Source organism: Cimex lectularius, unplaced genomic scaffold (assembly GCF_000648675.2).
Source record: "Cimex lectularius strain Harlan isolate CLEC.00 unplaced genomic scaffold, Clec_2.1 scaffold282, whole genome shotgun sequence".
Classification (NCBI taxonomy): domain Eukaryota; kingdom Metazoa; phylum Arthropoda; class Insecta; order Hemiptera; family Cimicidae; genus Cimex; species Cimex lectularius.
In genome coordinates, this window is record NW_019392887.1 from 429,728 (window position 1) to 564,107 (window position 134,380).

A 134,380-nucleotide genomic window follows, 5' to 3' on the forward strand; every position below is an offset into this window, starting at 1 on the left:
AATATTACAATTATTTTTATCAAAATAATTTTTTCAAATAAAAAAGCCCTTAAATAAGTTTACTTACCTATACATATTTTAATTAAACGAATACCAGATTGATTAATTCTAAGAAGACCGAAAAATTATATAGTGTCAATACATAAATAAATGTTTCTTCCACTTCATTCTACACAGCTGGCTATTCAGTAGAAACAATGTAAATGAATTAAATGTGTTAGTGTAAAATGTTTTTTATATGATAAGGAAATAAATAACTTAGTTGTAACTTCCTGCGGTATTTTTTTCAGGAAAAGTTTCTATATTTCCTTACTTCCATAGAGTAATAGTAAGAGAAAACTATTGGTTTGAATTGATCTGTAGTCGTCTTCATTACATAGGAATTTAGAGTGGCTGATGTGATTCATGCCAGATTTCATTGCCGATATTAAATCTTTGTAACTACATGCAAGCACTTTTGATCTTCTAAAATTATTATAAATAAAATTAGATCAATATTAAAGATGAAAAATCTTGGAATTATTATTGTAAATGTTTATAGATGTATGTAATACGAATGCGCTTGTATTGTGTTGGATAAGATTTACACATTAGTAGTTGTTTATCCTATGAACAGTGAACATCAGAGCGTTATCTACTTGATCCCATCCTTGTAATTCAGGGAGCATTAGACCATCCAGTTTACATATATATTGAAAATAATTTTTGTTTTTCTCTTTGGGATTATTTTTCTCATTCAATCAAATAAGTAATAATGGTAGATAAGGTTCAGCAAGTATTTGAAAAAAAATCGTATATTTAAGTCTTCCTCTGATAATATTTTTCTGACCAGTTAATATAAAAAATCTTATTTTTTAAATTAATAATTAATAGAAAGAAAATCGCATTAGTTCATATTTAGTAAAATGTTACAACATTTTGACTACGTTTATTTTATAACTCATTTTAAAGATATAACATGCAAAACTAAAATGATTTTAAAAAAGTACTGAAAATGTGAAAGTAATCCAGAAAATGATCAATCTGAAGTGCCAGACTCAATTCACGTAAGATTCTACCCCAATTAAAGAAACATTTATTAGCAATAAGTGCATTTTTTAGTAATAATTTAACAGTATATTATTATAAAAGAATAGCATCATTAGTTTTTTATACGCATAACAACTAACAAATTTAATGCAAAAAAATAAAAACCCTACTGTAACAATTAAAAAAAGGTCAGATCATCAACTCCAATCCACAATTTATTTCAACCCTTCTGCGTTTCCAGGAATAGGCAACTACCTTTTTGATAAACAAATAATAATAATGGCTGGTAAATTCTAAAAAGAAGATTCCTCTGATAGGAAGGACATCATCTACCCGCGTACCAGTGATCAAATCCGATTAACAAGTGGCTAATATATTTGTTTTAAATTGGACAAAATTGTAAAATATTTTTTTTTTCAATGCTTCCATGCAATATTTATTGGTAGATAAGTAAAATTTACTTTGTCAAAGGATGGATGTACATTAAAATATTATTACAATTTATGCTTAACAATTTATTTTTAAAAATACATCGATTAATATATCATATATACAAGACATTAAAAAAAATATATACTTTTATTAAAACAGGTACAAATGTAGAATTTACACGGTTAAAATATTATACAACTTTATATAGCGTTAATGATTTATTTAAAAAAAACATCAATGTATAAATTAGTCATTTTAAAAAACATATAAAACTTTAGAATTACTTCATCTTCGCAAGTGGATTTCGTTGTGTGGGCTTTCCGAGAAAAGCCTCACCTGGTGCCCTGGACGCTCCATTATTGGCACAGTTACCCCTGTACTATTCTCCATCGGCATGGGTTGCATAACACCTTAGATTTGGGCTGAAATTTGGGGCTGGGTTTGGGTATAAGGTGGGAAGTGGGTAAGTTGTGGGATTTGGGTTTAGGAGGTGTCAGGTCCAGCTCCTGAACCTCCATACCCCTCTTTCCGTTTGTATCAACAGGGTACACCCGCTTAAGCTTCGTGAAGGTGGAAAGTCGGAGTTGGGTATTAGAGGCTATTTGAGACGCATAATACCGATTCGTATCCCAAAAATTTTTTTTTTTTATTTACAAAAAATTAATTAATTTAAAAAATAAAATAAATAAATAAAAATAAAATAAACAAATAAAAATAAAATAAATAAATAAAAATAAAATAAACAAATAAAAAAAAAGAAATAAAAATAAAATAAAGAAATGAATAAAAAATAGAATTGCAATCATCGGCGAACGTGGATTTCCATATGCTTCAAAAGGTGAGCTTTCTGTGTAAATCCACGTTCGCAAATATTACAAACGAAAGGTTTCTCACCGGTATGTATCCTGAAATGAACCTTCAGGGCATACCGGTCTTTAAAACCTTTATTACAGACGGTACAGAAGTGCATATACCTGTCTTTACTTACGCCTGATTTGGAAGNCCAGTGTTACTCTCATGATAAGGATAAATGCCATTTAATCATCAAAATTCATATTTGAAAATAGCCTGAAAGATCACTTTATATGAAATACATATTTAATAAATCTAATTAGTACGCTTTTATATCTTGTGCGGATGACATCGTGTTTCTTTATTTCCTGAGATCACTGCCCGAACTCGTCCCTCCTCCTTTGGACGAGGAATATTGCGTTACCTGTTACTCTATTCTATCGTGCATACACTGTTTTATTTTAAATGCTCGTTGATTTATTGAAAAAAAGTTTGGTTTTGTCTCACCTTAAATCGCGCGGACAATTTGGCCCACACTGGCAGAGACACTGATTTTGCCCTTTGAACCTGAACCTCCTGATAAAAGCAGCTCTGTGTTGCCGAAATCTAAACCGAATTGGACAGGTTCAAAATATGTTATTACAAGCCTGAATCAAACTAAGACAAATAAAAAAATAATTATGACTTTAGTCCGTTCAAAGTCTGTAAATTCATTAAAGGTTTTTGCCCGCTAGTGACTATTAAATTCCTAAAAAATGAAAGAAATTCTTCTTAATATCACCAGTAAAAAAAACTTTTTGAATTTGAACCGTATGAAAATTTATGAGAATAGACCAATTAAATTCACTTTGCATAAAACGTTAAATTACTTAAAAGGCGTAATCTATGCACCAGAATTACTAAACTGTTACGAATCAGAAATCGAAGTTGAAGTAGCTCACCAAAATTTTAAGGTAAAACTAAAATATTTATTGTCAGATAAGTAAACCGTGTTAAATTTATTTTATCAGAGGAAGGAAATATTAATACAACTTTATATATACTTAACAATTTATTTAAAAAAACATCAATCTACATATTAGTCATTAAAAAAACATACAAATTCAGAATTACTTCATCGTCGCAAGGGGATTTCTTTCTGTTTTAAAATGTGGGCTTTCTGTGAAAACCCACGCTCGCATATTTCGCAAAGGAACGGCTTCTCACCGGTATGTATCCTGAAATGAACCTTCAGGGCATACCGGTCTTTAAAGCCTTTGCGACATATTGCACATAAGTATTTGCTGACTCATGACGTTGAAGCCAGTCCTTTATGCCGTCCAGTGTGCATCCTGGGTTGGGTCTCCGTCCGGGGTTTAATATGCCTCATTTCATTTCCTCCAAGTCCAGAATCTATCTTTTGCAATATCCGTTCATCCATATGGAAGTGGATGTGGAGAAAATGGACTGAACTGTCGCCCAATCCGTCAAAAGTAGATGACGGGAACGTGCACGTACCGTAGCAAGTGTACGCGCTACGATCGACGTCAGCCGCCTGCCTCCCTTCTTCATAATTATCGAAAACGAAGTCGCTGTCCGAAACGTCAATCTGAGCTAAAACATGGTCAGCCAGATTCTCCATTTTTTATTGACTTTGTTACCTGCAACATACAAAAACACATTTGTTAAACACACGGTACAGTAAATTGAAACAAGTAAGTCATAAAAATAATCCATTAGTTAATACAAAAATAAGTAGGACGTTTCTGTATTATAAAAATAAGTATAACTACCTCATAAAATTCCATTCCCTTTGGTGAAAACCAACCTTTATCTGTATTGCAAATTCAAAAATAATATATACAATTTTAAAACAAATAAAATTTTGAACATCTTCAGAAATTAAATATATAAAAGTTACATTTTATTTGAAATGTATATACAAAGAGCATACATAAGAAAGAAAACCGAAGTCGGGTTGAAAGGTACCAAGGTGAGAACTAAAAGTTCAACTTAATGTTGAAGAATAATCAGAAATTTGACTTTCCGATTTCTTCCGTGAAGACAGCACTGGAAAAAGTTTCCACAAACGATGTTCAACCCTTTGAGGAAAATATTTTAATGAAACGCTTCCTGTCATTGTGGAAAATTTATAAAGCCGGGGAATTCGAAATTCGATTGCCTATGTCCGGGGGACAGATTCCATTCTTTAAGGAATTGTTTCATGCCCCAACTATTAATACTCCCTTTCGCTGTGCTTATAGAATGGGGTAGTACTGGTTGTGGCCCGACAAACGCAGTATTTGAGCCTTCTTTGGCCAGGCAATCAGCCTCTTCATTGCCTAGTGTCCTTTATGTGCTGGTATCGAAATGAGGGTTACCCTATTCTCATACCTAGAAGTGATCCTATTGATAATTTCAACAGTTTCCTCCACCAGCCTAGATGTTGATAACTAATTTTTTAATGACCTAAGACTGGCCTGACTGTCGGAAAAATTCTAATATCTTTTCCCTTGATTTTATTATCCATAAGTGTTCTGCAGCAAACATTAATGGCCCATATTTCCGCCTGAGAAACGGAGCTGTTATTACCAAGAGGGGAGGAGATGCTGATCCATAATTTAGGTATATGTATCCCAGCACCGCTTCCCTTGCCTTAGTAGGCGAACCATCGGTGAAACAGTCCATGTTACGATGATCATCATCCGCGCTCTAGTTATATTCACGAGGAGTAACTACCTGGAAGTATTTTTTCCCTGAAGGGGTTTTAACCTTTCTTATCGGTAACGCTTAATAGTTGGCCGTTGACCTTACTCAATAATTGTAGAATTTTCGAGTGGCCTATGTTGTTTCCCTTATGTTTCCAACTGCCTTCACTAATTAATCTATAGCAGCTGGTTAGTGCTCTGACCTTAGCCTCTATGTGTAGAGCTGTAGCATTGGTCATAATTTACAATTAATTAAGGTTTTTAGTTGATTTGAAAAAAAGTTAATGGCACGAGAGGGATTTCGAACCCACGACCTTCGGCTAGATACGCCGCTGCTCTACCACCTGAGCTATCGTGTCCTCGATCCACTCGGACCACGAAATTAGTGAATTTAATGAATTGAAATGAAGTACACTTCACTAAATCTCTCCGTCGCCATTTCAATTGTCGTCGAGAATCCAAACCGATTACACGACATTTGGAAAATGGCAATAGGAGGGAAAACTCATAAGGTGGGGTTGAGATGGGGAGTTGATGTCCGAGTGGATCGAGGTCACGATACCTCAGGTGGTAGAGCAGCGGCGTATCTAGGTCGTGGGTTCGAATCCCTCTCGTGTTATTAATTTTTTTTCATCTCAACTAAGAACCTTAATTAATTGTAAAGTATTAATTGGTCAAGTGGACCACGAAATTAGTGAATTTAATGAATTGGTTATAATCTCAAGTGCTAGGGTAGGTGCAGTTGAAAATGCTCCCGTCATCATAAAACAACGTACTCTTTGAAATGACCTTAATTTGTTAATATTCCCTTTATTTTCTAGCCCTTTCCACCATACTAGGGCTGCGAACAGAAATCTAGGTAGAATAATGGCGGTTTATATCAATTTGGCCACCCAAGGTTTGATACATAACAATAGTTATTTTTTAAAAAAATTGAAATTTATTTTTAACCCTAGTTTTTCTTTTATATAATTACATTTGTAATTTTTTTCTAAAACAAATAAACAATCAAATAACTGTTTGATTTCGTCACATTCTATAACAACTATATCTATATTTATCTGAAAAACATTTTTGCTTTTATTGTTGTTTACGCCGATCGCCCTTTTGAACCCTTCTGGCGGTCTCCGGCCGGTCGGCGAGTTAGTTGTTGCCTAGAGCCAAAGCCGAGAACATCGTTATCGTACCTGCTTATCTAAACTAGTGTTTTGCGCAATTGATGGTTTCTAATTGCCCGGGTCCCTTAAGAGTTCGGTACCAAACGTCTGAATCCGCCGGAGACTGTGGGGCCCTACCTATTCGAAGAAAGAAGAGGACGACTGGGGCCGAGCTGCTTGAACTCGTTGGGGTAAGTGCAAACTTAAATGTATCCCAATCCCCTCCTCGGATTCACTCTTTAAAATTTAATATAAATTATAAATTTATTTACCCATTCATATACAGTCCACTTAGCGAACATTGTACAATCATAGATCCGATCATATATTTTGCAAGTTTTGATAAACCCATACGTAGTATTGTATATTCCACTATAAAATTAGTAATTCGACTTAAAAATTTTTCTCGTAATGTATTTCAGCTGTTTGTGGTAAGATGATGATTCCAAGATATGGTCGATATCTGTTATCAGGGGGTAGGACTACTAACCGGTCACTGGTATCTGAGAAAACATCAACACAACATATGTGGGTGTATACAGCGATGATCCCATTTGCAGATTATGCAAGAGGAGGAAGAAACAGCCACTCATATCATCTTCGAAATAGAAGCAACAGCTCAATGGACGTTTAACCTAACGTTCAGAAAAAACTTAGGGAAACAAATTGCAGCATTAACAGTCAATGACCTGATACTTCTAAAAAGAAGGATTGAGTCTATTGACTGAACCAAAGAACTAGGAAGGTACAATTGGCCAGAAGGCTGCAAACCCCGCTTCCTAATATCCTTTTCTACCATACCATACCAATAACAGATAATACTACCAATCTAGGAGAAAACGTCAACTTAAAAAAAAGTTGTAAAAGAAAACGTGATCATATTACCAATCTTTAAGAATGAAAGATATATTAACAATATTTCAATGGAATGTGAGATCACTGGTCGCTAATAAAGGCCATCTAGTTGCATATCAAAGCTCGAATAAATTATAAGCGATGGCAATTTCCGAAACATGGTTTAAGCCTGTCATTGACTATTTGTTTCGGGATATAATTTTTTCCGAAACGATAGACCAGACCGTAAAACCGGAGTATCGATACTGCTTCCAAATAAAAATCTCATATTCGCCGTTAGATAAGATATTCTGATATACGCGCAAGAAGTCCATTGGAGTTAAGATCAAGATCAATCAAAATGTATTGTATACATAAATTTAATATCCATTTATCAAAAAATAAAATAAAATTTTATTTGAAATAACTGAACCTGAAACAGGTAAAGTTATTATATAAACGGACCCGTATCCAACTTTATCTTTGCTTAAATTGCTAATAATTAAAATTAATCATATAACCTTCGAACCTTGATGGTATTAGTGCTACAATTTTCAACAGTGTATAATTATTTACGAAACGTGTTAAATTTATTTAGCCAGAGGAAGGAAGGACGTTAAAATATTAATACAAATTTAAGAAAAAGAAGAAGAAAAATGATTTATTCTGGGACTGGTGTCCCCTAAGAATAATATACATGAAATAAATAAAGAAAGTTCCTTCTATAAAATTAAAAATAAAATGAGATAGAAATCTTGGCTCAATGAATAGGAGTAAGGCAGGCCAGAAGGGAGAATTACAAGAATATTGAACAAAAATATCAAATATTAACGTAAGGTCTCTGCTTGGAGGGAGAGGAAGTGATTTATTTATGATTAACAAATTATTTTTAAAAAACATCGATAAATACATCACATATATGCCTCATTTAAATACAAAAAAATACATAGTTTAATTAAAATCTTAAAAAATTTAGAATTAAATCATCGTAAAATGTTGATTTCCTTATGGTTCAAAAGCTGAGCTTTCTGAATAAATCCACTTCGGTTTTCAGGCAAATGTGAAAAGTTGATTCGTTGTTCATTTTATTAATAACTGACCAGTTTATTTTTATAAGAGAAAAATATATTTCAATTTTAATTCGGATAACAAACATCAAATTTTTTATTTTTTATTTATTTTAATTTTATTTTATTCTATTTTTGTATTAGAGCGTTTAATGAGATATCAAGTTTATTTCAACTCTTCCATATTGGCTGGAGGTATAGATATTCCAACTAGTAGAATAACAAGAAAGAGCCTCCATTCTTTCGCAAAGGAACAATGGAGAATAAATGGCGTTAATCCAAAAATGGGGTGCCTCATACCTGGCCTTCCGAAACGCCCTCCCCAAACGACGTAGCAAACATAACCACATCAACAGATAGTAAATATAACAAATCATATTTCCATGAAAATTGTGAATAAAATTAAAATTTTTATGTTTGATGGAAATATATTTATTTTGAACATTTTAAAAAGTTAGATCTTCGATTATTGGGACCCCAATAACAGCAAGTAAATGGCGTTAATCCTTTCATGGAAGTTTATCTTGTATAACGGACATTTCCTAACCACATACAAGACAGTAACAAGTATCAAATATAGGAAAAAAGTTATTCTAAACGAAATTGTAATGTATTTCTTTCTTTCAACGATTCTTCTAGATATTTACTTTCAGCTTAAATAAAATGCGTAAAATTATTTCGTCCAGAGAAGGAACTACATTGTAATATTAAGAAAACTTTTGTTTTTCGTTTTTCTTGTTTTCTCGATGTTAATCCTCTTGAAATCATTTGGATATCTCGCCCAATAATGTAATCCTGAGTATTCATTTCATGTTCTGCTTTCCAAACAAAAATCTATAAAAACGCCGAGAAGAGAGATTTGTTTGTTGCTTTCGTTGATGCTAGGCAGCGAAGAAAGGAAGGCTCAGTAGGTATGGCGAATATTGAAAGTACAATTTTTGTCCTTATCGTGCGCATCTTTCACAAGGCATTTGCGAGGGTGGTCCAAAAGGAGTTTGGATTTTATTTCTTAAATCCTCGATGAAATGGCCATCGGACCTGCTGACCGAATATTGTGGACTGACGAAAACAAATTCTTAAATGTACTAACAGTGTTTTCTGAGCAACAGAATCGGAATATACAACCGCATTATCAAATAGAAAATTGGACGTTGTTTGGTGCGAATTGCTCTGCCACCAGCTCATTAGACAACATTTTTTAGTGGAAAATTCAACGTGGAACGGTATCATTCTTTTATAAAAAATACCTTCGCTGTTCTCATGGAAAGAATTCCGCTATACATCAGCGAATTATGTAGGTCCAACATGGAGGATGCCTCGCTCTCAACAAACGCGAGATGGATGAGCACTTAAGGTTCAATTTCCTCCTAGGTCGCCAGATTTGGCCCTCTTGGATTATTCTTTTAGGTGGGCATTGAGGAATCGAGTGAATGCCAATCCATAACGAGAATTGATTGTCCAAGAATTGGAACAACGGATTCTTGTGGTTTGAAGAGAAATCCTCCAGGAAGTAATGGAAAATGCCACGAATGAAGAATTCATGAAATGAGCAGAACTGCGGATAAACGCAGGGAGCGTTTTCTAGCATTTATTAATAAATGATCAAACTTGCAACTATACGTAATAACACCTGAGAGTCATTTTAAAAATAAATTGGGATCTATGATGATAAAAAAACAACTTTTTTTGCAAAAAGTATTCTAACCTAAGAGTAAAAGCAACCCCACGACCCCTACCCTATTGTGAGACGATTCCTATCCTAAATTAACTTGCTAATGCAAATCGTATTCGAATTAAACGGGGTGGGCCATTCTGTTAAGCATACCTTACTCACGCTATCAAAACTTTCATTTCATTATAAATGGCATATAATATGCTCTATAATCAAACTGTACAATAAAAATATGGAATTCTTATATAAAATAACAATGTAAGCGTCATTTCCCAGCTAGTTCAGAAAGTTATGTTAAATATATTACCACCGCATGATTCGTACCTAAAATTAATTGGGGGTTTGTGTAAGACCATTTTATGCTAAAGTGAACCTTGTCCGAATAAATGAGTGGACTATAGAATGTGATACACCCTAATGATTTATAGTAATTTACATTATATAGAAAATTTTCAAAAATAAAGTGGAAAAAGTTGAATAATAAATGGGAAATATTACGTTAAGGTAGAAAAGTTGAATATTACATATAGAAATTAAAATTGGAAAAGTTTAAATTTACATATTTAGACTAGTTTCGAATCTTGCAAAAAGTTGAAATAAAAGTAAAACAGCAATTCAATTGATTATTATTATTATTATTTTTTTAGTGGGGTTCCATAAAACTGTATCCCAAAATAATTAAATATAAGAACAATTACAACGTGTAAAAGACGATCCACATTTAGTTTAGTTGCGAATAAATTCATCTATCTGATCGGCCAGATTCTCCTAACGTAAAATTCATTTCCGAATAAACAAATATATAAGCATTAACGGCATTTTTTATAAATAATTTCCCAATATATTTTCATAATAGAATAACATCTACCATTTTTAATTCGCATAAAAATTAGTAAATTTAATACTTAAAAACATAAAAAACAATACAGTAAAAACTTAATTTTCGTCACAGGTTCACAAAGGTTCAGGAAAGAATGAAGGTAATAAAAGTAGAAGGGTTCGACAAGTGTTTGAAATTTAAAAAAAATTCATACTTTCTACGAATCGATTTTCCTGAGCAGAATTAAAAAAAAAACATATTTTTTCAAATTAATTAATAATCGAAAGAAAATTGCATGCAAATGCAAGAAAAAGCTATCTTCTTCAGCGTGAAATTTTATAAAAATTAGACCAAACTCAGGTCTATGATTTAATAGGCTGAGAAAATATACATTTCTAAAGGTGGCTATTTTTTCGAGCATGTTAATACAATTTATGCTTAACAATTTATTTTTAAAAATACATCGTTAAATATATCATATATACAAGTCATTTCAAAAAATATATTTTTTAATTAAACATGTACAAATCTAGAATTTACATTCATCGTCGCAAGTGTATTTCCTTCTGTTTTAATAAGTGAGCTTTCTGTGAAAATCCACGCTCGCTTATTTCTTATGCGAAATATGTATAAAGTTGGTCATTTTTTCGTTCAATGACCAGGAAAGGATGAAGATAATACAGGTAGACAGGGTTTAACAAGTGTCTGAAATTTAAAAAAAAATTCAAACCTTCTACGAATCCATTTTTCTGCGCAGTTAGAATAAAAAAGACAAACTTTTTTTGAAATTAATTAATAAACGAATTGCATCAGTTCATAAAATTTTGTTATTCAGTAAAATGTGAAATCCACTGCACATTATTGTTTTCTTAATAATAACAAAATGATATTAAATAGGTAAAGTTATTGAATAAATGGATCAGTAACATTGTTTTATCTATGCTTAAATTGCTAATAATTAAAATTAATCATTTAAGCTTCGATCCTTGTTGGCATTAACTCTGCAATTTTCAACGGTGTATAGTATTTATGAAATATTTATTGTCAGATAATTAAAACATGTTAAAATTATTTTGCGAGAGGAAGGAAGATCGTGAAAATAGTAATACAACTTTATATTTGCTTAATAATTTATTTTTAAAACATATCAATGTATATATTACATATATTTGTCAATTAAAAAAATATATATACAAATTTAAAATTTATCGTCGCACGTGGATTTCCTTGTGTTTTAATAGGTGGGCTTTTTGAGAAAACCCACGTGCGCATATTTCACAGACGAACGGTTTCTCACCGGTATGTATCCTGAAGTGAACCTTCAGGGCATACCGGTCTTTGAAACCTTTTTGGCACACTGCACAGAAATGCATATATCTGTCTTTTTTGACGCCCGACGTGGACGCCAGTCCTTTATGCCGTCCAGTGTGCATCCTGGGTTGCGTCTCCGTCGGGGGTTTAATATGCCTGTGATCGTTTCCTCCAAGTCCAGCATCTATCGTCTTCAATATCCTCTCGTCCATGTGGAAGAGGACGTGGAGAAAATTTGCTGAAATGTCGTCCAACCCATCAGTTCGGAAGGTGCACATACCGTCACATGCGTAGCATGTGTACGCCCTGTTATTGACGTCAGCCACCTCCCTCACATCTTCAGAATTAACGTAAACGAAGTCGCTATCATTTACGTCAATCTGGGGTAGAACATTTTCAGCCAGATTCTCCATTTTTGTGTTGACGTTGTTACCTGCAACATACAAAAACACATTTGTTAAACACAAGTTACAGTAAATTGAATCACGTTTGTCGTAAAAATACTGTATTAGTTAATGCAAGAATTTATTTTTATGATTTTATATTATAAAACTACGTATAACGATTTCATAAAATTCCATTCCATTTCGTAAAAACGAATCTTTGTCTGTATAGAAAATTAAAAAAACATACACTTTTAAAATAAATAAATAATAATTCATAAAAATAATTTCGTCTTTGAACGTCTCTAGAAATTGCAAATATAAAAGTTACATTTTATTTGAACAGTATATACAAAAAGCATACATAATCAGAAATTTGACTTACCGATTTCTTCAGTGAAAAAAGATTGTACTGGAAAAGGTTTCCACAAGCGATGTTCAAACCTTTGAGGACAACAGTTAAATAAATGATTTTTGACATCGTGGACAATTTATAAACCCAGTGAATTTCAGGATTTTTCCAGGGGGCGTGTCAATTTTCATCCCCCTACCTGGAACACCCCTTCCGTTGGGCAACACCGCGGCTTAGCGTCTTTTCTTCCAGAGTATTTTCCTATTCCGAAGGTTTCTCTAGGATATCTGAAACATATTTCACTTAAATTTTGAAATTTTTCTATAATCATCTATATATCAATTTACTTAAACCCTTTTTCTCAAATTCATAGCCATTTGATATTTTAAATAATTGTAGAATCTATTTGCATGACCGACATAATTTTTTGCCGCCTTCAACACAATAAACTTCACTTTGGAATTATTTGAATTATTCTAAAAAATATATGCAAGAATGAATATACAATACATTATATTAAGATATGTAATATTACATTTAAATATAATAATATAGGTTTCCTTGGAGTTTTTAAAATCGTTTTTTTTTTGCATGTTCATATTGTCTAAGTTTAAGCCTATTATCATTAACAAATCTCTTAATCGTTCGAATAAAATTTCAATACTTAAGTAAACACTTGCCAATTCCTAGAAAAATTTTGCAGTGAAAAATTAAGTTGAATGAAAAGAGTGCAATCTGTGGTGTTGTCCAACGGAAGGGATGTTCCAGGTAGAGGGATTAAAATTGACACGCCCCCTGGAAAAATGGCTTTACATCAATCACCCAATCAGTGCCAACACCACGGATTAGGGTGCATTCAATTTAACTTCAGGTTGCAACGGTTTTTCAAGAAAATCAGAAAGAAGTGTTACATAAATTTGTAGTATAACTAATTTTAATGTAATGAATACCACTTAAATAAATAAGTAAATATTATTCTTTTAATTGTAAAATATTCTGATTTATTGGAACGAATAAAACTGAATAGTCAACCCATAATATTACAATTATTTTTGTTAAAATCATTTTTTCATATAAAAAAGCCCTAGACCTAAAGATTATATACTGTCAATATATGAAGAAATGTTTCTTCTACTTCACTCTACAAAGCTGGCTATTCAGTGGAAACAATGTAAATGAATTAAATGTGTTATTTTAAAATGGTTTTTATAGGATAAGGAAATAACTTAGTTGTAATTTCCTGCGGTATTTTTTTTCAGGAAAAGTTTCTATACTTCCTTACTTACATAGAGAAATGGTAAGAAAAAAATGTTTGTTTGAATTGATCTGTAATCGTCTTACATTACATAGGAATTTAGAGTAGCTGATGTGATTCATGCCAGATTTCATTGCCGATATTAAATCTTTGTAACTACATGCAGGCACTTTTGATCTTCTAAAATTATTATAAATAAAATTAGATCAANGTTTTTGCCCGCTAGTGACTATTAAATTCCTAAAAAATGAAAGAAATTCTTCTTAATATCACCAGTAAAAAAAACTTTTTGAATTTGAACCGTATGAAAATTTATGAGAATAGACCAATTAAATTCACTTTGCATAAAACGTTAAATTACTTAAAAGGCGTAATCTATGCACCAGAATTACTAAACTGTTACGAATCAGAAATCGAAGTTGAAGTAGCTCACCAAAATTTTAAGGTAAAACTAAAATATTTATTGTCAGATAAGTAAACCGTGTTAAATTTATTTTATCAGAGGAAGGAAATATTAATAAAACTTTATATATACTTAACAATTTATTTAAAAAAACATCAATCTACATGTTAGTCATTAAAAAAAAAAAACAAAAAAAAACATACTAATTCAGAATTACTTCATCGTCGCAAGTGGATTTCTTTGTGTTTTAAAAGGTGGGCTTTCTGTGAAAACCCACGCTCGCATATTTCGCAAAGGAACGGTTTCTCACCGGTATGTATCCTCAAATGTTGCTCCTTCAGGGCATACCGTTCTTTAAAGCCCTTGCGACATATTGCACGTAAGTGCATATGCCTGTATTTGCTGACTCATGATGTTGAAGCCAGTCCTTTATGCCGTCCAGTGTGCATCCTGGGTTGGGTCTCCGACGGGGGTTTAATATGCCTGATTTCATTTCCTCCAAGACCAGCATCTATCTTCTTCAATATCCTCTCGTCCATATGGTAGAGGATGTGGAGGAAATGGACTGAACTGTCGTCCAATCCGTCAAAAGTAGATGACCGGAACGTGCACGTACCGTAGAAAATGTACGCGCTATGATCGACGTCAGCCACGTGCCTCGTTTCTTCATAATTATCGAAAACGAAGTCGATGTCCGAAACGTCAATCTGAGTTAAAACATGGTCAGCCAGATTCTCCATTTTTTTATTGACTTTGTTACCTGCAACATACAAAAACACATTTGTTAAACACAAGTTACAGTAAATTGAAACACGTTTGTCGTAAAAATAATCTATTAGTTAATGCAAGAATTTATTTTTATGATTTTATATTATAAAACTAAGTATAAGGATTTGTTAAAATTCCGTTCCATTTCGTACAAACGAATCTATGTCTGCATAGAAAATTTACAAAAAAATACAGTTTTAAAATAAATAAATAATAATCCATAAAAATAATTTCGTCTTTGAACGACTTCAGAAATCGCAAATATAAAAGTTACATTTCATTTGAATAGTATATACAAAAAGCATACATATTCAGAAATTTGACTTACCGATTTCTTCCGTGAAGACAGCACTGGAAAAAGTTTCCACAAACCATGTTCAACCCATTGAGGAAAATAGTTTAATGGAACGCTTCCTGTCATCGTGGAAAATTGATAAAGCCGGGGAATTTTGGTATTTTTCCAGGGAGCATGTCAATTTTCATCCCATTACCTGGAACACCACTTCCGTTGGGCAACACCGCGGATTAGCGTTTTTTCTTCCAACGTATTTTCCCAATCCGGCGGTTTTTCTAAGATATATGAAACATATTTTCTATAAATTTAGAAATTTTTCTATAATAAATACAAGATTTATAAACATGAAAAAAATCTGAACATTTTATTTATCAATACGAATAACAGATGCACTCTAGTAATGAAAGTAAACGCAGATTATTATTAAGCGTATATTGTATTTACTTTTGTCAGTTTTTATACATAATTTAAATAAATATTACCAAAATTGAAGTCTGTGGTCGTGAACATGGCCAATGAATTGGAGGTGTCCTCCGAGGAGGACAACGACGGATTCTACCCAATTTTGAGCAAATCTACAATGTTCGTCCCGAGAATTTAGATTTTGCGTTAGTTTTAACTTTTACTTAATTATTCGATACTAGAGGTAAATGTACAGTGATTAAAAACTTAATGAATAAGTATAATATATATGAACTGTATTCAATGTTGTCCCGTTTCCGATCGACTTTTTGTTTGTTTACACGACCTTTGTACTCTTAGGTAAGTTTCCTATTGAAAAATATGATAAAATTGAAGCAATCAGACTAGACTATTCCAATGGAATAAGATGCCTGTATATTCCCTTATTGATTCTGAGGCGACTAAAATTGTCGAATTGAAACTTCAATTTCCCAAAATTATTTGATACTCTCAACCGTAAGGAGTTCATAAACAAGAAGAATATTTTCATCCTTCCATTAAATTATTGTCTGCGAATGATGAAAGGTTCGACCGCAAATAGGGGTACACTTAACATTAAAAATAGTGAAATTATCTTGTATGTTTGACAAGTTGGTCATTCCAGGATTAACCTTCACAAAAGAAAATAGCCCAAGAAATTTTTTTAGAGTTGAGTCCCAAAAAATTATAGAAGAATTATATTCATCGTTTCTAAGCCCGTGTTTTCTGGTAAACAAAAGGCCAAATACCAGAATATAAATTGGTGGTAGACTATTGAGCGCGAAATAAAATTCTTCGATACTTCAATTACCACGTGCCACCATAAAATCAATAATGGATAAATTAGTGGGGCACAGTACTTCTCTTCATTAGATCTTACAAAATCGTTCCATTAGTTGCGTTTGCCAGCTGAATTTCGCCCCCTTACAGAATTTTCTTTCAGAACCCGAGGGGTTAAATGCCTGGGTAGACTCGTACCCCATCCCTAAAGGGTCCGGGACTTGGTCGGTCCACTTGTCCTGTATAAACCTCTTGGACTTGTTCACAAACCCCAAGATTTTGGACCATTTTATCTCGGGGAGTGATTTGGTAATATCCACTCCTTCAAAAGTTTAGAATCTATACCTGGCGTACCTATCATATTGTGCGAGGTAGTGCCGTGCCGTTTTTTCTTTTATTTCACAAAAACGGCAGAAGGGTCAAATACCCATTACGAAGCGGTGTCTTCTCAGGGCAATGGCCCTTCAGGATACCTATGAGCCTCCTAATTCCCGTCCTTGAGTTAGAGAATAGCCATTTCGATTCTTTTGGTTTGATCTCCTTCACAAACTCCTTCGATTGCCTATGTCCGGGGGACAGATTCCATTATTTAAATAATTGTTTCATGCCCCAGCTATTAATACCCTCTTTCGCTGTGTTTATATAGTGGGGTAGTACTGGTTGTGCCCCGACAAACGCAGTATTTGAGCCTTGTTTGGCCAGGCTATCCGCCTTCATTGCCATAGTGTCCTTTATGTGCTGGTATCCAAATGAAGGTTACCCTATTCTCATACATAGAAGTGATCCTATAAGATCAACAGTTTCCTCCACCAGCCTAGATTTGGTAACTCTTTTTGTAATGACCTAAGACTGGCCTGACTGTCGGAAAAATTCTAATATCTTTTCCCTGGATTTTATTATCCATAAGTGTTCTGCAGCAAACATTAATGGCCCATATTTCCTCCTGAAAAACGGAGGTTTATTACCAAGAGGGAAGGAGATGCTGATCCCTAATTTAGGTATATGTAATCCAGCACCGCTTCCCTTGCCTTTAATAAGTGAACCATCGGTTAAACAGTCTATGTTACGATGGTCATCATCCGCGCTGTAGTTATATTTACGCGGAGTAACTACCTGGAAGTATTTTTTCCCTGAAGGGGTTTTAACCTTTCTTATCGGTAACGCTTAATAGTCGGCCGTTGACCTTACTCAATAATTGTAGAATTTTCGAGTGGCCTATGTTGTTTCCCTTATGTTTCCAACTGCCTTCACTAATTAATCTATAGCAGCAGGTTATTGCTCTGACCTTAGCCTCTATGTGTAGAGGTGTAGTATTGGTTATAATCTCTAAGTGCTAGGGAAGGTGCAGTTGAAAAGTCTCCCGTCATCATCAAACAATCTAGTCTTTGAAATGACCTTAATTTGTTAATATTACCTTTATTTTCTAGCCCTTTCCACCATACTAGGGCTGCGAATAGAAATCTAGGTACAATAATGGCGGTTGTGCACGCGCTGGTCGGTCTCAATAAAATTTGGTTAAATAAAATAAAAATACAAAATAAAATAAAGTACAAAATAAATTAAAATACTAACTTGTTAACTGTGGCTAGATTTTCTCGACAACCAGGGAGGAGAGCCGTTTAATAGCTAGAACCTGCAATAACTCTGGCCAAAGATAAAACAGAATCCTATTCTATTAATTACTTTCGGGGCTCCGTCCGAACCCTGTATGATGTGTCGCATTAAGGATGCGGGAGGAAATACTCGCGTTATTTTGAACGCGATAATTAACAAAACGAAAGAAAAAAATGCTTCTTGAAAATAAGAGAAAAACTGAAAGAAAACTAAAAGAAAATCACTCTTGGAGGCTAATTAACAGTGGACTGTATGGAAGCGAGACGGAAGCGAACAGGACTAGAGCAGGATTAGGCAGCAACAGGAACGGATTATGGGGAGGGAACAGAGCTAGGATAAATTCTAGATTAGCGGCATTTCGGAAACAAATAAACAATTATAATTCGCGATTTTTGGCGCGAACAGCGGTTTATATCAATTTGGCCACCCAAGGTTTGATACATAACAATAGTTATTTAAAAAAAAAATCAAATTTATTTTTAACTCTAGTTTTTCTTTTGTATAATTACATTTGTAAATTTTTTCTAAAACAAATAAACAATCAAATAACAGTTTGGTTTTGTCACATTCTATAGATAGATAGATAGATAGATATAATGATTCAGGGTATGGTATACTGCGCCCTTTAAGAGCTATTGTATCCCCTGTGCTCTGCCTAAAGCACATCGGTGAGTCCTATTTCATCAAGAAACTTGATTAATAGGCCCGGTTTCAGTGGTTGTAGTTCTTCTATGGTCACATTGTACATCCCAAAACACTTCCTCCTGCGGGCTAGTGTAGCTCCGCAGTTTGTTAGTAAGTGTGTTGGTGTNGAGGTGTCTCCTCTCCCAATAGCTCCTCCTCAGTGAGCACTCTTGGCTCCATCTGTAGAGGAGGAGGAGTCCCGGTCTCTGTGATGATCTGGTCTACCTCCATCTCAGCAGTATTTTCGGAGGTAATCTCCGTGGGTGGAGGCGTCGCTGTAGGGGCCTGCTCCGTTTGAATGGATGGGGGGGTGATTGGGGTGGAGGTGTGAGATTTCTCTCGTTTTGTATCCTCCTCCCCCCCTCCCTTTTTCAGGCCCCTAACAGGGATCCTTCCGAAACGAAAGTTGAGGGTATGTCCTCTTGACATTATCGTTTTTGCTGAGATGTCGTCGATGCCCAGGATCATGACAATCCCAGGCCCCTCCGCTTTCACTGAGTGGACTTTCCATTCCTCAGCGCAGATTCCATCATTCTGCGCTTTCACCAGCGCTAAGGTTCTCTGTTCTTCTCCTAGTTTTGTCCTAGGGAAGAACACTGCTATCGAGTGAGGTTTGGGAACATCCTCCCCAACCCTCACTGTTAGTTTCTTTTCTTTGTTTAGCTCCAGTTTGGGAGCTATTTCCTGTAGCCATTGTACAGTTTTGCCATCTTGACAGTCTAGGACCATCATTCCTGGCCTGAAGTGTATGCCTTCAAACTGTATTTTAGCTTCCCATCCTTTTAGAATTTCTTCTATGAGGGGTCTCCTCTAGGTGGGTCAACTCTTCTGTCGTTAAGGTTACCAGGGGGTATTCCTCTGGTAGCAAAGCCACTCTTATAATCTTTGCTGCTCCAGCGTAACTAACACTGGAAGCAGCCTCCCTGGCTTTGAACTGCGCCTGGGGAGTGGAAGGCTTTGCTTTCTTTTCTTTCCTCAGTTCTTTAGGGGTAAGAGATTGCTCACTTGCCCTCTTACTGGATGATGGTGCCTCCAGTTTTTCTTTCTGGATTTTAGCCTTCCTTTCATCGGCTAATTTCATTGCTTCTTCGGGTGTTTTCCCTGATTTTATGGCCCTCAGGTACCATTTCGTCATAGCTCCGCTAAGACCTTTCCTGAGAGGGTCGTCTTTCCCGCCTGGTTCTCCCAGCTTTGGTAGTTCGGCGGAGACTTTTTTCTTTCCTTTTGGTTTCCCAAGAGGAGGTCTGTATCTTCTAGTGTCGCTACTTGAAGGTAGTGAACCCTTCGGTTGTGTGGTGTTGGATTTCCCACGTAGCGACTGGAATTTATTTTTGGAAAGGAGTGGTGGTCTCTCCTTTGTTTCTGAGGACTGAGTGTCCATCTGGGGGTTAATTCCCAGATTACTTGTTGTGTTTTGAGCAGTGACATCCTGCTCTAGGTTTTGTTTTGTGTTTTCTTTACTCATCTGATTCCCACGAGTAGCTAGGGAACTATAAGGTCCGCTCCATCAGAGCCCCGCATGATGGAGTAAGGCTAATCACTCTCTGATGTCGCCCGGTGTCAGAGAGAATCCGTTCAAGACAGCCACATAAACCCCGGCTGCCAGTGAATCACTCGGCACGGAACGCATGACTCCTTTGATTGGGGCGGATGCTGTTTTCTGTCAAGCCCAAGACTCTCTAAGGGGGAAGGTGATAGGATAGAGGGAGAGGAGTTGGTGGCAGGAGCTTAATTAGTGAGGAATGGTTAGGAAAGTGAATACCTCACTTGGGGATGGGACACCAGAGCCCCTTTAGCCTTTTCGCACCGTACCATGCCGTGGGGATCAATGTGAATCCCCCCCGTCAGGACGGTGACGAACGTTTTCCGGGGTTCACTGCTTGGAAGCGGGGTTGGTCTTTGAACCCCGTCACATTCTATAACAACTATATCTTTATTTATCTGAAAAACTTTTTTGTCTTTATTGCACAATCATAGATCCGATCATATATTTTGCAATTTTTGATAAACCCATCCGTAGTATTGTATATTCCACTATAAAATTAGTAATACGACTTACAAATTTTTCTCGTGATGTAGTTCAGCTGTGTGTGGTAACATGATGATTCCTAGATATGGGTCGATATGTGTTATCAGGGGGTAGGACTACGAACTGGTATCTGAGAAAACATCTACACAACATCGGTGTATACAGCGATGATCCCATTTGCAGATTATGCAAGAGGAGGAAGAAACAGCCGCTGATATCGTCTTCGAATTCGAAGCAACAGCTCAATGGAGGTTTAACCTTATGTACGGAAAAACTTAGGGAAACAAATTGCAGCAGCACCAATCAATGACCTGATACTTCTAAAAAGAAGGATTGAGTCTATTGACTGAACCAAGGAACTAGGAAGGTACAACAAGCCAGAAGGCTGCAGTGCCTCGGGAGTGCAAACCCCGCTTCCTAATATCCTTTTCTACCATACCATACCATACCAATAACAGATTATACTACAAATCTAGGAGAAAACTTCAACTTAAAAAAAACTTGTAGAAGAAAACGTGATCATATTACCAATCTTTAAGAATGAAAAATCGATTAACAATATTTCAATGGAGTGCGAGATCACTGGTTGCTAATAAAGGCCATCTAGATGCATGTCTAAGCTCGAATAAATCATAAGCGATGGCAATTTCCGAAACATGGTTTAAGCCTGTCATTGACTATTCGTTTCGGGATATAATTTTTTTAGAAACGATAGACCAGATCGTAAAACCGGAGTATCGATACTGCTTGCAAATAAAAATCTCGTATTCGCCGTTAGTTAAAATAATCAGAAGCGCCTCATATGTTGTCCATTGGAGTTAAGATCAATCAAGATGTATACATAAATTTAATATCCGTTTATAATAATCCAAAAAATAAAATAATATTTTATTTGAAATAACTGAACCTGAAATAGGTAAAGTTATTAAATAAACTGACCCGTAACATTGATCCAACTTTATCTATGCTTAAATTGCTAATAATTAAAATTAATCATTTAACCTTCGAACCTTGATGGTATTAGTGCTACAATTTTCAACAGTGTATAATTATTTACGAAACGTGTTAAATTTATTTAGCCAGAGGAAGGAAGGACGTTAAAATATTCATAAAAATTTAAGAAAAAGAAGAAGAAGAAGAAAAATGACTTTATTCTGGGACTGGTGTCCCCTAAGAATAATATACATGAAATAAATAAAGGAAGTTCCTTCTATAAAATTAAAAGTAAAATGAGATAGAAACCTTGGCTCAATGTATAGCAGTAAGGCAGGCCAGAAGGGAGAATTACAAGAATATTGAACAAAAATATCAAATATTAACGTAAGGTCTCTGCTTGGAGGGAGAGGAAGTGATTTATTTATGATTAACAAATTATTTTTAAAAAACATCGATAAATACATCACATATATGCCTCATTTAAATACAAAAAAATACATAGTTTAATTAAAATCTTAAAAAATTTAGAATTAAATCATCGTAAAATGTTGATTTCCTTATGGTTCAAAAGCTGAGCTTTCTGAATAAATCCACTTCGGTTTTCAGGCAAATGTGAAAAGTTGATTCGTTGTTCATTTTATTAATAACTGACCAGTTTATTTTTATAAGAGAAAAATATATTTCAATTTTAATTCGGATAACAAACATCAAATTTTTTATTTTTTATTTATTTTAATTTTATTTTATTCTATTTTTGTATTAGAGCGTTTAATGAGATATCAAGTTTATTTCAACTCTTCCATATTGGCTGGAGGTATAGATATTCCAACTAGTAGAATAACAAGAAAGAGCCTCCATTCTTTCGCAAAGGAACAATGGAGAATAAGTGGCGTTAATCCAAAAATGGGGTGCCTCATACCTGGCCTTCCGAAACGCCCTCCCCAAACGACGTAGCAAACATAACCACATCAACAGATAGTAAATATAACAAATCATATTTCCATGAAAATTGTGAATAAAATTAAAATTTTTATGTTTGATGGAAATATATTTATTTTGAACATTTTAAAAAGTTAGATCTTCGATTATTGGGACCCCAATAACAGCAAGTAAATGGCGTTAATCCTTTCATGGAAGTTTATCTTGTATAACGGACATTTCCTAACCACATACAAGACAGTAACAAGTATCAAATATAGGAAAAAAGTTATTCTAAACGAAATTGTAATGTATTTCTTTCTTTCAACGATTCTTCTAGATATTTACTTTCAGCTTAAATAAAATGCGTAAAATTATTTCGTCCAGAGAAGGAACTACATTGTAATATTAAGAAAACTTTTGTTTTTCGTTTTTCTTGTTTTCTCGATGTTAATCCTCTTGAAATCATTTGGATATCTCGCCCAATAATGTAATCCTGAGTATTCATTTCATGTTCTGCTTTCCAAACAAAAATCTATAAAAACGCCGAGAAGAGAGATTTGTTTGTTGCTTTCGTTGATGCTAGGCAGCGAAGAAAGGAAGGCTCAGTAGGTATGGCGAATATTGAAAGTACAATTTTTGTCCTTATCGTGCGCATCTTTCACAAGGCATTTGCGAGGGTGGTCCAAAAGGAGTTTGGATTTTATTTCTTAAATCCTCGATGAAATGGCCATCGGACCTGCTGACCGAATATTGTGGACTGACGAAAACAAATTCTTAAATGTACTAACAGTGTTTTCTGAGCAACAGAATCGGAATATACAACCGCATTATCAAATAGAAAATTGGACGTTGTTTGGTGCGAATTGCTCTGCCACCAGCTCATTAGACAACATTTTTTAGTGGAAAATTCAACGTGGAACGGTATCATTCTTTTATAAAAAATACCTTCGCTGTTCTCATGGAAAGAATTCCGCTATACATCAGCGAATTATGTAGGTCCAACATGGAGGATGCCTCGCTCTCAACAAACGCGAGATGGATGAGCACTTAAGGTTCAATTTCCTCCTAGGTCGCCAGATTTGGCCCTCTTGGATTATTCTTTTAGGTGGGCATTGAGGAATCGAGTGAATGCCAATCCATAACGAGAATTGATTGTCCAAGAATTGGAACAACGGATTCTTGTGGTTTGAAGAGAAATCCTCCAGGAAGTAATGGAAAATGCCACGAATGAAGAATTCATGAAATGAGCAGAACTGCGGATAAACGCAGGGAGCGTTTTCTAGCATTTATTAATAAATGATCAAACTTGCAACTATACGTAATAACACCTGAGAGTCATTTTAAAAATAAATTGGGATCTATGATGATAAAAAAACAACTTTTTTTGCAAAAAGTATTCTAACCTAAGAGTAAAAGCAACCCCACGACCCCTACCCTATTGTGAGACGATTCCTATCCTAAATTAACTTGCTAATGCAAATCGTATTCGAATTAAACGGGGTGGGCCATTCTGTTAAGCATACCTTACTCACGCTATCAAAAACTTTCTTTTCATTATGAATGACATATAATAAGCTCTATAATCAAACTGTACAATAAAAATATGGAATTTAATAGGGGGATATATAAAGAGAGTGTATCGGGGGAGCCACCCTCCCGGTTAGGGGCCAATGTCCCGTAAAATAGGAAGGGGTTGGATCCGGAGGCAACCCTCCTCCCTCTCGAAACCGCCCTGGGTTTTAATCAACCACGCCTACCGGGTCGACCCCATCCACAAATCTTCCCTTCTGGCAACTTTAATAAGCCTTCAAGAGGAAAAATAATATTTCAGAGATGGGGCTTTTTTTGGCGTGGTTCTAGGAAGGTTGGGGTGGCATCACGACTTGTTATAAAATTTCGTTTACAAGAAAGATCAATTGTGAATTCTTCAAATTACTGTGGGTACAACAACACTTCCCTCCTTTAAGCCTTTAAAAATGGCCTGGATCACCTCACACTCCAAAGGCGATTGGAGGAATGAAAAACAGAATTTCCCAGGTTGGAAAGTGTCGAGTGGAATTTGGAAAAAGAAAGGGAATAGATTCTTGGTATTCCGACAGATCCAGGAGGCAAGAAGGAACAGGGTCATGCACAAAAAATCAAAAAGCCAAAAATAAAGTACTCGGATTTGGATTGGATTTGGATTTACATAGGCTCAAATCCGAACATGTACGTACATACATACAAACATGTGCCGAGAAATTTAAAATAACAATGTAAGCGTCATTTCCCAGCTAGTTCAGAAAGTTATGTTAAATATGTTACCACCGCAAGATTCGTACCTAAAATTAATTGGGGGTTTGTATAAGACCATTTTATGCTAAAGTGAACCTTGTCCGAATAAATGAGTGGACTATAGAATGTGATACACCCTAATGATTTATAGTAATTTACATTATATAGAAAATTTTCAAAAATAAAGTGGAAAAAGTTGAATAATAAATGGGAAATATTACGTTAAGGTAGAAAAGTTGAATATTACATATAGAAATTAAAATTGGAAAAGTTTAAATTTACATATTTAGACTAGTTTCGAATCTTGCAAAAAGTTGAAATAAAAGTAAAACAGCAATTCAATTGATTATTATTATTATTATTTTTTTAGTGGGGTTCCATAAAACTGTATCCCAAAATAATTAAATATAAGAACAATTACAACGTGTAAAAGACGATCCACATTTAGTTTAGTTGCGAATAAATTCATCTATCTGATCGGCCAGATTCTCCTAACGTAAAATTCATTTCCGAATAAACAAATATATAAGCATTAACGGCATTTTTTATAAATAATTTCCCAATATATTTTCATAATAGAATAACATCTACCATTTTTAATTCGCATAAAAATTAGTAAATTTAATACTTAAAAACATAAAAAACAATACAGTAAAAACTTAATTTTCGTCACAGGTTCACAAAGGTTCAGGAAAGAATGAAGGTAATAAAAGTAGAAGGGTTCGACAAGTGTTTGAAATTTAAAAAAAATTCATACTTTCTACGAATCGATTTTCCTGAGCAGAATTAAAAAAAAAACATATTTTTTCAAATTAATTAATAATCGAAAGAAAATTGCATGCAAATGCAAGAAAAAGCTATCTTCTTCAGCGTGAAATTTTATAAAAATTAGACCAAACTCAGGTCTATGATTTAATAGGCTGAGAAAATATACATTTCTAAAGGTGGCTATTTTTTCGAGCATGTTAATACAATTTATGCTTAACAATTTATTTTTAAAAATACATCGTTAAATATATCATATATACAAGTCATTTCAAAAAATATATTTTTTAATTAAACATGTACAAATCTAGAATTTACATTCATCGTCGCAAGTGTATTTCCTTCTGTTTTAATAAGTGAGCTTTCTGTGAAAATCCACGCTCGCTTATTTCTTATGCGAAATATGTATAAAGTTGGTCATTTTTTCGTTCAATGACCAGGAAAGGATGAAGATAATACAGGTAGACAGGGTTTAACAAGTGTCTGAAATTTAAAAAAAAATTCAAACCTTCTACGAATCCATTTTTCTGCGCAGTTAGAATAAAAAAGACAAACTTTTTTTGAAATTAATTAATAAACGAATTGCATCAGTTCATAAAATTTTGTTATTCAGTAAAATGTGAAATCCACTGCACATTATTGTTTTCTTAATAATAACAAAATGATATTAAATAGGTAAAGTTATTGAATAAATGGATCAGTAACATTGTTTTATCTATGCTTAAATTGCTAATAATTAAAATTAATCATTTAAGCTTCGATCCTTGTTGGCATTAACTCTGCAATTTTCAACGGTGTATAGTATTTATGAAATATTTATTGTCAGATAATTAAAACATGTTAAAATTATTTTGCGAGAGGAAGGAAGATCGTGAAAATAGTAATACAACTTTATATTTGCTTAATAATTTATTTTTAAAACATATCAATGTATATATTACATATATTTGTCAATTAAAAAAATATATATACAAATTTAAAATTTATCGTCGCACGTGGATTTCCTTGTGTTTTAATAGGTGGGCTTTTTGAGAAAACCCACGTGCGCATATTTCACAGACGAACGGTTTCTCACCGGTATGTATCCTGAAGTGAACCTTCAGGGCATACCGGTCTTTGAAACCTTTTTGGCACACTGCACAGAAATGCATATATCTGTCTTTTTTGACGCCCGACGTGGACGCCAGTCCTTTATGCCGTCCAGTGTGCATCCTGGGTTGCGTCTCCGTCGGGGGTTTAATATGCCTGTGATCGTTTCCTCCAAGTCCAGCATCTATCGTCTTCAATATCCTCTCGTCCATGTGGAAGAGGACGTGGAGAAAATTTGCTGAAATGTCGTCCAACCCATCAGTTCGGAAGGTGCACATACCGTCACATGCGTAGCATGTGTACGCCCTGTTATTGACGTCAGCCACCTCCCTCACATCTTCAGAATTAACGTAAACGAAGTCGCTATCATTTACGTCAATCTGGGGTAGAACATTTTCAGCCAGATTCTCCATTTTTGTGTTGACGTTGTTACCTGCAACATACAAAAACACATTTGTTAAACACAAGTTACAGTAAATTGAATCACGTTTGTCGTAAAAATACTGTATTAGTTAATGCAAGAATTTATTTTTATGATTTTATATTATAAAACTACGTATAACGATTTCATAAAATTCCATTCCATTTCGTAAAAACGAATCTTTGTCTGTATAGAAAATTAAAAAAACATACACTTTTAAAATAAATAAATAATAATTCATAAAAATAATTTCGTCTTTGAACGACTTCAGAAATTGCAAATTTAAAAGTTACATTTTATTTGAACAGTATATACAAAAAGCATACATAATCAGAAATTTGACTTACCGATTTCTTCAGTGAAAAAAGATTGTACTGGAAAAGGTTTCCACAAGCGATGTTCAAACCTTTGAGGACAACAGTTAAATAAATGATTTTTGACATCTTGGACAATTTATAAACCCAGTGAATTTCAGGATTTTTCCAGGGGGCGTGTCAATTTTCATCCCCCTACCTGGAACACACCTTCCGTTGGGCAACACCGCGGTTGGGTTCAACCCCAATCCGGCGGTTTTTCTAAGATATCTGAAACATATTTCACTTAAATTTAGAAATTTTTCTATAAGAAAAATCATATTTATAAACATGAAAAAGATCTGAACATTATATTGTATCAATATGTATAACAGATAGGTTCTATAAATGGACGTAAACGCAGATTGTTACTACGCGTATATTGTATTTACTTTCGTGAGTTTTTATACATAATTTAAATAAATATTACCAAAATTGAAGTCTGTGGTCGTGAACATGGCCAATGATTGGAGGTGTCCGTGGACAACGACGGATTCTACCCAATTTTGAGCAAATCTACAATGTTCGTCCCAAGAATTTAAATATTGCGTTAGTTTTAATTTTTACTTAATTATTCGTTACTAGAGCTAAATGTACAGTGATTAAAATACTTAACGAAAAATATCATATACACGAACTGTAGTCAATGTTGTCCTATTTCCAACGACTTTTTGTTTGTTTATATGACCTTTGTACTCTTAGGTAAGTTTCCTATTGAAAAACATGTTAAAATTGAAGAGACTAGAGTATTCCAATGGGATAAGATACCTGTAAATTCCCTTATTGATTCTGGGGCGACTAAAACTTCAATTTCCCAAAATATATTTGATACTCTGAACCGTAAGGAGTTCATAAACCAGAAGAATATTTTTCATCCTTCCATTAAATTATTGTCTGCAAATGATGAAAAAAATATATTCGGCGCAATGAGATGATTTTAAATGTTTGGCCTTATTGGATAGTACATACTTATTGTGATATACAATATCACCTATGCGTGGAGTATGCGCATCGATATTTTTATGATAAGCTTTAAGTCGTTTTTTATGAACGGCTAATAAATGTTCGTAAGTTTCTGATATTAAACTTTCTAGTTCAGGTGTAGTAAGATGATGTCTTTTTCTAAATGAAATTTTATTGTTAAAGGATGCTGTAAATCTCGGCCTAAAAATATTGAAGAAGGAGTACATTTTGTGGTGTCATGTTTTGCGGAATTTAATGCAATGGTAAAAAGAAATAAATTTTCTTTCCATTTTTTTTGTGAAGTTGAATGATATGTTCTAATAGCCTTTTTTGTCCTGAAATATATCGCTCAGCTAAATTAGCTTGCGGGTAATGAGAAATATTAGAAATGTAGATAATCCCCAAATTGAAAAGAATTTTTTTATATGTTTTCGAACGAAAGCAAGATTGTCGGTCCGTTATTATATGAGTCGGTAGACCATGTTGGGCGAAGATACCATTCTGTAAATTTTTTATAACAATCTAAGCGGTGGTATTACGACAGGGAAAGGCAAACAAAAATTTACTAAAGGAATCAACAGCAACTAAATTAAATTTATTTCCTTTGGATGAAGTGGAAGAGGACCAACAAAATCCATGTAAAGTTTTTCCATCACTCTAGTTGGTGGTGTACTGTGCAAAATTTTTGGATAGGGATGATGGTTTGGTTTTATTTGTGCACATGACAGTTTGCAACTATATTTTTTATATCCTTATGCATTTATAACAAAAAAGATATCGAATTCTGTCTAATGTCTTATAAAATCCTTGATGTCCACCATACATGTTGACATGAAAATATTGGAAAATTGGATTTATTATACTCTTTGGGACTAATAGTTTTTTAACGTCAATATTTTTGGGAGATATATAATACACTAAGCCTTTCATTATTCTTATATTCGTATCTTTGTCACGTACTTTTTGTGCGATATCGCAGTCACTCATTTGCGCTTCTCCAGAATTTTCAAAAAGCGAAGGCAAATCTTTCAATGGAGATGTAAAAAAATTAAAATGAGAATCATTTTCCGATGTGTTTGAAAAATTAGAAAATCGGGATAAATAATCAGCTACACAGTTGTTTTTATTTCAACATAAGAATTGTTTCCGTTTTTAATTTAAAAAAAAATAGTAGTAGTAATATTTAGTCAATGTAAGAAGTTTTCTGTTTTTTAATTTAAAAGAAAATAATAATCAGTCAGTTTCCTTTAAAAATTGTCAAATTGTTAATTCCAAACTGACGACCTTAATTGCAAATTTTGTTAATATCTCAATATAAGAATTGCTTTTTTTTTAAATATTCTTTTGTTTATTATTCACTCATTTATCTAAACAAGGAAAAGATCCACTCCCTCGGGGACGGACCTACAGTAACGCAATAGGTCCAAAAATCGGTGACATCGTCTCTTACAAAAGATATATTTTATCTAATAAAGACAAAAATATTCAGGCTTCCCTCTGCAAAAAATTCACTGGACCCTATAAAGTAGTTAATATATTTAATCAAGTTTCGTATTTAATTCAAGGAATCGACAACCCCAAAACATTAATTCATGCCCACATGTCGCAACTTAAATCCAAATCAAAGCAAATTAAGAAAAAATAATAAGAAAATTATTGCATTATAATCAACTATAAACTAAGTTCATCAAATGTATGTATTAAAGAAATTAAGCTATACCTTTTATCTTCTCATATAATTTTAATATTCCAATCGTAATATAATGAATTAATACGATTGGAAAACATGTAATTTCAACTTGGGATTGAACGTTATACAGTGGTCAGTGACAAGTTGTTGAGGATTAAAATTGCAATCCGTTAAATGTAAATAAACATTCATATACCTTACCGCAGAAACCATTATTTTTTTGTAATATAACGTATGTAGCGAAACTCTTAAAATCATTTTTCAAAATATTAATTATTCGGAATAAAAAAATTACAATTTAAAAAAATAGGGATTTCAAAAATCTAATAAGGAAAAGTTTGTAAAATGACAAAAAAAGTAAATAGAGCGAACACTATTATTTAAAATTCACATTCAGGAACGAAAACCATATTGATTATTAAATTACAGAAATGCACTTACTCGCTCAACTCCATGAACTCGCCAAGTCTTCACCTTCTCCCAGCAACTCACATCACCAACCATATCACGATGGAAAAGAGAGGAACTATCAAGTGAAACAGCAAAGACCAGAAATACTAAGTCTAATTTTACACTTATACTTGGGATAGTATGGGAATTTTTTTCTTCTTTTTTTCCCAAAGGGGGAAATATTTATAATACCAGAGCATTAACAATGACCACATTTCGCTTATTGGTTGATACGTCGAACACGTAGTGAATTGATAGAACCACGGTAGTCTTTTTTTAGATGTTTTGTGAGTTCGGAAGTTGTTTTTGATTAAAAGAAATTTGCGGATTTAAGCTAGTAACTTGGATTCATCGCTTTCTCAATCTACAGTTTTTTTTTACTTCGCATTATAATTTTTTTTGAATATTTAGAGGACTAGGGCCAAAATTTTAATATGTATGGCATATTAACTGAGGCCATTCACCATGACAACATTAAAGCCTCAATTTATCAATTCACCATTATTACATCAAAATAGATTTAAATATTACCATATACGAAATATAAGTTTAAGTTTAATACATCTACTTCCAGTAAAATAGGGAAGGATTGAAATTAAGTATTTATTCAACATTCCTGTTGCGACTCATATAAATTTACTTACACCCTTTTGCTCAAATCCATAGCCATTTGATATTTTAAATAATAGTAGAATTTGTTTACTTGACCGGCATAATTTTTTGCCGTCTTCAGAACAAAGAACTTCAATTTGGTATTATTTGAATTATGCANAATATTATATTTAAATATAATTATACAGGTTTCCTTGGAGTTTTCTGGAACAGTTTTTTTTTGCATATTCCTAATATCTAAGTTTAAGTCTATTATAATTAAAAATTCTCTTAATCATTCGAATAAAATTTCAATATTTAAGTAAACTTTATTGCAAATTTCTAGAAAAATTTTGTAGTGAAAAATTAAGTTGAAGGAAGAGAGAACAATCGGCGGTGTTGCCCAACGGAAGGGATGTTCCAGGTAGAGGGATTAAAATTGACACGCCCCCTGGAAAAATGACTTTACCACGATCACCCAATCAGTGATAACACCGGGGATTAGCAAGCATTCAATGTAACTTCAGGTAGCAATGGTTTTTCAAGAAAATCAGAAAATTTTACGTAAATTTGTAATATAATAATTTTAATGTAACGAATACCACTTAAATAAATAAGTAAATATTATTTTTTTAATTGTAAAATATTCTGATTTATTGGAACGAATAAAACTGAAAAGTAAACCCATAATATTACAATAATTTTTTCAGATAAAAAAAGCCCTGAAACGAAGTTTACTTGGTTATAATATTACTATGGACAGTTTAATTAAACGAATACCAGATTGATTAATTCTAAATAGACCGAAAAATTATGTAATGTCAATACATAAATAAATGTTTCATCCACTTCACTCTACATAGCTTCAGTGGAAACAATGTAAATGAATTAAATGTGTTAGTTTAAAATGGTTTTTATAGGATAAGGAAATAACTTAGTTTTAACTTCCTGCGGTATTTTTTTCAGGAAAAATTTTTATACTTCCTTACTTCCATAGAGTTTAAGGTTTGAAACTTTTTAAAAAGTTACCCACTCAAACCCTCAACGGAAACCCTCCGGATCTGTTTTGCTTTACATCGACTGTGAAAATGATTATCGAAACATCCAAAGCATTAGAAATTATGAAAATATCGAAGTGTATTTTACATTGAATCGCTCATTGAACTTCTCCAAAGTTGTCACATTCCTTTCTGAATTAATGAACTATCCAGAATCAGAAATCCTGTTTGAAATCGAGACTCAGAGTGTCCAAAGTTCACAGGGTCCTGAAAAATTAAAATGGCAGAACTGTTCCAACTCCCACACTATTCATCACTTTTTAAAACCGGAACTCAATCAGTGGTAACACCAGCGATTAGCTTGCCTTCAATGTAACTTCCGGTTGCAACGGTTTTTCAAGAAAATCAAAAATATATTACTTAAATTTGTAATATAACTAATTTTAATGTAACGAATACCACTTAAATAAATAAGTAAATATTATTTTTTTAATTGTAAAATATTCTGATTTATTGGAACGAATAAAAATGAAAAGTAAACCCATAATATTACAATTATTTTCGTTAAAGTAATTTTTGCAAATAAAAAAGCCCTGAAACCAAGTTTACTTGCTTATGATATTACCATAGAAATTTTAATTAAACGAATACCAGGTTGATTAATTCTAAATAGACCGAAAAATTATATAGTGTCAATGCATAGTAAGGATACTAGGAAGCGGGGTTTGTATTCCCCAGGCACTGCAGCCTTCTGGCTTATTGTGCCTTCCTAGTTCCTTAGTTCAGCCAATGGACTCAATCCTTCTTCTTAGAAGTATCAGGTCATTGACTGTTGCTACTGCAATTTGATTCCCTAAGTCTTTTCTGTACATTAGGTTAAACCTCCATTGAGCATTTTTTTGACAGTGTAACCTCTTTTAAGATTTTCCAGGTCACAAGCATTGATGGCATGTATTTCCGCTATAACCAGGAAAGAATTAAGGTAATAAAGATAGACAGGGTTCAATAAGTGTTTGTAATTTAAAAAAATCAATCTTTCTACGAATCAATTTTCCTCACCGTTAGAATTAAAAATATATATATTTATAGTCAGATAAGGAAAATGTGTTAAATTTTTTTGTCAGAGGAAGGAAGTGGGTTAAAATATTAATACAACTTTATGTATCGATGATGAAGTAGCTCACCAAAATTTTAAGGTAAAACTAAAATATTGTATTGTGTATGAGAATAGACCAATTAAATTCACTTTGCATAAAACGTTAAATTACTTAAAAGGCGTAATCTATGCACCAGAATTACTAAACTGTTACGAATCAGAAATCGAAGTTGAAGTAGCTCACCAAAATTTTAAGGTAAAACTAAAATATTTATTGTCAGATAAGTAAACCGTGTTAAATTTATTTTATCAGAGGAAGGAAATATTAATACAACTTTATATATCCTTAACAATTTATTTTAAAAAATCAATCTATATATTAGTCATTTTTTAAAAATATATACAAATTCAGAATTACTTCATTGTCGCAAGTGGATTTCTTTGTGTTTTAAAAGGTGGGCTTTCTGTGAAAACACATGCTCGCATATTTCGCAAATGAAAGGTTGCTCACTGGTATGTATCCTGAAATGAACCTTCAGGGCATACCGGTCTTTAAAGCCTTTGCGACATATTGCACATAAGTGCATGTTTCTGTTTTTGTTGACGCCCGACGTCGAAGCGAAACCATCGGGGCCATCGAGTATGTACCCTAGGTTGCGTCTCCATTGGGGGGGGGGGGGTTCACACACCTGTTTCGGTTCTCTTCAACACTGGCGTCTATCTTTTTCAATATCCGTTCATCCATGTGAAAGAGTGGAGGAAATGGTTTGAAATGTCGTCCAATTCTTCAAACGTGGATGAACGGAAAGTGCACAATATAGCAAGTGTACAAAATGAGTAAAAAAAACACTATTTCCAAAATTGTCTTTCCTTTTTTTCTCATGTTTTCTTATGAAAAGAGCAGTGTTACTGGTTGAAATTAATGCATGTGCGTTATTTTCCGTTTGTTTTACGCCACAAAAATTGAATTTCGATTGAACAAGGAAAGGAAAATTCTGTAGTATTAATTTAAATGTGCGATTCATTATGCATTAATTTACTATTGTATTGTAAAATAAATTATCGTATAAAATGGATTTCCTTATGGTTTAAAATATGAGATCCCATATATCGCAAAAAAAAACGGCATATCACCTGTTTGAATCAGGAAATGCACTTTCAATGTATACCGGTCTTTTCTGCAAATTGCAGAAAAAGTGCATACAAATCCATGTTGACCCCACATAACCAATATGAAACCGCAAGAATTGACCACATTTTATGCCCTGACGATGACTCAAATAAAGGCCGAATCATCGGCAAAAAAATGAAAAAGGTGTTTTTCTAAACTGCGTCATTCCTGACCACTCCTCACGACTTCAAGAAATTATAAAACGTCAAGTCACATAAAAAACACTCTTTTCATAAAAAGTACAAAAGCGGACACGTTCCAGAATATATGGATTTACTTATGGATGAGTGACTGAAGCTAGGAAAACATTTAGAAAAAAAAGCTATCTTGTTCAGCATGAAATTTCATAAAAATGAGACCAAACTCAGATCTATGATTTAATTGGCTGAGAAAATATGCATTTCCAAAGTTGCCTATTTTTTCGAGCAATAACCAGGAAAGGATGAAGGTAATAAAGGTAGATAGGGTTCAACAAGTATTTGAAATTTAAAAAAATTCAATCTTTCTACGAATTCATTTTCCTGACCAGTTAGAATTAAAAAGACAAACATATTTTTGAAATTAATTAATAATCGAATTGCATCAGTTCATAAAATTTTGTTATTCAATAAAATGTGAAATGCACTGCGCTTCATTGGTTTCTTAATAATAAAAATATTAGGTAAAGTTATTAAATAAACGGATCGGTAACATCGATCCAACTTTATCTACGCTTAAATTGATAATAATTAAAAATAATCATTTAAGCTTCGAGCCTTGTTGGCATTAACGCTACAATTTTCAACTGTGTATAACGATTTACCAAATATTTATTGTCAGATAAGTAAAACGTGTTAAATTCATTTTGCCAGAGGAAGGAAGTACATTAAAATATTAATACAACTTTATATAAGCTTAATAATTTATTTTTAAAACATATCAATGTATATATTACATATATTTGTCATTTAAAAATATATATACAAATTTAAAATTAACTCTATCGTCGCACGTGGATTTCCCTGTGTTTTAAAAGATGGGCTTTCTGAGAAAACCCACGTGCGCATATTTGGCAAATGAAAGGTTTTTCGCCGGTATGTATCCTAAAGTGAACCTTCAGGGCATACCGGTCTTTGAAACCTTTTCGGCATACTGCACAGAAATGCATATGCCTGTCTTTGTTGACTCCCGACGTGGACGCCAGTCCTTTAGGCCGTCCAGTGTGCATCCTGGGTTGCGCCTCCGTCGGGGGTTTAATGAGCCTGTTTTCATTTCCTCCAAGTCCAGCATCAATCTTCTGCAATATCCTCTCGTCCATGTGGAAGAGGATGTGGAGGAAATGGACTGAACTGTCGTCCAATCCGTCAAAAGTAGATGACTGGAACGTGCACGTTCCGTAGCAAGTGTACGCGCTACGATCGACGTCAGCCGCCTGCCTTCTTTCTTCACAATTATCGAAAACGAAGTCGCTGTCCGAAACGTCAATCTGAGGTAAAACATGGTCAGCCAGATTCTCCATTTTTTTTATTGACTTTATTACCTGCAACATACAAAAACACATTTGTTAAACACAGTTACAGTAAATTGAAACAAGTAAGTAATAAAAATAATCCATTAGTTAATGCAAAAATAAGTAAGACGTTTCTGTATTATAAAAATAAGTATAACGATTTCATAAAATTCCATTCCATTTCGTGAAAACCAACCTTTATCTGTATTGCAAATTCAAAAATAGTATATACAGTTTTAAAACAAATAAAATTTTGAACGTCTTCAGAAATTGAAAATATGAAAGTTACATTTTATTTGAACTGTATATACAAAATATACAAAAAGCAAACATAAGAAAGAAACCCGAAGTCGGGTTGAAAGGTACGAAGGTAAGACTAAAAGTTCATCTTAATGTTGTAGAATAATCAGAAATTTGACTTACCGATTTCTTCAGTGAAGATAGCACTGGAAAAAGTTTCGACAAAAGATGATCAACCCTTTGAGGCCAATAGTTCAATGAAACGCTTCCTGTCATTGTGGACAATTTGTAAAGCCCGGGAATTTCGGTATTTTTCTAGGGGGCGTGTTAATTTTAATCCGTCTACCTGGAACATCCCTTCCGTTGAGCAACACCGCGGATTAGCGTCTTTTCCTCTAACGTATTTTCCCATTCCGACGGTTTTTCGAGGACATCTTAAACATATAAGACATTGAATTAAATTTCAAAATTTTTCTTTAATAAATTCCAGATTTATAAATATGTAAAAGATCTGAACATTAAATAGTATCAATATTTATACAAATGGAAGTAAACGCAGATTATTATTATTATTCGTATATTGTATTTACTTTTGTCAGTTGTTAAATATAATTTGAATATATGATACATAATTGAAGTCTGTGGTCCTGAACATAGCCAATAATCTGTAGGTGTCCGAGTACAATTCCGGATTCTACCCAATTTTGAGCAAATCTGAAAAGTTCATCACGTTAATTTAGTTATTGTGTTAGTTTTAATTTTACTTACTTATTTGATACTATAACCATGTGTGCATGGAGTAATAATGTAATTAATAATTATCATATATAGTAGTGAATATCATATATACAGGGTGAATTGCTACTCGTGCTACAAACTTCTCCAGTAGATTCTTCACCCTAAAATGAACAAAAAAGTGCATATTGTCCATGGTCCGATTCTCAACCATTTCAGAGTAATTTCGCTTTTTATCGATTTTGAAAGATATCACGTCCTGGCGTCGGAAAATCGTGATATCNGGGAAATTATTTTGATTAAAGAACATTGCTTTAAAGTAACTAGTTTCTTTTTTTTTGTTTAATACCAAAATCCTGCATTATTTTCCGGACAACCCAATAAATTTCTCAGTTGAAGAAGGATTTGGAAACAATTCTTAATTTCTATCCTTGTACTACTTACCAACGGAACGTTAATTATCGAATTAACGTCGGATATTCCTATTTCCTCATTCATTACGAACTTTTTATAAAGTATTATTATTAATTATTACTGAATCACTGCCGTACTAAGAAGAAATGCCGAATCCCCAATTTTCTGACTTTCTTTTTTTGACCTTTGTACTCTTAGGTAAGGTTCCTCTTGAAAAGCAAGATAAAATCCGTCTAGAAATTCTAAAAATAACAGTTTAATATAAACCGTATATAGTTTTAAAGCTTTTGCACCAAACAGGAATAAAAAACATATTTCAAAAATTTTCGTTTCCTTTGTTTCTTATGTTTTCTTGTTAAAAGTGTAAAAAGAACACAAGAAATTATAATGAATCGATAAATAGGTGATAAACACAATAAAATAATGTTTCAGTAGTATAGAAAAGAATATTTAGGCCCAAAACTTTAATATATGTTGGATATTAATTGATGCCATTAATGCGGCAAAATAGATTTAAACGTCACCCTATACGAAATATACGTTTAAGTTTAATGCATCTACTTTCAGTAAAATAGGGAAGGATTGAAATTAAGTATTTTTTCAACATTCCTGTTGCAAATCATATCAATTTTCGTAAATCATTTTGCTCAATTCCATGGCCATTTAAATTTTAAATAATTGTAGAATCTGTTTGCTTGACCGGCATAATTTTTTGCCGTCTTCAGAACAGTAAACTTCACTTTGGAATAATTTGAATTATGGTAAAAAATGTACAATACATTATATTTAGGTATGTAATATTATATTTAAATATAATAATATAGGTTTTCTAGAACAGTTTTCTTTGCAAATTCGTGATATCTAAATTTAAGTCTATTATAATTAAAAATATCGTAATCGTTCAAATAAAAATTCTATATTTAAGTATACTTTATAGCAAATTCCTCGAAAAAAGTTTGGAATGAAAAATTAAGTTGAAGGATTTTTTGGTGTTTTGTGAATTTTCTTACAATCCATCAAAATTAAATCTTAATGAGCTAATTAAAATGGAAATTTTTGAACAATCAACAATTTTTGATCTTGTTTAATTTAGCTTTTAAAAGAAGTTTTTTTTAGTCATTCTAACAGTAAAAATACATAGATAAAAATACATATAGTTTGAAAGTTTGAAACAAAACAAGAAAAACGTCTGGTATTTTTATTTCTTTATTTTTTTTGTCCTCCGCTTCATTCCACCATTTCGTATAAATTTCTCAGTTGAACAAGGATTTGAAAAAAAATCTTAAATTTTATCCTTGTACTAATTGCCAACAGAAGGTTAATTATTGATGAAATGTCTATTTTGTTTCTATTTCCTAATTAATTACGTACTTTTTATTGAGCATCACAGTTTTTAATTATTACCGCATAATTACACCGCGGATTATCACCTCTTCGTCTTACGTAAGTTTCCATTCCAACGTTTTTTCCAGCAAATCTGAAAAGTTGTTTATGAAAATGTTGAAATTTTAATACAACAAATATCACATTTATTAATATATATACATTATATATTATCTAGCAGCACTTCCTTAAGAAAAAAATGTTGTTTAACTGTCACCGTTAATCCGTCAAAATAGACGCCAATCACCCTATACGAAATGTCAATTTACAAAATCTACTTTCAATAAAATAGGGAAGGATTGAAATTAAGTATTTATTCAGCATTCTTGTTGCAACTCATATCAATTTACATAACCCTTTTCCTCTAATCCATAGCTGTTTAATATTTTAAATAATTGTAGAACCTGTTTGCTTAACCGGCATAATTTTTGGCCCTCATCAGAACAACACTCTTCACTTTGGAATTATTTAAAAAATATATATGTAAGAATGCATATACAATACAATATATTTAGATATGTAATATTATATTTAAATATAATAAATAATTTAAATATAATTTAAATAAAATATGGGTATCCTTAGTTTTCTAGAAAATTTTTTTTTGCACATTATAATATCTATGTCTATTATAATTAAAAATTCTATTATTTATTTAATTAAAATTTCAATATTTAAGTAAACTTTGTTGCAAAATCCTAGAAAAATTTTGTAGTGAAAAATTAAGTTGAAGGAAGAGAGAACAATCGGCGGTGTTGCCCAACGGAAGGGATGTTCCAGGTAGAGGGATTAAAATTGACACGCCCCCTGGAAAAATGACTTTACCACGATCACCCAATCAGTGACAACACCGGAGATTAGCAAGCATTCAATGTAACTTTAGGTAGCAACGGTTTTTTCAAGAAAATCTGGAAATTTTTACTTAAATTAGTTTGATTTACTTAAAATCAGAAAGAAATTTTAAATAAAGTTGTAATATAACGAATTTTAATGTAACGAATACCACATAAATAAATAAGGGCACTCTCGACACGACACGCAAGAATGGCACAATTATACAGAAGACAAACACTTAGAGTCCTGAAGATGATCTCAATAAAGATCGAAACGTTGGCACGATAAAGAAAATGTTTTTCTGAAACCTACATCACACCTGACCGCATCTCACGATTTCTAAATAAACATAAATAAATGTTTTTCCACTTCACTCTACACAGCTGGTGATTTGATTCAGTGGAAACAATGTAAATGAATTAAATGTGTTAGTTTAAAATGTTTAAAATTACCATCAATAAAATTAGTTCAATACTAAACAAGAAAAAATCATAAAATTAGTATTGCAAATATTTATACATATAGTATGAATACGCGTGTATTGTGGTGAATAAGATTTACACATGCTCACAACACTGCCTTGCTAAGAAGAAATGACGTACGTAATACAACTAATTTTAATGTAAGGAATACCAGATAAATAAATATGTAAATATTATTTTGTTAATTGCAAAATATTCTGATTAATTGTAATGAATAAAACAGAAAAATAAACCCATAATATTACAATTATTTTTGTTAAAATAATTTATTCAGATAAAAAGCCATAAAACAAACACTAAACTATGGACAGTTTAATTAAACGAATACCAGATTGATTAATTCTAAATAGACCGAAAGATTATATAATGTCAATATATAAAAATGGGTGTGCTGATTAGTGACCGTTAGTCGATGATATCATATATTTTTATTTGTTATTCAGAAATCGTGAGATGCGGTCTGGTGTGATGTAGGTTTCAGAAAAAGTATTTTCTTTATCGTGCCAACGTTTCGATCTTTATTGAGATCATCTTCAGGGCCTGGGATTTAGAAACATTGTTTAAATTTAACAAATACATGTAGGATGTGGAAAAAAGTGAATTTATATAATGCAAAAAATATATTTTTTATATTAAATCAAAATATTTCTACTCACTCAAAGTGTTTGTTTTCTGAGGAAGTGTGCCATCCCCGTCTGTATAATCGTGAAAGGATAATCTGGCCGAACTATTACCAACCATTTTTTCCCTTCTTTCCTTATATAAAAATGAGTTTCTATACCGACTTCCTTCCCCACCCCTTCATACAACAGTTATTCAGATATGGTGAGATGCGTCGGGTGTGATGTAGGTTTCAGAAAAACATTTTCTTTATCGTGCCAACGTTTCGATCTTTATTGAGATCATCTTCAGCGCTCAAAGTGTTTGTCTTCTGTGTAATTGTGCCATCCTTGCGTGTCGTGTTGAGAGTGCCATTGGGCTATCGATTAACGGTCACTAATCTCTACACATTCCTTCAAACAACACTTTCCTGACCAGTTAGAAAAAAAAATCTTATTTTTTAAATTAATAATTAACCGAAAGAAAATCGCATTAGTTCATAAATTGGAATTATTCAGTAAAATGTTACAACGTTTCGAATACATTTATTTTATCACTCATTTTAAATACAATAACATTAAAATCTAAAATGATTTTAATAATGTACTGAAAATGGGAAAGTAATTCAAAAATTGATCAATCTGAAGTGCCAGATTCAATTGACGTAAGATTCTACTCCAATTAAAGAAACATTTATAAGCAATAACTGCATTTTTGATAATAATTTACCAATATATTATTGTAAAAGAATAGCATCATTCGTTTTTTATGCGCATAACAAGTAACAAATATAATACAAAAAAATAATAAAAACCATACTGTAACAATTATAAAAAGGTCAGATCATCAAATCCAATCCATATTTTATTTCGATGTTTGCAGGAATAACGAACTATCCCTTTGGTAAAAAAAAATAATAATGACTAATATATTCCAAAAAGAGGATTTCTCAGATAGACAGGACATCCCCTAACCGCGTACTACTGATCAAATCCGATTAATCAGTGGGTAATATATTTGTTTTAAATTGGACAAAATTGAAATACATTTCTTTTTTTCAATGCTTCCATGAAATATTGTTAGAAAGTAAAATTTATTTTGTCAAAGGATGGAAATACATTAAAATATTAATACAATTTATGCTAAACAATTTATTTTTAAAAATACATCGATTAATATATCATATATACAAGACATTTAAAAAAATATATACTTTTATTAAAACATGTACATATCAAGAATTTACATTCATCGTCGCAAGTGGATTTCCTTCTGTTTTAGTAGGTGAACTTTCTGTGAAAATCAACGCTCGCATATTTCGTAAACGAAATGTTTCTCACCGGTATGAATCCCCAAATGAACTTTTAGAGCATACCGGGCTTTCAACATTATCGGCAAAAGTGTATCTTTGTTGACTCGACGTGGAAGCGAAACCATGCGGGCGTCGAGTATGCACTATTGGATGCGTCTCCGTGGGGTGTTTTATGAACCTTTTGGCGTTTTCCTCAAGACCAGCATCTATCTTCTGTAATACCCTGTCTTCCATGTGGAAGAGGATGTGGAGGAAATGGATTGAAATTTCGTCCAGTCCGATTGTCGGTGATGCTCGGAAGGTGCCCAAACCGTCACAATTTGGTACTATCCAGGCAGTAAAACGTGTTAGTCATTTTTTTCAAAGAGGCGAAGTACGTTACAAAATTAATACAACTTTATATATTCTAAATTATTTATTTAAAAAAAAATCTATTATTCAACGGAAAAATATATTTCATAAATCAAATACATATGGACAAATGTAAAATATTACATATTTACATATATACGAGTTAGAATTGCATTCATCGTAGAACATTGATCTCCTTATGCTTTAAAATGGGAGATTTTTGTGTAAATCTATGTTGACCCGACAACACCAACGTGAAACCACAAGAATAGACCACATTTTATATCCTGAAGATGACTCAAATAAAGTTCGAAACGGCGAAAAAAATGAAAAAGCTGTTTTTCTAACCTATTTCATTCCTGACCTCTCCTCACGATTTCAACAAATTATAAAACATCAGGTCACTAGAAAAACACACTTTTCGTAAAAAGTACAAAAATGACACGTTTTTGAATTTATGAATTTAGTTAAGTATGACAGACTGAAGCTAGGAAAACATTTAAAAAAGCTATCTATTCAGCTTGAAATTTTGTAGAAATGAGAGCGAACTCAGGTCTATGATTCAATATGCTGAGAAAATATGCATTTCCAAAATTGGCTATTTTTTTGAGCAATAACCAGGAAAAGATAAAGGTAATTTTGGTAGATAGGGTTCAGGAAGTGTTAGAAATTTAAAAGAAATTCACTCTGTCTACGAATTCATTTTCCTGAACAGTTAGAATTAAAAAGAAAAACTTATTTTTTTAAGTTAATTAATAATCGAAAGAAAATTCCATCAGTTCATAAATTGTTGTTACTCAGTAAAATATAAAGCATTCAGTAAAAAAAAAAGATATTAAATAGATAATTTTATTAAGTAAACGGATTGATCCAACTTTATCTACGCTTAAATTGCTAATAATGAAAATTAATCATTTAAACTTCGAGCCTTCTTGGCATTAATGCTACAATTTTCAAAGGTGTATAATTATTTACGAAACATGTTGAATTTATTTTGCCAAAGAAAGGAAGTACGTTAAGATATTAATACAACTTTATATATGTTTAACATTTTATTTTCAAAAACACACGTATATATTACATATATTAGTAATTCATAAAAATATATACAAATGTACAATTAACTTTATCCTCGCCTCCGGTGATATCTGGTGCCCTTGACGCTCCGTTATTGGCACAGTTACCTCTGCACCATTCATCCATCGGCACGGGTCACATAACACCTTAGATTTCCGCTGGAATTTTGGGCTAGGATTGGGTGTAAGGTGGGAAGTGGGTAAGGTGTGGGTTTTTGGTTTAGGAGGTGTCAGGTCGAGCTCCTGAACCTCCATACCCCTCTTTCCGTTTGTTAAATCAACAGGGTACACCCGCTTAATAAGCTTCGTGAAGGTGGAAAGTCGGAGTTGGGTATTAGAGGCTATTTGAGACGCATAATACCCATTCGTATCCCAAAAAAAAAAAATAAAAAAAAANAAATTAATTAAAAAATAAAATACATAAACAAAAATAAAAAAATAGAATTGCAATCATCTGCGAACGTGGATTTCCTTATGCTTTAAAAGGTGGGCTTTTTGTGTAAATCCACGTCCGCAAATATCACAAACGAAAGGTTTCTCACCGGTATGTATCCTGAAGTGAACCTTCAGGGCATACCGGTCTTTAAAACCTTTGCTACAGATTGTACAGAAGTGCATATACCTGTCTTTACTTACTCCTGATTTGGAAGCCATTCCACTCCGCCGTCCAGTATGCACCCTGGGTTGCGTCCCCGTGGGGGGGTTCATACACCTGTTCTGGCTGACTTCAACACCGGCGTCTATCTTCTGAAGTATCCGTTCATCCGTGTGAAAGAGGATGTGGAGGAAACTGATTGAACTTTCGTCCAATCCTTCAAATGTGGATGAACGGAAAGTGCACGTGCTGCAGCAAGAATTATCGTAAGCGAAGTCACTGTCGTTTACGTCGATCTGGGGTAAAAAATCTTCAGCCAGATTCTGCATATTGATTGACTTTGCTACCTGTAACATACAAAAACACAAGTTACAGTAAATTGAAACACGTTTATCGAAAAAATAATCTATTAGTTAATGCAATAATTTATTTTTACGTTTCGATATTATAGAAATAAGTGTAACGATTTCATAAAATTCCATTCAATTTCGTAAAAACATTTATCTGTATTGCAAATTCAAAAAAGAAATAAACTTTTAAAATAAATAAATAATAATTTTGTCATTGAATGTCTTCACAAATTGAAAATATAAAAGTTAAATTTTATTTGAACTGTATAAACAAAAAGCATACATAAGAAAGAAAACAGAAGTCGGTAACCACGGTAAGAATTAAAAATTCATCTAGATGTAAAATAATAATCAGAAATTTTACTTACTGATTTCTTCCGTGAATACAACTGGAAAATGTTTCCACAAACGATGTTCAACCCTTTGAGGACACAAGTTAAATGAAATGTTTGCTGTCATCGCGGACAATTTATAAAGCCAGAGAATTTAGGTATTTTTCCAGGGGGCGTGTCAATTTTCACCCCCCCTACCTGGAGCACCCCTTCCGGTGTGCATCACCCAGGCAACATAAGGGTCTCTCCCTCCATTTTAATATAACAAATACGAAATTTATAAATATGAAATAAAACCGAAAACTATGCATTACCTACCAGTGTTACTCTCATGATAAGGATAAATGCCATTTAATCATCAAAATTCATATTTGAAAATAGCCTGAAAGATCACTTTATATGAAATATATATTTAATAAATCTAATTAGTACGCTTTTAATCTTGTGCGGATAACATCGTGTTTCTTTATTTCCTAAGATCACTGCCCCTCCGTCTTTGGACGAGGAATATTTCTTTACCTGTTACTCTATTCTATCCTCCATACACTGTCAATAAGAGTTTTATTTTAAATTCTCGTTGATTTAAAAAAAATTGGTTTTGTCTCACGTTAAATCGCTGTGGCCGATTTGGATACAGACACAGAATGTGCCCTTTGAACCGAACCTCCTGATAAAAGCAGCTCTCTGTTGCCGAAATCTAACCGAATTGGACAGGTTCAAAATATGTTATTATGAGCCTGGATCAAACGAAGACAAATAAAAAAAATAATTATGACTTTAGTCCGTTCAAAGTTTGTAAATTGATTAAAGGTTTTTGCCCGCTAGTGACTATTAAATTCCTAAACAATTAAAGAAATTCTTCTTAATATCACCAGTAAAAAAGACTTCTTGAATTTGAACCGTATGAAAATTTATGAGAATGGACCAATTAAATTCACTTTGCATAAAACGTTAAATTACTTAAAATGTGTAATCTATGCACCAGAATTGCTAAACTGTTACGAATCAGAAGTTGAAGTAGCTGACGAAAATGTTAAGGTTTAGAGAATTTTTAGACACCTAAAGGGTGAAAGAATCCCGTCATCCACCTTGATTTTGTCTTTTGAAAGATCTCAAATACCAGAAAGAATTGTTTTTCCTGATTGATTTCCTCAATGTTAAAGTGAGACCGCTCGTGTTTTAGATATAGACACATCAGTAAATTCTGCCTGCTGAATAACTGTGTAAACCGTGGAGAAACCAATAATACGTTGCAACACTCCATAATGTGTAAACTGTGGAGGTCCTCACTCCGTATGTCCTGTTTACATTAGAAAAATTAATATATCGAAAAAATCTTATAGAAACGCTGAGTTGATGCTTCTAAAACGCTCTCGTATCACGAAACTGAAAAGCTCCTTCAAAACGTTGTTATTACCCATAAAAACCAACCTCCTGAAAAATCTGATTCCCTTGTTACAGATGCCAACAACCTCCCCCGCAATTTAACGTCTTATTTGAACAGATTAAAAAATTAAACAACACAATAGAGATGCTTGTAGGCAAAGACAATAAAATTGAAAATACCCTGAAAGAATGAGAAATAATAACCCATACAAACAAGGAGAGCAACTCAAACAGCTCAGAAAAGATAAAGGCCCATCAACATCTCATTCCCACAAAACATACACGTTAGCCAAAGACCCAAGGGCTCACTCCAAAACTGTGACTCTAAAAAGGCCTACATCCCAGTGTGTACAGCATTAAGTGACAGTGAAGTTAGTGACTGTTCGAAATGGCTAAAGATTTTCGAAATAAACAAACTACTTTTACGAACCAGAAATCAAGGCAAAAGCAACCCAAATTAGATAGCAGAAACACAAAATCCTAATTTATCAACAGTTTTCTAAAAATGTGTAGTGTTTAGTGGCCTAGTCTGGTGTGACGTAGGCTTTAGAAAAACATTTTCTTTATCGTTCAGTTTCGATCTTTATTGAGATCATCTTCAGGGCCTTGGATTTATAAACATTGTTTAAATTTTACAAATATATGTAGGATGCGGAAAAAAATGAATTTATACAACGCTAGAAAATTTGAGATAAAAGATGAATTTATACAATGCAAAAAAAATTCAGATTAAAAAATGAATTTATACAATGCTAGAAAATTTTAGATTCTATCAAAGTGCTTGTACTCTCTCAAAGTTTTGTAAAAGTTTAATAATTTCCCATGATTATAACAAAGCAAGATTCAAAACAAAATATACAATCCCAATGTTTTTACTTCAATTGAACGTAAATGGTGCCAACCATCGCAGAGAAGAAATCAAGAAAAACTTAGTTTGCCAATTATGAGTTTACAAGAAACTCACCTGTAATGTACACAAAATTTTAACTTTAAACGATACAATGTAATACGAAAAGATTTTTTAAGCGGTAGAATCGCTTGCGGAAGTGTCTCTATTCTACATAAAAATAATATTCCATTTACTAACATAGACATTGATAGTGTACTACAAATCGCAGCCATTAGAATCTCCCAATTTTTCGATTTTCCCATTTCAGCGATTTTCTCGGTGTACTTTCCACCCGATCTACAAATTAGTGTAAATGTACCCAAAGATGGTGTATGATCAACTTACTCAGCATGTTATTCTGCTTGGTGAGTTCAATGCTCGCAGCCCAATACCCACGCACGAACAATTGCGTTACTTATGGATCAATGTAACCTAAACGAACTAAATGACAATTCCCCTGCTCACTTTTGCTCAAGATCGGGGAAAACACTTTCACGATTACAGAAATTACGTTCTTAAGTCTTATTTCTATTCATGATCCATAATATCGAATTGGCCAATGATGAGAAATGGCAATGAACACTGTCCTACTTATCAGATATTTTCATCTTAATGGATGAGTCTTTCCTTTCAATGGAAAAGTATCGCAACTTGCGATTCTAATTACAAAGTTAGCGCCTTCAAAAGAAAAATCTCGATTTGGGTTGAATCTGTTGAGAAGGAAGTGGTGGAGTGTTTTCCTCTGTTCAATGCTTTTTTAAAACAAACTGGCGCTTGCGAGCTTGACTATTTTTGGCCCCGTCTGGAAATCAAAAAATTTCAACTGCTCGTTGAAAAAACAAAACGTGTTTTTCTTCCATTTGCCACAACTACCTATGAGAATCCAGATTTTTTTTCTAAACCGCGCAAAAATGAATAGGAGTATTTGTAATTTATTTTTATTATATTAATTTTAATTAAATTAACAGGTATATTCTTCTTAGATGGATAGAGAAAAATAGAAAGTACAAACCGAACAAAACATTTCTAAATCCTCATTTTTAATAACGGATTTACTTAGGAATAGTAAACACGAAGACTACTCATTTTGTAAACAAACACAATTTCTTGTATTTTCTATATTTTAATCCAGTTTGATCTCTTCAACCCTGGAGAGACATCACTTTGAACAAGAAGTTCGAAATATTATTTTGAGAATGGTCTCGATTTTCTGTCTGTAATTTCCAATTTATTCTGCTATCAATAAACAGAGAGTTAATACCGGGTTTCAATAATCTAATGATGATATGTCAGGATAGCAGAGCCAGAACGTCATATATTTTTTGATTATAAAAATAACATTTGTCGGGACATATACGCAGATTATCCAGTCTCTGAACAATATAGCACAAAATGTAACACAGAAAAGTATTATTTCGAGTACTGACATATTTATTTTCAATTTACGGGTCGACATATTTTGCCAAGAAAAGGAAGTACTTTGTAATTTTAATACAATTTATAATTACATAACACTTTTATTTGAAATATACATAAATAAATGTATCTTCTATATGTAAAAAAATGAAAATAAAAAAATGAAAAAATGAAAGTTCTTATTTTATTACAAAAGGGATCTAAAATAATTTAATTTGATCATAAATAATAAAAGAATGATAGATTAAAAATATATACATACAGATTATACAATCTCTGAACAACATAGCACAAAATATAACACAGAAAAGTATTATTTCAGCTACTGACATATTTATTTTCAATTTAAGGGTCGACATATTTTGCCAAAAAAGGAAGTACTTCGCAATATTAATACAATTTAGATTTACATAATACTTTTATTTGAAAAATGCATAAATATATACCTTATATATTAAAAATAAACATAAAAATAAAGAAATGTTAGAAAATGAATGTTATTATTTTATTATAAAAGGGATCTAAAATAATTTAATTTGATCTTAAATAATAAAATAATGAGAGATTAAAAATATATCCTGGTTGGGGAATTCATTGTCTTGTTAATTTATGTTTTAAATTAATTTATTTAAATTTAAAAAATCCAGAAGTGGATAGAAAAAACAGTCTGTCCTAAAGTATACACTCAAATGCTTATATTTGTACTGCGAAGCATTTGTTGAAATTTTCACAATTCAATTGAAATCATTTACAGTAAAAGACACGATATTCTTTCTTTGACTTCAGTGACTTACGAACTGGGACAAAAGTTCCGCATTACAATTCCTGAATAATTTTGACGTTGCGCAAAGCCTTTGGTTCTTGTAGGAAAATTGCCAACTTAATGGAAAAAGTGATCAACACTCGTACATTCAGTAGGATGGTTTTCCAGCCCAAAATAGCCGTTATGTGGAAAAGTTCCAGGACGAAATTTTCAGGAACGATGGTGTTGATCTCCTTCCGAGCCCAAAAAATCTGTTAGTCATAAAAAAGCATAAGTTAGCGAGAAAATCATTTTTATCAACTCTCATGTAGTAGAAATCGAAAAACATATCCTATATAAGAGCAATTTAAAATGATTTAAATATTTCTCATAAAAACATATGATTTAGGAGCAATTTTGTTTATACATATGTATAGGTTGTTAGTCCAATAATACTCCAATAAAGATTCGCGCCACAAATATTTAAAAATATTTCAGGTCTAATTCAGACCAAAAATGCAGATGTTTGGAAAGTTGGACATCTCCATTAGGACACTATAAATATTTACGCATACTGCAAAATAAATGATAGTTTTTCCAATTTTGTATGTCTTATTGCACTGTAAATGTAAGTTTCACCAACATTTTGACTGTTGCGCTGTCATGATCATATTCATCAAATGATCTTATACATATGTATAAGTATATGTTTTATTACAGAAATAGCAGAAACCATAAGAAACACAAAAAGTCTCGAAATGTATATAATTTTTAGACTGAAAGTCCTCGATTCATCCATTTCATTGTAAAACTATTAACGTGTGTTTGCTATAATATTTTTGTATTTAATTCGTAATTCAATAATTATTCTTTTTAAAAAAAGGTCTTCGTTGAAACGAAAACTGTAGTGTCATGAGGGGGATTCGAACCCAATCGCTTCGGCTGTAGGAACCTTTTTCTATCCTACCTGATGACGTCAATCACTGAAAAGACGACTTGTAGTTCAACGGATTTGGGCAATAAAATGATTCTTTCTGTACGTCAGATTATTGTCAAGAAAAAGTTTCAAAACATAAAAGCTTTATTGTTCAAGGGATTGATTCGAAAGGGATTAGGGTTTCTTGTAAGGGTTTTTAGGGCGTGAGTCGTAAACTAGTTCGATGACTCCGAGAAAATAATTTTCCTATGACAATAATATTTAGAATTATTATTAATTTACAATATTTATACGTCTAATTATCAATAACTACTACACTTGTACATATTATTGTAAATATTAAGCCCTTTCTAAGTTAAACTGAAATTTTTAATATGGCGTTAAAGATCTGAATACCGCCAATTAATTAATTAGAAATCAATCTACACATGAAATTTCTTTAATTGTGTAATGTTTCATTTATTTTATACATTTTGTTACACATAATATTTTAGTAGATATTTTGGCCGGTAGTATTTATTAACAAAGATCAGTTTTGGTTTTCTGTATATCAGTGAATAAGTTTCAAAGTTATTTTGTGATTTTAAAAAAATTGACAAATTTTCCTAAAAAGTTTAGAAAGAAAGACTAATAGGTCTAATACTTACTGAGGCAGAGAAGTGAATGATTTATACTATTTTATATTAAATGGAAAAATAAAAAAATGAAAGAAAAAGTTTAGTATTATATGCAGCGCTTAAGTTCAAACTGAAAGAATTCAAAATACATATTAGGGTTAAGTTTGAACCTTGTAAAAGTTTGAAATAAAAAGAACAAAGTGCGTTATAATATTAATTCAACTTTATATACGCTAAGCAATTTATTTTAAAAATACATAAATGAATAGATTTTATATATTACTCAATGTAAAAATATATCTTATAATCAAATGTACAAGTTAAGATTTCCTTGTGTTTTAAAAGGTGGGCCTTCTGTGTAAAACCACGCCGCAAACGACAGAATTCTCACCGGTATGCGTCCTGAAGTGAACCTTGCTGAAGTGAAGGCTGCCTGTCTGATGTGCTGAGAGTTATAGATGAAGATATTCTTGTTTATTCTTTCGAAAACCACGATCACTTATATAAGTAAATGGTTTCTCCCCGGTGTCAATGCTGAAATGCACTTTCAAGGCATACCGGTCTTTTCTTCTTTCTTCTTTCTTTAAGGTAAATTACACAAAAGTGCATATATTTGTCCTTATTTACTCCCGACATGGACGCCAAACCATGTGGCCGTCAGGTATACTTTCTCGGTTACGTCTCCGACTTGTGGTTAAACCATGTGTAGGGGACCGCCGTTCAGCTGATCGCTGTTCAACCAGTCGTTGGTACAACTGATTATAGCCTTTTTGTACGGTTATAGCTATACGTCGTAGTTTTTCATTGTTCGCATTGTTTGCTGTACCGCTTTCCCTAGTCTTTTTGTGTTGATTTCATTGTTTTTTTTACAGTTTTTTGGAAGAATTGGACAATAAAATAGAATGTCATAAGAAAGAAACCGAGTTAAAAATGAAGTGCATTTTGGAAGAACACAATTTAAGGATGCTTCACTTAAAAATAGAGCATGAGACACGACTTCAAGTCCTTGAACAAGAAAAGGAAATTTCAAAATCAAAAAAGAAAACAGAATAAAAACAATTGTTGCATTTTTAAAATTTATTTTGTTTGATTATTGCATTATTTTAGTTTACATATCAGTTATATTTTATTAAAAGTAGTATTTCTTATGATTAGATTATTTTAATTTACATTACATTTTTATTATTTCCTTTACACTAAATTATTATTATTTTTTATTATATGTACATATATGTCAATATAAATATTTATATACATTTTTGTATTACTTCTTTACATAACTTCTATATGTTCGATGGTGTTTCTATAAGGTATCAAAATATTCGATAAATGGAATTCTTGCGTTCCCATCATATTCCACTTCTCCAATTTGATTGAACTGAAGGTTAATAATTTGTGTTTCCACTTCATCATTGATGAATGGAATCGGATCTTTGAAAATGCATGATATATTATACAATACTGCAGTTGCTACCACAATTGGCTCAACCAAATTAAAGCTGCACCTCATTCCAATAGCAAGTATAGGAAAGCGACGTTTCCAAACACCACACGATCTCTCGAGAACGTTTCTTGTCCTAATTAAGGACTCATTGTAGAGTATTTCCCCTCTTGTGGTTGGGTGATTTAATTTTGTTAGTAAGTATTTTTTTAGAGGATACCCACAGTCACCAACCAAAACAAGATCTTTCATATCTCCATTTTCAAATTATGTTTTTAAGACTGAATTTCTAAAAATGTGGGCATCGTGTGTGCTACCTGGCCTTTGGGTTAACGCCGTTTTGTACCATTATTCTTTTCTTAAATAATAAAAGGAATGTTAAAAAAATGTACTTCGGCGAAACATAGAAACTATGGAAAAAATCTATTTTTCTATAATTTTCAGAGAAATATGATTTGCTGTAATTTTTTTAAAATTTTCATTGAAGTGTGATTTATTACGTTTGCTTTGAACTTTGAAACTTATCCACTGAACCACATAAAACCAAACCTGATCTTTGTAAATAAATACTATTCGATAAGATATCTAATAAAATGATATGTGTAACAAAATGTACACAATAAATGAAACATTACACAATTAAAGAAATTTCATCTATACGATTGATTTCTAATTAATTAATTGGCGGTATTCAGATCATTAACGTCATATTAAAAATTCCAGTTTAACTTAGGAAGGCCTTAATATTTACAATAATATGTACAAGTGTAGTAGTTATTGATATTTAGACGTATAAATATTGTAAATTAGTAACAATTCTAAATATTAAATATTATTATTATTAATATTATTACTATATTAAATATAAAAAAAATATACTAAACACACGTTAATAGTTTGCCCGATTAAAAAAAAGTTTTATAATGAAATTGCGCCTGTTCATAAATGGATGACTTTCAGTCCAAAAATTATATACATTTCGAGACTTTTTGTGTTTCTTATGGTCCGTCCATTAAGAAATACAAAATTGGAAAAAACTATCATTTATTTTGCAGTATGCGTAAATATTTATAGAGTGTCCCAATCGAGATGTCCTTCTTTCCCTCATGAAATTATAGTTTTCGTCTCAACGTAGACCTTACCGTATTTGGTTTCTGCTATTTCTATAATAAAACATTTATTGTATAAGATCATTTGATGAATATGATCATGACAGCGCAACAGATGGTCACTTTTTGGCGGAAACTTACATTTAACGCGCATTAAAAAAATGACAAATGGGGAAAAATTAAAATTTATTTTGCAGTATGAAAAGTGAAAAATGAATTTATACGATGCTAGCAATTTTTAAATTTTAGACTCAATCAAAGTGTTTTTTCTGTATACATTGATTCTTTGATTGAGTCTCTATCATTGTATAAATTCATCTTTTCACTTCTTACATGTATTTATATAATTTAAGCAATGTTTATAAATCCCAGGCCTTGAAGATGATCTCAGTAAAGATCGAAACGTTCGCACGATAAAGAAAATGGTTTTCTAAACCTAAGTCCACCGGACCGCATCTCATGATCTCCAAATAATCATTAATTAACGGTCACTAAAAAAAACATGGTTGAAAGAATATTGGTATCGGATCGAAAGATCAAATCCAAAAACTTAAATTTTTACAGTTCGATGTTTTAAACGTTAAATTTGCTCGGTGTTGTGGGAAATAAGAATGTAAGTTATTATTTTAATGTACAATAAAATGGTAAATGATCAATAATAATGCAACTAATGTTTGCTTTCTCGTTTAATTGGTATAGAATATTACTTCAGATGTCTCTGATCCATGTGACGGATAAACTTAATTGAAATTTTTATTTTTTTCTTCTATTTCATTATACCTTATGCCAGAGACACCTCCATTTCAATGATTAACGACTTTTAGTCGGCATTTCTCACAAATAATGGACGATTTACCTTTTTACAATGTTCAAAATAAATGTACTTCCATCGAACATAGAAGAGTTGAAATGTATTTTTTTTCAAATTTTCCTCGAAGTATGATTTATTACGTTTGCTCTCTTTCCACGGCTTTGAAAGTTAGTACTTGGTTAGGGGAGGGAATTTCGGAAGGCCAGGTATGATGTGGCACCCCATTTTTAGGATAACCCCCATTTATTCGCCATTATACTTGACAAAAGAATGGAGGCTCTTCCTTTGTAATCTACAAGGAATAACTTTTCTGCCTGCTCACGGAAGGGTTGAAATGAAACTGGCATTGAATGGAACGGTCTAATCCAAGAATCAAATTTTTCAGTACAATTTTTTAAAACCTTAAATCTACATTGTACTTTCATTTCATTCTATCCCTTAAACTTAAAAGTATATAAAGTTATTACAAATACATTTAAACTTTTTAAATTTGAACATAAATTTTTCATTTAACTTAAAACATTTTCTATTTTAATGTAAAATTTTCTGTTTAATAAAACTTCCCACATTAATTTTAACATTGAATTGGATAGAAAAGTCGAAATTGAAATAGAAGGAATAATATATTTAAAAAAGACGACATTAAAACCGGAAGAAGTTGAATAGTAATCGCAAATATAAAATGGAAAAAGTAGAATAATAAATAGAAAAGTAGAAATTAAAATGGAAAAAGTTGAATTATGCATACAAAAGACGAAACTAAAATTGAAAACAAATTAAACGTTTTGTTTTTAAACAGTTCAATTTATAAACGGAAAAGGTTGAAATAACGAAAAAATAAGCGATACAATAAATTAGCATCAGAAAATGAAAATGAAAGAAGAATAAGCATTAAAACATAAGGAATGCAGAAAAAATAATAATCATGTGGTTTCTGAGGTAGAGAATGAGCGGCATATAAGATTTTTATATTGCTAATAATAATTGATTCTCTTGATATTTTTTGGCTTAAATTGATGTAATTCTATTTTAACTCTCTTAAAATAAAATTGGCATAGAACGATCTTTAATCGGTCTAATCCAAAAAACAAATTTTTACAGTACTTTGAAACATTTAATTTGCTCATTGTTCTGAGAATTAAGAATGAAAGTTATTTAAGTATAATATTGCGCTTGAAAATTATTAATAAAATATGCAATTAATGCTTTACACTTGATTAATTGTAGAACGTTACGTCATATCGACCAAGAGCAGATCCACCAATTTAATGAAAAGTTAAATTTTGTTATTCTATTTCAATATTTTTTTATTTATTACTACATGTATTAAGAAAATATATATCTCATAATTTGAGGTTATTTCGGTATTAACACTGTACATCATGTCTTGAGGGGGGATTATATTTAAAATGTTTTGTTTAAAGAAATAACTGAAATAATAGTAATAATTGTCTTGAGACTTGAAATATGAGTTTTTTCTGTTTTGTAAATTCTTTGTTCATCTTAAGTATACGCTCTGTTCCATGGCCATCGGTTTTCTTCGAGGGGTCAAACTATATCTCGCTTGTGGGACTTACGGGATTAATCCCAAAAGAATTAGGGCTTTTAGAGCTAGGGTCGTAAAACAGTACGGTACTAGGTAGAAAATAATTGGCAAAGACGATGTAAATATTAATAATTTATCGTGTAAAATAGTCTCCATATTTAATACTGCGAATTTAATGAATGATTTAATGTTAGAATGTGTTTATTTTTATTAATATAACCATTATTTTTTATTTATTTAAACGAGGGTCCAAAATTGGTGAAATAGCAGATTCCCCTTTGAATTGGACACAACCCTTCATTTGAACTCATCTTTTACAATAAGAAGGCAATAAACCTGGGTTAAATTCGAGTAAAAGAGAGTTATCTGAAAAGGTGGAAAATAAGATAAGACCGCAGGCAGATTAATGGTTCAAAACAAAAACAGGCTGTCCATTTATTTGAAATACCTATTTTGATTTAGGCTGTTCTGTTTACTACATTTCTTAAAGCACGTGGCAAGAGAAACATCATCATAAACTCTTCTGCCTTTAAATAAATAAAGCTATGTATGATAGCAACCTAACTCAGGTTTTGTTTTGAAAAATATTAATACCGATCACAAAACAGAAATGGTTAATAATCAAATCTGGCTTGAATACATTAATAACAGGAGGCCAAGGACGTCGATTCTTCGATTTTTCGCACTCCAAATTTTCTGGATTCGAACTGGGAACCTTTACCATACAGTATCGTGGAATCCGTTAAATTAAAATGTTAAAAGAGCAATAAACCTATGGTCTCCAGACTTCGTACATCGTGGTGGACCAATACTTTCTCTTCGGACTTAACTTCCGGTTGCCCTAACCCTTGCAGATCGTGGTAGATGGTAGAACGCGGCATACAAATGGCAAGGGCATGTAACAGGCGCTACGTCCGTCGATGGTCGAAGGATCTGACGAGCGATATCTCGGCATAAATTTACTGTATATCAAATAAAACAATTTATTATTTTATTATTAATTTTTAAGGGCGTTTTAACGGCTAAGGTCATTTCACGCTCTAACATCCAAACCTTCTATCTTAGGTTAGCTATATCCCTTCTGAGTCCTTTAAAGCTCTGACTCCAAACATTCACTCGTGGCTAATAATTTAATTCCTATTGCCATCCAAGCTTAAATTTTCCTTTTTAAAATTCTTAATTTGGAAGGCCAAATGTATGCAAAAATCCCATTTTAAATTACATAGAAAATTTATTTCTGTTTCTTTTTTTAATTAGAATTGTGAATTTTTGTTCCATAATTTAAACATTTCCCATAGGCTTGTATGGCTAATAATAATAATGGTGTCAGACTAGCAACAGTCACAGCATGAGTATAGGCTCATCCTTATCCTTTTGTTCTTCCATTAAAATATGATACATAAACTAATTCTACATAACAATAATAAGAAACAAAACACAATAACACTTTTTTTTTTTTTTTGAGGGAGCTATTTTTCGTATTTAAATTGCGATTTTGGGCATTGCAGTCTATTACCCCGCAATTAAAACAATTTATTAATCACTAATTAATTCTGTAGAAAATTTTTAATCGAAAGACGGTTTTGCCAAATTTTTGACTTTATTTGCAGTCATCCTCAGGACTGAATTACAAAAACGTACATTTCAGGACACTGGCAGTGGCAATGTTATTATTATTATTTCAGTTATTTCATTAAATAAAACATTTTAAGTATAATTTGATCAATTTGAACAGGACTTAAGATTCAATGGTAAATGTCAAATTAATTAATCAAATAAATTGAATGAGTAAAATAATTAGTAATAAATGGAAAAGTTGAAAATAAAATGAAAAATCTGAATATTAAACGCAACTGTTAAAATTAAAGCGGGAAATTGTATTTAATAAAAAATAATTAAACGTAAAATTTGAAATAATTTAAATATTTTTAATTTTAAGCATAAGGTTGAAATAAAATTTAACAATCTAAACTGCAATATTGTTTTCCCAGGGTTACTACAAAAACTTTGCTGTTTTCTTTGCAGGTATAGTACAATAGAAGAATAAAAACAATTCCATTAAGTAATTATTCAGAAATCGTGAGATGCGGTCTAGTGTGATGTAGGTTTCAGAAAAACATTTTCTTTAACGTGCCAACGTTTCGATCTTTATTGAGATCTTCTTCAGGGCCTGGGATTTACAAACATGGTTTACATTTACAAATACATTTAGGATGTGGAAAAGTGAATTTATACAATGCAAAATATTGGCACGATAGAGAAAATGTTTTTCTGAAACCTACATCACACTAGACCGCATCTCACGATTTCTGTATAATTATCGATTAACGGTCACTAATCACCACACAATTCCATTAAGTTTGTCCATCCGATGGTCCAGAGTCATGTGAAGTAACATTCTACACCAATTAAAAAATTTTCTACGCATTAATTGCATTATTGTCCATTATAATTCCAATAATTTAATTTCATTATAATTGCAGTATATTTATGTAATAAAGTAACAAGTTTCATTCTAATTCGCCCAACAACGTGCAAATTTAACGTTTTAAATAGAATACGGTAAAATATGGATTTTTGGATTAGATCTTTAGATCAGATGCCAATATTATTTCAAACATTCAGTTTTTGCTGGAAGAAACGTTATTCCAACAAGCAGAGTAAAAAGAAGAGTCGCCATTCTTTAGTAAAGGAATAATGGCGAATAAATGGGGTTAATCCTAAAAATGGGGTGCACATACCTGGCCTTCCGAAATTCCCTCCCCTAACCAAGTACTAACATTTCAAAGCCGTGGAAACAGAGCAAACGTAATAAATCATACTTCAACGAAAATTTATAAAAAAAAAAAATACATTTTGTCAACGCTGATGTTTGATGGAAGTACGTTTATTTTGAAAATTGCAAAAAGGTAGATCTTCCATTATTTAAACCTAAGAAACTATTTCTGATACATATAAGGAGGGGTATTTTCTTTACGGAAAGAGGAAAGGTTGAGGCAGAGGGAGGGTGCAGGAAGGGTCCAGGGTGGTAAAGGGGACGTTTGTAGATTTTGGACGCTTGGAATTACAATATTGAAGTCTGTAAGGTAGGTGGATATTCTAAGTGGAAAAGAAAAACATGGAATATGTCAGCTAGGAAATTCGGGGAGAGGGCGTTTATTAGGGAAGAAATAATGGAGAGGGTGTTGGGGGATGGCAAGGATTTTGGCAAAAAAGGATAGATCAGATTTCGGCGTCTGAATATTACAAGCTTTCCAGCATGAACATTGATGCTGTCCACAGGGCTACTTCGGAACGCGCCAGTAGCCTCCGCAGGGTTGAATTCTGAATAGGATTGATGAGATCTAGAGTTTTTTCACTTCCAGAACCATACGCAATCGAACCATATTCTCTTTTAGATTGAATGAGGGTTTTGTATAATCTTAAAAGGCTACATCTCTCAGCTCCCCATTGAGTGGAAGCTAGTAAGCGAAAAACGTTCAATGAAGTTAGACGGGATTGCTCTATGGTTTTTAGGTGGAGCTTCCAGTTCAAGTGTTTGTCAAATGTTAGACCAAGGTAGCGTACAGAATCAACAAAACGAACATTATCATAGTACATTTTCAAGCTAGGAAGGATAGTGGGTTGTCTCTTGCAAAAGAGAACAGCATCAGTTTTAGTTTTAGATGCCTTGAACCCATTATCTGAAAGCCAATTACACTTAGAGGATTACGTTGACTGAATTTTTTCTTGAAGAGAAGTAAATGTTTGTGAAATATTACAAGATCATCTGCATATAACATGCTTGGACAGGGGGGTCGATTACAGTGAGGATTTGATTGATGCAAAATCAAAATAGCGTTGCATTAAGGACACATCCTTGCGGGACATCGTTTTTTTGGGTATAATCTTCAGATAGGATGTTACCAGCGGACCCTAAAGGATCTGTTGTGCAGGAAGTTGGCGATAAAGTTCAAATAATGGCCAGAGATACCAAAATCAACAGGTGTATCAAGAATCAATCGCCGCCAGGTGCAATCAAAGGCGTTTTCAATGTCAGAAACACAGCTAGAACCTTTTCTTTTTTTCGTAACGCTTCCATTATGTAGCTATCTAAGAAGACAAGATTGTCAGTAGTACTTTGTTTTTTTCGGAAGCCACTATGGAGAGGGGGTAACAGTAGAACAGTGATTCGGGAAACCAAGTCTTACCTTTTAGTCATACCAGTTTTTCAAGGATTTTACTCAAGGAGCTACTAGCTAGAAGCTAAAAGGGGGGGGGGTATTCTTTTTAGGATCGGTATATTTATTGCTTTTCTCCACAACGAATGAAATTTTTTTTTCGGCGAAAATTTTATTAGAAATGTTTAATATAAGTTTTTGGTCAGGAAGTGATAGAATTTGGATTATTCCAACACTAATAACATCTGGTCCTGGGGCAGAGTCTTTCCTTGATGAAAGGGCGAGAGAAAATTCAGAAAAGGAAAAGGGAAATTTCTTTTTTTTTAACGAGGGTTCGCAACAGCAGAGGTCATATAAACCCTCAGGGTGCCGATGGTTTCCTCAGGGCAGGTTTAAAGGGTCATTATTATGAGGAGTAACTGACAAAAACGGTGAAGATTCCTTTATAGTTTTTATTTTTTGAAAGTCTGGGGAGTAGTTGGATGTAAGAGAGGTTTCATGGAACGGCTTAGCTAAAAGATTAGCTATGTCTTTGGTGACAGTGATCAATAGATTACCGGATTTAAGAACAGAAACAGGAGGGGAGAAGCCATGTCCCATAATTCTATTTACAGTGAACCAGAATTCTTTGACGGGAGTATGACGGTTGACTTTTGCTAGGAAATTTGCCCAGGATTGTTTTTTACTATTCAGAGTAGGGTTTCGAGCTCGTTTTTTGGTACAGAGGTAAGATTCATAATTGGCAGAAGAAGAACATCGGAGAAATTTCATCAAACTTCTCTTGCGCTCATATATTGCCTGGGAGCATTCAGATGTCCACCAAGGGACTGCTTGTTTGGTGAGGTAGTTATATTTTGTTGATTTTGGGATGGAGATTTCGGCAGCTTTAATGATCTTACTGTTTAGATTTTTAATTATGACGTCAATGTTGTTTTCATCAAGGTCAAGATCATCAAGTTGTACATTGTCTCGGAATTTGTTCCAATCAGCTTTGTGTAGGATGAGGATAGGGAAATGATCACTGCCAAAAGAGTCAGTGAGGGTGTACTAGGTAAAATAAGGTTGAAGAGAGGGACTGACAATACTGAGATGAATTCTCGAGAAAGTGCCCGACTGGGAACAGAAATGGGTGGGAGTGCTAGTGTTTAAGATATTAAGGTGGTTTTTATCAATAAAGGTTTCTAAGTTACGGCCATTGTTGTTTGTATACTCCCCGTACCAAAGAATGTTGAGGGCATTGAAATCTCCAAGCAGTACTACCGGGGGAGGGAGTTGGAGGAAAAGATCTTCAAGTTCATCAGATGTAAGTTTGTGTTGTGGGTGGATATAAATGGAACATATAGTCATAGATTTAGGAGAGAGAAAGGATTCTAGCAGCGACTACTTGAAGATGGGAAGATAAGGACAGAGCTTGAAAAGTGAGGGTGTTTTTAATCAAGTGGCACACACCACCACATGCAATTTTGCCCGAGGAACAATCTTTTCTAATTATTTTATAATTGCGTAGTGTGAAGGTATCGGTGACTTTAAGGTGGGTTTCCTGAATACTTGCAACGGATAGGTCAAATTCATTAATTAGATATTGTAAAGTTTAAGCCAGAAATATTCCATTGAAGAAAGTGAAGATGTCCCATTGTGTGGTACAATTAAATATTGGGTTGTTGCAAAAGGGTATATATGTCGATTTTTATTGTTTGAAATAGTTAATAATTGCAGTTTTAGTTTTACTTTGCAGTACTTTCAATGTGTTTAGAATGGAAAGAAATTTTTACATGATGTGTAACTACTTATTTTGTATTGTACCACTTGTTTTTGGCGTTTTGACCTTGTTTTGGGAGGGATAGTTTGAATTGTTTGAGCCTTGGGAGACTGGGCGTTTACAGCTAATCTTGTCCAGGCTGAGGGTTGATTTGGATATATTTGCCGTAACGGGTTTCTTTGGAGGATTCTTGTTAATGATTGTGGGAGTTGAGAGTTGAGGGGATACAATTAGAGGGGGGTTATTGGAGCTAGGGGGGACGCTTTGTTTGTTTTCAGGTTTGCATTGAGGTGATTGAGGTGTTTGGCACTTTCTTGCTCACAAGTTTTGAGAGCTTAGCAATCTGTTCGGCGAGGGATTCAATTTTAAGATTTTGGGAGGTGATGTTCGGGAGGGAAGAAGATGTAGGGACAAAGGGAGGTGGTTGAGTGGAGGAAGGAGGATGAGGGATAGGTTGGGATTTTGAAGATGAGGCTATTTGGGAATATAGGACATTTAGTCTTTCTTGAGGTGATGTTTGTTGTTTATAAAAGATTTCGGCCTGTTTGAAAGAAACTTTTTCGTTTTTTCGGATGTTTTCAATTTTCTTTTCAGCAATGAATACGAGGCATTGGCGGTTAAAAGCCGGGTGAGGTCCAGAACAATTTGTACAATGGGATGAATTTGAGCATACAGAGGTTTCATGATTAGAATCCCCACAATTTCCGCAATTTTTGGTTTTGCAGTATTTACTTAAATGACGATACCTAAAGCATGAGAAACACAACATTGGGTTAGGTGTATCACATCCCAACGAGACATGACATAATTAAATAAAAGAAACAGAAAACGGAATTATTTTATGGAATAGAATTTATTTTTAACAATTTATTATTAGTGAACAACCAACTTAAAAAGAAATACATGAACCTTAAACAAATTATAATAATGACTTAAAATTTAAAACAAAAATATATTCCTTATGTTAATTATAAATAATATTAATGATATTTATATAAAAAAATGAAATTAAACCCTTTTTTAAATGAAATAAATTCTTTACTAAGTAATAATTATAAATAGCCTAGATTAAGGATAGGGACTTACCAACGGAGACTGGAATGCTTCGTTTTACTTGTTTTTAATTACTAGTTTACAGTCCCTCTATTGAAAAATTTGTAGTGTTTTTCTTTTTTTATAATTTTTGCATCCCGAAGTAATTTTATATTATGCATTGTCAACTCTTTATTTATGTGTATATTGACTTTCTCGCCTTCTATAATTCCTAGGTCCCTATTTGATAACAATTCTTTGCGAGCTTTAAGTTTACGGAATAAATCCTCTTTTTTCTTGTGTGTCACAAAATCCACTACAATAATCCCCGGATGGTCTCCTTTAATATTTGACCTCATTCTGTAACATTTATTAATTTCCATTTCAGAAATTGTGCATCCTTTATCACATAACGTTTGCACAATTTATATTAAATTTTCAACTTTTGTCAAGGGGACTTGGTGGATTTCTACTTGATTTTCGAGAAATTTTTGTTCTAATGCATTATTTTTTTTTATACTTCAATAAATGGTTATTTCAGAGATTTACATTCATCGAGTCGGGTGAGTACAGATTCCAACGAAGGTAGATTATTGATCCCAACTATTTTGAAAGTCTCTTTGTGTTTTATTAATATCAGCTTTAAAATCACTAATTACATTGATTAGATTTGCGATATTTTGAGATTGTGCGACTTCTTCAAATCGACGAGACTGCCGTTTCTCTTTAGCACATGATTCGCAAAACCAGGGAGTATTTGAGTCTTTTAAGTAAAGAAAATCGTGTGTGGATACGCAAGTAATATGGAAGAGGTGTTTGCACGTACAACATTCCACGCGAAATTGGTTGTGCGTAAATCCTTTTACCCACTTTAAGCACTTACTCATTTTGAACCGTCCGCAGTATGCGAGAGCTGAGAGTAGACGGGACAATGGTAAATCTTTACCAATAATTTTTGATAGTTAGACATGTCTTGACTTGAGCGGTGAACCGCGAGGAGGTCACACGGTCTTTTCAACCACGTGCTAGCCAACTAAGAACATTTACTTATTTTTGTAATACAACCGACGTTTTCCACTCGGATGAGTGGGAAACAGGAAGTAAGACTGGAGACGGAGTTGGAGAAGGAGAGAAGGCGAAAGACGGAGACGGAGCAGACGAAGAAGACGGACGAAACAGTGGAGAGCACTCCTCTATCCTCCGGCTGCACCGCTTTGGTGCGCTGTGAAGGAGAAAAGGATGCTCTCCGTAAGGAACAGGGTGATACAGACGCAGGATTCACCCTGGTAAAAAGAAGTAAGACAGGCGAGCGATCCAGGAGCATGCACAACAAGGGTCGCTCTAACCCTCAAACGAGTGGGTCCACACAAACCGTCCAGCCACCTTTCAAGGACAGGTTTAAACAGAAAAGAGGCCCACAGGTAAGTACAACCCCAGCTCAAAAGAGACTGGGGACCAGTACTAAAAGAAGTAGTACGGAGTACTCTAATACTCCTCCCTCCGCCATAGGACCTGCCAAAAAACTAAGGCAGGGAAAGGATAATGATCAGGTAACAACACCTAAACCTATTTATAAAGTTGTTTTCAGGAAAGCCAACAAGGATTTCCTCACTAACTAAGAGGCACTGAAGTTGAGATCACTGATCTGCAACAGTGCCTTAGACTTAATTAAAGAAGAGGATGAAGACCAAGGCGTAGACTTCATTAACTCAGGCCTGGTAAAAGGAGGCTCCATGTTCTGAAAAACTGTGGCGATGAACTAACCGTCAAGTTTGTCATGGACACATTAAAGAAACTATGGGAGGAGAGGGAATACGTGGTTTGCGATATTAATGACCTACCGAGGAAGGCCAAAGTATCCACGTATGTAGTGGGACTCGAAACCAGAAAAGAGTCCATAAATAAACTACTCAGGATCTCAAACAGGAAGGCAGGTTTGAGCATTAAGGACTGGGAGCTGACCGCTTATAATAGAGAACCCCATACAGGCCACGGGACCTACCTGTGTTGGGAAGTACCGGAAGAGGATGCTTGGACACTCCAGAAGAACCCAACTTTGTCACTGGAGTTGAACCGTATCAAGGTGAAAGTCTCCATACCCACTCTACAAGAGAAAATGGAGATCGAAAAAGAGCTACCTCCATCATTAAAGGACGAGGGTACGAAGGTAAACCCCGCTAACGCGGAAATAGGTAAGGGAGATGTTGAGGCGGGCGGTCCCAGACCGGAGGAGTTGACGGCCGAGCTATCTAGTGAGGTCGAAGACTCCCTCTTAGAAAGGGGCTAAACCATCCACCAACATCTAGGTGACGCACCCCAAGTGTACCATGAACCATTCATGAGGCCTCTCAGGGTGTCACAGATTAATATGCAGCACAACAAAACCGCCACTGCCGGAATCGGAAGTAACATGGCGACTGTATCTAATACAGGAACCCTATACATATAGGGGTCAAGTAATTGGTTTAAAGAATAATAGTTTTGAACTGTTCCAGGATCTAAGGCAAGTCAGGCCACGAGCGTGTGTAGTGGCTCATAAGGAACTAAAACCAATACTTTTTAAAAGGATAGTTCCTACTCACAGTAAGTTGTTTTTTGCAACGATCCGGATTTCGAGCCTTTTAGCTCATCATCAGGTTGAAGGACTTCTACAACCACGTCTCTCGACATGAATTGCCAAAGTGAACCTCTGATACCTCCGCCAACGCGACGTTCTAATTATCAGCTGATTTTTTTAATGACGCTCAATTTGAANCATTAAAAAAATCAGCTGATAATTAGAACGTCGCGTTGGCGGAGGTATCAGAGGTTCACTTTGGCAATTCATGTCGAGAGACGTGGTTGTAGAAGTCCTTCAACCTGATGATGAGCTAAAAGGCTCGAAATCCGGATCGTTGCAAAAAACAACTTACTGTGAGTAGGAACTATCCTTTTAAAAAGTATTGAACACCACACTCACTCTATCATTTATCAGAACTAAAACCAATCCTCTTAACTAGGTTTTGTTCTAAGGACATCATAACTATATCAATTGATTTCAGGAGAAGGGGGAGACATAACAACCTCTACATAGCGAGTGCTTATTTACCCCACGATGAGGACTGTCCAACCGAGGCGGTTAGGGAACTTACAACATACTGCGAGGATAATAATATAGGACTTATACTGGGCTGCGATGCAAATCCACATAATATAGCATGGGGCAGCTCAGACAATAACGCAAGAGGTGATACATTCTTGGAATATATAGTGAGAAAAAACCTATCAATCCTGAATGTAAGCAATACTCCCACTTTTATAGCAAAAAATAGAAGGGAAGTTTTGGATATTTCACTAGCCTCCCTGCCAATTACCAATTGGGTAACGGAGTGGAAGGTGACACCAGGTAACAACTCCTCAGATCATTGTGTAATAGACTTTAGGATCTCAGGAGAAGTTAATAAAATAAGGTTCAGGAATCCAAAACTAACAAATTGGGATACCTACGTTAACAATATTAATAATAATATTACAGGTACCTGCTCCTACTAATGTAACAGAGCTGGAGCAGGCGGCTAATGACATCATTCAGGTCATTAATTCTGCCTATGTTGAAGCATGCCCTGAAAAAATACTACGCCCGAATCGACATCATTGGTGGAACAAAGCTCTGGCTAGTGTGAGGAAAAGGGTCAGAGTTCTACACAAGAAAGCCCTGCAGGGGAACTCTGAACAATGTTGGAGGGAGTAGTATAGTGGATACCACCAACACCGCCCTCCACTTCTCCCTACGAAGTGTCCCACGTTTATTTCGTGGGATACCACGAGCTCCCTCGTAATTTTAAATATCTGTGTTCTGATTGGGCCATGTTTTCCCGCCATAATTTAAATCGTCGGGTCTGGTGGTCTTCCCAAGGACTCCCTTCGAAGTGTCCCACGATTATTTCGTGGTATACCACGAGCTCCTCTCGTAATTTTAAATATCTGTGTTATGATTGGGCCATGTTTTCCCGCCATAATTTAAATCGTCGGGTCTGGTGGTCTCCGCAAGGAAGTGCCCCACGGGTTTTTTACTCGCAGAAATTCAAATAATGGAGTCAGGGTTGTTTTACCTAGCCGCTGTAGGTGTCCCCTGGTTTTTTTCGAGTGGAAATCCGATTTTCCGTGTCTGATGTTTAATTGCGGTGTGCAAAATGAGGGTCTGATTGCTGCCTGCGTTTTCCAATTTAAAAATCTTTGAAAGGGTTGCAGGGTAGTATTTATACCTTTCAAATAAAATACCAAATATATTCACAATATGTTTATAAATAATATGACATATTACAATATTCGTTATAAGTTATAAATTCAATTTCATGTTTTTTTTTAAACAATCCCTTTATATATCATACATATTTTTTGTTCGGACGTATCGTATTGTTTGAATGTTTCTTTTGCCATCGCCTCGGCGAAACGTTTCGGTAGAAATACCTTCGTTGGAACGTTTTCGCTGTACGGCCTCGATATGCCTAGAAGGGTTATATGAGCTACTGCGAAATCGCCAAATTTCGTCTTCACGATTTCGAATTTATTAATGCTGTAAACTTTCCCGATCTGTAAATCGGACAATTTACTCGTCTGAGATTTACTGATTTGATTGAGAATAGAGGTCAAAGACATCTAAAATATAAACAATAGTAATGTACCACTAGGCAAAAAGATTTAATTAAATTATTATAGCTGGAAAGCTTACCTTGTACGATTACAATTCCTTCCTTTTCTGTTCAAAGGATGGGGTTGACTAACACGACGGATAGCAGAGAGGGTGAACTAGAAAATAGGGTGGGGATATATTAGGTTATTCGATGGGTAATGCGAAATAAATGCACAATTGTAATAATGAAATATTATTTTTTTATTGGTAAAGTATGCTTTTTAAAAAGTACAAATATAAAACTTAAAATTATCTCTCGCGTAGTTTTTAACGCTATTAACATTAAAATAATTTGATTGGCAACTCGTCTTTTACAATATTCATATTTGAGTATAACCAATTGATCAGTCCGAAAACTTTGTAATGGGCGCACTGGAAAGGTTTCATCCTGTGGTAGAAACACTGATTACCGTCTTCGGAAGAAAGACTTGTTATCTTCGGGCAACCGTAGTTAGTCAGATCGATGATAACACAAACACTTTTAAATTTTTTCAAATAATCCTGTTTCATTTTTCCTTTTACAAAGACAAAGTCATACTCGTTGAGAAATGATGAAATGATCTTGTTAGCATTTTGGAAAGGGACATCACCGTCTCTCCAGTAAGCCCCATGGAAATTCTCGGTTAACCATTCATTGGTTTTTCGGACTTTCTCGTTTTCTTCGTGCAATTTCGGTGGTTGAAAAATCCAGTTTTGACTTGCTCTACTGTTGAAATCAATAAAGGAAAGTTCTTTAATAATAAAACTGTTGTATTTACCGATGAACCCTTGAACGTCAACCAAAGCTATCTTCATTTTGTTGTAGCTCCTTCGTGAACGGAAGCTCCGAGATTACTGAGGGATGATATCTGTTCTTCGATTTTACAGCATTTTCCTTACGATATTACTGAACGGATTGTACTCAAGTACCCTATCGTGAATAACCAAGCAATATGCAGTTGTATTTTCAGGAAAAGCCCTACTAGCCTCGAATTCCAATCTTACATCGACGGGGCCACTTTTTACAGATTCACATTGTTTTGTACAATCAATCACAACAATCGGACCGTTATTTTTATATCTTGCCAAAGATAGTAGAGGAGAGGGATGAGTCTCCGCAAAAAAACTTCTTTGAAAATTCGTATACATGTAATATAGCATTCCGAATTGATTTGTAGAAAAATTTATATTCAGATCTTTATACGGATACGATTTAGAATTCAAGAACAATTTTACACTCGTTAATTCACAGTGATCGAAATTACTCGCGTTGTTCTCAGGATTGCTTTTTCGATTCGTTTGAAAAGCTAATATGATAAATCTCGGTTTTTCCAATTGGGTCGAAGTTTTTACACTCCACAATTGTTTTTGTGAAGCGGGAAGCAGCGGATATTCGTAAAGTTCCCAACTCCTGAAAGGAACTAATATCGCTTTTTCTTTTTTTAATTGACGCAATAGTTGCAATCTATTGTAATCGTTAAGCGTTAAATACGGCATTTTCCATGAAATAGTTTGTAATTCTATTTTTGCAATCTCGACAATCCTGTTCTCTCCTTCTGTCACAGCTTTGGTCAAATAGCAATTATCATCTCTTCTTGATCTGATCAAAATTAGTTCCTGTTTAACTTTAACTATAATTTTGCGATAATCCTCTGCAAAACCGAATAGCATATTTAGTGGTAAGCAAACGTTGAAGTGACCGTTCTCCGACGTGATGTTTAGTGCAATTGAATCTGAAGAAGTCCATCTGGTATTTTCGTTTACCGATTCTTTCTTGATTGATGCAAGCCCTTTTAATGTTCCTGCGATTCCGGGATTTTTTACCCGATCTATTTCTGCACCGCAAATCTCGTATCGAATTTCTTCGAAAAGAAAAGCAAACGCGTTTTGCGTAAGTTTTGCAACTAGTGGCGGAGCACTACCGTCTTCCTTCAAAAATCGTCCTTCTATGTAAAGAAAACTCTCTGATGGTAGCGTGTATATGTCCTGATGCTGAACGGAAATACGTATTTCTTCTCCGTGTTCCAGTTTCGTAGATGCGTAAGGGTGGTGGGAATGTAATTCTATTCCCTCTATACATTCGTCAAAAACGGGTTTTCCTTCAACATTTAGCAGCGTATCCATTTCGATTTTGGTAGTACTTTGTATCCAACAAATTTTAAATATGTTATATTATTTCTAGAAACAATAGATGTTTCTACTCCGACTTTTAGGGGAAAAATAAATACTCCCCGATTAAGTTGTCCTTTTTATACTTTCCGGAAGACTAAACCCATCCGCTTCAATAATAAGACTAGACTTTTCGAGTCAAAAGCGTTTATTTTATAAGGTCCAGCAAAAAAAGTAAACAAAGATGTCCACAATTGTTTTATGTAACATACCCAATGAGTACCACCGCCAGCTTTTCTGTCTAAATTCAATACTGCTCGTTCGTTGTATCAAGCTTTTTTTGGTAAGGTGTCTCTCATGAAAACCCCTCTAAAATTTCATATTTTTCTCGAACGTGCAATGCGGGTAATGTCAAAATTAGAAAGACAAAATTTCGGAAACGTCGACAATACTCGCTTTGCGTTTGCTGGTAAGATGTGCAATTTTCCACCGCCTATTTTCTTAGGAGTACGTATTATTCGTTTAGAGTGGCATTTTCTCTTCTTAGCCATGTTTTCCCTACGAATTCTGTCCGAACACTGATAAAAATAACTGTGCCAAGAAACTTTTATATATTTATATCCTTCAAGCTTACCCAGCAGTTATGATTCAAGTTTAAGCCTAGACATTTTACTAAAACTCTTTGACCGCTCTTTTTTAAAACTCTTTCTACTAGGTAGGCATCGGGATATTTTACTTTTTGTAATTCTTCAGTGTAGAATCCGCCTGCAATTTTCTGACCAGACGGATCTTAAAGAATGTACGTTATGGGGCTTGTTCTTTTTACCTCGACCACGTTAAAAATTTCAGTTGACCAACTAGGTACATATCCTTTACTGAATAAGGCTTTGTATTTTGAAATTCTCACAAAATCTCCAATCTGAAATTTCGGTTTTCTCTTGTCATTCATTTTCGGAACAAATACAGTTTTCAACAGATAGTTTTCTATCTTACCGGATTTTCGGGGCCATTCCGATAGTTCTTTGCTTCTTGTTATTATACTCTTTTAGTATTGTAATTAAATATGGTAACCACTCGTATGAACCTTGAAGACTGAATTGTTTCCAAATCATAGTTTTCAATGTTCTTATGACCCTTTCCACTATAGACGCCTTTACGTTACTATACGTGGAATAGTGATTGATTGTTAATTTTTTAAACAATGCGTTTGTATTTTTATTGTAAAACTCTTTACCATGGTCGGTTTGCAAATTGCGAGGAATTCGGCCGTTGGAAGAATGAAAAATTTGTTTGAACCCTTCAGCTATTTCTTCCCCTGATTTTTGTTTTACTCCGATGCACCAAATGTATTTAGAAAAACAGTCTATAGCAACTAGTATATACTTAAAACCGTTGTTTTTACCATTTTTCGCATACGGTATCATTTCGACAAGATCCGCTTGCCATAAATCATCGATACCTTTTATTGTTACTCTTCGACGTTTAAACCTTTTTCTCGCTGGTCGATGGATTTCTTCCACGATTTGTTTTTTCATTGTCGACATGTCAGCTTCTTTTTCTAATATTTAAATGCTAATATTCGGGGATGAGCTTTCTACACAATTATCCGAGCGTCCCTGAGCTTGGCTTCGATTAATATCTACTGTTGTCAATATGCCTAGAGGATCTGGAAGAAGATCGAAGAATTACTATTCCACTTTCCCCGAAGAATGTAAAAAAAGAAAAGGTATAGTGTTTATAAAATAACACTGATCACTTGTGTCTCCCAAGAGCTTTGGTTGTAGCTAAAGCTTTTGTAAAAAAGGATAAAGATTACGACAAAATTCGAAATGATAGGAAAAACGGATTACAGTTAGCGAAAACTCTAAAATTAATGGAAAAGGCGGGTACTATTGACATCCCAGATACAGGTGCGGGAATAAAAGAAATCTTAGCTTTTCAAAGATACATTCTACATACATACATTATCTGATTAAATACAATATTAAAGTTTATGAATACAAGTCGAAGGGTAGAAAACTTTTGTATGAAGGTACAATCAATTTGGCTCATTACACATTAAATTTGCTGCATCATAATAATCATTACAGCGTAATAACTAATTTTAAAAGTTGTTTTTCGTGTGGTTACTTCTGCGAGAAATGCAACGTAGCTGCGAACAATAAATACCGACACATATGCGTGTTCATTTTGCAAGAGTCAGACAAAATGTCAAACATCACCGCTAGACACTCAGAAAATGTGTGATTCCTGCTCACGAATTTTCCCTAACGCTCATTGCTACTATCAACATTTAAAAAACAACATTTGTGGAAAAAATTTTCGTTGCAATAAATGTTTGGCCCTCGTTAGTAATCTCGGGAAAAAAAAGGAAAAATTTATCCATGACTGTGACAAAATATTTTGTAAAATATGTCGGGGAGCAATGCCGCGAAATCACAGATGTTTCATGCCTGTTGACAAACGTCACCCTCCTCAAGATAATTTTTTATTTATTTTTTATGATTTCGAAACGACGCAAGATAATTCGTATTCTTTTTCAAACAATACGTTTTTGCATATTCCTAATTTATGCGTGTTTCAGGAGAAATGCGACAAGTGCATTGGTTCGGGTACATGTTTATTTGGACACAGCATTATGCAAGTGTTGCGCGTTGATAAAATATTAGAGGGTTTTCTTTGTCACATCCTACTAGTAAAAAATAAATGTAAACACGTAATTTGTATAGCCCATAATTCACAGGCGTTTGATTGTCATTTCGTTTTAAAATACATTCTTGAACATACGTCAATTATTCTGAAATTAATTATGAGGGGAAGAAAACTTTTACTTTTAGAATTCGACAATGTGAAGTTTATAGATTCCGTTAATTTTATGCTTTGCCGCTCGCGGATTTATCTAAAGCGTTTGGTCTTCCATGTCGTATTTTTGAGAAAGGGTTTTTTCCACATTTATTCAATACGTTTTCCAATACGGATTATGTGGGTCGAATACCGGATAAAAAATTCTTCGAACCAGAAATGATGTTTAAAGAGAAAAGGGCAGAATTTCAGGTATGGTACGAAAAGCAAGTTATATACAATATGAAGGAAGAGTTGGAAAAATATTGCAAGCAAGATGTTTCAATATTGACAAATTCGTGTGTTACATTTAGGGAAATGTTTTTAAACCTTTGTAACGTAGACCCTTTTCGCGAGTCTATCACCATCGCATCGGCTTGCAATCTTGTTTTTAGGAGAAATTTCTTAAAACCTGTTTCAATAAGCGTAATACCTCGCGGTGGATATAGGAAAACGTGTGCAATCGCGTGCAGGCATGGAGTGGTTGATTTATGAAGAAATGAAAAGAGGCAATAAAATTTTACATGCAGGAAATGGTAAAGAATTTAAAATAGGGACATGTGAGGTTGACGGATTTAGTAAAACAACTAACACAGTTTTTGAATTTAATGGCTGTTTTTATCACGGAGGTACAATATGTTTTCCACATAACAGAGATGAACCTGTACAAGGAGTCGTAAAAGATACAATGAATGCTCGTTACAAAAGAACAGTTAACAAAAGAAATTGTATAAAACGTAGAGGATACACTTTTGTTCAGATCTCGGAATGCGAATTCAAATGTTTAAAAAAAACATCAGAGTTTAAATCAAAACAGCATATCATTTCAAAACACCCTGCACTGAACTCGATCCCTTTAAAGCCTTGCGATAGTTTTTACGGAGGGCGGACTGAAAACGCTGTATTATACTATAAAATTAAGGAATCTGAGGGTGAAAAATTTTTATATATTGATGTATGCTCATTATATCCGTGGGTAAATAAATACGGAAAGTATCCGATATCTCATCCGAAAATTTATATAGGCCACGATACTTCTATAAATATTTTAAGAGACGTAATTTCCACAAAATGTAACGGATTGATCAAATGTAGAGTTATTCCCCCGGCCGACCTTTTTCATCCAGTCCTGCCTCTTAAAATCAATGACAAACTAATGTTCACGTTGTGTAAAACGTGCGCCGAAATATACAACACAGAGGAATGCGAGCACAGCGCAGAAGACAGAGCGTTTGTAGGAACATGGGTTATCGATGAAATAAAGAAAGCGCAGGTGGGTTACCGAGTGATTGAAATTTACGAAATTTGGAAATACGCAGTGACACAATACGATCCAGTTTCCCGAAAAGGAGGATTGTTCGCGCAATATATTAATCAATTTATAAAAATTAAATTAGAAGCTTCCGGTTTCCCTGAAGGTATACAATCCGTAAAAGAAAAGGAAGAATACGTTGTGAAATGCGTGAGAGAAGAAGGGATTTTCTTCGATATCGACAAAATAGAAAATAATCCGGCCAGACGGTCGATATCAAAACTAGCAGCGAATTCGTTTTGGGGTAAGCTCGGGCAAAGAGAAAATTTGGCGAAAACATCAATTGTCAAAGACAGCGACGCTTTTTTTAAAATTTTGAACAATCCCTCTGTAGACACTCAAAATAGTACTCACTGATAGTATCATTTATAGATACAAACCAGGGGAATACAAAATCGAAACAAGGCGTTCGCTTGGAAAAATGACGAACGAGTTAGAGACTTTCGGAAAAAATAGCTTTATTACCGAAATCGTATTCTTTTAAAGTTTTTGACCCTGAAAAAAATGTAATAAAAATTGTAACCAAAGTAAAAGGGTTGAAACTGAATTTTTCAACATAGCAAATAGTAAATTTTGATTCTATGGTCAAGTTGGTTGCCGACAAAGGAAAAATCACTGTACCTGTCAAAAATATTAACAGAACTAAAACATTTGACATCATTTCGACGTCTGGAGAAAAAATATTCCGGATGGATTCCCAAAAAAGGAAAGTCGTTTTTGATACCTGCACAGTGCCTTATGGATTCAAGAGGCGTAGAATTAATTAATATACCATTTTTATTATAATGAATAATTTCTAGTAAATTTTGAGAAGTTAATAAGATTATTTATAAGTTGATACATTTCAAATAAAATTGTTTTAAAAAAAACGTATTAAGATTTTTGAATTTTGTTATTTCTTTTATAACTACTATAGAGAGAGAAACAAACTTGATGTAGGAATAAAGGCTTGTTAACAAAACGTTTTTATTATTTTATATAATACATTAATTTCAACTTAAAAATAAAAGAATATCCTTTACATTGTAAACATCAATCATCCAGATTAACTATAACAAAACAAATTTAATCCTGAAATAGAGTTCGAATCCATGCTACGAACTGTGGACACGAACATTTATGTTCAACACATTTCAATTTATTCAGTTTCGTTTTAATAAGGCGGTTGATAGCCTCAGCCTTGTGTTTTTAATTTTCTGGAAAAATAACATGTTTGATTATTTACATTATTATCGAAAAAACATTATCGTAAAATAACATACTCTTTCTAAACTTTTCTTAACGCTATTTTTAGCGTTTTTTTTCTTGAGATCGGCGTATCTTTTCCGTATAGATTTTCCTTTCCCTTTACCTTTATGTGTTTGTTCAAATTCTGCATCAAATTTATTAGCTTCTTCAAAATTCTAAAAATATTTTAATCATTACATTATCTTATAGCGAACAGTAATAAATTACTCTAAGACTTACACTATCGTACGAGAATTGGTGCAAATTTTCCAAAACATTTTCGTTTATAATGTGTTCCTAAAAATAAAACGCAAGAATAAATTATACTGAAAGCGAATATTTTTCATAAACCATTTAAAATGAAATGATTTTTACTTCTTTTGGAGTTGTTATTTTCTCCGGTGATCTAGCGCATTTTTTTGTCTCTTCCGTAGGGATCTCTTCCTTTAAAATAAGATAATACTTGTAATGATAATACAAAAAAATAAATGTATATACTATGCATCCTAAGAGACCATTTACGGTTACAAATATAAATGTATCGAATAAAATTGAATTTCTACAGACAAATGATTATTTGTAGAATCAATTATTTTTATAGTATTCAACGAAAAATAAATTATGAATGCAATATCTCGAAACAATTTGAATATATTTAAAAAATGTACCCACATCGATAAGCGTAATTTGAGGGATGGAATTAAATTCACTCAAACTGCCCGGAAAAATTATCTGCAAATACTTACAAAACATTAGAATGATACTATAAATTGAAGGACAATCTGATGGAAAAAAATTTTTTTTACCTCGTCATTCGAGAGTAGAAACTCGATCAGTGCCCCATCTACCGAAGTGCACGGAATTGATGAAAAATCCATTCTATAATGATAACATATAAATAGGAACATCTAGGATCGTTAAAATATATAATTCGTAATAAGCATTCATAAATACGTTAATTACTTACTTTATCAAAATGTTCGGTTCTATCCTTAGATGTTCGCACTGATAGACGATTAGCTCGAATGGGTTTTTGTAATAAGTTCATAACAAAACTCTTTAATAAGCACGACTGTTGATATCATAATGTGTCCCAAACTTGTTTACTTTTTCTGAACAATTTTTGCTTCGCCGAGGAATAAATTCGAAATCGTGAAGAGGAAATTTGGCGATTTCGCAGTAGCTCATATAACCCTTCTAGGCATATCGAGGCCGTACAGCGAAAACGTTCCAACGAAGGTACTTCTACCGAAACGTTTCGCCGAGGCGATGGCAAAAGAAACATTCGAACAATACGATACGTCCGAACAAAAAATATGTATGATATATAAAGGGATTGTTAAAAAAAAAACATGAAATTGAATTTATAACTTATAACGAATATTGTAGTATGTCATATTATTAATAAACATATTGTGAATATATTTTGTATTTTATTTGAAAGGTATAAATACTACCCTGCAACCCTTTCATAGATTTTTAAATTGGAAAACGCAGGCAGCAATCAGACCCTCATTTTGCACACAGCAAATAAACATCAGACACGGAAAATCGGATTTCCACTCGAAAAAAACCAGGGGACACCTACAGCGGCCAGGTAAAACAACCCTGACTCCATTATTTGAATTTCCGCGAGAAAAAAACCCGTGGGGCACTTCCTTGGGGAGACCACCAGACCCGATGATTTAAATTGTGGCGGGAAAACAAGGCCCAATCAGAACACAGATATTTAAAATTACGAGGGAGCTCGTGGTATCCCACGAAATAAACGTGGGTCACTTCGAAGGGAGTAGTGGAGGGGGGTGCTGGTGGTATCCCCTATACTACTGGAGGGAAAATCTCTCATTGAAAAAAGAATACAAAAAAAGTTGAGGAAAACTAAACGGAAAGCATGGAGGGATTATTGTCTGAAGACAGAGAATATTAAGGAGAGTGCCCGAATTTTTAAACTTTCGGAAAAGTATTATATTAATCCACTAGGCCTATTGCAGGATGAAAATGGGGAGTACTCCACAACAAGCAAGGAAACATTAAACCTGATGGCCAGGACCCATTTCCCCAGGTCAGGCTCTTCCGAAACCCAAACCAAGGAAGAACTAACTACCTGTGCCGAACTGGATTAAGGCATATAAAGTGATCTCTTGGGACGCCTACAAATGGGCGGTATGGTCCTTCAAGAAGTTCAAGGCAGCCGGGATGGATGGAATATTCCCTGCCCTCCTACAACAAGATACGCCTGGTCTTTCCGGTACCGTTTGGAATCTCCTAAGGAGCAGTCTGGCATTGGGGTTATGAGGAGCACTCCAAGGAATTTAAAAAAAAAAAAAAAAAAAAAAAAAAACTGAACTTATAATTTTTATGTTAAAAAACATTAAAAGAAAATACAACTCGTCAAATGAAAACAGATCGAACAATAATAATAATAATAATAATCCTTTTGAATTGAAAGACTAATTATTTCAAAAATGACCAAAGCGCTCACACAATATTTGTCGGTGCAGGAGGACACGCATCAATGATCTCTTTTTTTTCTCGGTCCTTCTTCTCTCCCCACCATTAGTCGATGCGATCCTCATCCTGACAAGGCGTATATCGAAATATGAACATTTTTTAATTACTCAATTTTCAATCAGAGGCAAGGATTTTTTTTAAATATACGCCTTTTTCTAAATAAATTCAGACAACCCCCAGGAAGAAATTCCACGGTTCCATTTTGTTTTTATGGGAAAATTCGTAATTGTTTTCCATAGGCGTTGTACAATGTGGTTTGAACCATTTTCTGAAACTGAATACATCGAAGGGAGGTTTGTCTCCTAAAAGAAAATAACATCTTTCAAACAATTTCACGTATATAGAAATTTGGCCATCTTGAGAGGTGGGTCTGACAAGTATCACAAGTATAGTCGGACAAAAATGATTTCGAACGACAAAACTACAGGTTCATTCGGTTAGCAGACCCCCCTCCGAGGAAGAGATCTCACAATTTAAAGCGATGAGGTTGGTCATATTTGAATCCGGCCGGTGATCTGCCTCAAACTCAAAGGAATCTTATCTGGAAATAAATTAGAAACACAATTGCAGAGAGACACCTCTATATTGTTTCATTAAAAATAAAAAATGTATTTCCTTCAGAACTAAGATACGTTATATAAAAGAAAAATAAAACAAACAAAGCATGAACTTTTGCTTACAAGCTAACCATATAAGAATAATTAGATATTATGGGAATAATGTGGGCCTGAAGGGCAAATTTAAAACAACCTTGATAACCAAAAGGAAAAAATACCAAAAAACAAAACCATAAATGAAAATGGGCTACACAACAGAAATAATTTATATTAATAAAAATCAAAGTGGATACAAATCTGATTTGACTGGCTTTCAGCTGGATTTTTTTCTTTTGTCTTTTCTTTCTTCCAATGCCTAGGCTAGACTGAACTATCCTTCCTCGGTTTTCTGCCTCTACCATGGAGGGGAGAGCCTGGACATAGTTCGTTGTTTTAAAGGAAAACTTCCATTACTACAGGTTTTATGTATGTGAAATGAAACCAAGTGAATTGTATTAAATGGCAGCGATACGAAAAACCATTTTTGCCTTCTGGCGTCAATAAAATAGGTAAGAAATCTAAATTTGTCTATTAGGGGAATCCAAGATCGTCGGGTGCACACTGCAGGCTTGTTTTTAATAAATTAATGTGAAAACAGAGAAAATCAGGAAAGCATGAAAGTTCAACTAATTACAAAATAAAATTGACGATAAAATAGGCCTGCGCTATGTTTGTGAGTAAATTTTCTATCCCAAATCGTAGTAAAACCAACAAAATTCGAGAAAATGAATAGTTTAAAATTTAAAATAAGAAACTGTAAGTATTTGTTAGATGGAAGCTCTACCCCATGCTGATCAGTACGTTGACCGTTCAAGCTCCTCCCACCGTTCTGTCAGCTTTTGCCCACGTTCGGTCTTCCACGCCCCTTAATGAAAGATTCTTCCATTTTGTTTTTAAGGGAAAATTCGTAATTGTTTTCCCTAGGCGTAAAATATGGTTTGAACCATTTTCTGAAATTGAATACATCAAAGGGAGGTTTGTCTCCTAATAGAAAATAACATCTTCGAAACAATTTCATCGTATATCGGATTAATCATGTATCATCATAATTATTCGAGTGAAATAGTAAACGTTCATATTATTGGTGAAAGGAGGTAGTTTTAAATTGGAGGCGGATCTACACTCGATCAGGTTTGTCCAAACTTTATCATCTTGAAACAAATTTTGACACCACCAACAAAAAACATAAAAATACATAATTTATTGGAAACATGAAAATATATTGTATAAAAGATATATAAAAGTCTATGTCGTAATTAATTATACAAAAAACGACTGCGTTATGTACAAAACGTCGATGAAATCGGGTTAGTAGTGCGAGCGTAGGTGTTTGCTAACGTGTCCTTTTTGCTTGAAAGTCTTGCCGCAGATTCCGCACGAAAATGGCCGCTCTCCTGTATGCGTTCTCTGGTGAACGGCGAGTGCGTACTTGTCCCGGAAGGGTCTGCAGCACTGATCGCAGAAATGCTTGTCACAGCCGGAAATCGCCATTAGGCCGTTATCTGAAAAAAGACAATTGTCAGTATCTGAACTCTGAGAATGAGGTAGGACTAAACTGCAACACTTCGAAGTAGTTTCGCCTGAATATTATTTGTTAGATTAGTGGTTGAAAATGACGAGATGCCGAAATACGTCTGACAGACCAATAAGATGATGGGCATATACAAAATATAAATGAATAAAGTGAGTGAGAGGGAGAACCAGAGAGAATGTGATATTGCGGGATAGAGAAAGAGGGGATAGGCGAAAGGGGAGAGGGTGAGAGAGATGGAAAGGGGAGAGGGAGAGAGTAAGAGAGAGGAGAAAGAAAAGGGAGAAAAAATAAAAGAAAGAAGAGAGAAAGATTGGGAGAGTACAGAAAAGAGAAGAAATCTAGAAAAAATAAACAGATATGCAGATAAATAGAAAGACAGATAGATAGAGAACGATATATAGTAGTCTGATAGGAGGTAGGAGGAAGACCTAGAAAGAAAAAATAGGTAGAGAGAGCCAGCGATAGACCTGATAAGGGAAAGCCATTAAAGAAAGAGGAGAGAGAGAGGGAGAGAGGGAGGGAGGGAGGGAGAGGGAGAGAGAGAGAGAGAGAGAGAGAGAGAGAGAGAGGAGAGAGAGAGATAGATAGAGAGAGTGAGAGAGAGAGAATCATCACATACACATAAACTCAGCACAAACACACACTTACTGCTACCACGTAAATGTAAAAAGTGTGTACAGCATGAATAACAAGTAAAAATGCAAAATAGATTTTTGTTAAAATTTTCACTAATTAAGTTTTTATAAATTGTCTGCTTACCAAGTTCCTGTTTGTACGTTCTTTTAACTATGTCTGTACTGGTAAGTCCATGCACAAGACAAGGATAATTTCGTCATTTCGTGTTCACTTCACTATGGCATCCAATAATTAAATGAAGCTTTTAATAATTCACAAATAATCAAAAAGTAGTACCAATATAAACCTCACAATATTAAAATATAAAAATGTTAAGGAGTATTCGAATTGAAACGTAAGAACAATAATGTAAAAATATATTTGTGATAGGTTAAATAACAATCTTTTAAAATATATACAATCGTAAATGTAATATTTACACTGTTATATCTTCATAGAAAGCCGTCGAAAAAAAGGCAAATTGTTTTTATTAGTTAAAAATGACAATATTTACAGACAAGAAAATTATTTTTTTATAGTTGTTGAATTCAAAATTGAGTTTCTATGTTCCTCTTTTAACTGGTTTAGGAAGAACGTAGAGTTTGAGAGGTTTGCACAATTCCAGGTAGGGATCCAGGCTGTATTGCGATCTGTGAGCAAACTCGTTCTCCGACAGTTCAATGCACAAGGATATCTCGACGTAGCAGGCTTCGGACCAGACACCGTGTGAGACGAGGGCCTTCGTCAGCAGCCTGTAGTTGCCAAACCCTCCTGAGAAAAAATATATGTTCAACTACTGCAAGACTAAATTCTTTGTAAGTCATACCGGTCGGCCTGAGGTGGTCATTAGTCGGGACACACACGTGCGTCTGGTGGTCGGGGTAGTGGATCTTGATCCTGAGGGATGTCGGGTCCTGGAGCCCGGTGATTTCCGCGTCTATGGGCGTCGCCATGACAAGCCCGGCTGTGAATTTGATCGGGTTGTCCGGAGAGCTTGAAGACCCTGTGAGCACTGCTTTACACATCCTTACCTTCACGACAAAAAAGGTATTTTTAATAAGTTCACTAACAAAACCAATAAGAAACCTTGCTCAATCACTCCTAACCTACTTACAAGCGAACAAACTTAGTCGCTCATTAACTACCTCACTGACACAACCGACTATACGCTTCTTACTACTTATACTAACTAACTGACGGACAATATCACTTACTTTCTTGTTCTGATACGCCTCTTTTTTCAATCATCCCACTCATTCACTAACAAACTTACTAATACAATTATTTACTCGATATAACTAACACTAAGCCTCCTCACTCAATTACTAATTATTCCATTTGTTCACTATCAACTCAAGGACACTATATCTTACTCATTTACTAAAAATGTTTACTCAATCATTTACTAAAATCAGTAATTAACGAACTCACGGAAACAATCAATTACTACAATAATTCTTCCACTCTAACACGCCTACTCACCGATTACTAACAAACGCACTAATTATCAAATGAAATGAGTAAATAACTCACTTTAAAATTTACTCATTAATTAGCTAACTCATTCACTAAGTAACCAAATCACTGACGCAATCACTATTTAGTTTCGCGACTTAACACGCCTCCTCAGTTACTAATAAACTCATTCATTCACTAACAAACTCACTGATTAACTGACCGATTCAATCAATTACATTCCTACTATTTAACCAACTAACAGTCCTCATTACTCAATCAATCACTCAACCAATGACATAATCAAATAATTCACAAGCCGTAGATAATTCATTAATTAACTCAATCAAACTCAATAACAAGCAAACCGACACAAATATGTTAGTCAGTTAGCAAGCTTAGTTTACGAATAAGCTATCAGTCAAATAAGATCAATTATTAGTGAGCGAGTTAAAGATTGATCAAATTGATAAAGATTGATTAAGTTTTTCAGTGAGTTGGTTAATTAAGTGACAGACAATTCACAGTCAGTGAATAAGTGAGTTAATTACTGAGTGAATTAATGAGTAAATTATTCAATGACTGAATGAGCAAGATTTTCAGATAATGAGAGAGTTAGTAAGTTATGTGAAGCAATTAGTGACAAGGTTAGTGTGTAAGAATTTATAAATTACTGATTAAAGATATGATGTTTGCTGATCTTCCTGCAGATAATCTATGTGGAGTTTCAATCTTCATGGAGGTCATTAGACAGGTGAAGAAAGGAAAAGACTAATTGTTGGGTTCACCAAGCTTTCGGCAACTTATAGTGCCTAGCCATCAGGGCCTATTTATTAAAATTTTTAAAATATATAAAAATAAATAATATACAATTAACAAAATAAAATAAGGTACATACTTTCCCAAGAGTGCAGAAAACGATTAACATGGTAAAATTATTGTAAAAACGTCTTGGGTTTAAGGTTATGAAGTACATGGCCAGCAAATTACATTAAACATGGTAAAAACAGTCATCTATATAAAATTATAAATAATTATTAATTAATTAATGTTTTTAGTTGAGATAAAAAAGTCAATTGCACGAGCGGGATTCGAACCCACGATTTGCATTTGAAAAATGGCAAAAAGGAGGGAAAATTCAAAAGGTGGGGTTGAGATAGGAAGTTGGTGTCCGAGTGGATCGAGGTCACGATAGCTCAAGTGGTAGAGCAGCGGCGTATCTAGCCGAAGATCGTGGGTTCGAATCCCGCTCGTGACACTGACTTTTTTATCTCAACTAAAACCCTTAATTAATTGTAATATATTGATTGGTCAAGCGGACCACGAAATTAGTGAATATAATTATTAATATACACTATTTTAATTAACAAATTTAACAACAACATTAACAAATTATAAATTATTGTTTTTGTTCATTTAAATAGTGTATATTAATAATTATTGATAAGTTTATACAGATGACTGTTTTCACCATTTTTAATGTAATTTGCTGGTCATGTGCTTCATAACCTTAAACCCAAGACGTTTTTACAATAGTTTTACCATGTTAATAGTTTTCTGCACTTTTGGGAAAATATGTACATTATTTTATTTTGTTAATTGCATATTATTTATTTTTATATTTTTTAATTTTTAATAAATAAGCCCAGATGATGGCACTATAAGTTGCCGAAAGCTTGGTGAACCCAACAATTAGTCTTTTCCTTTCTTCACCTGTCTAATGACCTCCACGAAGATTGAAACTCCACATAAATTATTGATTAGCTAAGCTTTAGTAATTTAATTAATGAAAACATATTAGTCAGAAAACAGTCAGTTAGTGAATGAATATTATTAAGGACTGAGCAAGTTATTTATGCCAATGAGTCCGTGACAAAGTTAGTGAGTAAAAATTTGTAAATGAATGAGTACGTAGGTTTTAGTAATTTAATTAATGACAGAATGTTAGTTAATGAGCGGGTTGTTGTGAAGGAGCGAGGGTGTTTGTAAGTGCATTGAGTGAGTTGGAATCTACTCAAATTTACCAAAAAACTGACATTACTCTCTGATTAGGCCAAAATTAGTGTACATACTTAAAGGAGGATATTTTTATATAACATAGTGTGTCCTAATTATGCTGTTGTAATTCCTCGAGGGCTTTTACCAGGGCCAAATCTGTTCACAATTTTTTTTTCTAATTTAATATAAAAACTTTGCACGGGGATGAAATAGCTCTTCATGGACGTTGAAAAGATTTGAATAGGTAAATAAAAGTAGAACAATTAGTGAAGTAGTGAGAAGCTTTGAAAATTGATCGGAGTACTTTTGTTTTGAAGGATTGGATGCGTTGGACGGCCGTAAAGCCACTCGGTCTGTCCAAAATGGTCGTAAAATGTCTTGTAAAGATTTAGTTAGGTTTTGAGTTCAAAACAGATTTCGGCACAGAAAGTTTATTGTTAATTAGGTATTGTGACGAATCTCCTACCCACACTAATTATCTAACTTGAGATGAAGTAAGTGCAAATGTACTTGTTACAATACTTGTTACAATGGAGGTACAAAGGTGTCCCCCACCTTTTGCACCATAAGTACGCTGTGTTCTTGGATACTGAAGGTTGTTGCTTACAGTATGATCAAAGTTAGAAGACGATATTGTGGTATCGGTGGTCGCGGGATATAGGAAAGTCAGTAGTATAAATAATAAGAGTCCGAGAATACTCCCTTGTGGGACGTCGGCTTGTTTGGTGTGATTCCTAAGTATTCGCTGTCGCACCTCATTTTGAAGTAGTGGACAGTTAAATAGGGTTCCACGGTATTAATAAGGTGTGGATAGAAAAGGTTTAAGTTTGTATAAACAGGAACGAACCCAAGTCTCTTTGTTCTCTAGAAAGCAAATGGTATCAACGACTCTAAAACCTTGCTGAATCGGGACAGAAAAGTGGCGGTAAGGAATGATTGTGAATCTAGAATGATTTAAACGTTTAAAAAAGATTTTTGACATCAAAGGAAAAAGGCTGATGAATCTGTAGTTGGGTGGGGTGTGGGCTTTAGGAACGAGACTACAGAATAAATCCATAAGAGTGTAACTTGATTGGTACGTGGCATTATATATTGTTGTTAAAAATACAACGGCCTTATAAGAAAGGTTTCGAAGTACAGTAGACGTAATTAAGTCATGTCCAGGGGATTTTCTACTAGGGTATTTAAGTATATTATTAACTTCAGAAGGAAACAAACTAAACAAACAATCGTAATACACTTCCCTCCTTTTTCCTCAAAAATCCATCCCTTCCTCCAGCCCTCTCGGGCTCTCTTCTCCGCCAGCTCTCGGAGCGAGCACACCTTCTATCGTCCTATCTCCCTAAAATGTTGCGCCATAGTAATTCACATCCGTGTAAGATCGCCGCTTCTTAAAGTTTTCCTCGCCACGCGAATCCCCACGGATTCCCCTTCAAATCGCCATACGATCTTCACTCCGCGTGCGCCCCATCTCACGACCGCATGGTCCACAAACCTATCATCGCCATTTTCCCTTAATATATCATCTCCTTCCATCTATCATCATTATAATCCCGCGAACGAATCATCCTTTTATTATCCCCCGAAGACTCCATCATCTCACTGGCTACTACCTGGATTGCCTCGCTCATTCTCATCGCCACTGGATAGCATCATCCATCATCATCATCAACGACGCTGCAGGAACCAGGTAGGTATACCGGCCTAATCACTGCTGAACAACGCACGATATCGCATTCAGGAGATATTCACCGCTTTCCAGTCTTCATCGCCTTCAGAGGGATTCATCGCCTTTAGAACGTCATCTCTTTCACATCTCCAATACGATCATCGGCCATCTTGTAAGCCATAGAAATTTAATTAAAACAGTGAGTCTTCAATTACTCCTTTCGTTCATTATTTATTCCTTCATCTAACCATTCCTAAACTAACATCCCTTATTCAATCGGGAATCTTCCATTCCCGTTGGTGCCGAAAAAATCTTCTTATTAACTCCCTCCGGCGGTGTTCGTCGGCGCAATTTTGAATTTGGCTGGCGAACACTGGTAGAAAGTATGCCGAAGCGTCGTTGAGGTGTAATTAAGGCAAGAGGAAGAAATGCGCGATATTGAAATACAATTAAAAATTTAGAACAAAATTAAAACAAATTTTACCTGTCCATCTTTTTTAAAAATTTTTTTTCATTTTCATTTTCCTTAGCAATTTTTTTTTTTTGACACTCAATTATTAAAGTTTAAAAAACGTGAAACTTTGATTAATATATAAATCAAGTTAAATTACAAGTGGGTGGAATTTTTGCCTGTCGGTGTATATAAATCTTGGGTATTTTAGATTATTTATGCCAGAAATGTAAAAGAATAAAAAATTACCAGACCTCAATTAAATTTGTTGTGGTTTCTTCTGTATTGAAAAAAAAGCCACTTACCCCTATGTTGGGTTTAGGGGGTTGAATTTTATTAGCGATGTCCAAAAGCGGTAGAAGGCACCTGGCAACAGCTCCAGGCTTTGTGTCATCCAGGCTGGACATGGCAAGAAAGACCCCTTTGCAAAATTCATCCGGTTGAACATTGTTTTTCAAAAGATACCTTAAAGAGCAAAAAAAAAAAATAGTAGTGACATAATTTGAAAAAAAAATCAATTACCTTTGCGTGCGTTCGACTTTGATGAGGAAATGCTCGCATAGTGCAAGCGCAGAAAGATTGGTCGCTTTGACGACATACACCAAATGAAGAGCAAGAGCTTTCAGTTGGAACTGTTTCACCGCAGCAAGTTCGATCTTTTCGAGGCCAACAAACAGATACTGTAACCTAAATTAATAATCTGTTATGATATAAATTTTTAAGAAAATTTATATAATATTTAAAAGATAATAGGTACAAATGTTGAAAAAGGTCAAAAAATTAAAAGTTAATCTCTCATTATTAGCTTTTGGTCGAGTTCAATTATTGGTTCATTGAAAGGTTGAAATGTCTCACCTTAAGCAAAGGTGCAAAAGTTGAGTGATGTTGTTCTTTACCGCACTGCCTTGTACGGTGTTGGGTGCGTTACAGCACCAAAGCTTGTCGTTCAGGATTTTCCCGAGGCTCACCTGGCAGGATATGAACAAAGTGATGAACTCGGCCGGTCCTGCGATCTGCGAGTCGATTTCCGCTAACCTCGCCAGCTGTGGCAGGGATCTTTGTATGACTTCGCTCTGTACCCGAGCCCCGGTGGACAACGAATCGACTAGACGCCAAAGCAGTTCAGCTCCTGCGTTTGACATCTCGGGTTCGACAAATTCAGCGGCGCCGGGCAACTGGATATAATTTAAAAAAATATAAATCGAACAGTTAAAGTTAAATATTGAAATACCTTCAGATGTGGTACAAGGGACGGAAGCGTCACTCGAAGATAACTGTAATGCTTGATGGTATGCTCTTCGAACAACTGCAACATTGTTGGGCAATGCTGAGCAGCATTGAAAACCAAAATGAGCAGTGTTATATCTAAAAAAAATAATGTTAAGGAAAACAACGTAAAAATAATGGTGATAGTTAACCGCAAAAGGATACAATGTGGGTCTTCGACGTCAGGCTCAGGAGTGTCAAAGAAAGGATGAATTGCCAACAGCTGAGGTACAAGTAACAAAGTTAAATCTGAATGCTTGCTTCCTATTTCCTTGACACATTGCCATGTCGACTGCTTATCCTACGTACACAGTTGAAATATTTACAACATAGATAACAAATTTTAAATACCAAATAACAGTACAAAAACTTTTTGTCTTTTTTAATGTTGTACTTTTCAAGTTAATTTATTATTAATAATAAAACAAATATTATTTTATTTTTATTATATTTTCTCATTTTGTATTTCTTTAATTTGTTAAATCAAAAAGTTTTGTAATTTTTGTTTTTATTATATAAAAATATAAACAGTTTAAATGTTAATCCATTTATGTTTATTGGTCTAATTGATCAAATTACTTATTTTCATTAATTATTCTTTTTACGTAAGGTCTTGGTGTAGATGAAAAGTTAGTGTTACGAGCGGGATTCGAACCCATGGACTTCGGTTCAATACACGCTGATCTAACCAAAACCAACCAGTCCACTATAGGCTCAAGCGGTTAGAGCAGCGGCGTAATGAGCAGAAGGTTGTGGGTTCGAATCCCCCTCGTGACATTAAATTTTTTATCCCAACCAAAACCTTACACAAAAAAAATAATAAATTGAAATAAATTCCAATCAAATAGTTAGAGAAACTAGCGCTGCTCTCACCATAACGAGTAGTAGCTTGAGAGCAGTTGTGGCGTTTACATTTACTACTTATACAATCAAACATTTAACAGTAGAATTATTTTATTTGAAACTTTTCTATTTTATTTTGAATAATTTAATTTGGTTTGTTTACTTTAAAGAAAGAAATATATATATTTTGTAATGTGGATTTTATTTTATTTCTATTGTTTCCACTGCGAAGAAAAGATCTGGTAATAATATTTTTATTATTGCCACACCCGACACGTATCTGAATAAAAGGTACCAAATTCTTTCGTTACAAATGATAATGATATTTTGCATAAAACAACACCAAACCTGAGGATATTTTTTCAGATTTTCAAGCAGGTGCTCGACACACATTTCGAGACAGGACTTAGTAGATAAGAAACAGGCAGCCAGCATCCTGTGCAAGCCTTCTCTCACGTCGATAGAATAATCCTGTAAAAATAAATCAATATATATAAATCTAGACCAAATGTTGAGAAAACCAAAAGTTGATAAAATTAAAAAGTTTGAACAGTAATCTAATAAATGATCAATAATATGACTTATATCGTTTCGATCGCGGACGCGATCCCTCGGGATTCGCTTCGGTAAGCCCTACGGAGGGCTGGACTGGCCCTGGGAACGGTGCTTCGTCTGGGTGATAGACTTACACCGTGACGATCTGTCAAGTTGCCCAAATCGTGTACACCCCCATACCTCTACAAAGCTAAATTTTATGAACTTAAAAACAGATACGCCGGTTTTCTTCTCGTTTTTACAGACGAGGACCGACGATGGTGTGGAGTGTGCGTGTATAGCGAGGGAGCGGCCAAGTCGTTGCCTCCGCACTGCAGCGTATACACGGCGGAAATGTACGCGATTTGGCACGCTTTCGAGGCGGTGCGGACCGAGGAGGGTTCAGCCTTCCTCGTGTGTACCGACTCTCTGAGCACTGTTTGGGCGCTGCGTGACGGATTCTCTGTGGTCGGGCTCTTGCTATAAATATATGCCGAATTGTGCGCCTCGGAAAAACGGTGGTTGTTGTCTGGGTCCCTGGACACATCGGCCTAGAGGGTAACGAACGCGCCGACGCGGCGGCGAAAGCCGGAACGTCTCACCCTCCCGACCGGACCATCGCGATCAGGCCCTCTGACGCTAAACGAGCTGTAAAAAAGATGATAAGAGATAAATGGCAGCGTCAGTGGGCAGGGTCATACGAGAGGATTCTTCGTGTTAAGTGCACGACCTGCAGATGGCCCCCCGAGAATCTGAGCCAAAAGAAGGAATAGTTCTTGCCAGATTAAGAATAGGTCATACTCGGTTGACACATGGAGCTGGGCCAATCCCCCCGCAGGTATCCGTTATGCAGAGAAAGGTTGCTCGATGTGTCCACATAGTCAAAGCGTGTCGTGCCTTGGCTCCCTTCAGGGCGCGAGTAGGCATGCCGCCAGATTTAAAGAGGGTTCTCGGACACAGCAGCGGGTTTCAGGTTCCCCTATTCCGCTTCTTAAGGGAATTGGAAATTTTTTATTGTATATAGAGTCAAGTTATGTGTTTTGTGTTTCTGTGTCTTGTATGAGTGAAAGTATTTATTGGTATAAATGGGGTGGGGCTGATGGCCAAGCAGCTTCTCCATTGCCTCTCAGGTTGTGTGTATGACTTGGGCAGATGGCGGAAATTTTATAAAATACCCCATCGACCCCAATTTAGATTACTTAATTTAGTGAACAGGTAGATGGAGGAAAATCGAGTACTCCATCTACCAAACAGTATTAGTGTGATCAATTTATTTTTGTGTGAATGTATTTATTGGTGTGAATGGAGAGGGGCTGATGGTGAAGTAGCATCTCGATCGCCCCTCATGTTGCATGAGTGACTTGGGTCTACGGCGGAAAATTTTTAAAGTACCCCATCGACCCCAAATTAGAGTAGTCTATTATAGGGAAGAGGTAGATGGAGGAATATCGAGTACTCCCTCTACCAAACAGTATGAGTGCGATCAATGTAAATAGGTATGAATGTATTTATTGGTGTGATCGGGTGTGTGCGTGTGTGTATCTAGCGTGCTGCGATATTTTGCTAGTGTTTCGGGGATGAAATGACCAAGCTGTCGGATGCAAAAAAAAAATAAATAAATAAACTTATAAGAATTAATTCGGAGTAAACTCGATTAATATAGCAATTAAACACCTCCATCCATTGCTGAAACGAGCGAGCCATTATTGACAGACATTATAAATGTAAATGCGACCGTGTAATTTGTTGTGTTCAACCTGCGTGTCACTCTTCTATCCGGTCTATTATTATTGCGATAGAGGCTGTCAAAATTGACTACTCATCCGATGAAAAAGACCTCTTATATACACAGCATGGAAATCTTTCACTTTTAGGCTTTCACTGTTATTCATTCTATAGGGTTGAAAAAAAGGTCCTTGGTGAATAAAATTATTAAAGTAATTATTTGAATTAAAATTATTCAATGTTTGTGTATTTATCTCATTGGCTTTCATAATTATGGCACCATTTCATTGTTAATTCCTTCTATCAAGAAAACCTAGATATACTGAAACAGTGCACAACAAAGGATTTTTTAAGTTAAAAGCTCTCACTCGAAATAAATGATATGGCTAGCGTGGCAACGAATTTGGTATGGAATAGAAATTGTAAAATGAGGGAAGTTAAACCCCAAGTCAAATAATGGAGATCTTTTCGACCCTCAAGACATGAAGAGTCCGATCTAACTCGTTTAAAAGTAGTGAGACAGTGTATAAGACCTTATTATTGCTCGACAACCGAATTGGATTTTGAATTTACATATTTCCAGAATTGGTAGGACTTTCAGTAGACTTTGACTGTTGGAGGGTCTCGATATACTCTTGGTAATATTGTTTAGTTATTATTTGGAGATCGTGAGATGCGCGGTCTGGTATGACGTAGGTTTTAGAAAAACATTTTCTTTATCATGCCAACGTTTCGATCTTTGTGTGGTGATTAGTGACCGTTAATCGATAATTATTCAGAAATCGTGAGATGCGGTCTGGTGTGATGTAGGTTTCAGAAAAACATTTACAAACAAAGGGCACTCTCAACACGACACGCAAGAATGGCACAATTACACAGGAGACAAACACTTTGAGCCCTGAAGATGATCTCAATAAAGATCGAAACGTTGGCACGATAAAGAAAATGCTTTTCTGAAACCTACATCACACCAGACCGCATCTCACGATTTCTGAATAATTAAAGTTTCGATCTTTATTGAGATCATCTTCAAGACTCAAAGTGTTTGTTTTCCGTGTAGATGTGTCATTCTTATCCACTCTCAACACGACAGACAAGAATGACACATCTACACGGAAAACAAACACTCTGAGTCCTGAAGATGATCTCAATAAAGATCGAAACGTTCGCACGTTACAGAAAATGTTGTCCTAAAACCTACGTCACACCAGATGTTGTTTAGTTATTATTTGGAGATCGTGAGATGCGGTCTGGTGTGACGTAGGTTTTAGAAAAACATTTTCTTTATCGTGCCAACGTTTCGATCTTTATTAAGATAATCTTCATGCCAGACTGGCACTGTCAACACGACACAAAAGAATGACACATCTACACACAAAACAAACACTTTAAGCCCTGAAGATGATCTCAATAATGATAGAAACGTTGGCACGATAAAGAAAATGTTTTTCTAAAACCTACGTTACACCAGACCGCATCTCACGATCTCCAAATAATCATTAACTAACGGTCACTAAACACCGTACAATGTTTAGTTAGATTTTTGCATTATAGTATATAGGACACTGATTTGTTGTCACTGATGATTTTGTGTTCAAAATGAATTGGTTTATCGCAGATCTGACCTAGAACTGCCAATACCCGGGGGGGGGGGTGATTCTCGATATCCATGGTGATACAACTATCCCGATTTTATATGTATAATGCTCTGAAACAAAACATAAACAGCTAAATTATAAAAGTAGGAGTTGCGGACTGCGAGAAAGGTTAGGCTCAACTCTATATACGTGTGTTTGTAAGTTAGTACGCGAATGAATACAACTTGCGTTTTGTAAAAAACACTCACAGTAAATAAAATTCAACTTAAATAATCTATTCTTGATTTGAATGTTGCTTAATGGATAATACTATAGTCCTTTTGATCTCATGAGTTTTATAATCTCTGATGTGTGGCGTCCACATCCCCGATAATTTGTTATAAATGTAGCTAGTTTTGGCTAGTTACTTAAGATGTTCATTCGTGTGCAGAGTTGAGCTTATATAAATCAATAATCATTACTCTAGTAATTTTGTTTATCCCATCACATACTCATACGAGACGATTTTCCTATCTGAAATTTATCTGGTTGTAATAACTAAACTACTAAAAAATGAATAGACATTTTGCCAATTTTGTAGTATTTACTTTCCTTACCATTTTTATTTTATTTTTATGATAAATTTCATTAAAATAATTAGAAAGTATTATGTTTTTTGCTGCAGAACAATGTAGTTAAGGGATTTTGAAAGATAACAAAAGGTTTTAATTACTTAATTTTGTTTATGGGACACAATAATTTTTTTAAACCATTAATACAGTGTATAAAGTCCTCTATTAGATTAACACCTCTATGAACCAATAGAAATGATGAATGGTGGAGTGAGTGCGGTGTTCAATTCTTTTTAAAAATATAGTTCCTACTCAGTAAGTTGCTTTCCAACGATCCGGATTTCGAGCTATCAGCTCATCATCAAGTTGAAGGAGTTCTACAACTACGTCTCTCGATATGAATTACAAAAGTACTTTTGACACTTTTGAGTTTTGACTTTTGCAGACTTTTGACAGACGTTTGTAATTCATGCCGAGACGTGGTTGTAGAACTCCTTCAACCTGATGATGAGCTAAAAGCTCGAAATCCGGATCGATGGAAAGCAACTTACTGTGAGTAGGAACTATCTTTTTAAAAAGGACCTCTATGCACCTGTTAGGCATACTGTTATTAAGGTTGTCACTAATTTCATAAGGAATTTCACTCCACAGATGGTGCACCTCTGCACTGGCGCGGATGGTAATCGAAAAGCTTTCTCTGCAACGCATCCGACATGTGCTCATGGGCATTGAGATGTGGAGACATTGGAGGAAGGGTCATACGGGAAATTCCCAGGTTTTCTAAACATTGATGAACAATTCTGCCTCTATGAAGTCTGGCACTGCCGCCCAGAAATCGAAAATCCCTTAATTTCTTGGGCATAACGGACTACGGTGAGGCTGCCTTCAACAACATGGAGTCCAATTCGTCCTCCGGTACTAAGGAACAACTGAAGGGGGCACGAAGAAAGCATTGTACGCATCCCCTGTTCTCGGTACACTCTTCGTAGCTTTCTAACACTACACAGATAGAAAGGCCACTCTTCTGTAAACATAACAGCATTCCAATTGCTGTTTCCTTCTAGGCGCTCGCTGCACCACATTCTCTTGAGTTGCTGGTGGTGGGCTTTGCTGCAGGTCGTCTCAAAGGGCCATAAGACGCCGCGTCTTGCAGCAATGACAATATTTCTGTCCTTCCTTAGCGCAGTAATGCGCTGCGATCCACTACCAGGCTTCCTATTGACACTTCCAGTCTCACGGAATCGGGTTTAAGCCCAGGAGAACACGCCCTGAGAAACGCGAACTGCCTGTGCGATATCCAGTTGCCGGTGATCTCGTTGACTCATTCTCACAATAATCTCACTCGTGACACTGACTTTTTTATCTTGTCACGAGGCGCTAGGGGTCGCCTAAGGACACGTTTAGGTGGGCCATCACAGAAGGTAGGTGAATTAAATTTCGGGCTAATATACTCTCGCCTCCTGATCTCTGCAGCGGACTGATACTAGCTTCTCTAACTGGTTAAACCGTAAGTGCTTTTTTGTCTCCACCGATTAAGCTCCTCCGTTCGCTCAATCATCATTTATTAATTATTAATTGCCACAAGAAAGTTTGAGGCCTATTTATTTTTAGTTTATATAAATTTTACCATTGAAGTAATAAATTTATTTTTGGTCAACAAGGTTTTGTTTTACTTTTGCTTTTCATTTTACTTTTCTTTATTTTAATTCCCCTACGTTTTCATCACAGCGCACTCTGCTGATTTCGCTGTACATGGGCTTTGGAAACTGCGAGCCATTTCCCGGACTTAAGGTAAGTTTAGGTAACCGAAGTCCGTCGCAAGATAGAGCAAAGCTGACACCTGGTAGCAGAGCGTGGTTCTCGGCAAAGCTAACACCTAGTAGCTTGAACGTGGAAAGATCCCCTGCCACAGAAAAGAGAAAAGCAAAAATTTTGAGTCCCCAGTAGAATTTTTTTTTCTTGTAACCTGCAGGTTTTTGCAGGATTGAAACGTGCACAGACACGTCGATTGCGTAGAAGTTTTAAAACTTTGTGTCCCTATATGCAATATTAATTGGATTTAGTACCCTGGTAATGGTGGTAATTAATAGCAACAATGATTTCAGTTCGCGAGGTACAAACGGCCGAAACTTTAATACACAATACAGCAACAAACCTAAGCAAGGGAAGTTAATCCCCAAACCCGAGATAACAACTATTATGCTCCCGGCCGTATTAACAAAATATACACTACCATCCCCAAAAAATACAATAAAAATCTCCAGCCACCTAAACGGCCAAGGAAGCCATGGGATAAATATAGGCCCAAAACATTAGACGGAACCCAACTATAATCAGAATAGCCGACTCGGAAACTATCGTCCCCCGATGCCTTCCATAAGAACAATACAAGACAATAAAAGCTCTCAATTTAAGGGCTTCATAAACAAAATTGAACACTTTTTATAAATAAATATAAGCCTTTAGTTCCAGCAGGTTTATTTACATGGGAAGCTTTTCAATTATTTTATCATCATCTTCAGCCCCTTAAGTCACAGCCTTGTTATTTTTTTTTCATATAACTACCTTTAGAAAAAAAAAAATATATATATATATATTTATACATACGTAAAAAATATATATATAAATATATACAAGGCTGTGAGTTAAGGGGCTGAAGATGATTATAAAATAATTGAAAAGCTTCCCATGTAAATAAACCTGCTGGAACTATAAAGCAGCCCAACTATAAAGGCTTTTATTTATTTATAAAAAGTACCATTATGGAGTTCCACAGCAAGAACGGTGCCACATTTAACATCTTAAAATTGAACACATCAATTTCCTGGTTTTTTGCTTCAAATTTTAGCAAGAACTCAAGTTTGTCTAAATTGTTACTATTTACACATGTAACTATGTACTTCTTTAAATAAAAGGATCTTTGAGGTTGGTACATTGGAAAATTTAAAAATATATGTCCCAAGTTCTCTTCTTCAAACAATTTACACAAAGAGCACATTGATTGTGTGTCAATTACATATTTGACCCCATTTACAAAAAAATTGATTTCCGTAGCACTAGACAGCCTTAGTTTTATAAGTAATCTTTGCTTATTTATTGACAAATTTAGTTGTAAATAATTTTCATATTTATACAAGGAGCTAGTTATTTATAGCTTTTATGTAAATACTTGGTTACGTTTTTTATAGAATCAATTCCCAACAAAAAGTGGGGGAGTGTAATGGACGAGTATGACGTAATACAAGAGTACGTACTGCGATGAGTCAACATGTAAAACAAGGAGGTTTCACTTTCCACTATCAACAACAAAAGCAAGCAAGCTGTCAGTTTTTAACTTTTAAGGTATTAGAGGAACAATAAATCACGGAGGAAGGAAAATGACAGCGGGAGAATACGAACACCTAATTTATGGACTGGAATTTCAAGTAAAATAGAAATAAAAATATTATATGTGAATTTAAAGATGAGATAATATCAATGTTTCAACAGGCGAGGAGTCTAGCGACGCAGACTGCCCCGCACAATGTCGACTGTGATGTCACAAGGTTTATGATCGGCACGCAGACGCTCAAGCTGGCAAACAACCAGATACACATAATAGAAATAGGCGATGAAGCCAGCATCACTTCACAACAGGTTGCTTCACTTAACTATACTAAAGTTAATCTAGTACGGGCAAATAATTTTTTGTTTACACAGGTCTACCCGCATCCAGTCGGTGAATTGTGGCATTTACACTGGTCCGCACATAATCCACAGCTGATTTCAAGTTGCTACAACATGATAGATGAGAAAGAGTCTGCAGTTCAAAAATGTAGTCTTTGGACGCTGCCAGAAAAGGAGAATACGCTCGAACTTGTCTCAAACATAGATTGCGACGACGAGATCAGAGTAAATTGTAGTTGACAACTTTTATGAAATAATTGTTTCAATTTACAAATCATCGCAAGGTCTATTAGACTTTGCTACCGACAAGGTTTTTAGTGCCTTCTGGCCATCTAAGTCTATTCTTCAGTTGACAATACTCAGCCTTTTGACCTTCATGGCAGAGTAGTCTGCCTGGAAGATGGCATATTACCCAAGTCTTAACCGTAGCCATTCATTATAAATAAAAATGGTGGAAATGAATGTATACATTCATTATAAATGTATATATAATCAGATGCATAAGACAAAATATTACATTTATTACACCTTTGTTTTTTTAATACTGTACAAAAAGAATATTTTATGTGTATAGGTCGCATTTTTCCACCCTTCGGACAATGCCAAATTTCTGACGGTAGCCGATTCTAAGTTTTTTATCTGGGATATAAGCAAGGACTCGCCACGTGAAGTTTTTTCAAAACCAATCCAAGGAAAAGGTATTCAAAAGAGCCCTACATCACAACACTTGATAACAATGGCCTTTTCCAGGCAGTCAGAAATTTGCAAATGGTAAATGGAACCCGCAGGAAAGTGGTGCCTCTTTGGCTACATTGCAAGAGACCATGGTGAAAGGGTGGGATCTGAGATCTGCTCGTGAGGCGTGGACAATTGACCAAGCTCATTTACAAGCTGTCAGGTTGATGAACTTTCATACTTCATTTTGAAAAGAAATTTATAATTTCTTTTTTTTTTAAATAGAGATATCGACTATAATAAGAACAGGCAACATGTACTCTGTTCATGCGGGGATGACGGATTGGTGAAAATCTGGGATTTGAGGGCTTTGACTAACCCACTTTTGACTCTGTCAGGACATTCACACTGGGCTTGGTGTGTCAGGTATAACCCGCTGCATGACGGTCTAATCCTCAGCTCCGGCTCTGATGCGTCCGGACGGCTTTGGTGGGCTGCTTCGGTCGCGTCGGACCCTTTGCCGATTACGGCGAAAAACACAGATGGGCCTCTGCAGCAATACACGGCTATGGAGGATTCCGTATATGCTGCCGAATGGTCTGGCGCAGACCCTTGGACTTTTGCCCTTCTCTCTTACGACGGGAGGCTACTCATCCATAGAGTACCAAAGCAAATCAAGTTGGATATTTTGGTGCAATCAAATTAATCAAATATATTTTTATTTATGCAAACAGAAAACCCAAAACACATTTGTATATTCATGTGTGTATAAATATATAATATCTGACAGACTTAAAAGAAGGAAAATGTTTCGAGACAATTTATTTGATAATAATATTAAATGTTTAAAAAATGTAAATAATATTATCTATACTAGTTAAACTTCAATCCAAACAGAAAGTTTTTAATTTGTTCCAAGCCCAGTTTGTAACAGCAAAAAATGAAGGTTAGCCAATGACATCACCAAGGCAGAGGGCAAGTTTAAAAAAAAAAACTTCAGTAACCTAACATTCCTGGTAAAATATTAAGCATCTAAAAAAATCTAAATTATATTATCTATACTAGTTAAACATCAATCCAAACAGAAAGTTTTTTATTTTTTTTGGTCCAAGTTCAGTTTGTGTTAGTAAAAAATTAAGATTAGCCAACGGGCGATGACTTCACCAATGCAGAGGCAAGTAATAAAGCAACCTAACATTCCTGGTAAAATATTAAACATTTAAAGCAATCTAAATTATATTATCTAGTTAGACATTTTGCTGCAATCAAATTCATAAAATCTATTTTTATTTATGCAAACAGAAATCCGAACACATATATGTATATTCATGTGTATATAAATATATAATATCTGACAGACTGAAAAGAAGGAAAATGTTTCAAGACAATTTATTTGATAATAATATTAAATGTTTAAAAAATGTAAATAATATTATCTATACTAGTTAAACTTCAGTCCAAACAGAAAGTTTTTAATTTGTTTCAAGCCCAGTTTGTAACAGCAAAAAATGAAGATTAGCCAATAACATCACCAAGGCAGAGGGCAAGTTAAAAAAAAAAAAAAAAAAAAAACTACAGTAACCAATCATTCCTGGTAAAATATTAAGTATCTAAAAAAAATCTAAATTATATTATCTATACTAGTTAAACATCAATCCAAACAAAGTTTTTTTTTGGTCCAAGTTCAGTTTGTAGTGGCCAATGACACTTCACCAATGCAGAGGGCAAATAATAAAGCAACCTAACATTCCAGGTAGATGGATCAAATATATTTTTATTTGTGTGGTGATTAGACCGCATATCACGATTTCCGAATAATTATATTTTTATTTATTATTCAGAGATTGTGAGATGCAGTCTGGTGTGATGTAGGTTTCAGAAAAACATTTTATTTATCCTGCCAATGTTTCAATCTTTATTTAGATCATCTTCAGGGCTTGGGATTTACAAACATTGTTTACATTTAGTAAATACATGTAAGAAAAAAAGTGAATTTATACAATACAAAAAAATATTTTTTATATTCAATCATTGTATTTCTACTCCCTCAAAGTGTTTGTTTTCTGCGTAATTGTGCCATTCTTGCGTGTTGTGTTGACTCTCAGTGATATAGCACAATTACACAGAAAACAAACACTTTGAGTGAGTAGAAATACTTTGATTGAATATAAAAAATATATTTTGCATTGTATAAATTCACTTTTTTCCACATCCTACATGTATTTGTTAAATTTAAACAATGTTTGTAAATCCCAGGCCATGAAGATGAGCTCAATAAAGATCGAAATGTTGACACGATAAAGAAAATGTTTTTCTGAAACTTCCATCACACCAGGCTGCATCTCACGATCTCTGAATAATCATCGATTAACGGTCACTAATCACCACACATTTTTATTTATGCAAATGGAAAACCGAAAACATATTTGTATATTCATGCGTGTATAAATATATAATATCTGATAGACTGAAAAGAAGGAAAATATTTTTACACAATTTTTTGGTAATAATAATATTAAATGTTTAAAAAAACTAAATTATATTATCTATACTAGTTAAACTTCAATCCAAATAGAAAGTTTTTTCAATGTTTTTTTTTTTTGGGGGGGGGATTCAAAGCCCAGTTTGAATAGAAAAAAATAAGATTAGCCAATGATTTCACCAATGCAGAGGGCAAAGCAACCTAACATTCCTGATAGATAGTGTATGGAGCTGGAGTGTAAAATAAGCTAAAAGTTATGGGTTAAAAAAATTAAAGGACAAGGGTGATAGTATTGTTAAATCATTTTGAATCATCTACCTATCCACACAGTTTTGATTTGTAACACGTGTCGGCTTCTTGCCTTTAATTTTTAATAGTTTTATCTAAAACCACCAAAAAAAGATGATAACAAGATGAAACAGACAAAACGTTTGAAAAGGACCAAACTACAAGTCTATCGCATACAGGGTGTCCTTTTTAAATTGCCTGACTGAATTTCTTTTGAACAGAAGCGTTATAAAAAATTTAAAATATTTTTTGGCTTGGTTGAAAATTTCTGTTTTTCAATAATGATCTAATTGGTTGGAAAAAACATGAATTTATGGTAACGTAAATTAAAAATATCTTAACATTGGTCATCTTAAGGTTGAAGGCACCTACCTCAAGGGCGCCGAGTATCGTTTCTAACTGGTGTTCACGCAGAACAATGTGACGTGACATCCTCGTAAGACTGTCTATCGCCTCGATTCTGACTGCTTCGATCTCATCGTTAAACATGTCGACAAGGAAATCGAGGGATACAAGCGCAAAGTCCGGATGGTCAAGAGCCAAGTTGCACAGTGCACGGACTGAAGCTGTTCTCACCTCTGTGGAGAAGAAAAAATAAAAATAAATTTATTTATTTTAATTTTATTTTTATTATAGATCACAGGTATTAATCTTACCCATGAATTCATCTTCAAGACCATGTACGAAAGCACCACAAGAACCGCTCGATACGACATTAACTTCATCTTTGTGCAAAAGCTCTTTAGGAGCATCATCTGCCCATTTTTTACCAGAAGACCACTCGCCGCTTGTCACCATTTCATTAGATCTTTCATGAAGAGATTTCTTTTTCTACAATTAAAAAAAAATATATTTCCATGATTCTACGATCATCTTAATCGTAAATTACCCTCATGTTGCTCATCAACTTCTTGTCGAGAGTCTGATTGAGAAAAGTCGGCGATACTTTCGTCATCGAACCGAGAAGCTGCATCGCTTGAAGCCTCACGTTCATGCTCAAATCGTTAACGGCGTGACAAACTTTACTAAATGTGTCGTCTATCAGCCTGATTTCCTCATTGAGCTTGTTCACCTTCACTAAACTATAAAAAAAATAATAATAATAAATTAATTAATAAAAATCATTACAAATTATCTAAGGGGAAAATATTTTAGACATACTTTTCTGAATAAGTGATTCCAATTATGCAGACAATTTTGAGAGCAGCAGCTCGTACGATCTCATAATCATCGTTCAACGCCTGACATATATCGGGATATAATGAAACAGGAATTTGTTCAGTTTTAACCTCTTTTTCTTGCACTTTAACCTTTAAATGTTAAAAAAATTATCTTATTTTACGATTTATGAAAAATAGTTTCTTCACATACCAATGTTTCCATTGCGGCACATCGAACCCTAGCGTCTTGGCTATGTATATAATTGGCGATAAATGGTACTGTACCTTCCAAGTTGATGGTTCCGATTATTTGAAAACATATCTGTTTGACCCAGTGATTTGTGTCCTTGAGAAACTACACAAGAATAGAACAATATAACACGATATTTGATTGGATACAGTTAGAAAATTTACCGATTTTGCAAGATTGTATATGTTTTTTTGTAAAGACTCGTACGACGCTACACTTATATCCATGCTATTGTACAGTTCCAAAATGGTAGTTAACCCTTGAGCGACAACTTTATGTGATGTCTCTTTTTCAATTAACTTCATTATCTGATCAATAATTGTCTAAAAAAATTAAACAAAAATCACATTTTTTGTGATAAGTAGGTACATCGTGTAACGTACTCCTTCGACGTCATTCTTCAAACTGCCGATATTAGCGTACAGAGATAGAATCTTGACGCGAACAGCTGATTCATTCTGCTGTCTGAAATGTTTTGCCAATTTTTTTATAATCCCTAATAGATCCTCTTTCTGAAATAACAAACATAATAAACCAATAGTGAATAATGCGATATGCATTTCCTGAGTATTCAGTAATGTTTTAAAGTGTATTACTTTGAATTGGAGTGAGTCCGATATCCTAAAAAGAAGCTGGAGAGCGTCATTGCTGGTTTTGCTGTTTTCCAAAAGGCCAACGTAAAGAGATGCTGACGCTTGTGTCTGCTTCTTGACGAGCCTTAACTTCTTGATTGGTTTGGGCACTGGGTCCTAAAAATAAAAAATATAAATAAAATCACAACCTGTTAATGCATCAAAAAAGTAAAGTTTATACGGCACAATTATAAATACAATTTGATTTATGCTTATATAAAGTTTAAAAATTGGATTTTCTTTTAGCCTGACTTACCAAAACCTGAGTGTACTCAGCTAAAGCTCTTTTCTTCAATAAAGCAGTCATCCTTTTAAATCTTTAAAACACAATCTAATAATTATTGTTCATTAAGTTAATATCGTCAACATTAAATAATAAGTTTTGTAAGTAGAAGGTTGCATTCACTGTTAACACTCGTCTTGCTTGACTTCGTGTGCCGGCGTTCAGAGTGGCCAGCATGCTAATATTTCAACAAATTTACCTTTTCCTAAACAAAGTAATAAATCCTAACAAAGTAACAAATATATATATATATATTTTTTTTACGAGAGTTCGCGTCAGCAGAGGTAATATCGACCCTCGGGGTGCCGATGTTTTTGAAAAAAAGTCGGGAAAGTATGTCGGGTTCGAATGAAGGGCCGCTGGATTCGAACCTGGAACCTTCACCTTACAATGATGAGCGCCATGTCAACGCTTAAACCGTTGCGGCCTTCAACAAATTTATTTGACAATTAAAAATTAAGACGGTACTAAAGACACTAAAGACCTCTAAAAACCATAAACAATAAATTACTTAAATTACTAATAAGTACAAGTACAAAGAAATGTTATTCACTAACAAGGCAACCAGGTTGGTGTGTCACGGATTTGGACCAAAATATTTTTTTTTGCGTTTTTACTTTCGAAAATATCGGACACATATATGTCTCAGTTCTTGTGAATAGGCCCTGGTTTCACCAAAAAGGAAAAAATTGAAAGTTGAAATTTTCCAGTTTTTAATATTTTTATATCACCGTTCTACTTACTCAAATCAACTAAATGAATATATTATTTTGCAGCCTTTTTTATGTAGTTAGCAATACAAATATAGTAAAAGCTATCAAAGTTTATCAATAAACAAAAAATTCTAAAAACCAAATATTTTTCAAGTAAACTAGGTCATATTTTTTTTCGTGAAACTAATATGAAATTTTGCTTTAGCTCCTAGAGAAAAATAATTGATATTTAGAAATTTTTTGGTTATTGATAAACTTCAATAGCTTTTACTATATTTTTATTGCAATCTATATAAAAGATGCTGTAAAATTATACATTCACATAATTGATTTTGAGTATGTAGAACGGCGAAATAAAATTATTAAAAACTTGAAAATTTGAACTTTCACAATCTTTTTGGCGAAACTTGGGCTAGTTAACAAACAGTGGCGGATAGTATAAGACATTTTGGAGTTTAGAATCACCAAAAATCGTTTCGTACAATTCCGTGACTTTCAACTTGGTCGTCTCCTTGTAAGATTTATACTGGCTTGAAGAAGCCTAACATATTGTTTTACAATTTTGTCAGACGCGTTTAGGCAACTTATCATCTTCAATGTGCCTGTCTGATTCTATTAAGTTAACTCTATTTTATTATGTCATGTGGGGTAGGTGGCATTTTTTCCACCCACGTCAACTCAAACTACAGATTCACTCTAATAAATGCATTCACCCTTCATACAAACAAAAGGAACACAAAACAAGATCAGTACTATCAACCATAAAAAGCCAGTTTCCTCGAAAATCGGATCAGGGGACCCAAATACTCGCTGCCGTGCTCAACCACAATTCTCGTATAGGGTGAAATTCCTACGCTCACATTTGGAGCCTAGTGTCATTCTTCAGTGAGGCACATCTTTCTCTATGCCGTACACATACACGGGCTTCGACCCAAGAAAATTTCTGTGTCAACCTATCATTAGCGTTGATTCATTTTCTACGATTCTGATCATCCGAGGTCATCTATGAATGAGAGTTCTTGATACGTAGGAGCTTCTCTGCTGATCTGTGCCACTGGCGATGGCATTTCTTTTTGATCATATCTTTTTATTACTTTTTAGCGATAGAGGGGTTTGGAGGTCCCTGCCACAGCCTCTTCGAGTGGGAAAATAAAGGGTGTGGGTGAATCGGATAGAAAAAAAGAAGGGCCAAAATATAAAAATTTTATTTAAAACGTGCTAAATATGCAATAAATTGGAAAGACAAGAGTTATTTTAAATACGATATGATTATAGACTAAGAGGGACAATATGTCGTCGAACTTCAAGACTACCAAGTTTATTAGATCATTTGGAACAACTAAGGTAACACACTTTAGGACGAAAAATATAATTTTATCTCAGCAATTACTACTAAGATAATTTATAGTTGAGCTACCTCGAAGTCAAGAACTTTTGTTGAAGCGACTTGAGAACCCGAGTTAAAATTTTATCTCAGGTAGTTTCAACCTTCAAACCGCAAAATTGACTTTATTTCGAGCCAACTTTGGCACTGATATTAAACTTGAAGGCCAAAAGCCACTGTTTAGTTTGAAACAACACAGTTAATTGGTTATGAAACTTCCATACCACTTAGTTAGGATTATTATTAAGCAATTGGACGTGTTAAGTTCTTAGTTCATTAATATTATAGTAGTGTGCAATTATATGCATATTAGAAATTATTAACTACGATTTTCCTGCCATCATAGATTTATAGCTTACTGTATCGTCCTGGTATCCTTTCCCAGGTCTCAAACAATACACATACTTACCCTGGTTCAACATAAGACTCGAAAATAAATTGTTTTCTGTAAATAAATACATATAACTATTTTTGCCTTTTTTAAAAGAGGAACTTTCAATTAAGAATCGGAACGACTGCTCACTAATTCACTATGCCGTAGCGGGTGGCGCAAGGCAGCATCTCCGGTCCCATTCTTTATTCAGTATCCACTGCGGACATTCGTATCAGTCACGATACAGTACTTACTTAGCGCAAGCTCAGTATTTGTCTTCAGAAACCTCCAGAACATCATCTCTCCTGTTTGGAAGAATGGTCCCAAAAATTGGAAAAATCATAATCAACGTAACCACATCCGATCAATAACGTTCTCTTTCCGTCACATCACCTCTCTTCCAATCTACTCCAACTGTTTTTCTCTCCCAGTTACCAATGTCCTTTGCTATTTTCGACTTTACAACGAGAAAACACTTACATAGAAATTCCACACTCGACTCTAATGAATATAACTAAACAGGCGATATATGTAAAGTACTCAAAATACTACTTGACAACAGACCTAAGCTTTCACTACAAAGCAGAGCCTAATTTTCACATTGCTACTACAACCAATCTGGACAAATGAAAACAAACTATAGTTAAACAAGCTTTCCAACCTACAAAGAATTCATTCAACCCCATACCATTGCTTAAGCTTTACTTCAAACGGTCCTCACTCCAACCCCTTGGTTAATAATTTTTCACCAAGAAACTTTTCCGACAATCCTCTAATCCTCTAAAGCACCAAGTTTTGTGATAGGAGTGTTACCAATGGGATAGCCCCACTCTCGTAAATTATAATTCTATAAAAATAACAGAGTTGCTGCGAGCTGCGAGAGCTACTAGCTGAATTTCAAAGATAGCAGCTTACCCTCAGCTGTGTTTCTTGTTCCTGGCCAAGAAGGGGCCATCCACCAGGAGACTCCTGGGATGGTCATACACGGTCTATAAGCGACCCTCTCGTCGTATTTTTGTTCCAAAGACACGCTGAGTTGGAGCGTCTCGAAAAAACAGTAGTAGTTGTCTGGGTCCACTCTCCAGACCTTACTATCGCACTATCGCGATCCGACCCGTTGATACTAATCAAGCAATAAAGAGTGTAGTAAAGGAAGGTGGCAGCTTCAGTGGGGCTCGCCCCCGAGAGTCCGTAGACGAAGATTCATCTTAATCCGACTCAAGTCGTCCATACGCGGTTGAAACATGGACAAAACTTCTGGACCAAAGCTCGCATATGCGACCGGCATGCAGAGAAAGGTTGCTTAATGAGTCCACTCAAGGGTGTTATTCCTGGTTCCATATGCAGAGCTAGTGTGGTATGCAAATAAAAATGTATTTAGGAAAGAATGAGAAAGTGAATATTACTTGGTTAAAACTGCATGCGTTAGACGATGAAATGACCTAGTTTGCGATATATACCCTGGATCTTTGTCTGTGGTACGTATAAGACCGAGGTCTGTCGCGGACCACCGAAACAGAGGGATAGGAATAGGGATATAGATAAAAGAGGCTGCCAAAAAGCCTTCTGCACCTCGACCTGAGTAGATCTACTGTTCTCCCCTGTTTTTTAATAACTTACTGGCCAGCTTCAGGTTGTTAAGCAACCTCTATAGCCTTGCCAGCGGTCCCTTAGTGTAGGATCTTGCTTGTGGTTTTTCTTGTCCTAGTTGCAAGAACCTCACCTGCATAGACCTTACCTACAGAGCACTGCGGTCTCCTCCTCTTCCTGGCAGTATCTGCACAGTGTTTCTTCTGTCTGTACTTCTATCCGATGCACGTGCTATCTTAAGTGGCAGTGCCCTGTCAGGAGTCCAACCAGAATCCTGGTTCGGTTGCGCTTGCCTTCCTTTGTATGTTTTGCGGATGGTCCTTCTATGAATCTCTTCGTGTGTCTCATGACTGTGGTATTGTTCCACCAGGTTTTGTATTCCTTAAGAATCTATTTTAAGATGTATCCTTTGTGGATCCATCCTAAGCCACAGTAGGATTCAGGATCTAGAGAGTTCATGTTGCCCACTCATTGGGGCCTTTTCGTTACCTCTATGCTCCGAGTGCCCAGAGATCCAAGCCAGGGTCAGGTCATTAGTGTCAATGACTTCCGTCAGGGCCTTCAAACAGAGGAGTGGGTGGCATATATGTGCAGATTTGGGTATAAATCAAAAATCAATCATTAGTGTCTCCGTTAGTCATTAAAATGCAATTATGTTCTATCGAGATTTTTCTTATGTTTTTCCACGAACTGAAAAATTTAATAAATAAAATGGTCTGTCTTAAGTTAAAATGATCGTAGATTGTGGACTGTAAAGGAAAACAACTTACTGAACCTAGAAATATATGTAGCAACGTTGTAATTCTTGAATAAATGTTGTGATTATAGGGATCAGTTCCGCTACTTTCCCCGAAACAAAAATCCACAAACTTAACGTCTCACGTGCCAGTCGACTTAGACCAACGTTTTGTTGTGGCTTAAATCCGCATATAAACTTGCAATCCACTTTGCATAATTTATCGTAAAATATGCTTATTACTCTCAATAAATCCAATTGATTATTCCTTTTATCTAAGGTTTTTGGTTGAGATGAAAAGTTAGTGTCATAAGCGGGCACTAATTATTCATCTCAACCAAAAACCTTAGATAAAAAATAATTAATTAGAATAATTAATATGGTCAATTAGACCACTAAGCCAATATGGATTAACGGTCAATAAATTTAAATAAGATTTAAAAATTTCAAAACATATTGGTAATGGATTTTCCTGAATTTCTATTAGAAATGTACGAACGCATTGTGGTTAACTCATTAAATTCACTAATTTCGTGGTCCGCTTGACCAATTAATATATTATAATTAATTAAGGCTTTTAGTTGAGATAAAAAATTGCAAAATGGCAAAAAGGAGGGAACATTCAAAAGGTAGGGATGAGATGGGAAGTTAGTGTCCGAGTGGATCGAGGTCACGATAGCTAAAGTGGTAGAGCAGCGGCGTATCTAGCCGAAGGTCGTGGGTTCGAATCCCGTTCGTGACACTGACTTTTTTATCTCAACTAAAAACCTTAATTAATTATAATTGTGGTTGGTTAACTTTAACTAACATGTTATTTGCAAATTGCGATCATGTAGTTATGCTTATTTATTGTATAATGTATACTGAGAGGCAAAAAAAGACCACCCTAATATTTTCATAATATTATACAATCCCCCATTTATTACTTTACACCAATATTTGGTTTGTTTTAAAGGAATGGAAATAAATAAAATTTAGATAAAATCTCCCACTTTTGTTTACAATTGGATTGTGTAAATAAATTTTTGAACAGTATTTTTTCTTGGTTGGTTTTTTTAAAGCATCGTTCTAACTTATTAAATTCACTAGTTTCGTGGTCCGCTTGACCAATTAACATCTTTCAATTAATTAAGTTTTTAGTTGAGATGAAAAAGTCGTGATGATCGTGGGTTCGAATCCCACTCGTGACACTGACTTTTTCATCTCACCTAAAAACCTTAATTAATTGAAAGTCTTCTTTCTAACGTTCCGATGGTTTGGTTTTTTTTAAGTTGTACAACTTTTAAGTTTCAAATTTGTTCGAGTGATGATTTCAAGTAATGCAGGTTTGGCTAAAATCAAAGCATTGTTGTAACATGAAATCAGTCAAGCTTATGAGGCCAGGGTGCTTAACATTCCCTAAACAACTGTCCGAAGGGTCTTCCATCGCTACCAAGATGCTGGAGGTTACTGGCGGAGGCAGGGTTCAGGTCGCCAACGTGTCATATCAGAGGGTGTTTTATTGTTTCGAATGTGCTCCGTAATCGATATTTTACAGCTGTTGAGATCAAGCGACGACTTCAACAACCTGATTGTCAGTTTACGCACTGCAAGGCGAAGACTTTCAGAAGCTGGCTTACGTGTGAGGAGGCCTTCTATTGGTCCAGAATTTCTGACAAGGCAAAGAACAGCTCGGTTAAGTTTCGCAATCACTTCAATTGGTCTGCGAAAGACTCGACTTAAATCTTGTTTTCGTATGAATCAAAGTTTCGTTTGATATATCTTCTGACTGCTGATAGAGGGTTTGGAGAAAAACAAGAGAGCTATATTATATCCCCTCAACCTTTTCACTCCGGAGAAACTGTGAAGGTGGTGATGATTTAGGCAGGCTCTACGGAAGGTCGCACAAACTTGACTTTCATGGATGGTTCCTTAACAGCTGCGCGTGCATTGAAGATGGTTATCAGAAGTTGTTCCTTGTATGCTACTAATTGGCGATTTTATTTTTATGTATGACATTGCTAGGCCCCATACAACCCGTTCACATGCAATGTTTGAATGGCCAGCATGTAGTCCCGCCGAAACCACATTAAACAACTTTGGGACGAGTAGAGGGTAAAAGGGGGTTACCGAAGAGGGTAAAAAGTTGCCCAATGATGCCAGAGAATTTGCAAGAATTAAGAAAGGCACTGTTGGAGGGGAATGAAAATATTCCACAGCTTCAAAACAAACGCAAGAGGAGGAAATACTCCGTACTGATTTTTTAAAAAATTAATTACTTCATATATTTGTATCTACAACTGTACATGTATTATATACAACCAGCGATTGGATTTCAATTTATGTTTTGTGACATTTCGGGCGTACATTTAATAGAGAAAGCTATCCATTGGACCAATAAAATGATATTTATCATTTAAGAGGTCTCTTATATAATTTTCTCTTTTTTCTTATTTTTTCTCCATATTCTTTTCAGACGTTTAGGTGGTAGTGTTGGGCCTAATATGTTATTACTATATAATACTAATATGTTTTGATTGATGAAAAAACTGTTCGCATGTGAAGATCTCTATGAAGTGCGTTATTGTTTACGTAAAAGGGGCAGAAGCAATTAGTCTTAAAATTCTTGGATTGAAAACTTTGTAATCTTGGAATATTACGTAGATATCGAATAACTGGCCGATCCATAAGCTTGGCACCCATACATCCAAATAGGTTTGAGTAGGTATGTGTATGTCGTAAGTTTTGATTTTAATGGTAATTTTGATTGTTGAGTAGGTAATAAACCATTTTATATCTTTGTTGAGTGTCTGTTTTTTAAAATCGCGTGTGTGGATTACAAGTTAGTCTTCTATCAATGTAAGTCCTAAATTGTTAACTTTGTCGGATTGAGGATCAGGTCAATTGTATAAATATATACTACAAGTCTTACGGCGAAGTGTAAAAGTGATATGTTGTGACTTTGAGGGGTTAAAAGATTGCTCCACTTTTCAATTGTTGAATGTGGTGTAACATAAGTGAAGCTTGTGTAGAAAAGGGATGACTTTTTAATATGGCGGTGTCATCTGCATATGTGGCAGTAAGTGCATTCTCATTTGTGAGCATATCAGAAGTAAAAATTGTGAACAACAGCGGAGCGAGTATTGATCCTTGCGGCACACCTCTTCCATCTCAGAAGTCTCCTTACCCTGGTTTACTGAGAAAAATCTCTTTTTAAGGTATGATTGTATAATCAGATAATAGACCTGGGGTAAAAATAATTTTAATTGGTATAATAATCCCTCATGCCGTATTTTGTCGAAGGCTTGAAAAAAAAAAAAAAAAAAAACTAGAAACACTCCAGTCGCGTACAGTTTACGAGCATGAAGTAATAAAATCTGTAACTCTGTCAAGTTGATGAGTAAATTACTACTACTGAATTAAATATTATCTTCATTGTTTCTATAGCAACATTTCTGGTAAATTTGTTTTACTCAGTTTACTTTTTTATTTAGCCATATCTTATTTATTTATTTAAAAAATGTACAGTAAACAAACAAACAAAATAAAAATTATGTTTGCAAGTATTTACTAAAAACACGAGGAAACATTTTTGCCTCTCAGTGTAGCTTTCAACAGACTTCTAATTTTGGAAAATTTCATTACGAAATTGTTTTCTACAAATACAAACAGGCAGTTGATATGTAGTTGAAAATATTAAATTTACAAATTCTAATAAATTAATAAATATTCACTATTTTCAAAATAAATTTTATTACGTATAATTAATTAATTTTTACATGCTTGATTCTAGAGCATTTACAACGTAAAAAATAAGTTCGTTGTAATATTAAATTGTTGCCATACTTTTTTGTTCTATCACATACAAGTCGCTAACATTTAATAAAGACATTTTTTATACACCGATAAAATTTTACAAAGAATATTTATTGGGGGAAGACTGGTTTTTGGATTTTTTTTTCAAAATAAGGCTTCAGCACAATTCGTATTTTTTTAAGCTTGTTAAATTCCATTTAAGCTCCGCATTTGATGGAGTCGTAACCGGAAATGGTTATGAACCCGGTGTGATAAGTCGTAAAGTCGTCTTCTTCGTTCATGGCGAGAGAGAGGATTTTTTCAGCGGCCAAAGGATGCCAGACTCCAAAAGTGCAGGACGAATCCACCTCGTTGTCGAAATAATGACACCTGGGTGTCATTCGAAGCGACGGGATATATTCGAACAACCTTATTTTGCTGCAATGCGGAAGAAGCAAGGCGATACCTGAAAAAAAAATGTTTTTACATAGAAAATCAAATTAGTTAAACTTCAACATAAAAATCCAGCATTAAAAGTGGGAAACTGACAAAAACACCAAGCGATCAAGAATCAGCGGAAAAAGCCCGTTTTCACCAGTGCGTTGATACCACTCCGGCCATAATTCACCGGGAAAAGTTGGTAAAAAAATAATTCCCACCGGAAGATAGAGATTACGGGTTTCCCACTGGAATAATTTTTAGTCCAGCCCTTGGCTGTCTTTGTTGTTTATGTTAACAAGTGCAGTTTAGAGTCTAACGTTATACCCGGGTAAAGTTATACAGGATTTTGAGGTCATTTAGTGGCCCAATAAACCCTGGACTCATCAGATCGTTTCGCTTTGCTCGCACTGCAATCGGTGGTGCTCAAAGCTCGTCGCTGGTCGTAAACTTTTTTTTTGTCACACTCAATTCTCTTGCAAATTTACAAAAGAATACTCACGCTCAAAACTGTTATTCTTTAATCACTTTTCCACCTTTATATGTAATTACAAAATTAACACTAGAACAGCGGTACAAAGGTAGAGAAAACAAACATTCTTTCAATAGCGACTCACTTAAGAACATCAAAACTGCACCCGCTCTGTTTTTTAATAATCACAAACTTCAAGAGACACGGCCATGTATACTTCACTCTGTACGATGAGGTTGGATAATTAGAAAACAGTGTAGACATTTATGACTTTTGACTGAAATCTTTGAGTACAATAGCAGTTAGGATGGGATCCATTATTTGATCCAATAAGTTTACATAGATTTATCATAACACAAATCTATATTTTATTGTTTAGAAATCTGAACAGATATTGGCAGGAAGAATACAAACAGAGGAACAGGTCCTCGGTTGGCATAAAGTGTCAAATTTTCAGATCTGATAAAAAGCCGTAAACTTAATGAATAACTTTCAATTAATGAATTTTTAATTAATAAATAAAGTCAGGGTTACGAGCGAGTTCGAATCTCACCCGTGACACTGACTTTTTCATCTCAACTAAAAACCTTAATTAATTGAAAGACTTCTTTCTAACGTTCCGATGGTTTGACTTTTTTTAAGTTGTACAACTTTTAAGTTTCAAATTTGTTCGAGTGATGATTTCAAGTGATGCAGGTTTGGCTAAAATCAAAGCATTGTTGTAACATGAAATCAGTCAAGCTTATGTGGTCGTCATGATTCACATTCATATGCATATCTCAAGGGTTGACCCTTAGACCCTCGTTCTTTAGTGCTTTTATTATTTCTCTGAAACTCTATTAGTAATTAACCGGTGTTAAATGAAATAGTTAATGAATTTTTATCAGAAGACTGAAAAAACTGAATAGATGTTACTAAATTTTTGTCTTATTGTCGGTGTTTTTTAGGATTTTTTTTTCTTAAAATTTATTCTTAAAATATAATTTATAATTATACCTATGGAAACAAAAAATGTGTAATATATTACCTAAAAACCCTGATGAAGGTGGATTTCGTCGGATCCTGACTGACGTATGAGCTTGGATGAAGTCCCACAGCGTCCAGAGTATCCTCGGATCGAGTAGGTGCAAATTCGTCTTCGGCTTCGCTCTCCTGTGCTTCACATAAGGTGTGAAAACATCGAAGTCTGGCTTGTTTTTCCACTGTAAACAAAATCATTTGTTCATTGTAAAATGACAAAACGTAAAATTTCGACGTTTACCTGTGTTAAAGTTGAAGTGTAGTTACACGGGTCCCATACCAGTATTTTTATACCGCTGTACATCTTGTTCTTTAAAAACTTGAAGTGTTTTTTAGAGACAACTTGAGAGTTTAATATTCTAATTGTTGTTTTTCGACCGACGTCTTTTTCATACCCTATAGTCGGAGCGTGGTTAAACCTGAGAACTAAATCGTGACTATCTGCGGTAAAAATCAAACTGATGAGGTCATTCGGGAAGATAAGTGATAAAAGGATCCAACTTACCGATTAATTTACCTAAATTTGAGCCGTTTAGCGCCCCCGAGTTGGAGACTATTGCACAGTTATTGTAATGTTCGTAGTCCTCGATCAGTTTGGTCTTTGGTACAGCAAATCTGACCGGGGAGGACTGAAAGGCACTCTCTTTCCCTGTAATTGTTGGAACGTACGGAACAGTTTTATTAAATCTACAAAGAAGCTGGTGAGGGGGGATGTTGGAAGATTTCTGCAGCCCGTGGTATTCCACGTTGTACGGGTTGTCGATTTTTGTTTTGAACACGTTGCTCTCGTCGTGCAATACGCTCCTTAGCCGTATGATTAATCTATTTTTAAATGCCGCTATTCTGTTATAGAACAAAAACAAACAAAAGTCAACATTATTAAAAAAAATGCTTTGGCACAGGAACAAATGTATTGTCCAAGGAGAAGGAAAACATGAGGTGAACTTTATTTAAAAGTTTGAGGTTGCAATTTCTCAATTTGGACGTGTGTGGAGTTAAGAAAACGAGTTACTAACTTCGTAACATTTAGTAACAAGCGTATAGCCGTAACAAACATTTTCAATTTGGTTCAAATTCGATTCGGTCAAGAATACTTATTTAAAAAGTCAATAAAAAATCGACGATACGTGTTTTCATCAATCAACTTTGATTTGAATAGGAGTAGGTTGAGTGTCAGCCATCCATTTATTCAAGATTGATCGTTTGAAGGTTTTCTGATGATGCCCTAGTAGAAAATAGTAATATATTCTACTTTCAAGAAAAAAAATTGTCGTAAATATTTTTTTAATTTTACAAATTTAATATTATACGATACACCGACCTGGCATGTAGTTACATCGTTTATATTAAACTTTTTATTAGTTCTTTTTCTTTTTGTTTGAATCAGGCACACAAGAAAAGAAAATAAGTTTGACTACGTTATACTGTATCAAATACTTCAAAGAATTATTTTTTATTTCATTTTGCTTATTTATTGTGATTTAATTTGTAAATTTTATCTAATTTCTTGACTTTTCCAAAGTCTTTGATTCCATCGCCCACTGATGACCTATCCAAACTAGTATCCTATTCCTTCTTCAATAATACTTTTCGTTGGTTCCACTCCTATCTCATCAATCGTCTCCTATTCCCAACGGACGTACATCCTCCTTCCTCCTATTAAAATCTGGCGTTCCCCAAGGCTGTAGCATCTCACCCATCCTTTTTAGTATATACATTAACGGCCTCTCCAACTCCATCAAGAACTGTAACTACCACCATTATGCAGACTTCCAAATTTACCTTTGGTTCTATCCCTCAGACCTACATTTGGCCATCCTAAAGATCTAGCATCGATTATCTGGAGGGTTGTTTGATTGTATATAATGCATTTTTGTGTCCCTAAAGGGTGTTGAGAGTGAATGTAATTTTTTGCGTGAATGTTTAGTGTGAGAGGTCTGATGGGGGAACATTGAATACCCCCCCTAAATCATTTATACAATAGGTGTAATATCGGGAACTCCGGTAGCCTAATTGAATAAATGGTAAATAAGAAAGAATATATTTAAGAATGCGTGAGAGAATGAATGGGTTTGGTTTTAGGAACTGATTATTTCGGGGGCTGAAATAACCTAGCGCTTGAATGCCCCTGGAGCCAACTTCGGCGGTTGGACGGATAATACGGAAGACCGATCCAAGACAACACTCGAGGTGTCGTAAATAGTACAATAAGGAATGTCGAAATTAACTGTGGACTGGGAGAAGTGGCTTCGACAGGCTAAACTCTGTACATGTGGACGTATGTACAGACATTGCTTCCCGGATACTCTGTCGTCCTTACAAGGATTACAAGGACAATGAGGATCTTTAACGTCCGCACCTGGCACGTAGGCCTTATCGGACGTTTTGATTCTCGAGATGAGAGCTGACGCATACGACAGAAGTGTGTTACTGCCGCAGCATTGGTGTAGAGGCCATGCAGCCCCGAGGTGCCAAGACAAACCTCGATCTTTGCTTGCCCATTCCGAGTGGTCGGGTATGCATTAAGCATCAGACCGTATGCCGCGCGCAAAGAATACATCAGCCTGGTTTCCCGCGCACTCCCTAGGTAGAGAAGGCCAATCTATCTCTCAGAGCCATCAGCCCAGAGCCTCTGATTGTCTCGAATGTAAGATGCCAACATCGACTTTATCACCCGGTTTACTCGTTCTGTCGGGTTAGCCTGCGAGTGGTATAGCGCCGTGTACCATGTCTTCATTCCGTATTCCGACATTTTGGTAGTAAACTTTCGTCCACGGTACTGAACCCCGTTATCGCAGATGACTACCCGTGGCACCCCAAAGGCGAGAAACATTTTTTCTTCAATATGGTCTGCCACATTTTTCGATGTCGCCTTCCTGAGTGGGATGAGGACCGTGTACTTCGAAAAGTAGTCGGAAATTAATAGCAGTAATCGATTCTGACGCGTTGATAGGGGCAGGGGTCCCATCAGATCCGTGGTGACCACCTCCCACGGTTTGGTTGCGACTCTCCGCCTCCCCATCCAGCCGGCTGGTGGTTTTTGTAGTGGCTTCATTGACAGACAAACCTCACACCAGGAGACATACCTGGACACATCCGATGCCATACCCGGCCAATAAAACGCTTCTGGATCCTCCGGAGGGTCTTGAAGGTCCCCACCATTATTTTGCGCCCGGACACCCCCCTTGTAACCAAGGGTTGGGAGGGGTCGCAGGAAAGAGTGAAGGAACTGGACTGAGAGAGGAAGGTGGATGAGGACACGAGGTGCATCTTTTCAGAGCCCCGAGCCTTAACCACATTATACCACCGGTCGTGGACCTATATACAGACATAAGTTTCCTGCATACTCGGTCGCCTTAAAAGGACAATGAGGATCTTTAACGTCCGCACCTGCACATAGGCCTTATTGGACGTTTTGATTCTCAGAGCTGACGAAGAGAGCTGACGCACCTCCGCATACGAAAGGATTGTGTTACTGCCGCAGCATTGGTGTAGAGGCCGCCCAGCTCCGAGGGGCAAGACAAACTCGCTCTCCGCTTGCCCATTCCAAGTGGCCGAGCCTGAATTAAACATCAGACCGTATGCCGAGCGAAAAATGGCTACCTAAGCCCAAGTACATCAGCCTGGTCTCCCGCGCACTCCCTATATAGAGAAGGCCAATCTATCTCCCAGAGTATTGGGGCTCCTCTAGCGTTGAAACCTCAGGATCCGCTCTGGCCGTGGTTTCGTTTAAAGTGGAATTTCTAACCACCCCTAGAGGAGCACCGCCTACGGTAAATCCTCCCATCGAGCTCAGCCTACATTCGAGGAACGCCATAGCCTTACGCCTTCGGTGTCCCACAAGGCAACAACGACGGTCATATGCACAGCTGTGCAAAGCATACCCGAGTAGGAGCAACCGAATCACTACCCGCTCCCAACCGCTACTACTCATGCATTCGAGGGACTATCCAGCATAATCATCGCGTCATCCACGCCTATACCCTGCCGTCCGATCCTCCCCGAGGCCGACACGAGTACAGCTTGTGCTTTAGAGAGGTTGCCAAGCCCTCTAGGCGACACCATTATTTTTGCGCCTGGATACCCCCCTTGTAACCAAGGGTTGGGAGGGGGTCATAGAATAGAATGAAAGAACCTGGATTGAGAAAGGGCCGTGGATGAGGACTCCAGGTGAGCGTTTCGGGGTCTCGAGCCTCAACCACACTATACCACCCGTCGTCGCCGTAGGGGCCACAGCTCCGAGGGTGGTTGCGTATGTACAGACAAGTGCATGTTATAGTTTATATAAATCATTAATCGGTAATTCTTGTCATACAGAATGGCTTATTGTCCAACTACCTGTTGTGTGTCGCAGACCAGGGGTCAAACCACTTAACAACACTGTTTCCATATTTTTCACAATTAAAAGTCCATTGGCTATGTGAAAATGGAACAGACTACTAGCGTGGAAAATACGTATTGGACGCTCTAATAACTCAGCCACCGTGGTCCCCCACGAAATTATTATTAAAATAAGACTAATTAATTGTAAGTCAGTATTACTTTTATTTATATATATATGTGCACTTATATGTGCAAACCGTAGGAACGAACTACAACAGGGAATTATTGTATAATAGACCTGATTTTTGCATTAAGTACTAATGAAAGTTGGTCTTTAAGGGTAAAATGAATATTGTTACAAGGTACATACAAATCGAAAAAATTCTACGATAAAATTTAGTTTTTCAAAAATTTTGGCCATTTAATTCATGGCTTATGCGATTATGTCTAACAAATAAAAAAAAAATACATAAGGGATGATTTAGATTTTCTGTACGCAGAAATATGTAAAATTTAAATAATGTAAGAATAAAATGGAAATATTGAAATATCAATGAAGAATTTCAAAAATTCTCTACGCTTTGACGAAACTTCCTATAGGTTGTAAAATTTAAAAACATTGAAATGGTATGAGAATGGTATTTCCAGGATTCACTTTTTTTCAGAGGCGAGGGAGGGATGTAAAATACTCTATGAAAAAAATGTACGTACAAAGCATACCGTTTCAAATTCGCCTCAAATTTTTGAAATTTTTCAAAGGTCTTTCAATATTTAGATTTTAAAGTTTGTACCAACTAAACGGCTATCAGTTGAACTGTAATTGTTCACTGTATGACTACTATTTCAGAAAATTTAACTATCATTAAAAAAAATTTCAATTTTGATTAAAAAATACGTTTTGTAACATTATGTTTTTAAAGATACTTGTCAATTACTTGCAGTTTGAATTTTGTAGCGAGATCAGGCAAACCTGCAATAAATTTTAATTTTTAATTATTTAATTTTAAATTTTGATTATTTTTAATTTTTTCACATCCTACATGTATTTGTAAAAGTTAAAAATGTTTATAAATCCCAGGCCCTGAAGATGATCTCGATAAAGTTTGAAACGTTGGCACGATAAAGAAAATGTTTTCTAAAATCTACGTCACACAAGACCGCATCTCACGATCTCCGAATAATAATAAATTTTAAATCAAAATCTTTATAAGTGTTACTACACAGCAAAATCAATGAAAATACATAGCAAAAAATTTAAAATGGTTTTAATCTTATGTTTAATTAGATGAAGATTTGTTGGATTCAATGTGGATGACAAAAATATTGCTTTTTGTTTGCCCGTTGATTCGACCGTACATTTTCCTATTTAGAGAACGGGCATGAGCTTTTTTCCCAGTCATACAATTCGACCATTCCTTCTAAACCCGTAAATTATTGGCCATGGAAAATTAAAACGAAATCGCCAGATTTATGGTTGTTCAAACAAATATTTTTGACTAAGAGGCGAACTGCCAGGTCTGGTCATTTCTTTCTGATAAAAAGAATTTGAATTGGCTCAGTCCAGATGTTGGCTTTGTCCATAACGTTTTCACGATTTACGCAAGTAGGGGAAAGTATTGTCACTCCGCCAAAAGGTATGCCTGCATTGGAATCCTAAAATTTAGGTCAATTAATTTTCTTCTTTAAAAAACAGACCTATGAGTTATTTTGATTATATTTTAAATACAGGAGAACAAGCTTTTCCTAAATTAGTTTTTAATGAAATAACATTAAGGTCGCTTTAATTAAGGGTGATGTCCTTAGGGCTGACTATTCAGTGAAAAGATAGGGAAAGATTTTCTACACAAAAATACGAGGATTCTATTCGAAGGCTGCTAAAGTTGCAACCTGGATAAATCGCTAATTAAACTCGACCAGCGTTTGTAAAAAATCCGAAAGATACTATAGTTACTAAAAGAAGAATCTCGAAAGTATGAAAGCTCTAAAATATAATAGTGAAGATCGTACTGATTGGTGTAATATATACATAAATGAATCAATAATTTTTTGTCCAGACATTCCTGGTCAAATATATTTTTATTATTAGAGATAATATCTGTACATTTATCATCATGTATTTAATAATAATAATTTGCTGCGAATTATTTCTTAAGACATTGATCTTATGGTCTTCCGGGCCGGACATGGTTTAGAATATATTGGGCTGGCCATATTTTATTAAAACTTGCTATGCTTAGAATGTTACGCGTATTTCGTACTAATGCCCGAATTTTTCAGAATAAAAAATATAGACCGAGTGTGTAGTGTTTAGTGACCGTTAGCCAATGATTATTTGGAGATCGTGAGGTGCGGTCTGGTGTGATGTAGGTTTTAGAAAAATATTTTCTTTATCGTGCCAGCGTTTCGATCTTTACTGAGAACATCTTCAGGGCTCAAAGTGTTTGTTTTATGAGTAGATATCATTCTTGTTTGTCGTGTTGAGAGTGACTCACAAGAATGACACATCTACACGGAAAACAAACACTTTGAGCCATGAAGATGATCTCAACAAAGATCGAAACGTTGGCATGATAAAGAAAATGTTTTTCTAAACCCTACGTCAGACCAGACCAATTTCCTTTTTTCAATTTAATTTTTAGAGAGAATCAAAATCATAATTCCATTGAAATTTTTTAATTTAATTTAATGCCCATTTAGTATGTAATGCTTAAGAAGTTTACAAACAGCTAGAAGGTCAAGGAAGAAAGACCCAAACGTTTTGCCACCTTCATCTTCTTATTGAAAAATTAACGGGGATTTCAACGGTGCTTATAGATTTTAAGAGAAATGTTTAGATTAAAAGATATCACGATTTTCCGACGCCAGGACGTGATATCTTTCAAAATCGATAAAAAGCGAAATTACTCTGAAATGGTTGAGAATCGGACCATGGTCAATATGAACTTTTTTGTTCATTTTAGGGTGAAGAATCTACTGGAGAAGTTTGTAGCACGAGTAGCAATTCACCCTGTATATATAATATATATATATTATATATATTACATGTTTCAAGTTTTTTTCAAGTTCCTGATTACACTACTGCATAACGGTTTAATGTTTCGGTCCTCCGGGCCGGATATATATATTTGTTAATATGACTAGGAATAACTTACTACTACCTTTATATCAAGTGTAATTAATACTTGATCTATTCTGTCCATTTTTTTAAAAGACAAACATAGAAATATATATTTACATTAGCTAAATTTCCAACTATTTCTATGATTATATGCAATTAAATACATGAATATGATTTTTTCTACACTTTTAATTCTATGACTTGTGTGTATTTAGTATTCATTGGTCCTCCGGGATGGATTTACGGTACATTATATTTATTAGATACATTTTTTAACTATTCTTGTAATCGTTCGAAGTGTTTACTGATTTAGTTTTGATTGTTCAAATTCTGACAGTTTAACTGTTTGGTCCTCCGGGCTGGATATTTTTTTGGTTACTGTCAATCTACTATTGGGCGTTATGCATTAACTGTAATTCGTACTTGATCTAATATGTGATTTTTTTGTTTTTGTTTTGAAAGATATATCGCATAAATTTACTTTATCTAAAGTTATATCTAATTGAAATATTTCAATGTGTTTTTACCATACTTATCATCGTATGACTTGTGTAGTTTTAGCATTGACTCTAGGACAGCTAGAGTATTTTATTCCTGTCAGGTTTTTTATGTAGTAGTTTAAATTCTGCATTTTAAAATGTGTTTTTATATGTATAATTTCTATATTTAAATGTTATGTGTCTGTTTAAACATACATATCACTTGACGAAAATAAAAAGGAAATATTTCCGTTGAGATGAAAATGAACAGATCTTAATGGCTTAAAAATTAATATTTAATTTAACTCAGTTATTACTTGAAAGTAGTTTCATGGCGACAACAGGCGTACCAGGTATGATCGATTTTAAAGGAAACTGTGTCAACACTGCATCAACCCTCGAACCCTCAGCGATCAACATAGTTTCAATTGAAAAAATTCGGTTTTGAATTCCGATTGTAATATAATATGCAAGTCGGTGTTAAATAAATTATTTCCTCCCCCCCTGAAAATTTTTAGTTTTAGAGCCAGTACCATGTGGCAATTTGTGATTGATTTACATCAGCGTGACATCCTGCCAACCGTTAATCCAATCACTGTCGTCATTTTATTCGGAAAAAATGTAAACTCGTATCGAACTCGATGCGATAATTGATGGTGATAGATTTTGAAAGTTAATTACCTAAAATATCAATTCCTGTCGCCGGTTTGTCTCGGAATTGAGATTTAGACAGCGACAACCGACGGCCCATGGTAAACTTGATTAATCTGCTGTCGTCAATTTATCAACTAACCGACTGCAAAATGAAATAATTTTTCTAATCCGGTTAATTAGTATTTCAAGCTTAAAAACTCAGCCTAAATAGAAACAGTGCTTATTTCCATTCTGAATTTTAATTTAATTAACTAAAACGGAATGAGAGCATAGCTTTAAATATTGTGTGGTGATTAGTGACCGTTAGTCTATGATTATTCGGAAATCGTGAGATGAGGTCTGGTGTGACGTAGGTTTCAGAAACACATTTTCTTTATCGAGCCAACGTTTCGATCTTTATTGAGATCATCTTCAGGGCCTGGGATTTACAAACATTGTTTAAATTTAACAAATACATATAGGGTGTGGAAAAAGTATATTTATCAATGCAAAATATATTTTTTATATTCAAACAAAGTATTTCAACTCACTCAAAGTGTTTGTCTTCTGTGTAATTGAGCCATTCTTGCGTGTCGTGTTGAGAGTGCCAGTGAGATATTGCTGTTTTATGTTTATATACGTTGGATTTTGAAGGGGTTGGGAAGGAAGTCGGTATAGAAAGACATTTTTGTATTACGAGTCGGCTTCTTTGAGATGAAAAGAGCGTACGATGGGAAAAACGTTTGGTTAGGGTTCGGCCAGAATAATATTTAATAAAATATTTAATAAAATCTATTTGAAAATTCGTTTATTACATTTTTAAGCGTTATTATACTCTTTATGTATTACAGAGAACGTTCCCAGCGAGATCACGCTGATAATAAAAACAATAAATCTTTTAGTTAAACTGGAGTAAATAAAGTTATCAGTTGTGGAGGTGGAGTAATGCGTGTAATCCGGTAAGTCCACTGACCCACTCGTGGTTAATTAAAAATTAGTAATACATACGTGTTATTTTACACGGTTTAGTTTCTCATAAAATTCTTCCCCCTTCTATTTATCTCTTATTAAACTATTTGTTAATGTATTGGTGTAAATTTATGTTCAAATAAAAAATAAATTCATAATTATAAAAAAAAACAAATACCTAACACAAACTTGCACATAATTTATGCAGATTTATAATACAACAGAAGTAATGTTAAATTCATATATTCAAACTTGACCTGCTCAAACTCACATTCATACTAATAAATTCATTCTCAATATACCGACAAAATAATCACAAAATAGATGTTCATCAAGTCTATATACAATAAAATCTTGCCCCATACATGGAAAAATGTAACTATCAATTCATTAAAAAAATCAGGTAAAATTTGCATTTGTCCTGATTTCCCGGTAATAAGGGAAAAGAAGCAATATTATGATTAAGTAATTAATCTGTTTTTATGTAAGGTTTTGGTACGGATGAAAAGTTGGTGTCACCAGCGGGATTCGAACCCACGACCTTCGGCTCAATACGCATCTGCTTTAACCAGTCACGATAGCTCAAGTGGTTAGAGCTAGAGGTTCGAATCCCGCTCTTGGCACTAACTTTTCATTCCGACCAAAACCTTACATAAAAACATATTAATTAATTGAATGAAGTAATACGGTCGATCAGTCCACTAAGTATAATGGATTATGATTAAGGTATGGAGTCGGAGTTATTTTTTCCGAATTACCTTTTGAGCGTTGAAGAATCACAGTTAACAAGTTCAACTCCAGTTTGTTGCAAAAATCTCACTTTATTTATGCAGTTTTATAATAAAATAGAAATACAAATGATTAAATACATTCATTAAAACTTGGCCCTCTCACACTACACATCATGATAAATTCAATCTTATTATGCAGAAAAAATACGAAACTAGATGGCTATAAATTATATACTATAAAACCTATATTTCTTCCGAAAATACCACCCAAATATTCGCTGACGTCAAGCACAGTTCTCATATCGAATGGCATTACTACTCTATATGGAGCCAGAGAATTATGTGAGACACAAGGAACAACCTTATTTAAATGACGGACTTCTACTTTTCAATCAAACCTCTCTTATGTTTAAACTTCGCATGGCCTATTCTTATTCGGATTAATATGAACCCTTTATTATTAATTAATATACTACATTATAAAAAAAAATTGTATATGGACATGAAAAATTTTCAATATCTACTTCTTTTGTGTTGTAATTGATTACACTCTTATAAATTTTTTTTTTTGGTCCTCTGGGGCGGATAAAATATTTTCGTCCTGTACGTTTGTGTTTTTTGTTTGTGTAGTAGTCTGTGTACATTCGTGCAAAATGTATTTTTATGCATATTATTTGTTTAATTTATAGTTATACGTTTCTACAAAACAAATCAGCACTTTTTCTTTTTTGGTAGGCTTAACCGTAGAAAAAGCAGACATCTATGAATTTATAAATGATTGAATCTCAAACTACGATGAAGGAAGTGACTTTGTAAACAGTTACTTTTTCGTACTTAAAATCACGGTTAATCGTCATCATTATCACGAGAAATTCTAATCATTTTACGATTTGTTATTAAGTCATTGATAAAAGCATAATTTTTTAATAATGTGATAATTAATACAATACTACAAAATAATAGATTTTTTATATTGATGAACATCATGATTATTAATTATTAATAATTATTATTATTAAATTATTCAGAAATCGTGAGATGCGGTCTGGTGTGATGTAGGTTTCAGAAAAACATTTTCTTTATCGTGCCAACGTTTCGATCTTTATTGAGATCATCTTCAGGGCCTGGGATTTACAAACATTGTTTACATTTAACAAATACATTTAGGAAAAGTGAATTTATGGAATGCAAAATATATTTTTTATATTCAACCAAAGTATTTTTACGTATGTACGTATGTATGTATGTATGTTTTTACGTACGTATTATGTATGTTCTACTTGTATACTCATGTATGTATGTACGAAACAATAAGTGACCAACAGATTAAAATCTTCTTCCCATTTTGCTGAATTATTGAATTTCTAACATATTTCTAAGACTAGAGAAGGTTGCTTTATTTTATCAGTTATCAGCTTTGGTCATGGCTTATAGTTCCATTCGATTTCAGACGATTACCGTCAGACGACAACCTTGTCCAAACCTGACCCATCTAGTCCCATAAAAGTAAGGATTGAGGTTGACAGCATTGGAGACATGAAACTGCACATCGGTAACCTCCTAAGAGGACGAGCTGTTATGGGTAATGATGCATTATATCAGGAGTGCTCAAACGGTCGATCGCGAGTGCTTTTTGAGTAGATCTCGAGAAGAAAAAAATTTTTAATAAGTAGGTAGGTAACTAAACTACAAAAATGTATTACGTAATAAAATAACACTGCTTGCGGCAAAAGGTGGCTTTATCAAAGGAACGCGCGGCACTTGTCAAAGAAAAGCCGCGTTGTTTCTAGACTAGTAGACAGTACAGTCTAGTCTAGAAACAACGAGAGACAGTACAGTCTAGTTTCGGGCGGCGCGTTTGACGGGAACATTCGAGACTTTCGTTCACGCCGATATAAATGTTGTGCCTGCAGGAATTGGAGTCATTCTGAATTGTAACTTGATGGCGATACTACGTCGATACAAAGTTTATTATTAAATAGTGGAAAATGAGTNATAAACTCGCAATTTTGAATAACTATGAGTTTTTTCATTGATATTGTAGAGAAGAACCTAACTAAACCTAACCCAAACCTTGACTAAAATAATGTACCTATATTGTGCAGAAAGCTAATATCTATATATGCTACGGTACACCCTACCTAGGTAGGTAGGGTGTATCGTGTATGTACGACAACCCTGCATCACACACACTTGCAGCCTCTCAGAGTCGATCGTAAGTAGTCTAAAAATATTGAGGTAGATCGCCAGCAGTTCAAGTTTGTGCACCCCTGCATTATATTAAAACTTAATATACTAGTTTTACGACATGAAGGCTAAAAATGTTCAATAATTATTCAGAAATCGTGAGATGCGGTCTGGTGTGAGGTAGGTTTCAGAAAAACATTTTCTTTATCGTGCCAACGTTTCGATCTTTATTGCGATCATCTTCAGGGCCTGAGATTTACAAATATTTTTTACATTTAACAAATACATTTAGGATGTGGAAAAGTGAATTTATACAATGCAAATCCCAGGCCCTGAAGATGACCTCAATAAAGATCGAAACGTTGGCACGATAAAGAAAATGTTTTTCTGAAACCTACATCACACCAGATCGCATCTCTCGATTTCTGACTAATTATCGATTAACGGTCTCTAATTACCACAAATTATTATTAAATACATTTTAAAGAAAACCTACTTGTACTTTCTGTTATTGTGCTGAAAGGAAAAAAAAACCATGATTTTCTAAATGATTTTTGTTGTGTATTTCAAGAAAAAATAACCCTATTAAAAGGCGCATAAGCTTCTTAATAAAGTTAATATTGTTTAAAAAATAAGTTGTTTTAAGAAAGTACAAATCCCAGACAGGTTGAAAATAAATTCAAAGCCACTACTTAATTCAGTAACTTGGGTCTTTCAAATGTCATTTATTCCTCTTCTGAAGCGGAAAAACGCAATATCACAATCTTTTCATTCTTAATCGAATTCTATTTTTTATATAGTTTTGAATTTTTTACCAACTTTAACTAATTAAAGAACAATTATTTGAAAAGGAAATTAAATATAAAAAATTTGAAATGTAAATAGTCTTTAGATTTAAAAAAGGGAAAAAATCTTAGGTCGTCATATTATTTCATTATCTTAACCAAATATTTAATGTACATAATTAATGAAATACCTTTTAATAATTCAACAGAAATAAGTTAATTTTAGAAGATGGAATTAAATTACGACGAATTATTCAATTATTATCATGTCAAAGAAACCCCTCTGTCCAGAAATTTAATTATATTAAAAAAGAATCGTGAATATAATGTTAATTAGTTTATAACGAAATTAAAGATATGGGAAGAAAAAAATCGAAATTTTTATAGTTTCGACGATGATTTTTTGGGGGCGTCAATTAAAATTGTAAATACATTATATATAAAGAATAAACGAATAATAGATTAAGCTATTTAAAAAGGAAGAATTTGGAGGTTTTATAACTAATACTGAGTAATTAGCTGATTTAAATTGTCCTGCCATCTTTATAAATTTTTCCTATAATTGGACATTTTTATTATATTAACGTTTGTGCTTTGGTTTCCAAATAAAAATGGGAGATGAGTACGACAAAAATGTGAAAAATGTAAAACGACAAAATTATTTATATATTAAAAGTAATCTAATATTTGGCTTGTCTTGCGAATTGTATAAGTTTATGACATAATTTTATTTTTTAACAATTTCAGTGAAGATACTTTAGATTTTCGTTTTTTAACATTAAAAAAATCATACGGGAATTATATACATGTCACATACGTAGCAGGATAGCGGCAAGAAAATTAGGTAAAATTTGCATAAATTTTTCCATACGTCCATGGAATAAGAAATAGGAAGAAAAACTAGGGAATAAGGATTCGAGTCGGCAACCAGACTAAAAAAAATTTGAGAGTACATACTGAATAAAATCTAACCCGAATAGGACAGGAAGAGCTAAATGATCGGAAATGACTAAAATTAAACCAAAAATTCGAGAGTACATATTGAAAAAAATCTAAATCTAAACGAAGGCAGTTCTATACGATGGGAAACGACCAAAATACAAAAAGGCTTAAAAAAAGATTAGAATACCTACTGGAAAAAATTTAATAGGAAGACCTAAACGTCAGAAATGAAAAAAAATATTGAAAGTACTCACTGAAAAAAATCTACCCGGAATAAGTCAGATAGTTCTAAACAATCGGAAATGACCTATATAGAAAAAAATTCGAAAATACATACAGGAAAATTGTAACCGGAATAGGATAGGAAGATTAAGAAACGTCCAAAATTCTCAAACCTTTTTGTTTAAATAAAAATTAACTTTTTTAAAAGATGTTGCTTTGCCGCAAGTTTCACTTGAGAATTTGTTCATGGCAATATAGAACATGTCACTAGGTGGAACGATAGTAGCTGTCAGTGCCATAAAAAAATGGGGTAAAATTTGCATTAATTAGTCCGGACGTCTAGCTAATAATGGTCGAGATGAAAAGTTAGGATTAAGGATTAAAGTCGGATTTATTTTTTGCTGAAATACCTTTTGGTCGTTGAAGAATCACAGTTAACGCAGTTCGACTCTAGTTTGTTATGATGACTTTTAAATCTGGGCTTCGGCCGTTGTTTGGCGGCTGGTGTCGTAACTTGTTTCAACACCGCTTGTCTCTGCATGTGCAAAATTTCCATCGGCATCTTCTCCTGCAAATGACAACCGGTTTTCTTCGAATATTTCATTCAGGAAACAAATTGGGTTTGTATATTTGATAATAGTTGGATCGTCCTATTTGTTTTTATCTGGACTTACGTGATAGTAGTCGACCAACGGCCTATGGTCGATCTTGTGCAGTTCGTTTTCCGCCGTCTGCTGTCTTTTCGTCATGTAATGCCAGTACTGCGACCACAGCAGGTAGATGTACCCGCACATTCCGAAAAATACAAGGTTTATAAATATCCATACCGAAACGGCAATCGCTCTCATTTTTGTCTATTTGAAAGTGACGGAGCGAGGGAAATGAGGTTGATATTTTAAAATGCGGACTTGATCCATGATCGTTTTTATTTTATTTTTTCAAAAATGGTCCTCGACACGGACGACGATGGAGACGTTCGAGTTGAGGGAGAGAGGTTCGTTCGGTTCGAGCTTCCCCTTAGAACTATCCGAGTGTGCTGAAAGCTTAGCCCACTCGGCTGCAATTTATTGATTTCCCGGCTGGACCCGTCCCCTGGAGCACTCTTGTGGGCAAAAGACGAGCTTTTTTCATGATTGGATCAACTCAAATTTCAAACTTTGTTCTATCAAGTTCATCAACAAAGACACACCAGCTTTTGTCCTCTATTATGTATAATTTAGTATTGTTTGGCATATGCATTTTTGAAGTACTGAAAACTATGTAAAAGTACAAATTCTTTTCAAAAATATTAGAAAACAATCAAAATCACAAAATAAAAAATTATATAATAAAAACCCATTAACATGTAAGGTCGGTGGTTTCAAATTATATTTTTTTACCTAACATTGCTGTTTTTATTTGACATCGCTTGGTTTTGGTTTCTCGCCAACTTTAGTAGTTGGTCTCTATGATTTATTTTTGGCAGTATCCTTTTTATATATTTATATAAGTACGTGAAAAATAAATATTGTGTTGGCTATGTACTATGTCTTTGGTATATTAAGCCTAGGGTTTTTTGGTGTTATGCTCGTTTCTTGTTATCATCGACGAATATGATGTATATAACCTGCTGCTAATTTATGTATTCACGATGTTTTCCGTTTATATTTCTATGTTGTCAAGTATGCTCGTCTTTCTCCCTTTTTGTTTTTCATGCTTATCATTTTTCTCAAGTTTTCTAATCGGTGTTTTTGAGCAATAAAAGTCTTTTCTTTCCGTCGTCGTTCCTAAATGACCTTATGGGTTCTTTTTGTGAAATTTGGTCGTTAGCGATCAATTACCTCTGCCATACCCGTTTCCGTAATTCGCCCTCTAAGAGAGTCTACGTGATTCCTGCGAAGTCAAGCCGGTTTTTTAACTGTGAGGGGTTCGGTCCGCACTGCCTCGTCGTTACTTAGATTAAGCCCCTATCTTTGGTGGACGACTGTTGCTTTGGTCGGTCTTTGCGATCCTCGGTCCTTTTCCTTTTTGACAGTTTTAAAAGCTGTATATGGATTGTTGTTAATTTGCGTGTTTTAGAATTTTTAGAGTTGAATATGTTTTGTTTATATATTTTCAAATTTTCGACCTTTTTGTGCATGAACCCGAACGAACGAATTTCTCGATGAAAATGATCTCTCTTTGAATTTTTGTTCTATTTCTGCAATTGTATTTGTTGCATTCAGTGAAGCTTTTATGTTTTTTAAATATTGTCCGAGACGCCGTTGAACCTTTCGGGCCCTCACAAGGGCCGGTATTGTACCAAGGAAGGTCCCAACTGTTCTGCCCTACCGGGAAGCCCGCAACCGTGAGCTCTACGGTACAAGACCCCTTTCAGGCAGGCGAGAAGGGCACTCCTAAGTGGTAGGTTCTTCTGTAGAGCCGGCGAGGAGGCTTTTGGCCCTAAAAAAGTACCGTTGAGTGAGAGGCAGAGCTTCGACCTGTCCGACTGTACCGGGCACCCCGGAGATCGTGAGCTCGTACGACCGTGGGTCCTTTCTAGACTTCAAAGTGGAAACCCTAGTTCCTTGAGTAACTCAAGCGTGGTTTTGAGAAGAGCCGGTGAAAATATGGGCGAGATGTATCTGATGATGTTGAGCCACTTCTTGAGCGATCCGATGGGCAAGTTTCTTCTTTCGCTGGATAGAAATTAGTGACTGGGTTTTTAGTTTTTCCAAAAAACTGTTTTTTGATCCTTGGTAGCCAGAGGTATTTGGGAGGTATGATTTTGGAGGAGCGGGAAGTGGCTACCTTGGATTCTCGTTTTTCTTTATTCAAAAGTTTTGTACAGTTCGTTTATGTCTCTATTTACAATCTGCTAACAATTAAAATTAATTTACATTGTTACTAACCACTATTATATTCTTATTTATAATTTATGATTACAACAGAAAACAAACAATCCTTAATTGAACTGGTAATGTGTGGCGCAATCCATCGACGAACCTTCTGGCAGTTCTAAAGCCAGAAACACACTTACCCGATGCTACGCTATGCGACGCTACCCGACGCCTTGCCACGTTTTTGTGGGGTATGCACATCTGTCCGACGGAAGCACACGTCGCGTACAGTCCATAGCGTTTGTCACAATAATCACTATCACAATCGCAACCCTTCTTTTGTTCTTAATGCACTATTTTGAGCAAAACCTTGTAATAAATTGTTAGTTAAATTTTATGAGCACAACCATCTAATAAATTGTTTGTTAAACTTAATTGTTTTAAATAAAGTTACTCCTAACCATCATAATTAAACAATGTTTATAAAAACNATGAGATTTTATTATATATATATATATGCTATATAATTCTTTATATTTCTCACTGGTTATTAGTATGCTTATTGTGGTTGTCTATTATGGAGCGTATGTCATTAACCCGAAGAAAATCTCATTAAATCTCACAACCTGTCTGTTTTTCAATACTTTAAACACATTTTCAAATATAAAACTTGAAAATACATTTCGAAATAGCTTAGCGTTTATAGTTCGATTACTAAATACAAGATGAGTAGGACGGAAAAATACAAAACACTGCACTTAAAGATTGCACCATTGGCTTCCATTATGAAAGAAAGATTCAACTGAAGAGAAATTGAAAAATGAAGAAATCCTAGACCACACAGAAGGAACAAAGGTGGATTTTTCTGTTAAGGCAGCTTTTCTTTCTTATTTATTCTCCCAATATATTTCGTTTTTTCAATTTCAGGGCTCGTCCTCTTGTATCTTCTCACTGAAGTATTAACTGCTCTTAAACTATTCTAAAACGGAATTGTATTTTCAACTCCTCAAAACACATTTTACTAAACTGACGTTTGATTGTTGGCAGTTAGTTTCAGTAGTTGGAGAAAAGAAACTATTCAGATGAGATTCGAATAAAAAGCAGTTTAGACTTGGATTTTCCAGGAAAACAACTTCAACTTCATAAATAATGTTAAAATCAGAGGATTATCTATTCGTTTCCCCCAGCTTATCCCGTAATCCCGTTTTGGGCCAGCTTAAACTCCGGCTCAGCTCGGTATATTTCAGTTTATCCACAGTTATTACTCGAAAGAGGGTCGTCCCTTACACAACTCGTCCTTCTATTTAAGATAAAAGCTGAAAATTCAATTCTGAAATACGATTGTTCCTTTTCAATTTAACTGTAATCTTCAAAAAAATATTATTGTTTATTTCGATAAGTCTTAAATAAAATATATTGTTCAATAAAATTTTATTATTTACATACATTTATATATTTACAATAATAAGAAGAAACAATTTTTTCATATTCACACATTTTTCATAGTTTTCGACTATATAATAAATGTACAAGATTTTATCGTTATTTTCTACCCAAAATATACTTTTCTTTTGAATAATTTTACATGCGTTTTTTAACATTTATCATATTTAGCATTTTGAAACAAAAGTATAATTTCTGGTTAATTTTTAATATTCCCAATAACTAATATAAATATTCATTCTGATTTATTAAATCTTAACTATTAGGAATGATTTGATTGACAGTATAGTTTTTTGTTGTGTTTTTAATTCCCCCAATAACCAATAAGCATATTTTTTCCGACTCATTAAATCTTAACTATTAGCAATGATTTGATTGACAGTGTAGTATTTTGTTGTGTTTTTAATTCCCCCAATAATCAATAAACATATTTTTTCTGACTTATTAAATCTTCTCTATTAGGAATGATTCGATTGACAGTGTAGTTTTTTGTTGTGTTTTTAATTTCCCCAATAACCAATAAACATATTTTTTCCGACTTATTAAATCTTAACTATTAGGAATGATTTGATTGACAGTATATTTTTTTATATTTTTTTAATACCCCAATAACCACTGTAAATATTGTTTATGACTTATTAATTCTTAACTATTGGGAATGATTTGATTGACAGTATGGTTTTTGTTTGTTTTTTTGTTCTCCCAATAACCTGTAAACATATTTTTTTCAGGCTTATTAAATCTTAACTATTAGGAATGATTTGATTGAAAGTATAGTTTTTTTGTTTTTTTTTAATATCCCCAATAACCACTATAAATATTTTTTATGACTTATTAATTCTTAACTATTGGGAATGATTTGATTGAAGTCGAGATGTCCAAAGGCTCGATTAAATATTTCCGTGAATGCAGTGCTGACAATATCATTGATCAGGGGTCGGACGACGACGAAGCCTGGCCTCCATGAAATGTTGATCATCCTATCGAGCATGTTTTCTAAAAAGACAAAATTATTCTTTAAATAAGTAGAAAACATTATAATTTTATTTTCAAAATCTTATAATATTATAAGTCTAAACATTAAAAATGTTTGTGGTGATTAGTGACCGTTAATCGATAATTATTCAGAAATCGTGAGATGCGGTCTGGTGTGATGTAGGTTTCAGAAAAACCTTTTCTTTATCTCTTTATCAAGCCAACGTTTCGATCTTTATTGAGATCATCTTCAGGGCCTGGGATTTGCATTGTATAAATTCACTTTTCCACATCCTAAATGTATTTGTTAAATGTAAACATTATTTGTAAATCCCAGGCCCTGAAGATGATCTCAATAAAGATTGAAACGTTGGCACGATAAAGAAAATGTTTTTCTGAAACCTACATCACACCAGACCGCATCTCACGATTTCTGAATAATTATTAAACATTTTTAGCCTTCGTGTCGTAAAACTAGTATAATAAGTTTTAATATAATGCATCATTACCCATAACAGCTCGTCCTCTTAGGAGGTTACCGATGTGCAGTTTCATGTCTCCAATGCTGTCAACCTCAATCCTTACTTTTATGGGACTAGATGGGTCAGGTTTGGACAAGGTTGTCGTCTGACGGTAATCGTCTGAAATCGAATGGAACTATAAGCCATGACCAAAGCTGATAACTGATAAAATAAAGCAACCTTCTCTAGTCTTAGAAATATGTTACCAATTCAATAATTCAGCAAAAAGGGAAGAAGGTTTTAAACTGTTGGTCACTTATTGTTTCGTATATACATAAGTATATAAGTAGAACTAACATAATTCATAGAATAACTGTACCTGTAATAATACATGATTAAGTAATACAATTTATCGTTGAGTTAAAAAGTGCCTATCCTGCCCGGATGACCGAAAAATATTTTTAATGATTTTTAATTATTTATTGCTCCCTGTACAAAAATAAACATTCAGCACATAATACGTGGAATTAATATACAAATCTAAAAGGGAGGTGGAAAGAAGAGCCATCCGATGGTAAAACTCTCATTTATTTATAGTTGGGATAGGCTCAGGATAGGTCACGAGACCATCACTGTTAGTTGGTAATGGTGAAGAAAGAGGTGACTGTGGAAATTGTTGAACGTGTTCGGATCATATCCTTCACGAATAGGGATGTCTAGGTCTTTGTGGATCGTTAGGTTATTGACGTACACGGAGGCATTGAGGATGAGGCAACTTTGGATCGAAAGAATTGGTTTTGGTATATATACCAGGATTTTGCTAACCCCTAAGGTTCGACTTAAGTCCAACTAACGGTCTAATCAATGCTTTGTAAAAAGTTAGTTTATTATGCGAGCTCAGTGTATATTTATGCTCAAGTAGGCGTCTGAATTGTCCGTATTTGTTAGTTCTTGCCGTTTTAATCTAGTATGTTGGTGAAAGTTTGCTATCCAAGGAAATCCCAAGGAAGTGAAAATGGTTGGACGTCTGAGTGTAAACGCTGCTTGATGGCTTTTGCTCGGAAATTGTACTCGGTTTCAATAAAATCATACCCAAAGAAAATTATCGCAAACTGTTTGACACTTAAAATAAATGAGATGGCTATAACGGTACCTGACAAAATGAGAAGAAAACTCAACTTTGATACAGACTTCCATGTCATAAATAGTGGGGATCTTAGGAAAAAAGGCAATCCGAAATTTTAAGAGAGGCCCTAATATAGTTCACATGATTCGACGGATCAAAATTCCAACAGGGAGTGGATGTAGAGGTTGGATACCCTTGGACTGTTCCAATTATTTTCTCAGGTAAGGTTTAGGATTATCCAGTAATCTGGAAGGAACCAAGAAAAACGAACTAACCCCTGTTTTAGGTTTCGAAAATATTCATGTCTGCCTATTACGCAATTTTGCCATCGACCTTTCAAATGGACTTTTACATCTGCCCGAGTCACGTTTTTGAGCCATCCTATCTTATGTATTTCAAGATTTTTTGGTAGGACGTTACTTTTGTTCTTATCTCAAAATCAACTGATACTGAAGGGTTTGTGTAGATACTGTTTTGTATCCCTTGTACTAGGTTATTACTAAGCTATTCTTTGGGTGTGTTCTATTATATTTTGTTAACCTAGTAAGACCATGCTGTGTCTTAGTGCACCCAGTAAGGAGCCATAGGGACATATACGCATCTGAAAACTGTTAATGATGATTCTACTGATTCTACTTAGGTTTGCGTATCTGTAACTTGTTGTTCTCGTCTCCCTAATTTCAGGTTATATTAGGTTGGGTTTGTTTGGTTTTTTACCAATTCGGAGTTTTTGGGTGTATTTATTTTCAACTTCCCGAGAATGATTCTGCACCATCAGGACTGGGTAAGTCAAATAGCTTTTAATATTTATATATTTGGTTCAAAGAACATGATCAAAATATGGTGTCTGTATAAAAGGTTTTGGCTTCAATTACACACGCAGTCTGTCAAGCCTAAAGACTTAGACGATTACTTAGACTTATTTCATTCGGCCACAATTGGACTTATCCGGTTTCCCAGATTGTTCACAATGTAGAGGCCATCTCTGACGATTCGATTAATCTTTTCTTTGTGTCCTCCTTAGTAATAATGATAATGTCGTCAACAAAAGTCTTTTAGTTCATGCCCCTGTTAAACAATATTTTAAAAGCCCATCGAATCTACTTATCCAAAAAATAGGTCCTATCGTACTCATCCTCTATATTTTTGTACTAACTCGTGTTTAATCTTCAATCATCGTATATATATATATATATATATATATA

General features: G+C 34.4%; 6 protein-coding genes and 1 long non-coding RNA gene across 11 annotated transcripts; 1 reads left to right on the top strand and 6 right to left on the bottom strand.

Moving 5' to 3' along the window:
• Window positions 1–6,077: 6,077 nt before the first annotated feature.
• Window positions 6,078–97,697, top strand: LOC106664318 (EARP-interacting protein homolog). Of its 2 annotated transcripts, XM_024229077.1 has the most exons (8): window positions 6,078–6,288; window positions 6,520–6,528; window positions 95,236–95,472; window positions 95,537–95,683; window positions 95,747–95,938; window positions 96,288–96,411; window positions 96,464–96,611; window positions 96,674–97,697. In XM_024229077.1, exons 3-8 carry the CDS (start codon window positions 95,425–95,427, stop codon window positions 97,092–97,094), a joined length of 1,080 nt encoding a protein of 359 aa, XP_024084845.1. In that variant the 5' UTR covers window positions 6,078–6,288; window positions 6,520–6,528; window positions 95,236–95,424; the 3' UTR covers window positions 97,095–97,697. The 2 variants fall into 2 exon arrangements, with proteins under 2 accessions (XP_024084845.1, XP_024084844.1); XM_024229076.1 differs by lacking the exon at window positions 6,520–6,528.
• Window positions 11,696–37,055, bottom strand: LOC106664175. The gene is made up of 14 exons (XM_024229055.1): window positions 36,843–37,055; window positions 36,436–36,686; window positions 35,507–36,042; window positions 27,736–27,795; window positions 27,559–27,665; window positions 26,697–27,223; window positions 19,621–20,157; window positions 18,945–19,535; window positions 15,740–15,812; window positions 14,663–14,954; window positions 14,423–14,596; window positions 12,736–12,823; window positions 12,570–12,675; window positions 11,696–12,234 (listed from the first exon to the last, which is right to left on the bottom strand). Exons 2-14 carry the CDS (start codon window positions 36,526–36,528, stop codon window positions 11,696–11,698), a joined length of 3,723 nt encoding a protein of 1,240 aa, XP_024084823.1. The 5' UTR covers window positions 36,529–36,686; window positions 36,843–37,055.
• On the bottom strand, window positions 68,095–69,336 carry LOC112127719. Its single transcript, XM_024229056.1, has one exon. The coding sequence runs from the start codon at window positions 69,334–69,336 to the stop codon at window positions 68,095–68,097; it is 1,242 nt and encodes a 413-aa protein (XP_024084824.1).
• LOC106664192 lies at window positions 74,472–76,070 on the bottom strand. Of its 2 annotated transcripts, XM_014389652.2 has the most exons (7): window positions 75,669–76,070; window positions 75,508–75,580; window positions 75,374–75,433; window positions 75,077–75,145; window positions 74,942–74,998; window positions 74,737–74,877; window positions 74,472–74,670 (listed from the first exon to the last, which is right to left on the bottom strand). In XM_014389652.2, exons 2-7 carry the CDS (start codon window positions 75,577–75,579, stop codon window positions 74,617–74,619), a joined length of 453 nt encoding a protein of 150 aa, XP_014245138.1. In that variant the 5' UTR covers window position 75,580; window positions 75,669–76,070; the 3' UTR covers window positions 74,472–74,616. The 2 variants fall into 2 exon arrangements, with proteins under 2 accessions (XP_014245138.1, XP_014245137.1); XM_014389651.2 differs by having other exon boundaries at window positions 75,508–76,070.
• On the bottom strand, window positions 80,428–101,606 carry LOC106664317 (integrator complex subunit 4). Its single transcript, XM_014389936.2, has 17 exons — window positions 101,457–101,606; window positions 101,165–101,317; window positions 100,952–101,080; window positions 100,733–100,891; window positions 100,530–100,673; window positions 100,320–100,468; window positions 100,048–100,240; window positions 99,815–99,989; window positions 99,531–99,736; window positions 87,988–88,110; window positions 86,962–87,097; window positions 86,762–86,895; window positions 86,386–86,705; window positions 86,053–86,217; window positions 85,836–85,995; window positions 80,784–80,988; window positions 80,428–80,728 (listed from the first exon to the last, which is right to left on the bottom strand). Exons 1-17 carry the CDS (start codon window positions 101,505–101,507, stop codon window positions 80,520–80,522), a joined length of 2,811 nt encoding a protein of 936 aa, XP_014245422.1. The 5' UTR covers window positions 101,508–101,606; the 3' UTR covers window positions 80,428–80,519.
• An 8,425-nt stretch (window positions 101,607–110,031) lies between these two features.
• Window positions 110,032–127,376, bottom strand: LOC106664182 (beta-galactoside alpha-2,6-sialyltransferase 2). 3 transcript variants are annotated; one of them, XM_014389639.2, is made up of 6 exons: window positions 127,047–127,376; window positions 126,783–126,940; window positions 112,501–112,826; window positions 112,225–112,424; window positions 111,991–112,165; window positions 110,032–110,519 (listed from the first exon to the last, which is right to left on the bottom strand). In XM_014389639.2, the coding sequence occupies exons 1-6, from the start codon at window positions 127,218–127,220 to the stop codon at window positions 110,272–110,274; spliced, it is 1,281 nt and encodes a 426-aa protein (XP_014245125.1). In that variant the 5' UTR covers window positions 127,221–127,376; the 3' UTR covers window positions 110,032–110,271. The 3 variants fall into 3 exon arrangements, with proteins under 3 accessions (XP_014245125.1, XP_014245126.1, XP_014245124.1); XM_014389640.2 differs by having other exon boundaries at window positions 112,225–112,409; window positions 112,489–112,826; XM_014389638.2 differs by having other exon boundaries at window positions 112,489–112,826.
• Window positions 127,377–131,213: 3,837 nt separating this feature from the next.
• Window positions 131,214–132,353, bottom strand: LOC112127722. The gene is made up of 2 exons (XR_002910699.1): window positions 132,098–132,353; window positions 131,214–131,609 (listed from the first exon to the last, which is right to left on the bottom strand). It is a non-coding gene; the product is annotated as an uncharacterized LOC112127722 (long non-coding RNA).
• Window positions 132,354–134,380: the final 2,027 nt, after the last annotated feature.

What these genes read in the sequence shown, in the direction of transcription:
- LOC106664175 (XM_024229055.1), bottom strand. Translation starts at nt 36,528, where the DNA reads ATGACAGGAAGCGTTTCATTGAACTATTGGCCTCAAAGGGTTGATCAT. An exon ending in TATCTTCACTGAAGAAATCG is followed by an intron (nt 36,043 to 36,435) that starts GTAAGTCAAATT and finishes TGTATGTTGCAG; the next exon opens with GTAATAAAGTCAATAAAAAA. An exon ending in CAACGGAAGGGGTGTTCCAG is followed by an intron (nt 12,676 to 12,735) that starts GTAGGGGGATGA and finishes CTGGGTTTATAA; the next exon opens with ATTGTCCACGATGTCAAAAA.
- LOC112127719 (XM_024229056.1), bottom strand. Translation starts at nt 69,336, where the DNA reads ATGGATACGCTGCTAAATGTTGAAGGAAAACCCGTTTTTGACGAATGT.
- LOC106664192 (XM_014389651.2), bottom strand. Translation starts at nt 75,609, where the DNA reads ATGTTCCTATTTATATGTTATCATTATAGAATGGATTTTTCATCAATT. An exon ending in TTCTACTCTCGAATGACGAG is followed by an intron (nt 75,434 to 75,507) that starts GTAAAAAAAATT and finishes AAGTATTTGCAG; the next exon opens with ATAATTTTTCCGGGCAGTTT. An exon ending in CTCAAATTACGCTTATCGAT is followed by an intron (nt 75,146 to 75,373) that starts GTGGGTACATTT and finishes CTTATTTTAAAG; the next exon opens with GAAGAGATCCCTACGGAAGA.
- LOC106664318 (XM_024229077.1), top strand. Translation starts at nt 95,425, where the DNA reads ATGACAGCGGGAGAATACGAACACCTAATTTATGGACTGGAATTTCAA. An exon ending in ATTGCGACGACGAGATCAGA is followed by an intron (nt 95,939 to 96,287) that starts GTAAATTGTAGT and finishes TTATGTGTATAG; the next exon opens with GTCGCATTTTTCCACCCTTC. An exon ending in AAAACCAATCCAAGGAAAAG is followed by an intron (nt 96,412 to 96,463) that starts GTATTCAAAAGA and finishes GGCCTTTTCCAG; the next exon opens with GCAGTCAGAAATTTGCAAAT.
- LOC106664317 (XM_014389936.2), bottom strand. Translation starts at nt 101,507, where the DNA reads ATGACTGCTTTATTGAAGAAAAGAGCTTTAGCTGAGTACACTCAGGTT. An exon ending in TATACAATCTTGCAAAATCG is followed by an intron (nt 100,674 to 100,732) that starts GTAAATTTTCTA and finishes ATTCTTGTGTAG; the next exon opens with TTTCTCAAGGACACAAATCA. An exon ending in TGACGTCGAAGACCCACATT is followed by an intron (nt 86,896 to 86,961) that starts GTATCCTTTTGC and finishes TATTTTTTTTAG; the next exon opens with ATATAACACTGCTCATTTTG.
- LOC106664182 (XM_014389638.2), bottom strand. Translation starts at nt 127,220, where the DNA reads ATGAGAGCGATTGCCGTTTCGGTATGGATATTTATAAACCTTGTATTT. An exon ending in GATTCTTCAACGACCAAAAG is followed by an intron (nt 112,827 to 126,782) that starts GTATTTCAGCAA and finishes GTTCTATAACAG; the next exon opens with AATAGCGGCATTTAAAAATA. An exon ending in AAATTTAGGTAAATTAATCG is followed by an intron (nt 112,425 to 112,488) that starts GTAAGTTGGATC and finishes TTTTTACCGCAG; the next exon opens with ATAGTCACGATTTAGTTCTC.